At 45.4% G+C, this 120,805-nt stretch overlaps 2 protein-coding genes and 2 pseudogenes across 2 annotated transcripts; 1 reads left to right on the forward strand and 3 right to left on the reverse strand.

Annotated features, from left to right (window-relative positions):
* Window positions 1-10,873: 10,873 nt before the first annotated feature.
* Window positions 10,874-13,714, reverse strand: LOC135527439 (tRNA (34-2'-O)-methyltransferase regulator WDR6-like; annotated as a pseudogene).
* Window positions 13,715-14,351: 637 nt separating this feature from the next.
* LOC135528067 (fibrinogen silencer-binding protein-like) lies at window positions 14,352-15,194 on the forward strand. Its single transcript, XM_064956839.1, has one exon. The coding sequence runs from the start codon at window positions 14,553-14,555 to the stop codon at window positions 15,108-15,110; it is 558 nt and encodes a 185-aa protein (XP_064812911.1). The 5' UTR covers window positions 14,352-14,552; the 3' UTR covers window positions 15,111-15,194.
* Window positions 15,195-16,399: 1,205 nt separating this feature from the next.
* Window positions 16,400-68,446, reverse strand: LOC135528068 (cadherin EGF LAG seven-pass G-type receptor 3-like). The gene is given in 36 exon segments (XM_064956840.1): window positions 16,400-18,175; window positions 18,432-19,389; window positions 19,582-19,779; window positions 19,998-20,171; window positions 23,692-23,783; window positions 24,093-24,190; window positions 24,578-24,697; window positions 24,809-24,935; window positions 25,124-25,203; window positions 25,853-25,965; window positions 26,145-26,319; window positions 26,901-27,234; window positions 27,468-27,635; window positions 27,891-28,077; window positions 28,206-28,355; window positions 28,866-29,049; window positions 29,169-29,378; window positions 29,571-29,665; window positions 29,964-30,065; window positions 30,322-30,505; window positions 31,812-31,932; window positions 33,208-33,349; window positions 42,788-42,956; window positions 44,686-44,796; window positions 45,411-45,596; window positions 45,778-45,947; window positions 46,068-46,193; window positions 46,576-46,739; window positions 47,421-47,578; window positions 48,331-48,431; window positions 48,543-48,658; window positions 49,189-49,411; window positions 56,098-56,386; window positions 56,603-56,940; window positions 62,797-68,191; window positions 68,194-68,446. Coding segments are annotated over 36 exon segments (11,781 nt in total). The 5' UTR covers window positions 68,389-68,446; the 3' UTR covers window positions 16,400-18,147.
* Window positions 68,447-80,733: 12,287 nt separating this feature from the next.
* On the reverse strand, window positions 80,734-116,521 carry LOC135527543 (DALR anticodon-binding domain-containing protein 3-like; annotated as a pseudogene).
* Window positions 116,522-120,805: the final 4,284 nt, after the last annotated feature.

The following is a 120,805-nucleotide window of genomic DNA, read 5'->3' on the forward strand; positions in this document are numbered from 1 at the left end:
CAAAACAAAGGAATAAAGAACAGAATGTGACACACACACACACTCTGCCCACGTCTCTGTCAACCCTCCCGCTCCTCAACACCGTTGCTAAGCAACTCCACGTTACACTCCACAGCGCCAATCATGATAGCAAAAATGGCGAAAGTACCTGTGTCAGTCATACATACAAACATACCGATAGCTATTATATTTAAAGCCTTGGCTGATTTTCTCTCTCATGGTAACTTGACCCACATTTCACTATTTTAGCACAAGCTGAAAGGACAAATAAATGACTTCTCCATCCTTTCTCCTCTGAGTATACTCTGCCACACACAAGAGAAAATCATGCACACATTTCAAAACAATATGCTACTTATCCTTGTATCTCTAAAATACATGTGTACAACTTTAATCATGTATTTTGGGATTCATACTCTGTGAGCATCATTTGCCTGATGCTGTGCTAGTGGAGAAGTCTCATTTCATACAAGTGCATTTGTTTCAAAGTTTCCTCTCCGCAATGACCTTTTTCAAAGGGATGTAAGGGGAGTACGGATGAGAGAGGAGTTTAGCGAAACCCCATTGAGAATCTTTCCATGAACACAGCGCTGGGGCAAACAAGGCCCTCACTAACCAGCATTCTGTCTTCTACCTCTCCCAAACCGACCGGGACTTCTTTCTGAACCGCTGCACAAGGATATTCAGCTGTGTGCTTCATCCAGCATGGCTGTGTGATCAGGCAAAACAAGCTTGAGATAATTAAGAATAATACTGTTCATCCTGAAGTCAAAAGCCCAGTGCAGAAACACTGTCCAGCACTGCTAGATAAGGACAGTCAACATTCCCTGACTTCTGCCAATTTTCCATTCGCCAATGTCTCTCTATTTTTTTGTATAAATAGTTGAGTGAAACAGTTTAGATATAATTAGAGTGAATGCACAAAAATAATAGCATAGTAATTAAATAGGGAAATATCCAAACAGTGTGTAGTAGACTAAATACTATGGTGAAGAAAAAAGCTGTAGGAAACTATGTGCAGACAGAAGGAGTAGGCCTATGTAAGCTGAATGTGAGAGTGTGTGTACCGTACACCATGTGAGCCTGGGAGGGTGGAGTGGAGCCTTGAACTCGACTCAGAATAGGGCCAATCCCCTCCCCTTTCCCAACTGTTCAATGCTACTGAATGCCTCCTTTATCAGTGGCTCCCATTCAGACAGAGGCAGCATCCTAAATGGCACCCTATCCCTTTTTAGTGCACTATGGGCTCTGGTAAAAAAAAGTAGTGCACTATATGGGGAATAGGGGGCCATTTGGGAAGAGAACTGTGGCTTTAGTAGGGCTTTGCCCAGGAGAAAGAATCCAAACAAACCCCATGATCTCCTGGCCCATCTCTATAGCCATACGGTCATATCCACAGGATGACTTAAGCTATCAAGCAAATAGGTTTCTTTCTAAGAGATCAGCCTAAAATCCTACAACACCATCAGTGAAATGGTTGGTGGATTACAAGGCATCATTCACGACGACACTGAACTAATCCCCCAAAGCCAACAGTGTGGAGAACTGAGGAAAGCATTCAACACATATACTAAATCACTAAATCACTAAACTGCTTAAAAAGGTCCTGAAAAATGAAAATCCTGTTGTTTTCATGAAATGTGATTATATTTGAATGAAACCAGATCAAATAAGGACTACCAAAGTATGAAACATGACTGTTGCTTCTACATTGATAAAGTTTGATCACAGGGTTATATGTGTGTTATATTCCACCTCATTCTGGAGGACAAAGTCCAAATAGACAACATCAAAGCCTCTAGTTATCAGTCTCACTATCCATTGATATCAGACACCCACACGTGACACAATGTCAGTTAGCACAGGAGGGCATGTACACTACATGACCAAAAGTATATGGACACCTGTTCGTCGAATATCTCATTCCAAAATCAAGGGCATTAATAAAGGAGTTGGTCCCCCCCTTGCTGCTATTACAGCCTCCACTCTTCTGGGAAGGCTTTCCACAAGAAGGAACATTGCTGCGGGGATTTGATTCCATTCAGCCACAAGAGTATTTGTGAGGTTGAGCACTGATGTTTGGCAATTAGGGCTGGCTCGCAGTCAGTGTTCCAATTTATCCCAAAGGTGTTTGATGGGGTTGAGGCCAGTCAAGTTCTTCCACACCGATCTCGACAAACCATTTCTGTATGGATCTTGCTTTGTGTACCGGGGCATTGTCAGGCTGAAACAGGAAAGGGCCTTCCCCAAACTGATGCCACAAAGTTGGAAGCACAGACTCATCTAGAATGTCATTGTATACTGTAGCTTTAAGATTTCCCTTCACTGGAACTAAGGGGCCTAGCCCGAACCATGAAAAACAGCCCCAGACCATTATTACTACTCGCCAAACTTTATAGTTGGCACTATGCATTCAGACAGGTAGTGTTCTCCTGGCACAAACCCAGAGTCGTCAGTCGGACTGCCAGATGGTGAAGCGTGATTCATCACTCCAGAGAACGCTTTTCCACTGCTCCATTGTGCATGGTGATCTTATGCTTGTGTGCGGCTGCACAGCCATGGAAACCCATTTCATGAAGCTCCCGACAAAGAGTTATTGTGCTGACATTGCTAACAGAGGCAGTTTGGAACTGTTACCTGTGGTGCTGATGTTTAGGCCAAGGTATGTATAGTTTTTTGTGTACTCTAGGGCAACGGTGTCTAGATGGAATTTGTATTTGTGGTCCTGGCATCTGGACCTTTTTTGGAACACCATTATTTTGGTCTTACTGAGGTTTACTGTCAGGGCCAAGATCTGTCAGAATCTGTGCAGAAGATCTCTCTCTCTCTCTTTCTTTCTTTCATATCAAATCAAATTTATTTATATAGCCCTTCGTACATCAGCTGATATCTCAACGTTCTGTACAGAAACCCAGCCTAAAACCCCGAACAGCAAGCAATGCAGGTGTTGAAGCACAACTCCCTAGAAAGGCCAAAACCTAGGAAGAAACCTAGGCTATGAGGTGTGGCCAGTCCTCTTCTGGCTCTGCTGGGTGGAGATTATAACAGAACATGGCCAAGATGTTCAAATGTTCAGCATGGTCAAATAATAAGTCTGGGACAGGTAGCATGTCCGGTGAACAGGTCAGGATTCCATAGCCGCAGGCAGAACAGTTGAAACTGGAGCAGCAGCTCGGCCAGGTGGACTGGGGACAGCAAGGAGTCATCATGCCAGGTAGTCCTGAGGCATGTTCCTAGGGTCCTCCGAGAGAGAGAAAGAGAGAAAGAATTAGAGAGAGCATACTTAAATTCACACAGGACACCGGATAAGACAGAAGTACTCCAGACATAAGAAACTGACCCTAGCCCCCCGACACAAACTACTGCAGCATAAATACTGGAGGCTGAGACAGGCGGAGTCAGGAGACACTGTGGCCCCATCCGATGATACCCCCGGACAGGGCCAAACAGGAAGGATATAACCCCACACCACTTTGCCAAAGCACAGCCCCCACACCACTAGAGGGATATCTTCATCCACCAACTTACCATCCTGAGACCAGGCCGAGTTTAGCCCACAAAGATCTCCGCCACGGCACAACCCAAAGGGGGGCGCCAAACCAAACAGGAAGATCACATCAGTGACTCAACCCACTCAAGTGACGCACCCCTCCTAGGGATGGCATGAAAGAGCACCAATACGCCAGTGACTCAGCCCCTGTAATAGGGTTAGAGGCAGAGAATACCAGTGGAAAGAGGGGAACCGGCCAGGCAGAGACAGCAAGGGTGGTTCGTTGCTCCGTTGCTCCAGAGCCTTTCCGTTCACCTTCACACTCCTGGGCCAGACTACACTCAATCATATGACCTACTGAAGAGATGAGTCTTCAGTAAAGACTTAAAGGTTGAGACCGAGTCTGCGTCTCTCATGGGTAGGCAGACCATTCCATAAAAATAGAGCTCTATAGGAGAAAGCCTTGCCTCCAGCTGTTTGCTTAGAAATTGTAGGGACAATTAGGAGGCCTGTGTCTTGTGACCGTAGCGTATGTGTAGGTATGTACGGCAGGACCAAATCAGAGAGATAGGTAGGAGCAAGCCCATGTAACGCTTTGTTGGTTAGCAGTAAAACCTTGAAATCAGCCCTTGTCTTAACAGGAAGCCAGTGTAGGGAGGCTAGCACTGGAGTAATATGATCAATTTTTTGGGTTCTAGTCAAGATTCTAGCAGCCGTATTTAGCACTAACTGAAGTTTATTTAGTGCTTTATCCGGGTAGCCGGAAAGTAGAGAATTGCAGTAGTCTAACCTAGAAGTAACAAAAGCATGGATTAATTTTTCTGCATCATTTTTGGACAGAAAGTTTCTGATTTTTGTAATGTTACGTAGATGGAAAAAATCTGTCCTTGAAACAGTCTTGATATGTTCGTCAAAAGAGAGATCAGGGTCCAGAGTAACGGCGAGGTCCTTCAGTTTTATTTGAGACTGTACAACCTTTAAGATTAATTGTCAGATTCAACAGAAGATCTCTTTGTTTCTTGGGACCTAGAACAAGCATCTCTGTTTTGTCCGAGTTTAAAAGTAGAAAGTTTGCAGCCATCCACTTCCTTATGTCTGAAACACAGGCTTCTAGCGAGGGCAATTTTGGGGCTTCACCATGTTTCATTGAAATGTACAGCTGTGTGTCATCCCCATAGCAGTGAAAGTTAACATTATGTTTTCGAATGACATCCCCAAGAGGTAAAATATATAGTGAAAACAATAGTGGTCCTAAAACGGAACCTTGAGGAACACCGAAATTTACAGTTGATTTCTCGGAGGACAAACCATTCACAGAGACAAACTGATATCTTTCGGACAGACAAGATCTAAACCAGGCCAGAACTTGTCTGTGTAGACTAATTTAGGTTTCTAATCTCTCCAAAAGAATGTGGTGATCGATGGTATCAAAAGCAGCACTAAGGTCTAGGAGCAGGACGACAGATGCAGAGCCGCGGTCTGAGGCCATTAAAAGGTAAATTACCACCTTCATAAGTGCAGTCTCAGTGGTATGATGGGGTCTAAAACCAGACTGAAGCATTTTGTATACATTGTTTGTCTTCAGGAAGGGAGAGAGTTGCTGCGCAACAGCTTTTTCTAAAAATTTTGAGAGGATGGAAGATTCAATATAGGCCGATAGTTTTTTCATATTTTCTGAGTCAAGGTTTGGCTTTTTTTTTTTTAGAGGCCATGATTATTTTCATCATTGTGTCAAGAGATATAGTACTAAAACACTCGAGTGTCTCTCTTGATCCTAGGTCCTGGCAAAGTTGTGCAGACTCAGGACAACTTTGAAGGAATATGCAGATTTAAAGAGGAGTCCGTAATTTGCTTTCTAATAATCACAATCTTTTCCTCAAAGAAATTCATGAATTTATTACTGCTGAAGTGAAAGCCATCCTCACCTGGGGAATGCTGCTTTTTAGTTAGCTTTGCGCCAGTATAAAAAAGAAATCTCAAAAGACGTAAACGTCATTTTTTTTTTGTAAATTGAAATGTGCTATCGTAAATGTTAGCAACACCTCCGCCTTTGCGGGATGCGCAGGGGATATGGTCACTAGTGTAACCAGGACGTGAGACCTCATTTAACACAGTAAATTCATCAGGCTTAAGTCATGTTTCAGTCAGGCCAATCACATCAAGATTATGATCAGTGATTAGTTCATTGACTATAACTGCCTTTGAAGTGAGGGATCTAACATAACAGTAGCCCTATTTTGAGATGTGAGATATCACAATCTCTTTCAATAATAGCAGGAATGGAGGAGATCTTTATCCCAGTGAGATTGCTAAGGCGAACACTGCCATGTTTAGTTTTACCCAACCTAGGTTGAGGCACAGACACGGTCTCAATGGTGATAGCTGAGCTGACTACACTGACTGTGCTAGTGGCAGACTCCACTATGCTGGCAGGCTGGCTAACAGCCTGCTGCCTGGCCTGCACCCTATTTCATTGTGGAGCTAGAGGAGTTAGAGCCATGTCTATGTTGGTAGATAAGATGAGAGCACCCCTCCAGCTAGGATGGAGTCCGTCACTCCTCAGCAGGCCAGGCTTGGTCCTGTTTGTGGGTGAGTCCCAGAAAGAGGGCCAATTATCTACAAATTCTATCTTTTGGGAGGGGCAGGAAACAGTTTTCAACTTTTCTATTGTGTAATTAACTGTGCGTTTGTTTATCCCATGTGTAACTCTGTGTTGTTTGTGTCACACTGCTTTGCTCTATCTTGACCAGGTGGCAGTTGTAAATGAGAACTTGTTCTCAACTGGCCTACCTGGTTAAATAACGGTGAATAAATACAAATTTAAAAAACAATTAGGCGTTTATGGTAGAGTGGCCAGATGGAAGCCAGCTAAAGACTCTCAGATGATGAGAAACAAGATTCTCTGTTCTGATGAAACCATTGAACTCTTTGGCGTCACGTCTGGAGGAAACCTGGCAACACAGGAGTGGCTTCGGGACAAGTCACTGAATGTCCTTGAGTGGACCAGCCAGAGCCCGGACTTGAACCCGATCGAACATCTCTGGAGAAACCAGAAAATAGCTATGCAGCAACGCTCCCCATCCAACCTGACAGAGCTTAAGAGGATCTGCAGAGCAGAATGGGAGAAACTCCCCAAATACAGGTGGTAGCGTCTTACCCAACAAGACTCGAGGCTGTAATCGCTGCCAAAGGGGCCTCTACAAAGTACTGAGTAAAGGGTCCGAATACTTATGGAATTGTGATTGTTTTAACATTTTTTATAAAATAGCAACAAAAAAATGACAACATTTTTGCTTTGTCATCATGGGGTATTGTGTGTAGATTGAAGAAAAATAAATAATTTAATACATTTTACAATAAGGCAGTAACCTAACAATGTGGAAAAAGTCATGGGGTCTGAATACACGGTATAATGTATGTGTGTACAGTATGTGAATGGGTTCGTTTCAGCAGCTGTCATGTTCTCTCCAAACACTGGTGTCATTGTGGCACCAAGGCAGTGGGGTATAGGTGTTTGAAAATGATTGTGCAGGTGAACTCAGGTATCTGTACAAGTGAGTTGGTCAAAGCTCAGGTGTATGTGATTATGTGTACTTTGCTGTACTGATATGCATAACGGTCTTTGGACAAATCCTTCATTTGCCACATCACATATTAACACATTAAAGACTATAACTGATTGTAGAATATAAAGTGATATGACTAAAACAAATAGGCTTAAAAAAATGTTTTACCCCCCAGAGAATTATTGTGAACATATGCCACATTATATTGAACATTAACGAGATTCTCCGGTACTTTTTAGACAGTAGTTCTGAAAGTAGCGCCCACGAGACAAAAGTGGTTCCTATCTCACATGTGTAGATATGTGCACCACGTCATTGCTCTCCCTCTGCTGTGTTTGCATCCTGCTAGCTGTCACTCAAATAGCGAGGTGCTGAAGATCACTGGCTAGAACTGGTATTGCTAGGGGCGCTGGCACTTGTGGGGAAACGGCGCAGCACAGCTTCCAGAAAAACAGTCGCTTTCAAACTAGGATTTCATGGCTAATTGAGGTATGACCATTGGGCGTGTCTAGAACATTTTGAATGGGGTGGCCAAGGTGGGGCACAGACCCAGTTTAGGGGGGCCATAACATTTTTAACCTTAATCGATGCAAGGTGGATTTTCTATATAATTATGATGGTTCATTACATGAAATACTTCAGTTTAGGTTTAGTCAATTTCACTGTTCAAATAAATCAAATGATTGTTAGCGTTTGGTCAGGATTTAATATAATGTCTTAGCATACAGCAGTAAGATCACGTGAAAGTCCTTCCTTCTGTGACAAATGTCTTATGAGCTTTATAATAAAGACATATTTCCTTTTAATGTGAACACAACCGTTCATGTTATCATCTGATTGTCAAACTAATCCCTTAAATTGGTTACCTGCGCATGTTCGTCTACTCCAAAATAAGTCCAGCATCCGAACAGTGCACTGTGCACCCGCCATTTGAAAAGGACATCTATTACAAACACTAAGTTAATGACATTCAGCCTAAAAAGTAGTGTGTATTCATAGTTGCCAAGGGAAGCCATGTTTCCCCCCAAAACTACAATAAAATAAACACATTTCTCATCCATGTTTCATCATTTTCCTGCAATACGCAGCACCCCTCTGGTTTAGTATCTGTAGCCTATGTATCTGCTCTCTACTCTTTTTGGCCAGATAGTATTTGTAACAGTATCTGACGCTAAGACAGAGGGGCGCTGTTTCACTCACTCGGATGCTTTCTCCAGTGAGATAGATTTCTGTTGGTGCGTGCCTTCAAAATGATCAATATATTCAGAGACGACATATCAGAACTAAGAGGGGGGGGAATCAGATTTCAGGGGGTGCCACCCCCTGGACATGCCACTGGGTGAGACAGTAATTCTGCTCATAAACTCAGGAAAAAAAAAATGTCTCTTTTTCAGGACCATCTTTCAAAAAGAATTAGTAAAAATCCAAATAACTTCATAGATCTTCATTGTAGAGGGTTTAAACACTGTTTCTCATGCTTGTTTAATGAACCATAAACAATTAATTAACATGCACCTGTGGAACGGTCGTTAACACACTAACAGCTTACAGACAGTAGGCAATTAAGTTCACAGTTATGAAAACTTAGGACACTGCAGAGGACATTCTACTGACTCTGAAAAACACCAAAAGAAAGATGCCCAGGGTCCCTGCTCATCTGCGTGAATGTGCCTTAGGCATGCTGCAAGGAGGCATGAGGACTGCAGATGTGGCCAGGGAAATACATTGCAAAGTCCGTACTGTGAGATGGCTAAGACAGCACTACAGGGAGACAGGATGGACAGCTGATTGTCCTCGCAATGGCAGACTACATGTAACAAGACCTGCACAGGATCGGTACATCCAAGCATCACACCTGCGGGACAGGTACAGGATACCAGGCAACAGCGTTACCTATGGGTACAAGCCCACCGTCGCTGGACCAGACAGGACTGGCAAAAAGTGCTCTTCACTGACGAGTTGCAGTTTTGTCTCAGCAGGGGTGATGGTCGGATTCGCGTTTATCGTTAAAGGAATGAGCGTTCCACCGAGGCCAGGACTCTGGAGCGGGATCGATTTGAAGGTGGAGGACCCGTCATGGTCTGGGGCAGTATGTCACAGCATCATCAGACTGAGCTTGTTGTCATTGCAGGCAATCTCAACGCTGTGCGTTACAGGGAAGACGTCCTCCTCCCTCATGTGGTACCCTTCCTGCAGGCTCATCCTGGCATGACCCTCCAGCATGATAATGCCACCAGCCATACTGCTTATTCTGTGTATGATTTCCTGCAAGACAGGAATGTCAGTGTTCTGCCATGGCCAGCGAAGAGCCCGGATCTCAATCCCATTGAGCACGCCTGGGATCTGTTGGATCGGAGGGTGAGGGCTAGGGCCATTCCCCCCAGAAATGTCCGGGAACTTGCAGGTGCCTTGGTGGAAGAGTGGGGTAACATCTCACCACAAGAACTGTTGTTGTGAGCTTTACAGTGCAGTGTTTATTATTTCATGCCCTGTGTGTCTCTGTAGACAGGATCAAGTGTCTGTTGACAGAGAACAAAGCCAGAGGAAAACAAACACTTGAGAGCCAACAGAGATGAGAGGGGATGAAACAGGATATGAGGAGGAGTAGGAGAGGATGCAGAGCAAGAGGAGAAGGAGCTGGCCTTTTAAACAGTCATGGATCAGAAGTCAACACACAGACAGTGAAGCAGGTTCAAATAGTAGCGCTATTAAATGAAGTGGTGGGAAACCTTAGTTGGTTCACAGTACCTGCTGGTTTCCTTCCAGAGGAGCTAATCATAGGCAACAGATCCCGTAACACCATAGTGCCTATAACCTGTGACGACAGAGCAGAGAGATCACAGTTCATTACTTTAGTCCATAATAACACATGACAACAATGTTACCCATCTTAACTAAAGTACCTCTCTGGTGGGTGTGGAGGGCTCCTCCTCAACTTGGGGGTCTTTCCTCCTCCCTCGGGGGTCCACTTGCACACCTCCGCCTCGTTCTCGTGGCTATGCCGAGGCATCCCTCACGCACCACTACACACACACACACACCACTACACACACACACACACCACTACACACACACACACACCTCCTTTGTCACTTTAACCTCTCAGCAGACAATGCCTTCTGTCCAACTGTGCTTACAGTAAATGACTTCACCAATCAGCCCCGACTCCCTTCAGGCATCAATAGATTCCTTCCATGAGTCTTCTTTCACTCTGCACAGACACAGTTGAATTACAGGTCTTTCTATTGAAACAAAACAAATCCAGAGATTTCCCATTAAGCCTGTCAATGTGCAATGTGTATGTATTCACATATACAGTTGTTTTTATACTGCATTGGTCAGAAGGCATCCCCTCCTTCCATCCTCTGGCTCTTTAACTAACATTCTCTCAATAGTTTACTTATTCTTCACCTCTGCTGTCCATTTCCATACTCAAACCCTTCTCTCTCTCTCGTAGCCTTTTTCCGATTGTCCCTTTATCTCCTCAGTGAAGATGGCACTCGGATGTGACTCAAGAATTCATGTTCATCTGCTGCAGTCTTGTGCACTGACCCCCATCGAGACCTCCATTTCACAACACAGCACTTGCAATACCCCCCCCCCCATGTCAGATGCTTTGACAATGAATTTATTAAAGTACCAGTCCATGGGACTGAAAGCACTGGGTCCTGTACACAACAGGTCATGTTGTCTTGTCTGGTGAAAATGTCCCACACATCATTCTTCATTCACATGTCCCACACATCATTCTTCCAGTTCTATGCTACCCGTTCCCTCCATCCTCCATGTCTGTTACCTTCAGCAGCTGTAACCCCTGTCCACAGACAACCCCCCAGCCCCTGTCCCTAGCCCCAACTACAGGCCCAGCCCCCATCCATACCTCCGGCCCTACTGGGTCTATGCCATGGGAGAAGAGCGCTCCCTGCTGGCTGAGTCCGGTACTGGCCAGCCTCAACAAACACCCTCTGGTCAGGGGAGGTGGACATCAGCAGGGCTCAGCATCCTTAGGGCAGTCAGAAGGGCAGTGTGAGCTAAAGTCACTGACCACTGAGACTGGAGCTGTAGGCACTCTGCTGCCCTCTACCTCATCCCCCTGGTACTGCACCCTGATGAGTGTCCCACACCACAAGGTGGACCAAGTGGAAGACCATGATCACAAAGTGGGCCTTTTTACCACTCCCAGACCCAGTCCCTTCTAGTTCCTGGACCCTCAGGTCATCTTCAGAGTCCTGGGGTTCCAGAAGCAGAACTCTCCAGCCACTCCATTCCCCTGCATGACTGATGGACCCTCAGAACCTCAAGACTCTCTGGTCCGACCCAGAGGACTCACACAGCTATCTCTACCTGCGCTCTACAGCTGTCCGCGATGCTCACACCCACATCACCCCTTGCTTCGGGTGTTCTCTCCCTTCAAAAAGAAGCAGTGATCCTCTCCTGTTTCCACATAGCAACAGTGCCCCCTGTGGATGGTTGAGGTAAACTACAGCAGTGAGCCGGCGTTTTGCACAGGAAGGCAGGAGGAGAGCACAGTGGTTCTACCCTTAGATCCAGTCCTGTGTCTCATCTCTACCTCCACCTGCCAATGATAGACCAGCCCCTCTGCCCCGGACACCTGCAGGTATCCCCTGTCCCTCTGCCCGTGCCACCCACAGCACACTGTGGACCTTCCCTGGCCCTGCCCTCAACAACACCCCTGCACCAGGCTGGGACATGGGGAAGACATGCACCAGTTCACGGAGGCTGCCTATAGCACACAGCCCCTCCCTGGATGCGGCAGACCCCCAACCCATAAGTCTCAACACCTCTAACACAGGACCTGAACTCAGGACCCCTGTCACAGGAGGGGAAGTCCAGGTCCACCAGGCTCTCGCCCTCTTCTCACCCCCACCTGCTATAGCTGGACTCCTCGATCTGCAGCCCCCAGGTGGCCACCCACATGCCCTGGCCCTCCCCTCCCTCACTGACCGCCCTCACTCCCCCAGCCCGGTGTCCATTCAGTGTCCGGCCCACCCTCCCCCACCTCCCCAGTCCCACAACAGAGACCCCGTCCTCCCCAGTGCTGTACACCCATCCAGGGGACAGCTTTACGGAGAAGACTGGTGTCCGTACAGCATCCCCACACACCAGTCTCCCGGTGGTAACAGAGGCTGAAGAAGACACCACTATGACCTGGCAGACACCTTTCCACTGGGGCCTTCCTGTCTGGCTGTGCCCCTCCTGGACTCCAGAGCACCAGCTGGTTGAACACTGTCTCCCCCACCAGGTCAGAGTCCTCCCAGGTCCCTCCCAAGGCCAGAGCCACACTGAGGAGGGCTCTTCCTCTCCAGAGACCAAGTGGACATCCAGGGCCCAGTCCTGCAGCTCCACGAGGGGGCCCAGTGGCTCTAGCCTCTACCTTCTAGCACTCAGCCTCAGCAGGCGCACAACCTTCCCTCCAAACACTACCACCTCATCCTCTGGGTCACGGGTCCGTCCGTCTCTTGGCTGTGGTTTGTGACGGATCCCATGGATGCGGTAGTTGTGGAGCATGCTCAGTGAGGTGCAGGCTTTGGGCTGTGGTTGGAGGCAGTAAACTGTCAGGATCGGACCCTCACCTGTACGGACATAATGCAAATGTCATTATTTCAAATAAAATCTTCATGACAGAACAAGGACAACAAAAAAAGAGAGAAAGGATGCTGTTTATACATTTCTTGGAACATGGCCCAGATCAGATTGATAATGCTAGAGTTTTGATTAGGCAGTAATAACCAGAGAATTAGGAATTTGAATATGAGTAATTTAATAGGATCTCTACGGTACGGACGGTCTTGTATTCTCTAGCCAGGGATCCCGTACCTGTCAGCAGGTACTCGTCCCTTAGGAACTCCAGAGCAGTGACAGGCACTACCAGGGTCTCCATCATCACTGAGCTCCTCTCCTCAACAGTACCTGACAACCTGGGACACATACAGAAGAATTAGCCAGTAATCCTCTTATTCAAAAGCCCTTTTCTGTAGTGTGACAACGTCAACTTGCTAGATACTAGCTATGTGTGTGTGCTGTAACATTAGATTGATAATGTGTGGCTTTAGCCCGTGATGTTACTCTTTCTCTTTTGAATGAGAATCAGAAAGAAACAAGTTTAATTTACAACAACTTCAGACTTATTGTCAAAACCAAGGCAGGAAAACACAATATGAGAAACACTTTTCACGCAGCTTCGATACAGCTATGGCCGGAAGTGACTTTTTCGTAGCAGGTTTGGAGAATTTCAGGTTAAGGTTAGGAAAAGAGTTAGCGAAAGGTCCGTGGGTAACCACTACCCTGACCTTCACCAACCCATTTTAATTGTTAACTTCAAATGAGGTAGGGACGTCTCAAAGGTCCCGGATTGAAAAAAGGTTGGGTAATCTGCTACAAAAATCACTTCCGGTTGTGCTGTATCGAAGTGGCGTGAAAAGAGTGTGTACCAATAGCTAGCTAGATGACATAGTGCTAATAACTTTGTATAATGAAAAAATAAAAAATTATAAAGCTAGCTAGCAATGTCAGGGCTACTGCTGTATTAGAAATACTATGGCTAGCTACTTACATATCTATATAGGAGAACCCTTTCATTTCATCCATTTCGTGTATTGGTTCTATCTAGCCACCTATGTGTTCCTCCACTGCCAGAGTAGTGTGTATGCCACGGATCCAATCAAATATGTCTACACTGACAGATGAATCGCAATAGAATTGATACCCATTGGTTAAAAACTAGTCGAACGTGCTATTTGCGTAAATTACGCAGGTTTGTTGTTTACATTTTGTATCCTGGCCACTCAGTGTTTGCGCTTTTATTGCTGTCTGGTTGCATGTGAGTAATTTAAAATGTACATAAAAACTATGTGCATTTAAATGGGGAATCCCAGGTGTATTAGTTTGACAGTAATGCTATCTAGCAAACCTGCTAAGGTAGTAAGCAATGCATTCGATAGGTGGATGAAACATTTGGAATCCTTGCGAACGGTGGCTGATGCCTCTAAACATCTCAACCTTGCTGCAGGTATTCATATATATTTGAATTTCGTTCTGATGTGTGTCCTTCTATTTCAAACCCGGAAAAAAATTATTTTGTGCGGGATTAACAATCACAGAATTGACCACTGTACGTGTTCATCATGTAATTTGATGTAACAATGGACAGCCATCTGTTACTGTGAGAACATTCCAAACCAGTTGGTTATCCCAGTAAAGATGATGCTCTACTGTGGATCACAGTACCATTCATGACAATGACACATCCAAGTAAATACATGCACCTAGCAGTTCTTGTAAATGATCAGGTCAACAAATTAGACTTAACCACACACCAAACACTGTCACCGAAAACAACCTTGTTTCAATTTCAACTGAATGCTAGCTAGCTGCATCACATCCGGCCGTGATTGGGAGTCCCATAGGGCAGCGCACAAAACCAGAGCAGGACTAGACCCCTTAGCTCCACCCCATTGCCTTGGTAACCAACAACCATGTCGTACCTCACTCCCAACTTCACCATGCAGCAAAAGCTCTACATCCTGCAGAGGATTCAAAGTATGGTTCGCACAGTCCAGGACTACAGGAAGGACACCAACGCCACGGTGCACTGCAATGCCATGTGGGGTGAGGTGGTGAACGTCTTCAATGCTGCCTTCCCTGACCGGCCACCCAGCTCGGTGGGTACCATGAAGACACTGTGGAAGAGACTGAAGGTGGAGAGTCGCCAGGTGCTGCACCGGTGCCAGAAGCAGGTGGTCACTGGCCTGCCTGTCACGGCCCTGACCGAGGTTCAGCAAGAGATCACGGCCATGGTGCCCAACCTCATCTCCAACCAGGATGACATGGACAGAGAGGAGGGCTACACCGGCCTCTGGCCTGGCTCCCCCACTGCAGGTGATACCACACTGCTCAAATCCTATTTATTTATAAAGCCCTTCGTACATCAGCTGATATCTCAAAGTGCTGTACAGAAACCCAGCCTAAAACCCCAAACAGCAAGCAATGCAGGTGTAGAAGCACTACTCTGTGCTGACACTCTGCTAAGATGAGCTCATCACATTGAGTTAATAATATTTGTTTTCCTCAGACGGTATAATGATGTGGTATCATCTGCTCACACACAGTCAGTCCAAAATTATTTGCACCCTTGATAAAGATTAGCCAAAAAAAAAAATCTAAAATAAATACAAATATTGTATGCTCCAAACAATTCTGATTTTATACAAATGAAAACGGATTGGCACCCCCGTTTTCAATACCTTACTTTACGTAGTCAGTAGATCCGACCTGCTTGCTTACAGCTGCACTAGGGTCAGACAGATTTCCTGTGTAGATCAAGACACCGCGAAGCCGGACGAGATGTAGCTCGGAAAACGTACCTCAATCCAGGGATGAGAAATGCATTGTACTCTGAATTGTCCCATTATCTCAACTGTTACCCTGAGAAGATTGTCCAATCTTCTCAGGGTAACAGTTGGGATGAATTATTAAATATTAAAGCATTAGACCTCACTAAAGGCATCAGTCATACAAAAGCTATACTTAAATCTGAACTGGTTCTCTAGCAGATTAGTAAGAATGGCTTACAGTACAGTACAGTCATAGGGAGGTAATGTGTCTTCTCAGCTAGAGCACATCTCCATAGACAATCCTCTCTGTATGATGATCTTACATATGAAAATGTCAATACAGTTCAATATTAACTGAAAGTTCTTCTACTATAAGAGCAGAATGTTTGACAGTACAGTTAATCTAACCCAGTGTCATGTCTTCCCCACGAGTGTGAGAGTAAAGACCAGGTAGACATGAGTATCGGCATCACCTCCTTTACAGCACTAACAGGAAGTGGTAGACTCCTTCGGGCCCCCAGCACCAACAAGCCCAATGCCTCCACCCTCACCCACAGTGGATCCACTGGGTCTGGGACGTCCCCCTCCTGCCCTTCTCCACCCATCCCAGCTGCCTCATCCGCTAGCCTGCTCACCTCTCGCCCTGTGAACTTTGACCTACCCTACACCCCCGGGCCACCACACGACCCCTCACCTCTCTGGCGGCAGTGGCAGGGCGACGTGTGGAGGACCCACGGTATGGGGGTCCACGGTATAGTTGGAACTGTCGGAGCTGGAACATGAGCAGAGGATGAGGCTTCTACAGATGGAACAGAAGGTTCTAGATGATAAGAGACAGGTGGTGAGGCAGAAAGAAGGCCTACAGGCAAAAAATAGATACTATCAGGCTAAGCTGAAGAAGATAGGGGAAGAGGTACGACTGTCCTCTAGTAGCAAGGACATTGAGGATCACAATCAAATCATTTGTTTCTTTTTACATTTTTATTGCTCTTATTTTCTGACAATGATTTTTTCAGTTTGACAGTTTCAGGTTTTAGTGATTTTAGTTTTAGTATTCCTTTTCATTGCTGCTCAGAATCAGGGGGAGTTTTGTTGTAATGGGCTGGGGGATATCTCTGAATATGAAAAGACACCTGGCAAATAAATATACCTGAGAGAGAAGAGCCTCCGGAACAAACTGTCAGCTGGTCTCTGCTCTCACTTGTTTTCATCAGGGAATGTCACTCACAGAAAACACATCTTGTTAGGAATAGTTCTTTTTTTTAATGTGCAACATTTCTCTTGTATGGTTTCCACGGTAAATGAGGAGCAGCTGTTTCAAATTCCCCCCATGCTGACTGGATAGCACGTACCCCAGAATAAACTAACTGACAAAGACAATCCCCCAACCTTTCTCTATCCCTTCATCATCACATCAATGTCTTTCCTCTTGACTCTTGTCATCTCACTCGTTCTTTTCTCTCAATGCATTTTGTCACAGTGGGAGAGTCAGGCCATAGGAAACATTACATCCTCTCACACAAAATTACAAAGTAAGAAATATGATCGTCATAAATAAAATAAAATCTTATGTCTGTACAAGTTAAAGGTACTGCAATAATAAATCCTGTGAGAAAATAACTGGCCAGTAGCTAAATAACTGGAGCAGATAAACATAGATGGAACATGGGTAAGGATGGATATTGGGGGTACCCTGGGGACATTTTTGGCAATTATAGTGTCACATTTATAATAACATACCACCAAAGACATGAAATGATATTACAGCAGGTCATTGAAAAGAGATATTCTACACATAAATGGACCACATATCCTCAGGCAGAGAAACCATTAGATATGGAACCATGTCTGATATAATACTTTGTTTTGGCTGATATGTTTTGTTTGTGATTTATAGTAGCACAGAGAGCTATATGATGCTGTAGAATAGATGTTCGACATTCAAATGCAGTGGGTCTTGGATTAACAGAACAATTATGTCTAAAGATTGAGGATATATTCAAGCCATCATCAAGCCTTGCAAATATAAAAGTATATCTGCCTTCTTTCTTGTTCACAATCATTTGTTCTATCAAATCCCGCTTTCCTAGAATTCCTTCCTATTTACAATCACCCGCCCCCAACATCTTCCTCATCCTATCACGTCTTGTAATCTCATCCAATCAACACTAACCAACCCCAGTCCCTGGTTTTATAAACATAGTTGACCGGTTTGAGGAAAGGTTTTGGGATAATGGTAGTGGAATTTGGGATTGAATTAGGGCTATCGCCCATAGCAACAGATTCCATTCACATCTCCTTCACAACCACACATGGATACAATCTTCCAAAACATCACAAGAGATTTTTTTTCTTCATCTCTGTTGAAAAAGATACAAAATGTATAAAAATGTTATCTACAGTTTCATCTTTTTCTTAGCAGATCGATTCCGATCTTTGTGTTCATGTTGAAATCTGAGGATCGAAGAATGTTAAAACGTAGTGGCTGAGGTAGCCTCTGTTTCAATCATATAGCCCTCCTCCCCATACTGGTTGCTACTTGTGACCGAAAATACTTAACAGCAGCACCAACCCAGCACCTTTAAACTCCCTCTCACTGTCTCTGCCTTCCTTCAACACATATCCTCCAGTATCCCAAAGTGCTTCAGCAGTCCAGGGGCTCCTTGACCTCTGCCCTACCCACGCGCAGTCCTTGGTCACCCCACTAGACATGCATTGTGGGATTTGGAGGGTGTCATCAAGACTGTCCTTCACTTCTGTTGACTCTGAAGAGGCAAGAGAGACCACAATCAGTGACAAGAGAAAATAACATCATAGTTATTAATGCTACATAAATCTCCTGATATGTAGGCTATGACACATTTAGAATCCAAATCACCACATCTTTGATGGGGACCAAAAGAGGGATGACCAAAAAGAGGGATGCGTGAGGATAGAGAGATAAAGAGAGCAGAGCAGGAGTGTGAAGAGAAAAGGAAGCAGGTAGATGAAGGTGAGTGAGTGATTGAGTTTAGGACTTACTCAGAGTCTGGGGAAACCTCAGAGATGCTGTGGGAGGTGGCGGAGTGGGGCGGGGAGGGGGAGGGTCCCTGTGCAGATGAGGGGTCTGGGGGGGTGAGCACAGAAGAGCTGAAGGAGGCCAAGATGGAGGACAGGATGTCCAGGTGCTCACTGGACGGGTGGCGGCTGGGGGGTGCGCCGAGGGAAGGGAGGGGGTACCTACATGGGGGAGCAGAGTCCAGCCGGCCGCGACGGGGTAGGGGGGATTCCTGGGGTTCCTCGCTGATTGGGGGGGGAGGGGGGGAGGGTGGGGGCTGGTCAGGGTGCGAGGGCTGACGCGGGGGCAGTGTGCGCAGCCACTCCCTGCAGGGCTGGGTCTGAGTCCCCCCACCGCCCCCATTGCCCTCCAGCTGCTGGCGGGAGTGGCTGCTCATTAGCGCTCCTCCCAGGTGTTCACGAGAGGAGGCCTGGCGTTGCATCAGGTTGTTGAGCTGGGAGCGCGACCCCCCCAGACTCGGCTCCACACCTCCATTCCCACTCAAGTCCTCCTGGGAGGCATGGGCGCTGTGCTGCTGGATGTCCAGCCTATCTCTGGAGCTGCTCAGGTTCTCCCTGGAGGCTCTGTCCAGCCCCGGCTCACGGCGGCGGGGGAGCAGGTCCAGGTTGTCCCGGGAGCCCTGGCGGTCCAGGCGGTTCTGGGACCCTCCTCCAACCTGGCGGCCCAGGGGGTCTCTGGAGAACTGGCGGCGAGCCAGAGAGTCCAGGTGCTCCCTGGAAGAGTAGCGTGAGGCGGGCTGGGACAAGGAGCCCGTGCCAGACAGGGAGCCTGTCCCACTGTACATGCGGCCGTAGGAGGCTGCCGGGACGCCCCTGTGGCCCAGGGTGGAGGTGCGGTACCAGGAGAGATCGCTGGGGACCCGGCCCATGGTGGAGAGACCCTGCAGGGCCGGCGGACAGCCAATACGGTTCTTCAGGATGCCTGAGACAGCAGGGAGAGATGAGAAGAGAGAAAAGGTTAATCATGTGTATGTATTTTGGCCTTTGAGTCTACATGAATCTGTATGTGGAACCCATTGGTAATAAATGCCGGTCATCAGCACTCCAAAGTCAACCATTGATAACCCCACAGACCAAAATAGTATCATCTGGTCCAACTGAGGTTGTGACTCACCCTTGCGGTGACGGCTGGGCTGTCCCGTCAGGCCGTTCTCGTCCCCGCTAGTCAGCGCTGCGTCAGGCTGGTTGTTGTTGGAGCCATCCTTGCTGTAGTCAGCCCCTAGGCGGCGCTCTGAGCCCCACTTCTGCAGGGAGTGGACCTCGCACTCCTCCAGCGCTGGCCAATAGGAGAGCAGGTCATTGCCATCCAGGTCTGACACACAAAGATGGACAATCGCCAATGGCCAACAATTCAAAATAAATCACAACTGTATCCAATATGAGATCATGTTTTGTCGAAGTGACATGTAAATGGCTAAGGATTTTTATTGATTTATGGATATCGGTTTCTGACATTTACAACATCTGTATGTATTCATTTGTGAATCTATGAGTCTATCAGTCTGACATTTTCTTAGCGTCTGTGTGTACCTTTGGTGCTATTGTGGGTGGGCTCAGTAAGCAGCCGCTCGCTGTGATTGGTGCGTTTGAAACGCCGCTGGATGCGTCCACGGAGACGAACGTTGTCCTCACTCTCGGAGGAGGGGATGGAGAGACTACGTTCCCCTTCCAAAGAGACATCTGAGTCTGTGTCTGAGTCCTCACCTGAGAGGAAAGACAGAATGACAGAGAGAGAGAGAGAGAGAGAGAGAGAGGGAAAGACGGAACGAGAGAGAGGGAGAGAGAGAGGGAGGGAGAGAGGGAAAGACAAAATGACAGAGAGGGAGGGAGGGAGGGAGGGAGGGAGGGAGGGAGGGAGGGAGGGAGGGAGGGAAAGAATGAGAGCGAGAGAGAGGGGGAGGGAGGGAAAGACAAAACGAGAGAGAGGGAGGGAAAGACAGAACGACAGAGAGAGAGGTAGAGAGAGAGGGAGGGAGGGAGGGAGGGAGGGAGGGAGGGAGGGAGGGAAAGAATGAGAGCGAGAGAGAGAGAGAGGGGGAGGGAGGGAAAGACAAAACGAGAGAGAGGGAGGGAAAGACAGAACGACAGAGAGAGAGGTAGAGAGAGAGGGAGGGAGGGAGGGAGGGAGGGAAAGAATGAGAGAGAGAGAGAGAGAGAGAGAGGGAGGGAGGGAAAGACAAAACGACAGAGAGAGAGAGAGAGAGAGGGAGGGAAAGACAGAATGACAGAGAGAGAGAGGTAGAGAGAGAGGGAGAGAGAGGGGGGAGGGAGGGAGGGAAAAACAAAACGACAGAGAGAGAGAGAGAGGGAGGGAAAGACAGAACGACAGAGAGAGAGAGAGAGAGAGAGAGAGAGAGGGAGGGAAAGACAGAACGACAGAGAGAGGGAGAGAGGGAGGGAAAGACAGAACGACAGAGAGAGAGAGAGGGATGGAGGGAGGGAAAGACAGAGAGAGAGAGAGAGAGAGAGAGGGAGGGAAAGAGAACGACAGATAGAGAGAGAGGGAAAGACAGGACGACAGCGAGAGAGAGAGAGAGAAATACAGAGAGGGAAAGACAGAACGACAGAGAGAGAGAGAGAGAGAGAGGGAGGGAAAGACAGAGAGAGAGAGAGAGAGGGAAAGACAGAGAGAGAGAGAGAGAGAGAGGGAGGGAAAGACAGAGAGAGAGAGAGAGAGAGGGAGAGAAAGACAGAACGACAGAGAGAGAGAGAGAGAGAGAGGGAAAGAGGGAAAGACAGAGAGAGAGAGAGAATCACAGAACGACAGAGAGAGAGAGAGAGGGAAAGAGAACGACAGAGAGAGAGAGAGGGAAAGAGAACGACAGAGAGCGAGAGGGAGGGAAAGAGAAAACGACAGAGAGAGAGAGAGGGAGGGAAAGACAGAACGACAGAGAGAGAGAGAGAGAGAGAGAGAGAGGGAAAGACAGAACGACAGAGAAAGACAGAACGACAGAGAGAGAGAGAGAGAGGGAGGGAACGACAGAGAGAGAGAGAGGGAGAGAGGGAACGACAGAGAGAGGGAGGGAGGGAGGGAAAGACAGAACGACAGATAGAGAGAGAGGGAAAGACAGGACGACAGAGAGAGAGAGAGAAAGACAGAGAGGGAAAGACAGAACGACAGAGAGAGAGAGAGAGGGAGGGAAAGACAGAGAGAGAGAGAGGGAAAGACAGAGAGAAAGAGAGAGAGAGGGAGGGAAAGACAGAGAGAGAGAGAGAGACAGAACGATAGGGAGAGAGAGAGAGGGAGAGAAAGACAGAACGACAGAGAGAGAGAGAGAGAGAAAGACAGAGAGAGAGAGAGAGAGAGAATCACAGAACGACAGAGAGAGAGAGGGAAAGAGAACGACAGAGAGAGAGAGAGGGAAAGAGAACGACAGAGAGAGAGAGAGAGGGAAAGAGAACGATAGAGAGCAAGAGGGAGGGAAAGAGAGAACGACAGAGAGAGAGAGAGGGAGGGAAAGACAGAACGACAGAGAGAGAGAGAGAGAGAGAGAGGGATGGAAAGACAGAACGACAGAGAGAGAGAGAGAGGGAGGGAACGACAGAGAGAGAGAGAGAGAGGGAACGACAGAGAGAGGGAGGGAGGGAGGGAGGGAGGGAGGGAGGGAGGGAGGGAGGGAGGGAGGGAAAGACAGAACGACAGAGAGAGAGAGAGAGAGAGAGGGATGGAAAGACAGAACGACAGAGAGAGAGGGAGAGAGGGAGGGAAAGACAGAGAGGGAGAGAGGGAGGGAAAGACAGAACGACAGAGAGAGAGAGAGAGGGGGAGGGGGAGAGAGGGAGGGAAAGACAGAACGACAGAGAGAGAGAGAGAGAGGGAGGGAAAGACAGAGAGAGAGAGAGAGAGAGAGGGAGGGAAAGACAGAACGACAGAGAGAGAGAGAGAGAGAGGGAAAGACAGAGAGGGAAAGACAGAACGACCGAGAGAGAGAGAGAGAGGGAGGGAAAGACAGAGAGAGAGAGGGAGGGAGAGAGAGAGAGAGGGAGGGAGGGAAAGACAGAGAGAGAGAGAGAGAGAGAGAGAGAGAGAGAGGGAGGGAAAGACAGAACGACAGGGAGAGAGAGAGAGGGAGAGAAAGACAGAACGACAGAGAGAGAGAGAGAGAGAGAGAAAGAGGGAAAGACAGAGAGAGAGAGAGAGAATGACAGAACGACAGAGAGAGAGAGAGGGAAAGAGAACGACAGAGAGAGAGAGGAAAAGAGAACGACAGAGAGAGAGAGAGGGAGGGAGGGAAAGAGAACGACAGAGATTGAGAGAGAGAGAGAGAGAGAGAGAGGGAAAGAGAACGACAGAGAAAGACAGAACAACAGAGAGAGAGAGAGGGAGGGAAAGACAGAACGACAGAGAGAGAGAGAGAGAGAGGGATGGAAAGACAGAACAACAGAGAGAGAGGGAGAGCGGGAGGGAAAGACAGAGAGAGAGAGGGAGAGAGGGAGAGAGAGAGGGAAAGATGGAGAGAGAGAGAGAGAGAGGGAGAGAGGGAGGGAAAGACAGAACGACAGAGAGAGAGAGGGAGGGAAAGAGAACGACAGAGAGAGAGAGAGAGGGAGGGAAAGAAAATGACAGAGAGAGAGAGAGAGAGGGAGAGAAAGACAGAACGACAGAGAGAGAGAGAGAGAGAGAGAGAGAGGGAAAGACAGAACGACAGAGAGAGAGAGAGGGAGGGAAAGACAGAACAACAGAGAAAGACAGGACAGAGGGAGAGAGAGAGGTAGGGAAAGACAGAATGACAGAGAGAGAGAGAGAGAGAAAGAGAGAGAGAGAGGGAGGGAGGGAGGGAGGGAGGGAGGGAAAGACAGAACGACAGAGAGAGAGAGAGAGAGAGAGAGAGGGAGGGAAAGACAGAACGACAGAGAGAGAGAGAGAGGGGGAGAGAGGGAGGGAAAGAGAACGACAGAGAGAGAGAGAAAGAGAGAACGAGAGGGAGGGAGCAAGAGAGAGAGAGAGCGAGAGGGAAAGAGAACGACAGAGCGAGAGGGAGGGAGCAAGAGAGAGAGAGAGCGAGGTTATAGAACCAGTTATCAGTCAGTCACCAATAAAAACTTAAAAGTGGCCATGTACATTTGTTGTCATTTTAAGTGTATTGTATACAGTATTAAAACCCTTGTTGAGTGTTTATGAATGTGTGTATTTCTATTACAATGCACGTGTGCACACGTGGGCAAGACTGCCTGCGTGTGTGTTTGTTTGTGCGCATGTGTGTGTGTGTGTACCAGTGGGTACCTCTGTCTCTATGGAACATAGCCACGTCCAGGTCTGTAGCTCCAGATTGTCCCAGATTGTGTTCCAAAGTCTGGCGGGCCAGCAGGTTCTCTCTGTGGGAGGAGAGGAGGTGTTAACCAGATCATTTACACATGACATCACACAAACTGAGACACTGGACTGGTCACTACAGTAACCAGGCTCCATATAAACCTTATTTACAAGCAGTGGAAGTCTGCAGTACATGTACACAATGAGCTGGTTTCCCAGCCTCTGACTGAGCCTGGACTTAAAAGCATGGTTGATGGAGAATCTCCATTGAAATAGCTTTTAGCCCAGGACTAAGCGGAATCTGTGTCTGGGAAACTGCCACTACATATTTCAGTCTCACAGATCCTGTGCATCTCAGATGGCTTACTGACCGAGCGCTGCTGACAGAGGAGATGGTGGAGGCCCCGAGGGTGATGCGGTGCAGCCCGCTCTGCTCCAGCAACGATGCATTGTTGTAGGGGTTCTGACCCTTGACACAAAACACACACGTATTGAAAAATACATTCAGGACTAGAGCACACATCAACATTCTTGGTCATACTGCGCTAGTGGAATCTGAATTAGTCAGAGCAAACAGCAACAATCATTCCCCAGATGAGTCAGTGGTATAGAACAATTGTAAAGACAGCAGGCTAAGCACAGTGCATTGTGGAATGTGGGTCAAGTGAAGAGCCCTGAGGGGATCATGTTAAGGGAAGACCAGGGTGTGCTGATTTGGATTGGGGTGGTGATGTGTGTGGTAGAATGGGGCCAGATGATGTACAGTGGATGGGTGGGTAGATGGGTTCCTTGTTGGTGTAGTGGGCTTTGTGTGTGTGTGTGTGTGTGTGGGGGGAGGGGGGGGGTGAATGCTCACAGGGATCTGTGGGGCTCTAGGTGCGTCCTCGTCGGGGCTCTTCTTGCCCAGACATGACAACTTCCAGACCTCCTGCACCTCCGCGTTCAGCACCGTGAATACCAGGAACATAGCAAGACCCTGGGAGGAGGGGAATGTATACATTAACACCAAGTACTCACCAGGACGATAACGCAACTCACACAGTCTAATAACACACACACACACACACACACCAGACAGGGTCAGTACCTGCAGTAAGCATAGTACAATGAAGATATAGTGGAAGGCCAGAATGCTGTTGTTGACAGCCATCAGCCCAAAGAACCAGGTAGAGGTGGCCAGGAGCAGCAGGAGGATGGCACCGCGTATAGTGGCTCTGGAGAGACAGAAGGGAAAGGAAAAAAGAGAGAGAGCTTGTCAAACAGTGAGAGAGACAGAGAGGTTCTTTCTCAAAAAAGCTTTAATGGCTGGATTTAAAGCTTTACTGTATTAGTGCAATATAATTGTATTCAGCAGAACCCGGCCATTTATGTGTAATATGTTCAACCTCTCTGGGATACTCACATCACAGGTAGTTTCTTGGTCTCTTTCTGGGAGGGGTTGCAGGACATGCGAGCCACAAGCAGAAACATCCCACCATTCATCTGCAACAAAGAGACAGCAATGAGGCAGACATGAGACTAGATCAAACTAGAACTACAGAACTATAGAGGCAAACTAAGTGACTGACACAGAACTAGAGGTATAGAGGCAAACTAAGTGACTGACACAGAACTAGAGGTATAGAGGCAAACAAAGTGACTGACACAGAACTAGAGGTATAGAGGCAAACTAAGTGACTGACACAGAACTAGAGGTATAGAGGTATAGAGGCAAACTAAGTGACTGACACAGAACTAGAGCTATAGAGGCAAACAAAGTGACTGACACAGAACTAGAGGTATAGAGGCAAACAAAGTGACTGACACAGAACTAGAGCTATAGAGGCAAACTAAGTGACTGACACAGAACTAGAGGTATAGGGGCAAACTAAGTGACTGACACAGAACTAGAGCTATAGAGGCAAACTAAGTGACTGACACAGAACTAGAGGTATAGAGGCAAACAAAATGTCTGACACAGAACTAGAGCTATAGAGGCAAACTAAGTGACTGACACAGAACTAGAGGTATAGAGGCAAACTAAGTGACTGACACAGAACTAGAGCTATAGAGGCAAACAAAGTGACTGACACAGAACTAGAGCTATAGAGGCAAACTAAGTGACTGACACAGAGTGAGAGGGAGACAGTACCAGGATGACGATAGCGATGGGTCCAGCGAAGCTCCAGATGAGTTTGTCGTAGATGGAGATCCAGCAGAAGTCTGGGTTTCCATAGCCCTCAGGATCCAGCCCTACCGCCAAACCTGAACACAGAGAGTAAGATGTGTGTTTCACTTTGTGTTCTTACTGGTATCAGTGAAATCCATTCTAAAACAGGTCTCTGTAGGGAACTGTGTGTGTGTGTGTGTGTGTGTGTGTGTGTGTGTGTGTGTGTGTGTGTGTGTGTGTGTGTGTGTGTGTGTGTGTGTGTGTGTGTGTGTACCTGTGATGATGGCAGGCACGCCCCATCCGATGGCATAGTAGAACCTCATGGCTCCGTAGTTGATGTTGCGAGCCTCTGTCTGCATGCGGTAGATATGGAGTCCCTCCACAAACAGCCAGGCAAACGTGGCCATGAACAAATAGTGCAGCAGGATGGCCACCACCGTACACAGGAACTAACAGAGAGAGAGAGGACAGTCAGAGCCATGTATAGAGATTATGTTATGACAACTTTCAATGTATTCATATGGGTCTGTAGACGAGTTCAGTGACTATTTGCCCATTGGGCTTCTATTGGTGAGTTTGGCCGAAATTTGTTTAAGGCCTTTGGCTTTCAGACCAGTTCGAAAACTTTTACTGGGAGAGAGAACGTATGAAACCTGGTGTTATACTGTCAGCATCACAGTGCAAAACACCAATGAACACCAAGGCAGTGTGCACCCAGCCAGACATTTTGTCCACCCACTCAAACAGAAAAACCTTTCAGTCAATTTGACTGGAAATGATCCAAACTGTGTAGATTAGCTAGTTAAAAATAATACATGGATATTAAAGGTCATTGAAGACAATGATATAACATACTGCTACTGTACATACGATACACTGTTGGAACACAGTTGGAACAGTTGTTGAACATACCAATGCATACTGTGCCATCTTGGCTGGTTGCACACACACCCATGCTCATGAACACACATAGCCCCCCCCTTCCACCCACACACACACACACACACGTAACCTACCCACCCACACATACCTGCTGCTCGGTCTGGTTGATGCCGAGCAGGAAGACGAGCTCAGAGAGCAGCATGGCGGCGGCCATGTTGGAATGGATGGAGCGGGTGTTGGACTTGAGGCCCCGGAGGCAGGACAGCACCAGGACGGTGAGCAGCAGGGCCAGCATGGACACAGACAGGGAGAAGTAGGTGACCAGGGCCAGGGTCTCCAGATCCCCCTCCAGCTGTTCTCTCTGGGAGCTGTCCATCAGGACACCAAAGGTGCCCAGCCTCTGACACTGGCAACGCACGTGGGACGTGTTCCTGTATACTACGATGCAGTCCCTCACTGTCCAGCAACCTCCCACCTCCAACCTGTAGAGAGAGGGGGGTGGGGTGAGAGAGACAGAGAGAGAGCGTCAGAGTGAGAGAGAGAGAAGGAGCGGATAGGGGGAGAGAAAAGGTGGGTGGGAGAATGTCAGGATGAAGAAAAGAGATGGGTTGAGTGAGAGAAAGATAACGTCATCAAACACACTGCAACTCCCAGCTGACAGTATCTATTTCCCATAGAGCACAAGCCCCCTCAAGTCATGTAAAGCTCTTCTCACGGGCTGCTGTGGTTCCACTGGACACACAGGGGCTTGCTGCGGTTGGTGGTCTCCAGCAGGCGGAACTCCAGCAGCAGGGGCGAGTCCAGAGGACCCCCGACAAACGTCTGGTTGTTGTAGATGGACACACTGACCACTGGAGAGTTCATCACTGGATGTCTGGGGAGTCTAACGGAGAGGAGGAGTGACAGAGGAGAGAGGGGAGAGGGAGAGAGATCATTTGATTTAGTAGGACAGACTTAATAGCCCTAACACTGTTTTATGATTCACCAAACACACAATACTTTTGGCACAATTCCAATGCTGTGCTTTGAAAAGTCCAATGAAAACATAAATAAACAGTCACAAATACACACTCCTGGTAAACCAGATGTCATGAGAGAGACAGACACTGGAGGGCAGGCACATACAGTACACACACACCTGACTCCTCGTCGGTCAGTGTGGTACTTGGGGGGGAGTGCTGCTCCAAGGCTACGATAGATCAACATGATGACAATGGTGACAGGCGGCTCCAGTAGCGAAACAGAATGCCTGGCTGCAGCATAGTCTTCCGTCTGATTGGCCAACATACTGACAGGGGCAGGAGCTGTGTTCTGTGAAGCTGAAACTGGGAAATGCACAAGGCATAAGAGGAGTGACATAAGGTAGGTAGGCGCATGTGCTTGTGTGTGTGTGTGTACAGTATGTGTGCTTGTGTGTTTCAGTGGCTGTCGTGTATGTGTGTGTTCTCCTTACGTTGGTGTCGTTGTGGCACCAGAGCAGCAGGGGGCAACACCACATGTGTGTGGGGGTCCCAGAGAGCCTGGCCGCGGAACAGAGGGCTGTGGTAGCGAGGGAAACGTCTGCGCACGTGGGTGTGGTTCTCAACACGGTCCAGGTTCATTACTGAAACACGAGCATACACACAGTCCATGACTCCAGGTTATACCACACAACATAACAAAAATAACCTGATGAACAATGTTGTTGTTCACTACTCAGCAATAAAACAAGTATTAAAGTCAAGGTCGGTCGTCTGTCATCAGTGTGTAGTTTTTACACTTGTTTTTGATATTTATACAGAATGTTCCTGCCAAAACCAACCCTGGATCTCTACATGCACTGCTGTGAACAGGGCAAAACCAACCCTGGATCTCTACATGCACTGCTGTGAACAGGGCAAAACCAACCCTGGATCTCTACATGCACTGCTGTGAACAGGGTTCTCTCCTTCGTTTTTACACAGGAAAAGGACGAGGGCTACACACTTGCATGGATTGACTACTTGACCAAATAAAGCAGGAACAACCACTCAATACAGAAAGGTAGACCTCATTTGACACAATGAACTGATCCCACTCCATGAAGGGTAAGAGAGCAGATGGTTCTGTCCTGGGGGGGGGGGGGGGGGCTCACCGATGTTGGGGGCGACCAGAGCCACGGGGTTCAGATAGGTGAGCTTCATGTTCTGGGCCAGGGTCTGGGCATACTGTTCCAGCAGATCAGCCAGCCCTCCTGCCCCTCCCTGGGCCTGGATCTGGCCTCGCCATAAACTTGCACTGCCTGGACCCAGCACCGCACTGCAGCCCTGCAGAACATTCTGGAGAGGGAGGGGGAGAGGGAGATTCAGTTCCTACACACACAATCTAATAAAACAGTGACTACATTTTCCAAACTCCACTAAAAGGTTTTATGAGCGTGTTGCCAGGCAACCCTCACCTCGTTGAAGTGTGCGTCCTGGGTGGCAGTCAGGCCGAAGCCCGTTTGCAGACTCTCGAAGGTCAACAGGCGGGACAGTAGCCGCTCGGCAATCTGGAGGTCATTGCCATAGAGACGGGGTGTGGCCTCGGTGACATCACGGAGCTGGTGGGCCAGTTTCTTCTCCATGATGGTGCTGAGCTCTGTCTCATTCCGCTCAACCGACTCCAGCTATACACACACACACACACACACACACACACACACACACACACACACACACACACACACACACACACACACACACACACACACACACACACACACACACACACACACACACACACACACACTATGTTAGACACCATTCCGTATTGTTCAGTTCCAACCAGTATGAGCAATGGGGTAGTAGAGTATTCTTACTGCTGCATTGAGCTCCACAAAGGGAGGAGAGGTACAGTTGTAGAGATCCGGCTCCAGCCAGCCCCTCTCCACATCACAGTGTCTGATAGCAGCACCTGGAGAGAACAGACACAGACACTAATACTTGTATAATACATCCACAACAGTAAAAAGCAGCACAGGGGATACAATCAAACACAGATACTAGGTTTCAAAGGAATGGGGCGTTTATCTGCCTATAGTCAGTATAGATCATGAGTCTTCTAATGGGAGATGTTATCATCTTTCCATCTGTGGAAGATTCAGGAAATATACAGTATACTGTACAAAAATATAAATGCAACCATGTCAAAGACTTTACTGAGTTACGGTTCATATAACTACAGAGAAAGTGTAGAGTGTTGAGGGACTGACCCACGGATCCTTTAGGACAGGGCACGGCTGCTGGCAGGTTGAACTTCGTCCTGGGCCACCAGATACCCAGGGTGATGGTCTTAGGACAGCCGTCATAGATGACTAACAGAGAGAGAGAGAAACAGGGGGACAAGACTATGAATCAAAATAAAACCTGTGTATGAAGGCAATGAAAATCTCATACTAGTTTGAGAGGAGAGAGGTTTGACAAGGGGGAGATGTTTTTGAGAGAGAAGGAGTCTTACAGCAGGGAAAATGAGTGAATCAGAGAAGCACAGAGAAGATGAGAGAGAAGACATGAGAGGAAAAGAGAAAGAGAAGATCACAGGTAGGAGGAGAGGAATCCCCTCGGTCTCACCTTCGCAGCCCTTCTGTGTGACTTCAGCGAAGGGGTTGTCGCACATGTTGCACTGTCGACCAATCACACCAGCCCGACACTGGCACTGGCCACTCTCTGGGTCACATGACCGGGAGAAGGAGCCCACAGGGTAGCAGTCACAGGGCAGGCAGGAGTCACTGCCCTGCAGGTGGTAGTGGAACTCCTGACACACACAGATATATACACAGAGACAGGTACACAGAGAGACACACATATACAGAGATATAGACACAACAGAAACAGATATACACCCAAACACATGTAGACATAACATTCAGACCAAAGACAACCACATCCAAATACACAAAGAACAGACATAGCAAAGTCACATACATATACAGGCATATACATGTACATAGATGCACACAGACAGATACACAAATGAGCACACATCAACATGAAAATGAGAGAGGGGAAGATGAAAGCGGATAGATTGACAGAAAAGAGAAGGATTTAGAGAGAAAAAGAGAGACATACAGAGACATGGACAGACAAACACAAAACAATATTGTCAGGTGGGCTTTTAGAAATGTTTTTTTATCTGTTATTTTACCAGGTAAGTTGACTGAGAACACATTCTTATTTGCAGCAACAACCTGGGGAATAGTTACAGGGGAGAGGAGGGGGATGAATGAGCCAATTGTAAACTGGGGATTATTAGGTGACCGTGATGGTTTGAGGGCCAGATTGGGAATTTAGCCAGGACACCGGGGTTAACAGCCCTACTCTTACAATAAGTGCCATGGGATCTTTAATGACCTCAGAGAATCAGGACACCTGTTTAACATCCCATCCGAAAGACAGCACCCTACACAGGGCAGTGTCCCCAATCACTGCACTGGGGCATTAGGATATGTTTTTAGACCAGAGGAAAGAGTGCATCCTACTGGCCCTCCAACACCACCTCCAGCAGCATCTGGTCTCCCATCCAGGAACTGACCAAGACCAAGCCTGCTTAGCTTCAGAAGCAAGCCAGCAGTGGTATGCAGGGTGGTATGAAACACCAGTATGTTAAATCTCATTTTAGAACAATTCAACATTTACATTACAATACTCAATATAATACTATGATACTATACTGTGAGAAAACTGAGCTTCTGTACTGTCCTTGAAACAGGATTTAAGATGAGGTCACAGCGTGGAGGGTGGCATGAGGGATAAGGGGGGTCCGTGGGCATTAGGAGTGTTAAGGGTAATGGAGTTGCTCAGATTACAAGGTGAAGCTGCTGATAATGCCTCATAAGACAACGCCTGTTTGATAGCAGTGTCAGGTTAGGATCAGTATCAAGGATTAGGGTCACAAGCAGGGATTAGAAAACAGTAGGTAAGGGTGATGCTGAGGTATATAAGAGCATGGATCAGTGCCTGGGATTGCGATATGAGTTGAATAACAGTAAGAGTATTTACTACAGATATGTGTGATTGCGCGCGCTTGTATGTGTGTGTGTGTGTCGTGGCGGGCAGGTCACCTTGCAATGGCAGTGGCCACTGGTCTTGTTGCAGTCGGGGTCGAATCCTTTACTGGTGTTACAGTGGCAGGGCCCACATGCTGGAGAGCCCCACCAACCACGTGGACACTGGTGGTCAATCCTACACAGGCACGCACGCACACACAACCACACGTTAAAAGTGGTAGTTCTCTCAATTTCTGTCCCTGTCTGCTATATAGGCCACAGTACCTAGATCAAAGGGAAATTAGGAAGTGACAAATCTGTGAGACCTAAAGCTGGGAGGGATTTCACATTGGGGTGGGGTGACACCTAGGTCACATATAAACACTGTGTGTTATCATCACAGAGAAACTTAAGTCTCCTCTCATCCTCTCCTGGGGATTAGGGCATATCTGCTGAAAAACACAGACAACAAAATCCACATTGACAGATAGACAGAGCAGAGCACTGTAACACGGCTGTCTCACCCCAATCTCAGGTACTGCTATGATGTACTGTTACTAACATTAGAAACACACACAGACAATCTCAGGTACTGCTATGATGTACTGTTACTAACATTAGAAACACACACAGACAATCTCAGGTACTGCTATGATGTACTGTTACTAACATTAGAAACACACACAGACAATCTCAGGTACTGCTATGATTTACTGTTACTAACATTAGAAACACACACAGACAATCTCAGCTACTGCTATGATGTACTGTTACTAACATTAGAAACACACACAGACAATCTCAGCTACTGCTATGATGTACTGTTACTAACATTAGAAACACACACAGACAATCTCAGGTACTTCTATGATGTACTGTTACTAACATTAGAAACACACACAGACAATCTCAGGTACTGCTATGATGTACTGTTACTAACATTAGAAACACACACAGACAATCTCAGCTACTGCTATGATGTACTGTTACTAACATTAGAAACACACACAGACAATCTCAGCTACTGCTATGATGTACTGTTACTAACATTAGAAACACACACAGACAATCTCAGCTACTGCTATGACGTACTGTTACTAACATTAGAAACACACACAGACAATCTCAGGTACTGCTATGATTTACTGTTACTAACATTAGAAACACACACAGACAATCTCAGGTACTGTTATGATGTACTGTTACTAACATTAGAAACACACACAGACAATCTCAGGTACTGCTATGATGTACTGTTACTAACATTAGAAACACACACAGACATTTGGGACTCAGTAATATAGACGGGGTTCAGTCATCTGAAGTTGATGTATAGTTATAGTGTTTATTGACCTGTCTCCATAGTCACAGATGGACAGTATGTTCATAATATTCATGTATTTAAAGTTGATGTATAGTTGACACACTGACCTGTGCTGATCTACAGTTGATGTAAAGTTGATAGACTGACCTGTGCTGACAGTACTGGCCATAGTGGTTGTCTCCACAGTCACAGATGTATCCGTGGGATGAGCTGGGCTTCCTGTGGCACTTGGCATCATTCTCACACGGATTCAGCTGGCACGCTTCTATGCAGCCCTTACCATAGAAACCTACAAAACACACACACAGTCATTACCATGGGAACCTACAACACGTGTACACAGTCATTACCATGGGAACCTAACACACGTGCACAGGCATTACCATGGGAACCTACAACACGTGTACACAGTCATTACCATGGGAACCTAACACACGAACACAGGCATTACCATGGGAACCTACAACACGTGTACACAGTCATTACCATGGGAACCTAACACACAAACACAGGCATTACCATGGGAACCTACAACACGTGCACAATTTGATATAAAAAGGGAGTGGCTCCTAATCTGTGACTGGATCTTTTATTTCTGAGGCTTCATATCTGTGAGTGCACAAATTCTCACAGTATCTCAAGAGAATTTGGGACTTAGATACACATAGCTAGTTAAATAAAAGGCAAAAATATGATATTCGCAATGTCGCTAAGCAAAAAAACTACCAAAACAGCAATAGCTACTACAATGTCAAAACATGAGTTCAGTACCATTTGCTTGATTTTATGGACCCACGACTATGGTGTATCAACATTAGCATGCTGGTGACGCTATAAAATGTTTTTAGAACTAACCCTCACTGTTCTATACTAAAAATATATAAATGCATGTTTCATGAGCTGAAATAAAAGATAATCCATCCAGCTGTAAGGTGTGGCATATCAAGAACTTGATGAAACAGCATGATCATTACACAGGTGCACCTTGTGCTGGGGATAATAAAATGGCACTCTAAAATGTGCATTTTTGTCACACAACACAATGCTACAGATTTCTCAAGTTTTGAGGGAGCGTGCAATTGGCATGCTGACTGCAGGAACGTCCACCAGAGCTGTTGCCAGAGAATTGAATGTTCATTTCTCTACAATAAGAATTTGGCAGTAAGTCCAACTGGCCTCACAACCGCAGACCACATGTAAGCACACCAGCCCAGGACCTCCACATCTGGTTTCTTTAGCTGCAGGATTGTCTGAGACCAGCCACCCTGATGAAACTGTGGGTTTGCACATCCTAAGAATTTCTGCACAAACTGTCAGAAACATCTCAGGGATGTGCTCGTCGTCCTCACCAGAATCTTGACCTGACTGCAGTTCGGAATCGTAACCGACTTCAGTGGGTAAATGCTCACCTTCGATAGCCACTGACACACCGGAGAAGTGTGCTCTTCACGGATTAATCCCGGACTCAACTGTAATGGGCAGATGCCAAAAAGTGTGTATGGCATTGTGTGGGCAAGCGGTTTGCTGATATCAACGTTGTGAACAGAGTGCTCCATGGTGGCGGTGGGGTTATGGTATGGGCAGGCATAAGCTACAGACAACAAACACAACTGAATTTTATCAATGGCAATTTGAATGCACAGAGATACCGTGCCGAGGTCCTGAGGCCCAATGTTGTGCCATTCATCCACTGCCATCACCTCATGTTTCAGTATGATAATGCACAGCCCCATTTCGCAACGATCTGTACACAATTCCTTGAAGCTGACAAATGTCCCAGTACTTCCATGGCCTGTACACTCACCAGACATGTTACCCGTTGAGCATGTTTGGGATGCTCTGGATCAACGTGTACAACAGCGTGTTCCAGTTCCCGCCAATATCCAGCAACTTCACACAGACATTGAAGAGGAGTGGGACAACATTCCACAGTCAACAGCCTGATCAACTATATTCGAAGGAGATGTGTCACGCTGCATGAGGCAAATGGTGGACACATACTGACTGGTTTTCTTATCCACACCCCTACCCTTTTTTTAAGGTAGAGTATCTGAGACAAACAGATGCATATCTGTATTCCCAGTCATGTCAAATCCATAGATTAAGGCCTAATGAATGTATTTAAATTGAATGATTTTCTTATATGAAATGTAAAAAAAAAAAAATGAAATGGTTGCGTTAATATCTTTTTAATAAATTTTTTACACTAGTGTTAGCTTGCTAGCTAGCCAGCATTAGCTACCTAGCTAGCAAGCTCTAATCTAGTCCAATGGAAACCGATGCAACCCTGCTGGCTACATGGCTAGCTAGATAACCAGTGGGGACAGTGAGTTCATATGATATTCAAGCCTCTAATAAGTGACATTGTGCAGAAAAAAAACAAAGAAAATACTGTTTGATGAGCTAGCTAAGTTAGCACCGGCACATACACAGATGCAGCTCTCATTCATTGCAATTATATTTTATTAGCTGTAGTTAATCATAGTCAATACACGTAAATTCACATCTAGCTAGATGTGTCATCGCCATTATCTCACTATTGCATAAAAAAGTGCATACAACAAAATATATCTCACTACGTTGCCTATTTAGTCAACTACTTCTCTGACATTTGGCTCGTAGTTCTTGAACAGGAAAGAAGTGGAGAAAGTTTTTAGTGGCCTACCAGATCACAACAAACAGAACTGCGAGGGGGAGATAAAAATGATGGTTAGGGAGAAATCAACCATATCACCACTAGGTATCATCATATCCCCAATAATAAAATTGATTTCAACAGTACTTGATATAGAGTCCACTAGCTTGCTGCACTGGTGTAAAATGTCTATTGCATATGATTTGTATATAAACCCATTTTGGAAAACACTTATGGATCTCTTAGGCACACATACATCTATGTATTTTCTCTGTATGCTGATTAGAAAACTGACTCACATTTCTGGGGTAAGGTGGGGCGAACTAAATTATGAATGGCAGGAGGAATGTAAATACTGCATCCTTTGCTGTATGAACTGCCTTCTTACACTAACATCAAATCAAATTTGATTTGTCACTTGCGCTTATTTGTCACCTTACTGAGAAATGGTTACTTACAAGCCCTTCACCAACAATGCAGTTTTAAGAAAAATAAGTAAAAAATAACATAATTAAAGAGCAGCAATAAAATAACAGTAGTGAGGCTATATACAAGGGGTACGGGTACAGAGTCAATGTGCGGGGGCACCGGTTAGTTGTGGTAATTGAGGTAATATGTACATGTAGTTAGAGTTAAAGTGACTATGCATTGTTTATTATCTGAGAGTAGCAGGAGCATAAAATAAAGGGGGGGGGGGGACAAATAGTCTGGGTAGCCACTTGATGAGCTGTTCAGGAGTCTTATAGCATGGGGGTAGAAGCTGTTAAGAAGCCTTTCGGACCTAGACTTGGCGCTCCAGTAACACTTCCCGTGCGGTAGCAGAGAAAACAGTCTATGACTAGGGTGGCTGGAGTCTGACAATTTTTAGGGCCTTCCTCTGACACCGCCTGGTATAGAGGTCCTGGATGGCAGAAAGCTTGGCCCCAGTGATGTACTGGGCCATACGCACTACCCTCTGTAGTGCCTTGTGGTCGGATGCCAAGCAGTTGCCATACCAGCCAGTGATGCAACCAGTCAGGATGCTCTCCATGGTGCATCTGTAGAACTTGTCAAATATTTTCAGTCTCCTTATGGGGAATGGGCTTTGTCGTGCCCTCTTCACTAATGTCTTGGTGTGTTTGGACCATGATAGCTTGTTGGTGATGTGGATACCAAAAAACTTGAAGCTCTCAACCCGCTCCACTACAGCCCCATCGATGAGAATGGGGTGTGCGCAGTCCTCCCTTTCATGTAGTCCACGATCATCTCCTTCGTCTTGCTCACATTGAGAGAGAGGTTGTTATCCTGGCACCACACGGTCAGGTCTCTGACCTCGTCCCTATAGGCTGTCTCATCATTGTCGGTGATCAGGTCTACCTACCACTGTTGTGTCGTCTGCAAACGTAATGATGGTGTTGGAGTCGTGCCTGGCCATGCAGTCATGAGTGAACAGGGAGTAGAGGAGGAGACTGAGCACGCACCCCTGACGGGCCCCCGTGTTGAAGAGCAGCGTGGTAGATGTGTTGTTACCTACCCTTACCACCTGGGGGCGGCCCGTCAGGCAGGCCAGGATTCAGTTGCAGAGGGATGTGTTTAGTCCCAGGGTCCTTAGCTTAGTGATAAGCTTTGAGGGCACTATGGTGTTGAACGCTGGGCTGTAGTCAATGAACAGCATTCTCAAATAGGTGTTTCTTATATCCAGGTGGGAAAGGGCAGTGTGGGGTGCAATAGAGATTGCATCATCTGTGGATCTGTTGGGGCTGTGGTCCCTTTGTAGTCTGTAATAGTTTGCAAGTTATGCCACATCCGACGAGGGTCGGAGCCGGTGTAGTACGATTCAATCTCAGTCCTGTATTGATGCTTTGCCTGTTTGATGGTTCGTCGGAGGGCATAGCGGGATTTCTTATTAGCGTCCGGGTTAGAGTCCCGCTCCTTGAAAGCGGCAACTCTACCCTTTAGCTCAGTGCTTATGTTGCCTGTAATCCATGGCTTCTGGTTGGGGTATGTACGTACAGTCACTGTCGGGATGACGTCATCGATGCACTTATCGATGAAGCCAGTGACTGATGTGGTGTACTCCTCAATGCCATCGAAAGTATCCCAGAACGTATTCCAGTCTGTGCTAGCTAAACAGATGGGGGATGCAACCAAGCTTACATGAAACCATTCATGAAGACAAACGATCTGAAGTACGTAGGCCCCTACCTGCTGAGTATAAAAAATAAAGATAACTATAGAATCACACAGAACTGATGAAAATCTAGTGCATTTGATCTGGGTGTAGGAGGACATCTAGAGGTCACCAGGTTTTTCATCCTCTGTCACAAGCTATCATAATGTGTATCACCCCTTCACAAGCTTGATGTTGGGTCCCCTTTCCTATAGACGAAAAACAACTAGAGATTTTACACACTATTGTGGAATGCAGTGATATATATTTGATACACGTATTAACTTTGCAACATGTATTGTTATTGACTAGAACAAAATATAATTGTATGAGCTATGCATCTGTGTACCCCTCTGCTGCTGACTGAGAGCAGTCTGGTCTAGCTAAATAGACGAGACAGTCCAGTTCCAGAGAGGCAGTCCAGTCTGCATGCCTTCTTGACTTCGATACAATGTGTCGTCATGCATTTGTGCATGCACATTGGTAAATGTCATAGCTATCACGCTAGCTGACTTAGTTAGCTCATCAACCAGTATTTTCTTTGCCATTTCTGCATGATGGTACTTCTAAATTAAAGTCTTGAATCGCCCTCACTGTCACCACTGCTGGTGATCTAGCTAGCCACATAGCCAGCAGGGTTGCATCGGTTTACACCTACAAGAGCTGGTTAGCTAAGAAGCTAACGCTAGCTAGCTAACGCAAGCTGATTATCATGTAGCATGCTGACTAGCGTCGCTAGTATGCTAATGTCGATACACCGCGATGTTGTGGGTCTGCAAAATCAAGCAAATGTTAACTTATGACAAAATCGACATTGTAGTGGCTATTGCTATTTTGGTTGTTTGCTTTTTCTTTAGTGACATTGCAAATATAATATTTTAGGCATTTAACTCTGATTTAACTACCGGTATGTATCTAATCTGGTTTTGGCATGAGAAAATGAGTGAAGTTCCAATTTCCCAGAGAATTTGCAAACTCAAGATACAGAGCTTCAGAAATAAAAGTTCTGGTCACGGATTAGGAGCCACTACCAATAAAAAAAACTGTCCATTGAAACCTAAAACAAATGCAAGTCGGAAGTTTACATACATTTAGGTTTGAGTTATTAAAACTCGTTTTTCAAACACCTCACAAATGTTTCACAAACTATACTTTTGGCAAGTCGGTTAGGACATCTACTTTGTGCATGACACAAGTCATTTTTCCAACAATTGTTTAAAGACAGATTATTTCACTTATAATTACAATTCCAGTGGGTCAGAAGTTTACAAACACTAAGTTGACTGTGCCTTTAAACTGCTTGGAAAATTCCAGAAAATTATGTCATGGCTTTAGAAGCTTCTGATAGGCTAATTGACATCATTTGAGTCAATTGGAGGTGTACCTGTGGATGTATTTCAAGGCCTACCTTGCTTCTTTGCTTCACGTCATGGGAAAATCAAAAGAAATCAGCCAAGACCTCAGAAAACAAACTGTAGACCTCCACAAGTCTAGTTCATCCTTGGGAGCAATTTCCAAATGCCTGAAGGTACCACGTTCATCTGTTCAAACAATAGTATGCAAGTATAAACACCATGGGACCACACAGCCGTAATACCGCTGAGGAAGGAGACACATTCTGTCTCCTAGAGATGAACGTAATTCAGTGCGAAAAGTGCAAATCAATCCCAGAACAACAGCAAAGGCCTTGTGAAGATGTTGGAGGAAACAGGTACAAAAGTATCTATATCCACAATAAAAATCGACATAACCTCGACATAACCTGAAAGGCCACTCAGCAAGGAAGAAGCCACTGCTCCAAAACCACCATAAAAAAAGCCAGACTACGGTTTGCAACGGCACATGGGGATAAAGATCATACTTTTTGGAGAAATGTCCTCTGGTCTGATGGAACAAAAATAGAACTGTTTGGCCATAATGGCCATTGTTATGTTTGGAGGAAAAAGGGGGAGGCTTGCAAGCCGAAGAACACCATCCCAACAGTGAAGCACGGGGGTGGCAGCATCATGTTGTGGGGGTTCTTTGAAGCAGGTGGAACTGGTGCACTTCACAAAATAGATGGCATCATGAGGAAAGGAAAACTATGTGGATATATTGAAGCAACATCTCAAGACATCAGTCAGGAAGTTAAAGCTGGGTTGCAAATGGGTTTTCCAAATGGACAATGACCCCAAGCATACTTCCAGTTGTGGCAAAGTGGCTTAAGGACAACAAAGTCAAGGTATTGGAGTGGCCATCACAACGCCCTAACCTCAATCCTATAGAACATTTGTGGGCAGAATTGAAAAAGCGTGTGCGAGCAAGGAGGCCTACAAACCTGACTCAGTTACACCAGCTCTGTCAGGAGGAATGGGCCAAAATTCACCCAACTTATTGTGGGAAGCTTGTGGAAGGCTACCCAAAACGTTTGACCGAAGTTACAAAATCTAAAGGCAATGCTACCAAATACTAATTGAGTGTATGTAAACCTCTGATCCACTGGGAATGTGATGAAAGAAATTAAAGCTGAACTATATCACTCTCTCTACTATTATTCTGGCATTTCACATTCTTAAAATGAAGTGGTGATCCTAACTGACCGAAGAGAGAGAATTTTTACTCGGATTAAATGTCAGGAATTGTGAAAAACTGAGTTTAAATGTATTTGGCAAAGGTGTATGTAAACTTCCAACGTCAACTGTATGTGCATTAATACATACTACACACAAAAAAAACGCTTTTAGCATAGAGCTGTTCACACAAGATACATAGGCCGCTATTCAATCCTATCGTAGGTTCTTGGAATTGCGGCTTTTAAAGGCAATGTGTTTGTAGAGATCCAATTCATGGTAAATGCTGCAAATGTTGGCTCAATTGGAAATGGCCTTTTATTAAAAACAAAGTGCCTTTAACATAACCCTCAGTCACTATAAAAACCTATGCATAACACCATAGAGCACTACTGTCCATACACATATGATATTTGTGTATCAAAGAAATCCATATAAAACTACAGCCTACAACTCCCTATAGAACCAGGTGAGTGCTGTGAACCTCTTTCTGTGAATAGCTCTTACAAAAGTCCCTCACAAAGGATCCTGCACCTATTAAATGTGTCCTTGCATTCACAATATAAGGATATATAGATTCCTGTAGATTCCTACACATAATAGACCTCACCATGGAAACTGACAGAGATGTTGGCCTTGACTGCATACAAATGCACACAATGACACCATCCAAGCTGCATGTTGGGAAATTAACATACACTATATTTACAAAAGTATGTGGACACCCCTTCAAATTAGTGTATTCGGCTATTTCAGCCACAAGGTGTGTAGAACCGAGCACACAATCATAAAATCTCAATAGGCAAACATTAGCAGTAGAATGGCCTTACTGAAGAGCTCAGTGACTTTCAACATGGAACCGTCACAGGATGCCAACTTTCCAACAAGTCAGTCAAATTTCTGCCCTGCTAGAGCTGCCCAGGTCAACTGTAAGTGTTGTTATTGTGAAGTGGAAACGTCTTGGAGCAACAACGGCTCAGCCGCAAAGTGGTAGGCCACACAAGCTTACAGAACGGGACCGCCGAGTGCTGAAGCGTGTAGCCTTTAAAAACTGTCTGTCCAACACTCACTACTGAGTTCCTATCTGTTTCTGGAAGCAATGTCAGCACAATAACTGTTCGTCACGAAATGGGTTTCCATGTCCGAGCAGCCGCACACAAGCGTAAGATCACCATGCGCAATGCCAAGCGTCTGTTGGAGTGGTGTAAAGCTCACCGCTATTGGACTCTGGAGCAGTGGAAATGCGTTCTCTGGAGTGATGAATCACACTTCACCATCTGGCAGTGACAGATGAATCTGGGTTTGGCACATGCCAGGAGAATGCTACCTGCCCGAATGCCAACTGTAAAGTTTGGTGGAGGAGGAATAATGGTCTGGGGCTGTTTTTCATGGTTTGGGCTAGGCCCCTTAATTCCAGTGGAGGGAAGTCTTAATGCTACAGCATACAATTACATTCTAGACAATTCTATGCTTCCAAATATTTGGCAACAGTTTGGTGAAGGCCCTTTCCTGTTTCAGCATGACAATGCCCCCGTGCATAAAGCGAGGTCCATACAGAAATGGTTTGTTGATATCGGTGTGGAAGAACTTGACTGGCCTGCACAGAGCCCTGACCTTAACCCCATCGATCACTTTTGGGATGAATTGGACCGCCAACTGCGAGCTCTGGGCCGATTCAACTGCAATCTATCAGAACCAACCCTATTTCATTTTCATTGCAGCTAATTATCCTGTGCATGCTAAAAAGCAAGCAGGCGAACACAAACAAACACAGCACCACACTGACAGCAGATGTCCTAATGTCAGTGCCCTGTCGTGCGGTGCCCTATGTGTATGTACAGTATGTGTGCCTGTATAGTATATAGTGTGTGAACAGAGCTGTAACTCTCTCGTGCGTGAGAAAGCCCTTAAGCTAATTCAGCACTGAAGTACTCACAGCCAAAGATGAGAGGGAATTATTCAGAGCACTTCCGAGTGGCGTTATGAAACTTTGATTGGTCTCCTCCTGACGCTCATTGGACAGCTCCGTATGTACTGTAATGCTCATTGTGCTGATGAAAGCCAACAGCGTGGTAATGAAGCGCTGCTACACTGTGCTAATAGGGAGAGGTGTTTGTTGTAGATGGTGCTGAAGGCATGTCAGCCTCTGTGTTTCCTCTCCTCCCCCCGCGGTGCTCACCGCTTCCGCCTTCTTTTTTTCACTCTTTCTTCATCACACCTCTCAAACTTTCTTTCTCTTTATAGTCACCTCACCTGATAGTTTTGTATAATTTGCCAACAGAGAAATAAACATAGGTCTTTTTGCAAATGCTAAATGCCTGCACATATACACACACATGCATTTGCTGACTCACAAACACACAAATATATATTCTATCTCTTGTAGTATCTTACCTGGTTCGCACAGACAGGTGTGGCGTTCCCAATTGTCACAACAGCGGCTGTGAGGCGGGCAGGGGGAAGAAACACAGGGATTGCCAACGTTACAGCCCGTCTCCACTTTGACAGCCCTGGAGGGGCGGGGCAGGGGCATGGCATCTGGTCGCACCCCCAAACGAACCCCCTAAAACATAGACAAAATAGGTGTCAAATACAGTCTCATAAGAACATAGACCAATATACCATACATAGACCAATATACCATACATAGCATAAAGCCGTGGCCAAAAGTTTTGAGAATGACACAAATATTAATTTCCACAAAGTTTGCTGCTTCAGTGTCTTTAGATATTTTTCTCAGATGTTACTATGGAACACTGAAGTATAATTACAAGCATTTCATAAGTGTCAAAGGATTTTATTGACAATTACATGAAGTTGATGCAAAGAGTTAATATTTTCAGTGTTGACCCTTTTTTTTCAAGACCTCTGCAATCCGCGCTGGCATGCTGTCAATTAACTTCTGGGCCACATCCTGACTGATGGCAGCCCATTCTTGCATAATTGATACTTGGAGTTTGTCAGAATTTGTGGGGTTTTGTTTGTCCACCCGCCTCTTGAGGATTGACCACAAGTTCTCAATGGGATTAAGGTCTGGGGAGTTTCCTGGCCATGGACCCAAAATATCGATGTTTTGTTCCCCGAGCTACCGAGTTATCACTTTTGCCTTATGGCAAGGTGCTCCATCATGCTGGAAAAGGCATTGTTCGTCACCAAACTGTTCCTGGATGGTTTGGAGAAGTTGCTCTCGGAGGATGTGTTGGTACCATTCTTTATTCATGGCTGTGTTCTTAGGAAAAATTGTGAGTGAGTCCACTCCCTTAGCTGAGAAGCAACCCCACACATGAATGGTCACAGGATGCTTTACTGTTGGCATGACACAGGACTGATGGTAGCGGTCACGTTGTCTTCTCCGGACAAGCTTTTAACCGGATGCCCCAAACAATCGGAAAGGGGGTTCATCAGAGGAAATGACTTTACCCCTGTCCTCAGCAGTCCCTGTACCTTTTGCAGAATATCAGTCTATCCCTGATGTTTTTCCTGGAGAGAAGTGGCTTCTTTGCTGCCCTTCTTGACACCAGGCCATCCTCCAAAAGTCTTCGCCTTACTGTACGTGCAGATGCACTCACACCTGCCTGCTGCCATTCCTGAGCAAGCTCTGTACTGGTGGTGCCCCGATCCCGCAGCTGAATCAACTTCAGGAGACGGTCGTGGCCCTTGCTGGACTTTCTTGGGCGCCCTGAAGCCTTCTTTCCAACAATTGAACCGCTCTTCTTGAAGTTCTTGATGATCTGATAAATGGTTGATTTTGGTGCGATCTTACTGGCAGCAATATCCTTACCTGTGAAGCCCTTTTTGTGCAAAACAATGATGACTGCACGTGTTTCCTTGCAGGTAACCATGATTGACAGAGGAAGAACAATAATTCCAAGCACCACCCCCCTTTTGAAACTTCCAGTATGTTATTCAAACTCAATCAGCATGACAGAGAGGTCTCCAGCCTTGTCCTCATCAACATTCACACCTGTGTTAACGAGAGAATCAGCTGGTCCTTTTGTGGCAGGGCTGAAATGCAGTGGAAATGTTTTTGGGGGATTCAGTTCATTTGCATGGCAAAAAGGGGACTTTGCAATTAATTGCAATTCATCTGATCACTCTTCATAACATGCTGGAGTATATGCAAATTGCCATCATACAAACTGAGGCAGCAGACTTAGTGAAAATTAATATTTGTGTCATTCTCAAAACCTTTGGCCACGACTGTACATGCCAACACACAAAGTCTATAAGAGTCCCAGAAAGATTTATGGGCATCGGTTAAGATACAGTTGCCATTGTGATGGAACCCTTACCTGGATGCAGCCCCGTATCCCGTTCTGCACCTCCCCCAAGCCCAGGACTCCGCCCACATGGAGGTGTTTCACTTTCAGCCCATGGATCTCATTCCCCACTATCACTGTGCCCTGAGAGAGAGTGGGAAGAAATAGATAGATTACACTTAAAAATGTAACCAGTTAACAGATGCTGTCATGCTGAATGACTTCAGTGCATTAGAATAGATGGAGTTAGAGAAAGAGAGGGGGAAGAGTGAATATGTGAAAGAACAGAACAGATAGAAAGGGTTACACAGGTTTAGAGAGAGAAAGAGTGAGAGACAAACATATTTCAATGAAAGCAAGTGAACAAGAAGGATACAGGAGAGACAATGAAAGAGCATAACAAGACAGTGTGTGGTGCTATATGTCTGGAGTGAATTTTTACAAACACAGGTTTTAACACCAGCAGTGGGCAGACATTACACTGACTTTAGGATTGGATATTGGGATTAACAACCTACAGGATTACAGGGCCAATTAGAGGTTATGATTTGCATTGAGACGTCTGCACTGCTGAGTGAAATGGGGGTTTAGTGTGTCACTGTTCATTCTGGACACGACCTTAATGTGTCTCTCAGGGTAAACCTTTAGGTGCAGATCTAGGATCAGTTTACACCTCGACAATTATAACCTAATCAATTAAGGTAAGAAACGCAAATCTGTCTTTAAATCAGTGTGTACGGACAATTTGTGACTCTCACCTGGAAGAGGCCAAAGTCGAGGCGGACGGTAGCCACGTAGCGTGTCTCCCTCCCGCTGCGGACGTCTCTGAGCTCCAGCTGCAGGTCGTGCCAGCGCCCGTCGCTCACCTGCACCTGGTCCAGACGCAGACGCACCGGCAGCGTCGACCCCTTAGTCACCGAGAACACCAGCTGACCACTCACCAGCTGCAACAGAGACACGTGTGAATAATCCACAGAGTAATCCACACAAATATGGTTTGGAGTCCTCCTGTAGGTTGCTATTACTCCAACATAAACGGACACATTTCCAAAGACAGACGGACATATAGACACAGATCAACTAGTGCAGGTTAGGTAGCACAGGTAAGTGTATATATATACAGACCTGGAAGACCAGGCTGGTGTACTGTCCGGCCTGTGCCTGCAGCAGAGTGCCCTCCCTGGCCCGCGTCCTAAACACCAGCCCCAGGTACCAAGGTGTGGAGATGGTCATGTCATTCTTCAGGTCCCACCAGAGGGCACTGTTTCCCAGGAAACGATGTGGGTGGGGCATCACTGTAGGGGGGCAAGGAGAAGAGGTATGGTCAGTGAGGTTAGTATGAGGTGTGTGTATACGTCTGTTAATAAAGGAGTGAGAAAAGCCTATGTCTACTGGACAGGTATGTCAGTGCTTACCATGGCTGCAGTCCTTCCCTCCAAACCCTAGGGGGCAGTCACATGAGAAGGTCTCCCAGCTGACACGACACGTTCCTCCGTTCTGACATGGGTCGGAGTTACAGAAGGGCAGCTTGGCACTACATCCTATCAGAACCAGAGAAAATCATCACATCTGTGTTAACTCAATCAAACTCAATCAACTTAGCGGTTAGTGGTTTCTATTGACAACACAAACACAGACAGCTAAAGACGCTTTGTGTCAAGTCTACAAAACTTGTGCACTGTGTTCACAGAATATTATACTTTTGGGAACAGAAAACTCTATTGAGATTGAACTTTTCATCAATGAGAAATTTTGTAGAACGTCAGCCCAGTTTCATCTCGCTCCATCTTCTCCATCTGCTGGCCACTGTACCTCCTCTCATCACCATATTTTGGTGGTGAGTGAGTGGAAGTTCCAACTGGATTTTTACCCCCAGTAAAGTATCTGAGTTTCCACTTGTATCTGTGAGTATGCTATACAGACCAGGTAGGGTTCCATTGTTAGCGATGTATCCCGCCAGGTCCAAAGGTCTGTTGTCGATGTGGAGGTCTTTCATACAGCCAATAAACTCCCGGGTGTGAAACGGGAAATGATCAGGCATGTTGGGCACTCCGCCCAAAAACAAGGGACCGGTGAGATCCAGAGATCTGAGAAGGGCGGAGAGAGAGGGAGAGAGAGAGAGAAGGGTGAGGGATGGAGAGAGAAGGCAGAGGTATAGAGAGAGAAGGCAGAGGGAGAGAAGGCAGAGGGATAGAGAGAGAAGGCAGAGGGATAGAGAGAGAAGGCAGAGGGAGAGAAGGCAGAGGGATAGAGAGAGAAGGCAGAGGGATAGAGAGAGAAGGCAGAGGGAGAGAAGGCAGAGGGAGAGAAGGCAGAGGGATAGAGAGAGAAGGCAGAGGGATAGAGAGAGAAGGCAGAGGGATAGGGAGAGAAGGCAGAGGGAGAGAAGGCAGAGGGATAGAGAGAGAAGGCAGAGGGAGAGAAGGCAGAGGGATAGAGAGAGAAGGCAGAGGGAGAGAAGGCAGAGGGATAGAGAGACAAGGCAAAGGGAGAGAAGGCAGAGGGATAGAGAGAGAAGGCAGAGGGATAGAGAGAGAAGGAGGATGAAAGAGAGGAGCACAACACTATTAGATGTTTCCCTTGTACTTTCCTCAGCGCTTACAGAGCACAGCAGCAGTGGTGAGTGACTTGTCAAGTCCAGACAGCAATTCCAGGCTTAAGTGATAATGCTGAGGGTTTAACCCTGACACTGACTTGCACATGACGTGCACGTGTGTGTGTGTCTGTGTCTGTGTGTGTGTGTGAGATAGAGAGATGGAGAGACTTACTTCTTGGAGCTGGTCTGTTTGCCCTGAGCAGCACAGCTGTAGTTGCCGAGCTGCGTTCCGAAGCGTAGCGACACTGCTGTGTCACAGTCGTCCACGCTGACCACCGCCACCTTCTCATCAGATGGACCCTGGGCCTCCCCACTCATACTGCGCTTGGGCTGGGGCAGACACAGGAACAGTCAAATTTAACACACACACACACACACACACACACACACACACACACACACACACACACACACACACACACACACACACACACACACACATACAAACAGTACACACACAGTACACACACAGAACACACCGAATACACCAAAACATCTTGCTGTACTCTTGCTGCTTGTGCTGCTACAAAGACAGAGAGTAAAATGCAGTACACACACAGTGGACTATCAGAGAGAGGGAAGAATATGTGACATAGAAAGAAACACTGACACTGCAAATGGGCTAAGAGGGCAGGGGAACTCACAGCCATACTCACAGAGAGTGAAAGACAAACCTGTACACACAGCCACACTCACAGAGAGTGAAAGACAAACCTGTACACACAGCCACACTCACAGAGAGTGAAAGACAAACCTGTACACACAGCCACACTCACAGAGAGTGAAAGACAAACCTGTACACACAGCCACACTCACAGAGAGTGAAAGACAAACCTGTACACACAGCCACACTCACAGAGAGTGAAAGACAAACCTGTACACACAGCCACACTCACAGAGAGTGAAAGACAAACCTGTACACACAGCCACACTCACAGAGAGTGAAAGACAAACCTGTACACACAGCCATACCGTACTCACACTGTGCGAGGGATGAGAAAAATGTAGAAGGGGAGAAAACTCTAACAAATGCATGGTATGTGCAGATATTACGGGTTACACACACACACACACACACACACACAGGGACTCGCCTTGTTGTAGTAGTGGATGTGGACAGTGTGCCAGTTTCCATCGGCCACGCCCCCAGGTAGAAAGGGGCTCACCTGAGTGGACAATTCACCTGGGGGCAGACAGGTCAGAGATCACACTCAAAACCAGAGTTTCGCCTACCATTGTATAGTCGGGGCACACCCACAAAGCCATACACATACATATACAGATAGACACATACCTGTGGAGTACTTGAGCACCACCTGACCCTCTAGGATCTCCAGAGCCAGGAAGTCGTGTTTCTCATTGAAGCGTCCGTTGTAGAAGAGGAGGCCACTGTTCTCCAGAGTGGCAAAACTGTAACACAACCCACAACCATGTTAGGGAGCTGTGAGTAACCCCACCATCACACACACAGTACAGGAGATGCTCTGTACATAGTACAGGATAAGCCGTAGGGTTCACCGCAAATCTCTAATGCAAGTGTACATGCGTATATAGGACATTGTGGTATATAATAAATAAAAGAGCTATGCCTGCTGAGAGAGGCTGGGACAGATCATGTCATGTGTCTTTAAGCTAATGTACCTCTGAGTCATGGGATTTAGTTAGACCTGAGATCACATTTGTGACCACTTCACAATAGCAATCACATCTGACCAATGAGAACACACCAAGGGGCCACACCAGGTCCCAAGTTGGGCCTCTAGAAGTGGGGGAGGGGACAACGAGAACAGGATAAAATATAGGGTAAAATATAAAAAATAAATGACATGACACATGAAAGAGAGAGCAGGGAATTGAGAAAGGGTCTAAAAGGAAAGATTGAAAGAGAGAGAGAGAGAGAGAGAGAGAGAGAGGGAGAGAGAGAGAAAGTCAGTACTCACGTGAGAGAAATGGAGAGGTGGAATCTCTGGCGGAGGCCTCGGAACATGATAAAGGATTTGGGGGGAAAGGAGCGTGCAGTGACAGCGCAGTAGGGCCGCTCATACCCTCCTGCAGGGCACTCACAGCGGAACCCCCCTCCAGACAGCTCCCTGCACGTCCCCCCATTCCTACACACCCCCGGGACACAGCGGCCCTGACGCCTGTCCCACTCACACCGTTCACCTGGGAAGGAGAGGGGATGCAGCATGTTACTGTACACATACAGTACCCGTCCAAAGTTTGGACACACCTACTCATTCAAGAGTTGTTTTAAAAAATATATTTTCTACATTGTAGAATAATAGTGAAGACATCAAAACTATGAAATAACACATATGGAATCATGTAGTGACCAAAAATGTTATGCAAATCTAAATATATTTTATATTTGAGATTCTTCAAAGTAGCCACCCTTTGCCTTGATGACAGCTTTGCACACTCTTGGCATTCTCTCAACCAGCTTCATGAGGTAGTCACCTGGAATGCATTTCAATTAACAGGTGTGCCTTGAAATTAATTTGTAGAATTTCTTTCCTTCTTAATGTGTTTGAGCCAATCAGTTGTGTTGTGACAAGGTAGGGGTGATCTACAGAAGATAGACCTATTTGGTAAAAGACCAAGTCCATACTATGGCAAAAACAGCTCAAATAAGCAAAGTGAAGCAAAAGTCCATCATTACTTTAAGACAAAAAGGTCAGTCAATGCTGAAAATGTCAAGATCTTTGAAAGTTTATTCAAGTGCAGTCGCAAAAACCATGAAGTGCTATAATGAAACTGGCTCTCATGAGGACCGGCACAGGAAAGGAAGACCCAGAGTTTCCTCTGCTGCAGAGGATAAGTTCAATAGAGTTACCAGCCTCAGAAATTGCAGCCCAAATAAATGCTTCACAGAGTTCAAGTAACAGACACATCTCAACATCAACTGTTCAGAGGGGACTGCGTGAATCAGGCCTTCATGGTAGAATTGCTGCAAAGAAACTGGCAATTTCAGGCTATTTCAGCCACACCCGTTTCTGACAGGTGTATGAAATCGAGCACACAGCCATGCAATCTCCATAGACAAACATTGGCAGTAGAATGGACTTACTGAAGAGCTCAGTGACTTTCAACGTGGCACAGTCATAGGATGCCACCTTCCCAACTCGTCAGATAATCAAATTTCTGCCCTACTAGAGCTTCCCCAGTTAACTGTAAGTGCTGTTATTGTGAAGTGGAAACGTCTTGGAACAACAACGGCTCAGCCTCGAAGTGGTCGGCCACACATGCTCACAAAACGGGACCACCAAGTGCTGAAGCTCGTTGCGCGTAACACTCTACTGTCCTCGGTTGCAACATTCACTACTGAGTTCCAGACTGCCTCTGGAAGCAACGTCAGGACAAGAACTGTTCGTTGGGAGCTTCATGAAATGGGTTTCCATGGCCGCGCAGCCGCACACAAGCCTAATATCACCACATGCAATGCCAAGCGTCAGCTGGTGGTGTAAAGCTCGCCCCCATTAGACCCTGGAGCAGTGGAAACACATTCTGTGGAGTGATGAATCACGCTTCATCATCTGGCAGTCCGACGGACAAATCTGGGTTTGGTTGATGCCAAGAGAATGCTACATGCTCGAATGCATAGTGCTAACTGTAAAGTTTGGTGGAGGAGGAATAATGGTCTGGGGCTGTTTGTCATGGTTCGGGCCCCTTAGTTCCAGTGAAGGGAAATCTTAACTCTACAGTACATTCTAGACGAGGCTGTGCTTTCAACTTTGTGGCAACAGTTTGGGCATTGTTTCAGCATGACAATGCCCCCGTGCACAAAGCGAGGTCCATACAAAAATGGTTTGTCAAGATCGGCGTGGAAGAACTTGACTGGCCTGCACAAAGCCCTGACCTCAACCCCATCAAACACATTTGGGATGAATTGGAACTCTGACGGCAACCCAGGCCTAATCACCCAACATCAGTGTCCAACCTCACTAATGCTCTTGTGGCTGAATGGAAGCAAGTTCCCACAGTAATGTTCCAACATGTAGTGGAAAGCCTTCCCAGAAGAGTGGAGGCTGTTATAGCAGCAAATGGGGACCAACTCAATATTAATGACCATCATTTTGGAATGAGATGTTCGACGAGCAGGTGTCCACATACTTTTGGTCATGAGTGTATTAAACGTTTCGATGAACCATGGGAATGTATAGAGGACTCATCTTCATATCTGTGCCATTATAGCATCTGTGACAGCATGGGCAGCGCCATTGAGGCTACAACCCATCAGAATCCCCACCCAGTTGACTACTTTAAAATGTCTAAAGCATGGTGGAAGCACACAATGGTGCTGCCCATGCTATAACAGCCTTTTGGCCACTAGAGGCTTCTATCATTCTCTATGGGAGAAACCAACATTTCCTCAAACAATTCTCTTGCCAGGATTTCTCAAAATATGACTGTAACTGCAAGCAACCCCATTTGAGTGGGCAGTAGTCTCACTAGATGCTTCTATCATTCTCTATGGAATGAACCAACCTTTCCTCATTCTATTCCTTTGCCAGGATTTCTCAAAATATGACTGTCACTGCAGGCAAACCTATTTGTGTGGGCAGTAGTCTCTGCTCAATGCCCAGCAAATAAAACTATATCACTACAGGCAAAAATATACATATAATCAGACTCAGCAGATTGAGTAAAATACCCAGCAAGAGAGCACCAGCCAGCCTCCCTTTCAATGAGCTGGTGTAAACACAGTGTGGGCATTAACTGCCTTCACCCTGCAGACACTGCTCCTCCAGGCCCCCAGTTTAGAGGCCTGCTGAGGTCCATGGAGATATGCAGATCATGTTAGAGCTGCAGGCCTTTGTATGGCGGGCCTAATGGTGTCTCGTTGGTACAATATTTGTTCAACATCAAGGCACTACTATGGTGAATGCAGCCACTGGCATGGTTTAAAACAACCACCAAGCTTGGTGGGCGAGACTGCAGAGTGCCTTGGTCTGTTTCTCATGCGCGTATGGACACCCACGCTGACACACACACAGACTGACTGTACAGCCCGGTATGATGTGCAGTGTTAAAACATGGTTGAGTTCTGTGTCTAAAAGCAAGAAGACTTTAAACGACTTTCACCCCTCCTTCTTCCTCCACCCATGCTGCTCACACACACACACACACACACACACACACACACACACACACACACACACACACACACACACACACACACACACACACCAACTTATTAATATTAAAATAAATAAACAGACATTAATAATCATGAATTATTTGTCTAGTGATACAGACAGACAGAGCAAACATCTAGCAACCCGAAGGTTGAGTGTTTGAATCTCATCACGGACAACTTTGTCATTGTAGCTAAATAGCAACTTTGCAAGTACTTACTTCCTTTTAGCTACGACTACTTAGCATGTTAGCTAACCCTTCCCCTAACTCTAACCCTAACCTTAACCCTTTAACCTGAATCCTAACCCTAACCTTGATCCTAACCTTAACCCTTAACCCTTTGCCGAGCTAACATTAGCCACCTAGCTGATGTTAGAGACAACAAATTTGAATACATAACATATTATACGTTTTGCTAATTGGTAACATATTGTACAAATTGCAATTCGTAACATATTGTACGAAATAGATGATAGACATCCACAAATCAATGTATGCCATATTAAATGTAACATATCATACTAATTGGAGTCGTCCAGATTTACATTTACTATGTTATGTCTACCACTGAGTCCATGTTGCCCTGGCAAAGAACAGAAGATCCTATTCTTTTCACTTCACTGACTCTCCTATAATTGTTTGGTGTACAACTCTGCGCTCACTCAACACACTGAAGGCCCACTCAAACCGATAGGGAGCACAGTTTAGCTTCTATATTCATATTCTCCACAGACTTACATATGGAAATGGAGCAATTACTGGACAAAAGCTTTCCCTAAGATAACAAGACACTTATGCTCTTGTTATAAAAAACGACTCTACATTCTACCGGTGCTTCTCGATTCTCTTTATTCTGGACAAACGGAGCACTATTTCTGTCCTCTTCCCCCCTCTCTCTTTTCTTCTCCACACTCCCTGTCCATCCTGACTTCCCCTTTTCCTCTCTTCCCCCCTCTCTCTTTTCTTCTCCACTCTCCCTGTCCATCCTGACTTCCCCTTTTCCTCTCTTCCCCCCTCTCTCTTTTCTTCTCCACTCTCCCTGTCCATCCTGACTTCCCCTTTTCCTCTCTTCCCCCCTCTCTCTTTTCTTCTCCACACTCCCTGTCCATCCTGACTTCCCCTTTTCCTCTCTTCCCCCCTCTCTTTTCTTCTCCACACTCCCTGTCCATCCTGACTTCCCCTTTTCCTCTCTACCCCCTCTCTCTTTTCTTCTCCACACTCCCTGTCCATCCTGACTTCCCCTTTTCCTCTCTACCCCCCTCTCTCTTTTCTTCTCCACACTCCCTGTCCATCCTGACTTCCCCTTTTCCTCTCTTCCCCCTCTCTCTTTTCTTCTCCACACTCCCTGTCCATCCTGACTTCCCCTTTTCCTCTCTTCCCCCCTCTCTCTTTTCTTCTCCACACTCCCTGTCCATCCTGACTTCCCCTTTTCCTCTCTTCCCCACTCTCTCTTTTCTTCTCCACACTCCCTGTCCATCCTGACTTCCCCTTTTCCTCTCTTCCCCCCTCTCTCTTTTCTTCTCCACTCTCCCTGTCCATCCTGACTTCCCCTTTTCCTCTCTACCCCCCTCTCTCTTTTCTTCTCCACTCTCCCTGTCCATCCTGACTTCCCCTTTTCCTCTCTTCCTCCCTCATTCTCTCCATCCCTATGCCTGCACATTCTTAAAACTATCTTCCGATTGCCCGTCATCCATATCTTTGCTTCTTATTTCCCCTGCTTCTTATTTTCTCCTCCCTTCCTCATTCTCTCTGTATCTTGAGCTAATGTATTCACACCCCTTCATTCATGGGATGTTTTATTCATCAAAGCCATCCCTTCCCCTACGGCTCCTCAACCTACCCCTCCTTCCCTCCCACACATGGTACATCCCCAGAGGCCATCTCTCTACCTCCTTCCTTCTCTACCTCCTCTGACTCTTTCGCTCTCTTTTTCTACCTCCTTCCCTCTCTCTCCATCTTTACCTCCATCCTTCCCTGTTCTCTCTCTACATCCTTCTCTCTCTTTTTCTCTCTCTACCTCCTTACCTCCCCTTCTCTCTGTACATTAGTCTCTCTCTCTTTTTCTCTGCCTAGTTCTCCTCTCTCTGCCTCTGATGCTTCCCTTTCTTCTTCCTAGCTTAGCCCCTCCCACTCCCTCCCACTCCCTTTAGTCCCCCTTTTCCCATGTGGCTCAGTTGGTAGAGCATGGAGCTCAGTTGGTAGAGCATGGAGCTCAATTGGTAGAGCATGGTGCTCAGTTGGTAGAGCATGGAACTCAGTTGGTAGAGCATGGAGCTCAGTTGGTAGAGCATGGAGCTCAGTTGGTAGAGCATGGTGCTCAGTTGGTAGAGCATGGAGCTCAGTTGGTAGAGCAGGGTGCTCAGTTGGTAGAGCATGGTGCTCAGTTGGTAGAGCATGGAGCTCAGTTGGTAGAGCATGGAGCTCAGTTGGTAGAGCATGGAGCTCAGTTGGTTAGAGCATGGAGCTCAGTTGGTAGAGCATGGAGCTCAGTTGGTAGAGCATTGCGCTCAGTTGGTAGAGCATGGAGCTCAGTTGGTAGAGCATGGAGCTCAGTTGGTTGAGCATGCCGCTCAGTTGGTAGAGCATGGCGCTCAGTTGGTAGAGCATGGAGCTCAGTTGGTAGAGCATGGAGCTCAGTTGGTAGAGCATGGCGCTCAGTTGGTAGAGCATGGAGCTCAGTTGGTAGAGCATGGAGCTCAGTTGGTAGAGCATGGAGCTCAGTTGGTAGAGCATGGAGCTCAGTTGGTAGAGCATGGAGCTCAGTTGGTAGAGCATGGAGCTCAGTTGGTAGAGCATGGAGCTCAGTTGGTAGAGCATGGCGCTTGCAACATCAGGGTTGTGGGTTCCATTCTCACGGGGGACCAGTAAGAAAATGTATGCACTCACTGCTATGTCGATCTGGATAAGAACATCTGCTAAATGTAAAATGTACTTTTTGCTCCATCTCTCCCTCTCTATACTCCCCCTCTTTCCTTTATCTATAAATACTCTAAGTAGTTCTCCTTTCTCCATATCTTTTATTATCTCCATGGGAATCATTCCATCTATTGCAGAATCATTATTAAATGCCTGTGTTAGTTCTCTGCAGTCCATTGAAACAACACAGTGACATTTCATACAAACACAGGCAATACAGAAAATCCTCAAAACCCTCCTCTCTATTTCCCATCAGTCTCTATTTTCTATTCATCGTTGAGATCACTTTCTTCATTCCCGTATCTCTCTCGCCCTCTTTCTAGTCTTCCCTCTCTCCTTTAGTCTCTAACTTCTCTATCTGCAAGAGTTTGAACAGTGCTTAAGGCTCCTTCTCACTTCTGAAAGATAAGTGCTGGTTCACCCCAAGCTTTTTTGATCTGAAATGAAAGAGAATATGAAACACCTCTAACATATTCATGGCATCTATCCTCCATCACTTCCACCATAGGACAGTATTGCAGCTATTCCCAGGGGAAATGAGGGGGGATGAGAAACACGTCCTTTTGAGGACATAACACTACTCTGTTTCCAGAGACTCACAGGAACAAACACACACATTTTTGTCAGACACAGTGAATCAGACATAAGCATACACTCACACACACACACACACACACACACACACACACACACACACACACACACACACACACACACACACACACACACACACACACACACACACACACACACACACACACACACACACACACACGCAGTGACTAAACACCTACTACCTGTGTAGTCTTCTCTGCAGATACAGGTGTAGCCTCCCTCCCTGCGAGCACACACACCTCCGTTGAGGCAGGGGTTGGAGTAACACAGGTTGATCTCCGTCTCGCAGTAGTCCCCAGTGAAGCCTGCGGGGCAGCGGCAGCGCAGCCCGGCGATGGGGTGGATGGGCCGGAACAGGACGGAGGGAGAGGAGATGAAGGGAGCAGAGCTGTTGAAGCGAAGCACCGAGATGCACTTCATGTAGTTCTGACACGGCTCCCGCAGACACACGTTGTCATCGAACGGGAGCACCTGTTTTACAACACACACACAGATAGTTTCAATTCAGTGGACGGGTTGGGAATAGAGTGAGAGTGAAAAAGAGCGAGTGTGTGTGCGTGTGCGTGTCCGTCCTCTTGTAAGTGTATGTGTTCAGTGCGTATATCTATGTATCTTGATGCGTAACCACATATGTCTAATGCTATCTGTGTTTCTGGGTTGATCTGTCTGTTCTTCCGCCTCCCGTACCTCCATCTTTGCCAAGGAGGTGAGGTGCGGACGGTTGAGGTAGAGTTGCTCTTCCAGGGCCTCTGAGGGTAAAAAGTTACCCCCGGGCAGCGCAGCGGTGAAACTGACGTTCAGGATGCCCCCTGCCTCGCCGTCTGGCTGGATGTTGAATACAAAAACATCCTCCGGAGGGATGGACAGCACCGCCGACACCCCTTCCAGGAAGTGACCCAGCAGTGGGGACAGGAAGTGCTCCTGGGACATGTTTTGGAGGCGCACCGTCACGCTGCTGCTCAACATGTCCTCTGTGATGATGAGCACTCGTAGAACGCACTGGGCCGAGATACTGTGGACTCCGTCTGAGAGAGGGGGAGAGTTGGAGAGGGGGATGGGAGGAGAGAGAGGGGGTGAGGTTGCTATGTCAATCTGTAGAGATATACATATTTAGGTAGCATGAGCAGCCGTCTTACAAGTGCATAATCTTCACACACAAATAGGAAAGAAGGAGAGAGTGAGTGTCGGTGGAGCTACTGAGAGACAGGAGAGAGTGATGATCTGTGGAGCTACTGAGAGACAGGAGAGAGTGAGGGTTGGTGGAGCTACTGAGAAACAGGAGAGAGTGAGGGTTGGTGGAGCTACTGAGAGACAGGAGAGAGTGAGGGTTGGTGGAGCTACTGAGAAACAGGAGAGAGTGAGGGTTGGTGGAGCTACTGAGAGACAGGAGAGAGTGAGGGTCGGTGGAGCTACTGAGAAACATGAGAGAGTGAGGGTTGGTGGAGCTACTGAGAGACAGGAGAGAGTGAGGGTTGGTGGAGCTACTGAGAAACAGGAGAGAGTGAGGGTTGGTGGAGCTACTGAGAGACAGGAGAGAGTGAGGGTTGGTAGAGCTACTGAGAGACAGGAGAGACAAGAGAGAGTGAGGGTCGGGTGGAGCTACTGAGAGACAAGAGAATCAGGAGAAAGTGAGGGTCGGTGGAACCACTGAGAGACAGGAGAGAGTGAGGGTCGTGGAGCTACTGAGAGACAGGAGAGAGTGAAGGTCGGTGGAGCTACTGAGAGACAGGAGAGAGTGAGGGTTGGTAGAGCTACTGAGAGACAGGAGAGACAAGAGAGAGTGAGGGTCGGGTGGAGCTACTGAGAGACAAGAGAATCAGGAGAAAGTGAGGGTCGGTGGAACCACTGAGAGACAGGAGAGAGTGAGGGTCGTGGAGCTACTGAGAGACAGGAGAGAGTGAAGGTCGGTGGAGCTACTGAGAGACAGGAGAGAGTGAGGTTTGGTGGAGCTACTGAGAGACAGGAGAGGCAGGAGAGAGTGAGGGTTGGTGGAGCTACTGAGAGACAGGAGAGAGTGATGGTCTGTGGAGCTACTGAGAGGCAGGAGAGAGTGAAGGTCGGTGGAGCTACTGAGAGACAGGAGAGAGTGAGGGTTGGTGGAGCTACTGAGAGACAGGAGAGGCAGGAGAGAGTGAGGGTTGGTGGAGCTACTGAGAGACAGGAGAGAGTGAGGGTCGGTGGAGCTACTGAGAGACAGGAGAGAGTGAAGGTCGGTGGAGCTACTGAGAGACATGAGAGAGTGAGGGTTGGTGGAGCTACTGAGAGGTGAGGGTCAGTGGAGCTACTGAGAGACAGGAGAGAGTGAGGGTTGGTGGAGCTACTGAGAGACAGGAGAGACAGGAGAGAGTGATGGTCGGTGGAGCTACTGAGAGGCAGGAGAGAGTGAAGGTCGGTGGAACCACTGAGAGACAGGAGAAAGTGAGGATCGGTGGTACCACTGAGAGACAGGAGAGAGTGAGGTTTGGTGGAGCTACTGAGAGACAGGAGAGACAGGAGAGAGTGAGGTTTGGTGGAGCTACTGAGAGACAGGAGAGAGTGAGGGTCGGTGGAGCTACTGAGAGACAGGAGAGAGTGAAGGTCGGTGGAGCTACTGAGAGACAGGAGACAGAATGAGGATGTTGACATTGTGGGGGAGGGGAGCGGTGGCAGCTGGTTTGATTACAGGATTATGAGGAGGCTGACTCCCTACTGACCTCACACACACTCACACCACACACGCACACACACACCAGGCGTTAACAAATGAACAACCAGGGGGTCGACTAGGATTATGAGAGGAAGGCTCAAACCAAAATATGATTATTCATGTTCAAGAAATAATATGGGGAAAAACAGTGGAGAATTTCTCTCATTGTAAATAGAAAAGGGAAATTTCAACACAAAATACAAAATAGGGAATACTGCTCAGACAAAATAACTTGCAAAAATGAATATCTAATTACTTTTGTTATTGAAATGAGACATGGATCATAGTCAAGGAGGTAATCTTTTGTGATTTGCACCCCTTGCCTGGTTTATTTCTGGCTAGCAGCTAGATAGCTAACTCAGAAACAGGTACACACAATGAGCTACAATATAGGCTAATCCACCCAGCAGCTAGCTACGTCGGTAGCAGGTAGGCTACATACAGTACAATATAACTGAGCAATCAGCAATAACTTAGGAACAGATACTGTACATACAGCACAATAATATAACCCAGCTAGCAGCTAGTAGCTAACTCACTCTGAAGCAGGTATTGTAGCTACACAACAAAACCCAGACCTAATGCATATAGCTTACTGGCCCTCTGAGGCTAAGCTACCTTTCTAGCGCACATCTTTAAACTTTTATAACCCTCCCCAAAGTATAAATGGAGGTTATTTTAGCATCTTTAGCACTGAGGGGAAAACAAGTGTTTGTAAATAACACTTTGTGGGCTTATTTTTTGCTCCTATCCATGTTTTCGCGTCATGACTCCACACTTCAAATGGAGGAGTGGCGTTTCAGGTCTGCTGGGTTGAGAGGGGCTATTCCAGGTACACTTGGCGAATATAGTTTTACCGCCTCCTAGATATAAGCAATGCTTCCTTTCCTAAACATAGGGCTGGAAATAGCAAGATGCCTGCTACCCACGTCAGTAGCTATGCAGTATATGCCCAAACCCTTTTAAAGAGATGGAGCCTTGCCTTGCTCCTCTGTCACTTCAGCCAAGCCTGAACCTGCTGTGAGATGGGAACAACTTTCATTTCATGTACACACAGCTCCCTTTCCCTCCAGTCATATCAGGGGAGACTGAACAAGTGTTGGCCTTTTCAAATGGATGGGAATTGTTTTGGGCATGCAGAGTCACCTAGAAATAACAAATGTAGGTCCCCAGGAGGGTTACATTATGAACACACAATGTGGCACAGACTCACACACGGAAACACACACACACAACCATAGAAAGAAACACATCCATAGCCTGCATTCATTCACAATCTTGCTCGTTTGAACACAGACACACACGTACACACTACAGGCAGTGGTCTGACAGATGATTTTCTTGCTCTGTTTGTTTTAAAATCCCTTCTCCCCCTGAGGTCTGAACACTCATTATTCTCAGTGCAAAGTAGAACAGAATAAGCCACACAGTCAAAGAGCTCTCTGCAAGCTTATACTGCATCTTTACAACACAGTGTCTAATCTCCCATTAAACCACATACATGGATACACACACACACAATCACTTTACACACACATTGGGCATCAGCATAAAAGTGCATTTTACAGACATATGCTAACAGTCTCAGTGATCTGATCTATCTGTTTTATCTTCCCAGGCGTACAGACGTATCTACCACGCCACGTTTACAACTATTGCATGTATATAATGGGAAATTACTCATTTGTAGCATACACATTCCCTCACATTGGCTATACTGTCCTTACGCTTGCACACACAAATACACCTGGGCACACTCACTACAGGATGCATCAGTGTGTGTTGAATAAGTAAAGGATGATCCTAAGAGAGGAGAGGAAAGAAAGAGAGAGGATGTATGGGACCCTGCTGTCTGTTGTGGTTAAATTACAGAGGGATTATATTATTATTATTTCTTTTTTGTACTTTTACCCCTTTTTCTCCCCAATTTCGTGGAATCCAATTGGTAGCTACAGTCTTGTCCCATCGCTGCAACTCCCGTATGAACTCAGGAGAGGGGAAGGTTGAGAGCCATGCGTCCTCCGAAACACGACCCTGCCAAGCCTCACTGTTCTTGACACACTGCTTGCTTAACCCGGAAGCCAGCCGCACCTATGTGTTGGAGGAAACACTGTGCAACTGGCGACCAAGTCAGCTTGCAAGCACCCGGCCCACCACAAGGAGTCGCCAGAGTGCAATGGGACAAGGACATCCCAGTGGGCCAAACCCTACCCTAACCCGGATGACGCTGGGCCAATTGTGCGCCGCCCCATGGGTCTCCTGGTCACGGCCGGGTGTGACACAGCCTGGGATCGAACCCATGTCTGTAGTGACGCCTTAGACCTCTGCGCCACTTGGACTGCCAACAGAGGGATTATTTAACAGCTGGAGCAGGAGGAAAAGGATCTCTTTACGAACACTGTAAACTGTGCCAGACTATCTGGCCATCCCTTGCATGACCAGTCAAGAACACATTTATATATGTTGGACGGTAAACGTTTACAACACACGTTTTATAGAAAGTGCACATCAATTCTCTATTATTTGCCTTTCATGTTTAAATATCTCCGTCTACACCCATATGTACTGCATAGACACACTCAAACACAGATACACACCTAAGCACACAGATTCACACACACACACACAAAAGAGGGGAAGTGGTGGTGGTGTGTGTTGGTGTCCCAGGGGAAGAAGACAGACAGATAGACAGAGACAGATATCAGATGAGTCCTGCTGTCCTGTTGGGATCTTAGACCGACTGGCTATATTACATCTTAATCTCCCCACTCTCCAGTGTTAGACAAGCGCACGAGTCAAAACCAAGCAAGCGAGAGAGAACCAGAGACAGCCACAGCCCCAGAGAGAGAGAGAGAGAGACCAAGAGAGACAGAGAGAGAGCGAAAAGAGAGTGATACAGAGAGCCCATGGGAGACAGATAGAGAGCGAGAGACAGAGAGCATGAGAGAGAGAGCGTGAGAGCCAGAGAGAGAGAGAGAGACAGAGAGCATGAGAGAGAGCGTGAGAGCCAGAGAGAGAGAGAGACAGAGAGCATGAGAGAGAGAGTGTGAGAGCCAGAGGGAGAGAGAGAGACAGAGAGCATGAGAGAGAGCGTGAGAGCCAGAGAGAGAGAGAGACAGAGAGCATGAGAGAGAGAGCGTGAGAGCCAGAGAGAGAGAGAGACAGAGAGCATGAGAGAGAGCGTGAGAGCCAGAGAGAGAGAGAGACAGAGAGCATGAGAGAGAGAGCGTGAGCGCCAGAGAGGGAGAGAGAGAGAGAGAGAGCATGAGAGAGAGCGTGAGAGCCAGAGAGAGAGAGAGACAGAGAGCATGAGAGAGAGAGCGTGAGAGCCAGAGAGGGAGAGAGAGAGACAGAGAGCATGAGAGAGAGCGTGAGAGCCAGAGAGAGAGAGAGAGAATGTGAAGGGAGGGGAGGAGAGGGGAGGGGAGCCAGGCAGACACAGACAGCAGCATATACAATGAATCTGACAGACTTGCTCTCAGACTGACTGTATTTCATTATAATCTCATAACACTCCTGCCCTGGAGGAGAGGAGTGGGCAGAGAGAGGCTGAGAAAGGCTGAGTGTGGGAGAGATGGAGGGAGGGAAACGATGAACAGAGACTCCTACTGCAGAGGGAAAATTGAAAGGGACAGGGAGAGGGACAGGGAGAGAGGGATAAAGAGAGACGCACAAACACACACGCACATACAATCACGCACACATACACAGACAAACAAACAAACACAGATAGACAAACAAACACACACTCGTATATATATTGGAATAAAAGCTCTGTAAATAGGCCAGCTCACACAAAAAACACTGCCTATATAAAACCTATTTATTAACAAACTAGAAATGCATGACTGTTGTACAGTAAAATAAATCATAAACCATCGTTACCAGGCAGTTTATCATACCATGCCACATATCGCCTCTTTCATTTATCTCAATACAAATACATAAATCATGGAACAAGAGCCTAAATATTTGAAGTGCCCCTTTACCACTCAGTCATTCACATTTTCTGACCAGCTCTTCCCCCACACTCTTTCTGTCCCACACACACACACAAATCTCTCTGTCCCCGTCCCTCTCTGCACATCCAGCCACACTCTCTCTCTCTCTCTCTCTCTCTCTCTCTCTCTCTCTCTCTCTCTCTCTCTCTCTCTCTCTCTCTCTCTCTCTCTCTCTCTCTCTCTCTCTGTCTCACCTGTGACAGTGATGAGCATGGGGGCCACCAAGGCTCTGTTGTTGTCCAGCTTGCGGCTCAGCCGGATCTCGCCGCTGCTGTGGTTGAGAAGCAGCAGGTGCAGCTCGTTGCCCCGTTCGATAGTGTAGTAGAGGCGGTCGCTCACGTCCGGGTCGTGGGCCGGCACCCGTCCGATCCCCCCACTGGGGAAACTGTTGGAACGGTTGGACACAAAGTTGTTGAAGATAATCTGGAAGTCCTGAAGCTGGGGCCGGTTGTCATTCTGGTCCACCAGCCGGATGCGCACCGTGGCCCGGCTCACCAGGGGGGCTGAGGTGGCCTGGACCACGATCACATACTCTGAGCGGGCTTCGTAGTCCAGGTCGATGAGGGAGGTGAGCTCCCCAGAGAAGATGTCCATCTGGAAGATCTCAGGGATGTTGCCTTCTACGATCTGGTACATGATCTGGGCATTGGCCCCCTCGTCTGGGTCTGTGGCTGTAATCTGGGCCACCACTGACCCCACAGCGCTGTTCTCCTTCACTAGAACCTCAAAGTCATCCGCTGGGAACACGGGTGCGTTGTCGTTGACGTCGAGAACTGTCACCTGGATGTGGACGGGCGTCCGCTGTGGAGGCACACCACGGTCCACTGCATACGCCGTCAGCTCATAGAAGGGAACACTCTCGCGGTCCAGACGACGGACCGTGCGTACAATGCCCGATGTGGGCTCGATGGTGAAGTCCCCGTCGCCGTCCTCCCCATTCTGGAAGGTGTACTGGACGCGGCCGTTGGCGTGGGCATCTCGGTCCGTTGCGGATATCTGTAGGACACTAGTGAAGGGTGGCGCGTCTTCACTGACGGTGCCCTGGTACCTGGGGCTGAGGAACTGTGGTGCGTTGTCATTCACATCGTTCACATTCACCTCTACGTAGGTGGTGTCAGACTTCTGTGGGATGCCGTTGTCCCGGGCGGTGATGGCCAGAGTGTAGGTCATCTGGTCCTCGTAGTCCAGCTCGGCCTGCAGGGTGATGGCTCCGCTGGACGGGTCGATGCGGAACTGGGGGATGTTGTCCTCCAAGAAGTAGGTGATGCGAGCGTTCTCACCGACGTCATCATCCGTGGCACTGATGACCACGACCGTGCTGCCCGGCGGCCGGTCCTCATTCACAGACACTGAGTAGTGAGCACTCTGGAATACAGGCCGGTGCGTGTTGGCGTCTGTGATGTTGACGTGGACCTGGCACGTGTCGTGTAGTGTGCGATCTGAGGCAGTCACCGTCAGAACGTAGCGCCGTTCTTGTTTGTAGTCGAGTGGCAGTGCTAGAGAGACCAGCCCCGAACCTCCGGCTGTGCTTATGGCAAAGCGGTTACGCGTGTTGCCCCCCGTGATCTGATAGGTGACCGCACTGTTGACATCACGATCGACCGCGGTCACAACGACCACACTGGTGCCCACGGCCGCGTCCTCATTAAGCCTCACAAAGTACTCTTTCTGCAGGAACTCTGGCCTGTTGTCATTGACGTCCATCACTGTTATGGTCACGCTGGCTGTGGCAGAGAGAGGTGGGACGCCATAGTCTCTGGCATCCACCCCAAAGAAGAAGTGTTCCACAGACTCCCGGTCCAGAGCCGAGCTGACCGTCACCCAGCCGGTGGCAGAGTTGATGGCGAAGGGCATGTCAGGGCTAGTGCCAGTCAGCCTGTACTCCAGACGGGCATTGTCCCCAGAGTCAGTGTCGATGGCCTGGATGTGGAGGATGGAGCTGCCCACGGGGGCACTCTCCAGCACTGACGCCTGGAACGGTGTGGATACGAAGATGGGAGGGTTGTCGTTGACGTCGGTCACCTGCACGCTGATGATACCTGTGTTATTGGAGAGGGGCGGCCGGCCGTTGTCCTGGGCTCGTACCCTCAGAGTGTACTCCCTCTCTGCCTCGAAGTCCAGAGGGGCAACTACCTGGATCTCCCCCGTCACACTGTCGATGGAGAACTGGCCCCGGCTGTTCCCACTGATGATGTTGTAGTGGACGGCCGCGTTGCTATCCTTATCATGGTCCGTAGCGCTCACCCTCAAGATCTCTGAGTGGGGCCGGATGTCCTCCCTGACCGCCACCACATAGCGCTTCTCGCTGAACTGGGGCACGTTGTCATTCTCATCCAGCACCGTGATGAAGACCTTAACGGTGGCTGAGCGCGGCCCGGGCTCCTTTCCCTGGTCACTGGCCTCCACGTGGAGGGTGTAATGCTCGTTGGTCTCCCTGTCGACTGCCCCCCGCGTAGTGATCAGCCCTGAGCGGGGATCGATCTCGAAAGCGGCGCGGGCGGTGGCTGCGGTGTCTCCTATGAAGCGGTAGCGGATGTTGGCGTTGGACGGGGCATCCAGGTCAGTGGCTCGGAGCTGCAGGATGGGGTAGCCCTCCTCCACGTTCTCCCGGATGGTCTCCCGGTACTCTACATGCTCAAAAATGGGCGAGTGGTCATTGCGGTCGGCCACGGTGATGGCCACCATGGTGGTGCCAGAGAGGCGTGGAGAGCCGTGGTCTGACGCTGTGACCCGGAAGTAATGCAGATCCATGTGCTCCCTGTCCAGCACCTGGGAGGTGGTGATGAGGCCTGTGTCGGGGTCAATGTGGAAGTAGTCAGTTGATCTGCTGTTCATTAGAGGGGCCATGGTGTAGCTGAGCATGCCTGCGTCACCTGAGTCTGGGTCGGTGGCTGAAATGGCTATGACTGAGGTGCCTGGGGGCTGGTTCTCTGGTACCTGCACCTGGAAGTTATACAGGGAGAAGTGAGGGTGTCTGTTGGCAGCACGGCGAGCGCGTCCCACCACCAAAACCTCTTTCTCTCTGCCCCCCTCACCTCTATCTTTCACTATGTGCCTTTCCAGGCTTCTCTCTGCCCTGGAACTGTGCCTTTCCTCCTCTTCTTCCCACTCTCCTTTTGTGCTTTCATCCCCCTGCCACTCTTTGTTCCCCTGTCCTCCTGACCCACTCTGTGCCTGTGTGTGCCTGGCCCTCTCCTGACCCTTTCCTCCCTCTCCCTCTCCCTCTCCAGTTTCATCTGTTTGGGCTGTGGCTCTCTTTGTTATTCCTTCTGACTCCCACTCCTCCACTTCCTCCCTCCACGGCTCTCTGGCCTGTCCCTCCCCCACCTGTAATTCTCCTTCCCCAGACCCCTCTTCAACCTCGACAACCATATGCCTCTCTCGCAGACGGACACCTTGTTGTTGTAATGGCACCAGTTTACTGGATTTTAATTGCATGCGTGAGCCCCCCTGTACAGTGGTTAAGCTGTCGACAGCACACGCAGCGTGAAGGCACTCTTCCGGGAACGACGCCTGCTGTGTCTGTGAGCACGGTCCACTCAGATCCCCCGACACCTGTCTACTATCGGCATCGTTACTTTCGTCATTCGTTAGAACATTCTCCTCTTTGTTCTCCTCGTTGCTATTGTTGTTGTGGTTCTGTTTGTCGTGGTTCTGGTTGTCATTTCTTAAGTTGTTATTGTTATTGACGTTGTGAACACTCCCGAAAAAGATTGGCTGAAAGTGGTGCGCCAAATCTGCGTGTTTACTTTGGGAATCCTGTGAAAAGGTTTTCATGGGAGCTGTCCACAGTGCCTGTGGTGCTGAACTCATGTGCTGAGAACGGGTAGTGTGGTGGGGGCTAGCTCGTGGCCGGGAATGTGAATCTGAGTCATCATCCCGTTTAGTCAGGTTGAGCTCGATGGAGAATGATAAAGGGGTTGTGGTAACGATATCCCTGTGAGTAACTCCAGACTTAATTGCACGGGCGTGTGCCGAGAATGATATAGTGAAAGCGGTGATGGAAGACATTACAGGCGTGACGAGAGCTGACTCACTGTGCGCTGGCTCAGACTGAGGGTGAGGATTAGTGGCTCGAACAGACAATTCTGCTGCCTGTATGTCATCATGGAATAAGGAAAACGAGTTTGTAGAGCTAAGTGAATTTGTGTTTTCATTAGCGGTATGCCTACCGTTAGATAGAAAACAGAGACTATGCGTAATATTTGTGGTGGGGGGAAATTGGATGTCGACATTACTCCCTGCTATGCTCCCCCTAGGTCCAATAACGTTGGCTGAAGGTCTTCCCCCCACATCCATCTGCTGCAAACCACAACACCCCGTTACGGGGAGAGACCCCCAGGGTAACCCCTTGTTCTCTACACGGGATTGAGAGGTCTGTTCTCGGCCTGCCACCACTGATAATTTCTGTGGAGGAGCAGCCCGCACTTTAGGCTTGGCTGCTAGATAAACAGAGGCAAAATCATCATCCGGATCATTTGCGTTTACGTGATTTTTGACTTGTTCCTTCTCTCCGTCCATCCTCTGGCCCACACCCATGGGATGCCCAGGACTGTGCATGCCAGGCGTGTCTCGGGTTGCTGCAGGCGTGTCTCGGGTACTCGGGTAACAACCTGTGAGGGCCATCCACCCTTCAATAATCCCGGGCGACTGGTAACATCTGGCCGCGCTGCCTACGGCGGCTGAGGTGAGATAGCATGTGTAGGGCACTTGCGCCCCACTTCTCCCTGTTCTTCCAATGGCCATAGTCAACGAACGATTGCAACCATTGCTTGTGAAATCGATAGCATTGTGACTGCCCAATTGAGAACAATCCCCGGTGGCCACCTCGCCGGAGTTCAAAACATTATCGCCCAAATGAGTATGAGGGCCCCATGTCAGCTGTCCAGTTGGTTGCTTAGCTATATATATGTGCTGTGTTGGAGAAAGTGGCTGGTGGAGAGGCCTTCTACACCTTTCAGAAGCCGCTCTCACGTCCCTAGCTGTCTCGAACGCCTCGCTCTCAGGTCCCCGGTGGTTGCCGCGCACAAAGACTCTCCTGGTGTCGGGTTTGGAGAGCAGCAGACAGGATGGTAACCGCGCGCACACTCTAGTCCTTTGTACAAACCGCATTTTGCCATTTTGAACAGGGGAAGAGAAAACAGGTGAAACAACGCCCCTCTCCTCACTGCTGCTCCTGCTCATACCTGCAGGGTCGAGAAGCATGTCTCCATTCCACGCCCCTGTCGCCCCCCCTTCTTCCGTGCACAAGGGTCCAAAAGGGTATCCGTGCCATATAAAAAGACTCCACACTGGGCATTCTGGTCCCGATGGGAACCGCTGTAACGTCCACCTGGGGCGAATCACCGAGCCGCTGTTGCTCGCCAAGACCCCAGCTTCCCCGGGATGGCTAGGTGTCTCAGGGCAGGGTCCCGGGCTCCAGCGGCAGGGCCCTGCTGCCTTCCCCGGGATAACTGCTAACAAAGGGCTGAGGAACAGGTGGAGAAGAAGTGGCGAGAGCAGGCAGGAACCCAGTAGCAGTGCAGCCATTAGTCTGGTAAGATCCTTTCTCCTCTCCCCCTTTCTCCCTCTCACCCCTCTCTCTTTCTCTCTCCTCGCTCTCTATCTTCGAGTGCGTCTCTTCCTCTCTTCCGTCGCCGGCTAGGTCGCCAGCTCCAGCGGCACCGCTCGACACCTTCCCCCGCGCTCCCCCGTCTCTCCTTGGGCCCGGGAAGTTGTCATTTACTCGCTGTGTTCAGTAGAACTCGGGCTGTCGGCGTCAGGGGTGCAGCATCTCTCCCTTTCATTCATATCCAACATGGCTCTCAGCAGACCCCGTGGTACTACCATCCTCGCGTTACACTCTCCTCCTCTCAACACCCCTCCCCCTCGCTGCTCTCTTCCTCCGCCTCCCTCTCGACTCACAGAAATAGGAGAGAATGGTTTATTCCAGCGCGCAGGGCTGTTACGCCACCCGTAGCCGCCATATACACAACTGGAAGGCGACTCTATATCTTACAATCATCTTTTAATAAACCCATCTCAATAAATTACATTATAGCCTTATAGCCTATATCAGAACCTAATAGCCATGTAGCAAATGAAACCAAATGCCATTTTGGTGATAATTATATATATTTGGGCTTTATTAAATATGAAAGTGTAACACAGAGAGTACTGCAAATGATGTTTATTATTGCACATGTTCTGTCACACGTAACCTAATACATTATAAAGACAGTCAGGCCTATGTTATGTACCAAATGAGCTGGCTGAATTGAGCCTCTCCATTACGTCATGCTCTGCCTAAACGTCAATGAGTAATTTACAGTAGCGGAGCTACCCCTATTCATTGCTTTTCTTTCGATATAATCATCACCCTTCACTTATCATTTTAGTTATACATGAATTTATATGGATATGACCAAATATATGTAATTGTATTTGAAAAGTGGATAAAAAGTAGTTTATATGAAAATATCACTTTTATTCCCAATTTAATCACACAATTCATTCTGCTGGTGAATTATACAACATATAAAATGACATCCCCACATTTCGGAAATGGCTGAGGGAGGGAAGGTGTGTCTGGCAGCCTTGGCTTGTATCGTCGGATGTGCTGTGGCACAAAATTGATATGTTAGGAAAACCAATATGTGTTTCTCTCAGTCTGGCTGCCTGTCGCCGCTGCCACGGTTGGAGCGGATCCACACATTTTGAAATATTCATGCTCCAACCACAATAATATTGTGGACAAAAAAAACGCCAACCCCCGCGCTCTATGCATTTGCTCGCTCCTGATATCCGAGCCGAGCTGAGAACAGTTAGTCAGTAGCCGCGAGGGTCTGGCCGTTTAGGCAGGCAGCCCTGTTGGGTGTCATTGCTCGATCACCTTGCTCGCACACCAACAATATTTGCTGTGAAAAGTAGGTTATGCTGGCGAGCCGCCCTCTCCATGATTAGGACGGATAGGCCTACATGTCATCACGCGCAAAGCAGGCTAGCCAAAGTGGCACTTGTGATATCATAGTGAACTAGTGTGAGGAAGAAAATGCAGTTTACCAGGTTACATTAAAACTGGATCTCATTCCATGATATTCCTAGATGTAATATAAATAATGTATCTGGATAAACACACTTTTGTATTAATGGAAAGTTCTTGAAATGTGAAGCGCCGCCAAAGCGGGGTGCTGTTTAACTCTCGCCGTCCATAGTCTCAATGGTGACTCCCTGTTTAAATAAAGGTGATATATATAAAGTAAATAAATGATGAACGACATGTGAACGATAAGCTTGTAGAATCATGACTCTTTCGAGTTTTCAGTTCATCGTTGGCCGGTAGTTGGTCCTGCGTGCTCTGGGAATTACTGACTCAAATGAACGAAACTAGTAGAAATATTCGTTATTTTGATTGAACGAATCGAAAGGATCCGAACTTCCCATCACTACTATACATTCTAAAATGCACGCGCGCCCGTAGACCTATACGTGCATTAAAAAGATACATATAAATAAATGTTGCATGGCCAGAGCAATGTTGCATTAACGTAGTTGGTTGGCCTCTGGATAAAAGCATGTGTTATTTTTCTTGTAATTTCATACATTTATTCACGCGCAACCCATATTCTGAGTAGGGGGTAAGTATTTTGAGTAGGAGCTATGCTTTAACTTAACATGTCTTGTGTGGACTCAAATGGTCCGATGAAGCAGGCCTATTTGGAGTGCCGCTGTCCGCTGTAATGAGGTCGATCACAGCGCGACTAAATATGACCCAACATTTCTAGTAATTTCTCGTCGGAAAGACATCCATGTTGTGGACTGCTTACAGTTCTTTGTTTAGTGTTCAACAGGGCTTCGTTTTTTGAGAGTTCTGCTCCTGAACAAGGCAGTTAACCCACGGTTCCCCGATAGGCCGCCATAAATAAGAATGTGTTCTTAACTGACTTGCCTAGTTAAATAAAGGTTAAATAGAAAAATATTTTTAAAATGTATGTTATGTTATGTAGGCTACTCTCAGCATAGTCGACATGGGCGCAGTCAACGGTGTTGTAGTGCTGAAATGTCCATAGCCTGTTCGTGCGCCCATCTCTCCCATCACATTTTTGTCTTATTTCTTACTTTTGTGGGTCTGATGGACCCAGAACATTTTGGGTTTTTTAAATATTTGTCAATGCAAATGCTCAGATAATTGTAGGCGAGAACATGATCAATGGGAGAACCATCCAAATAATAATATGTAGTTCGTTGCATTCATTTTTGCACCAGGCGATCAATTAATCTATCAGTTCTAAACATGTATATTGTTTCTCTATGCTCCCTGTAGCATGATCTTTTTTTATGCGCGCATATAGGCCTATGAAGGACAGCTGTTGGTCGGAGAACGTGTCCAGAGTCGCGGAGCAGCATATTAATCCTGCAGTGGAATTCATTGCGGCCAGCCTGTAGGTCAAACGAGCGAGTCACTCAGAAAAGATTCAAAAAGAACGAATCGTTTGCAAACTGTACATCACTAATTTATCGACACCCTTTTCAAAAAACTGTTGTGTCCAAATTTAACTGGGTGGCTCCCCTCCACGCAACCGTGGATCCATAAACGCATCCTCACTGGGAGTCCCCTATCTATCTACCGCGAGCCGCAACTCAAGACCCTGCTTTTCAACAGTGTGAGTTACCATGGGAACAGCGAAAGTGGGAGTACTTTTAGCCTGTGGGGGATTATACCCCGCCGAGGGGTCGAGTGTGCAGGGAGGGAGGGGCACTGTGGAGGCTTTCTTTACTCATTTTGCCCGCCAGTCACATACTCCTTAGCCTAATTGCATGACCCCGGCCCCGCTCTCCTTGTCTGACCAGGCCGGGTGCCACAGAGTCCCCAGACCCTTTCCATGAAATCCTGAGCGGCAGGTGGTAGTGGCGGCACGGTTTACATCTGGCCTCGACTGGAAATTATGCGGCAGTATATATTCACAAGAGGTGTGAGGGAACGCACATAGATTGACGGATAGGCTAGTCGTGTCATTTGCCAATGCCAACCAATCGCCTGTTGTCTTCGACATCGATCATTTATGGGAAAGGAAGAAGGACAGGGCCCTGGCCGTCCTGCCACTTAGACAGGTCGACACAGAGGGTCGCTATCCGGGAAGACCCACTCCATCCCTCCTCTCTCTGATGGCATATGGCAGCAGCTGCGTGGCGCGTGTGGGGTGATTGTGTGACTCTTGCAACAGCTTATATAGGGCCTATGGGTTGCGCGTGAATAATACAGCAATAAGCCTCTGCACGCTATGTTGACGTGAATACCAAACAGCCAAGAAAGGTAAAGGGCCCTTAGCTGTCCTTAATCTCACAGTTGATTAGAGACCATTCATGTATTCATTGTTCGGGCCTTGATTCCTGTTGCAACCTGTTTTCCTCTCATGTTTGAAGTGTGTTTTCCTTCTTGCCTTCAACAGTCAACCAAAAGGATGATGATGTCATTAATTATTTGGGGAGATTAGCCCTATGTGATAAGGCCACATGGTCCATATGTTCATTATCTGGCTGCTAGTTTATTAGATTCAGACAGGGGCCTAGAGCTTGGCCAATTTGATCATGAAATTACTGGCTCTACCATCCTATACACAAACACATCAATACACCATTCTGGGTTCCATTATAAATCAACACATTTTGAAACAACCATGTGGCAAGGTAAAACATTTTAACAAATTGGAAAGGGTTCTCTGTCATATAAACATCTAAAGCAAATATAATGAAAATCTCTTGATATGAAGGAGAGGTTTACTGACACCCCCCACCCACAGTTCTATTCCGGGCACAGAGTTTTGTTTATACAACAAGTGATGAGAGAGACCTTGTGGATGGATGAAGGGAAAGTGTCACAGAGAAAGAAGTACATTTTCAGTGTGGGCAAACAACAACAAACACATGTTTTAAAGGATGCTCTGGGTGAGTGTGTGCCTTAAGTATATTGTATGCGTGTCAGAAAAATTGTGCATGTGTATTTGTGTGTGTGTGTTCATAGTTTTTTAGGCCAGCTGTGTGTTGTCTCTTATCAGCCAGTGACCCAAATCACTGAAAGAGAGAGAAAGAGAGAGAGAGAGAGAGTTGGCATTTAAATAGGAGAACGATGAAAAATTATGCAGCACAGATATAAATATCGAACCTTGGTATTCCATAGCATTCCCTGAACAATGCTTTTACCATTGTGTGAGCAATCTCCCCAAGTCTATTCCCATAGAATGTATCAAACTGCCATGGCACTGATTATGGAAATGTTCTGTTCTGAAGAATGTGAACATTCAGATAGAACACAGATGTAAAAATGGCAAGAATGAAATCTTTGACCGTGAGGAAATATTCAGAACATAAATCCCTATTGCCATATTACCAATGACAGACAAAAGTGATCCCTCGAAATACAATGTCTAAACACAGAATCACATAGTCACTGCAATAAATATAGATTGAGATCTAGATCAGTAGGCTACATGATGAGGTCATGAGATTCTAGAACAATATTTGCCAGGTCTAAGAGCTAGCAGAGCCACAGCACTATCAGGCTGGATCTATCCAAGCTGGATTCATATCAGATGAGATTAGGCTGGATGGAGGATCCCTATCACACTACTGTGGTCTGGGTTGCATCAGACTGGCTCCTGGTGGCCGCAGGCCCAGGTCGAACTGGAATCTGGATCCATTTCAGATGGGAACCCTACCAATACAAATTGCATCAGCAGCAGCTGAATGTCTGGATCTCTATCACTGGGTATTGTAGGTATCACTATCAGCAGAGATCAGTAGGACTTTATGAGACTCATCAGCATTAGCTAAAGAAGTGTATTATCTGTATAAGCAGAGCTACTAAACTAGGGTCCTGGAGGGCTTGAACCCAGCAGGGGGCCTCCCAGCCCCAGCCTCATGCTGACTCCAGATCATTATTGCTGGATGTGCAGTTGCTTTGATATAGGATCTTCTCAACCATTTGACTGGTTAAGAGGATATTGGATTAAATGGAAGTGCTGGGAGAGGTTCAATATCCTTGCTGGTACCTCTTCCCCTTTGACATCAGTTGAACAGTGATGTGATCTGATCAGCTAGTAAACATGTGAATGTAGACTTAAGATTGCACAGACATCAGGAAATCAGGAACTGAATGATTAAAAGCAGTTAAAGCAGCAGTCAGCAGGAGAAACAATAGCAAGGCTTGTTCCCCACCCCTGTTTCTTTAAAAAGCTGAGGGATGGGGCTGAAGAAATGTAACCACTCTCAAATTCATAGACAGAGCTGTGGATGCAAGGACTGACCATCACAGGCAGCTTGTGGTACCACAATTGGGGAGGATGGCTCATTGTAATAGCTAGAATGGAATGAATGGAATGGTATCAAACATCTGGTTTCCATGAGTTTGATACCATTCCATTTACTTCATCCCAGCCATTATGAGCCGTCCTCCTCTCACCAGCCTCATCTCCTGAGCCATCCATATCAATTATAGTTTTAACCACGTTTTAAGGCTATATAGTGTTAATTTACATCTACTTTGTTTACAAATATTGGAATGAAATAACCTTATATTTTGGCTTCTAATGGGGTTCAACAATTAAACTCAGCTCATGAGGCAATTACGTTATATTCTACAATAATCTATGGTTACATACCATTCATTTATACATCTAAAAATGGATGCAGCAACTGCTGATTGTCCATTTAAATAATCATAATGCACTAATTCAGAGAATCATTAAAACAATGGATGGTTGGTTTCATTTGCTCACAATTAGGTATCCAGTATACAGAAATTCTAATTCAACCAGTTCCCTAATTTGTATTCAAACAGGGTAGAGTGAGGAGGAGAGAAAGGAAAGGGAGCCACAGAACGAGAGAGGGAGAGAGAGGCAGCGAGGGCTGGATGACAGCTGTTGCATGAGGAGTTGATCTGATTAAATCTGTCCATCTCCGGGCCCCTGCGATCAACCAACAACTACAACCCCCACAAATTCAAGTTCTCCTCTCACCACACTTTTCACATTCAAAGACACTATGGGACACGTTCAACAGGAGCCACATTCATTTGGAAATAAGCAAGCCTGATGTGCAAAATTGCCCATGTGTTATAAAGACACAATTTATCTTTTGGATAGAATCCCTATCGGTCTCTTCGTCACAGTCACCACTGCCTGTGTTCAAAGTGTTCATTAAGTAGAAAATATCCTGGATGTTCTAACTGATATCAGTCAATGTGTTTCTGTGTTACACATAATTTATGTTATCTCTCTGCTCCTCAGTCTCGCTGTTAGCCTCCCTCCACCCCCAATCTCTCATCCTGTCGTTTCCTGGTATACCCAGCCAGTCAGCCAAAGCACTTAAATACACATCAATATCAGTAGCCTAGCCTACTCCCTCCCTCCCTATTTTTCTCCTCCACACCACCCATTTCTCCCTCCCTCCCTTCTGTGCTCTCTCCTGCACTCTCTCTCTCTCTGGTAACCACAAAGAACTCTATTCTCATGGGCATCCCTGACCTCATTCATCTCCCTGTTTTCCCCCTCCTTTAAGACAGTAGATTTGCTCATAGCATTTACTCTGCATGCTCTCCTCCTTTCCCTTTGCATTCATCCCTCCATTTTTTAACTCCTTTCATGTTTGCATCCCCTTTTCTCTCTCTCCTCCCTCCATTGTCTCTGGCCAACCAAGGCCTGAGGGGAGTGATTGACAGGCAGGCAAAGGGGAGACGTGATAGCAGGAGATGAAAAGCAAGGCTGCCTGCTGGTGGACTTTCTGTCAGGTGGTTGAAATATGTCAGTAGACCTCCACCCTGTGGCTATGTTCATGTACTGCATGACCCCTGCCTATTCTTGTCAGACTTCGAAAGCCAGAATGCTTAACTCATTGGCTGTGGGGAATGGGAACACTGGAACACACACACACACACACGTTTCCAAACTGCAATAACCAGTCCCGTATTCCCAGGATTTAAAAAAGCTAAAGTCATAGCATTGCATCATGTTGCATCAGAAATCTAGCCAGTATATGGCAATCTGAGTATGAATTTACTCACAAATATGAAAGAGAATGGTTAATAAACTATGGGAAATCAACTAGGCGTCAGTGCTGTAAACATACTGCCTTCTATTCCCCTGCTAAATGGATAAATAAAACTGCTGGAGTCAGAAACAGCTGATTCCACACAGTTCAGTGTAACACTGAACTTAGTGTCACCCCATACATCTGCTCTGTAAAACCCTGTCTCTCTCAAGAGGTTTGGTCTGGCGTCAGCAAACCGTCTCCACCTTGCGTCGGGAAGACTGTGGGGGTAAAAAAGCAGAGCTGTGTGTATGGAGATATGGGGTGATATGGCACTAAACAGAAGGAAGCAGAATTAAACAGGGAGTGACTACCGAAATATGTCCAATCAGAAAGGCTCAATTTCGTTTTACATTGCAAAGCATTTTACTACAGTGTGTCATAATGAATAGTTCAGTGGAGGCTGGTAGGAGGACCTATAGGAGGGGAGGCTCATTGTAATGTCTGGAATGGTATAAAACCATGTTTGACTCCATTACATTCCAGCAATTACAATGAGCCTGTCCTCCTATAGCTCCTCCCAGCAGCCTCCTCTGGAATATGTTTACCCATGGTGGTGGTGATTGGGAGGCCAGACAGCTGAAGCCTGTGGAGAGCTCCAATGCCAGCTGTTCCATCTCATTATGGAGGGGGGGGGGGGTCAAAAGGACACCAGGGGGAGGGGAAAATAATCACTCCATCTTTCATACAGAGCATAGAGCTTGGTGTGGCAGGACCAGCTAATGATGAGGAGAGCTCTTACATTCCCCAATTATTCTCAATAGTCGCCAACGTGGGGAAGATTCTAATTGCGTGGCCCCGTCACCCATTTTAATTGCCTCGGGTGAACTTGAGCATCCATGTACCTTTGTGTTATTAGTGCTATGATTGGGTAAATTATCTGATATTACCTACAAATTCATTATTCACATAACCAATTATTTCCATAATCCCCAGGCATTATCCAACCATCTAGATTTCTCCCTGTAATTTGTCACACTTAAAAGCTGGAATACTTAGCTGCTAAATACATTTTTGGACTTATTAATGAATTATATATACCAATTGATTCTTGAAGAATATAACTTATGCCTCATGAGTTTAGTTCAACTGTCGTACCTCATCAAAACCCCAAATAAAAGCTTGTTTTACTCCAATGTTTGTAAACAATATATACTGAACAAAAATACAAATGCAAAATTTAAGATTTTACTTAGTTACAGTTCATATAAGGAAATTAGCCTATTGAAATAAGTATGAATTTGGTCCAAATCTATGGCTTTTACATGACTGGGCAGGGGTGCAGCCATGGGTGGGCATTGGAGGGCACAGGCCCACCCAATCAGAATGAGTTTTCCTCCACTAAAGGGCTTTATTAAAAGACAGAAATACTCAACACCTCTCCCCCCTCAGATGATTCCGCAGCTGAAGAAGCCGGATGTGGTGGTCCTGAGCTGGCGTGGTTACACGTGATCTGCAGTTGTGAGGCCAGTTCTCTGGCAACAGCTCTGGTGGACATTCCTGCAGTCAGTATGCCAATTGCACACTCCCTCAACTTGAGACATCTGTGGCATTGTGTTGTGTGACAAAACTTCTAATTTTAAAAGTGGCCTTTTATTGTCCCCAGCACATGGTGCACTTGTGTAATGATCATAATGTTTAATCAGCTTCTTGAGATGCCACACCTGACAGGTGGATGGATTATCTTGGCAAAGGAGAAATGCTCACTAACAGGGATGTAAACAAATGTGTGCAAGTTTGAGAGAAATAGGCATTTTGTGCATATAGAACATTTCTGGATTTTTTAAATTTCAGTTCATGAAACATGGGACGAACACTTTACATGTTGCGTTTATATTTTTGTTCAGTGGAAACAAACACTGTATAGCCTCAAAACATGGTTAAACTATCATTTTGATATCATGGATGGCCAGTCCATGCATCCCCAGCTCTGTCTATGAATTTGAGGGTGGTTAATCTTCTTCAGGCACATCCTTCAGCTTTTACCAAATCAAAGTCAGGGTGACCGCTTTGTTATTGGTTCAATTAAGGATTCTAGAGTTAAAGTGACCAAATAGTGGAACACCGTGCTGCAATATGACACATACAAACCTTCACACACAGCAGAGGGGTCACCGAGTTCAACACTCATTTATTGATCAAATCAGTGAAGTTGAAAAATATATTGATCTGATGCACTGTTGACAAAAACTTTGTGGAAGAGAGTGAGAGAGAGCAAAAAAACAGTCTGACCCAAGATTCACGCACACCAACACACAAAACGTACATAATAATAAATGTCCAAGATATGGCACAGAGCGACAATGGAGAAGTGGGGTCTGGCACAGCGCAGTATAGCATGTACTATGGCACAGAAGTACTGCAGTGGTGGTGGTGGAGGGTTAGTCCATGGCACTTACACAATGCAGTCGGGAAGTATTCAGACACACAATACCCCATAATGACCAATCAAAAACAGGTTTGTAGAAATGTTTGCAAAAAAAAAAGACGAAATACCAGAAAATGCTGCATTGAAGGTCCCCAAGAACTCCATGTCCGAGACTGGTCAGGATCGAAGGAAAGCTTAACAGAGCAAAGTACAGAGAGATCCTTGATGAAAACCTGCTCTAGATTGCTCAGGACCTCAGACTGGGGTGAAGGTTCACCTTCCAACAGGACAACGACCCTAAGCACATCGGCAAGACAATACAGGAGTGGCTTCGGGACAAGACTCCGAATGTCCTTGAGTGGTCCAGCCAGAGCCCGGACTCGAAGTGAGGTGTCTTTTATACTGATAAGTTCAAACAGGTGCCATTAATACAGGTAACGAGTGGAGGACAGAGGAGCCTCTTAAAATAAGAAGTTACAGGTCTGTGAGAGCCAGAAATCTTGCTTGTTTGTAGGTGACCAAATACTTATTTTCCACCATAATTTGCAAATAAATTCTTTAAAAAATCCTACAATGTGATTTTCTGGATTTGATTTCTTTTTCTCATTTTGTCTGTCAGTTGAAGTGTACCTATGATGAAAATTACAGGCCTCTCATCTTTTTAAGTGGGAGAACTTGCACAATTGGTGGCTGACTAAAAACTTTTTTGCCCCACTGTATGTGAGAATGCTGTTTATTGACTACAGCTCAGCGCTCAGCACCATAGTGCCCACGAAGCTCATCACTAAGCTAAGGCCTCTGGGACTAAACACCTCCCTCTGTAACTGGATCCTGGACTTCCTGATGGGCCGCCCCTAGGTGGTAAGAGTAGGCAACAATACTTCTGCCACGCTGATCCTTAACACTGGGTCCCCTCAGGGGTGTGTACTTAGTCCCCTCCTGTATTTCCGGTTCACCCAAGACCACGTGGCCAAACAACTCCAACATTAAGTTTGCTGACGACAACAGTGGTAGGCCTGATCACCGAAAACGATGAGACGGCCTATAGGGAGGTGGTCAGAACTGTCAGAACTGGTGGTGCCAGGACAACAACCTCTCAATGTGAGCAAGACAAAGGAGCTGATCGTGGACTACAGGAAAAGTCGGGCCGAACAGGCCCCCATTAACATCGACTGAGCTGTAGTGGAGCGGGTAGAGTTAAGTTCCTTGGTGTCCACATCACCAACGAACTATCATGGTCCAAACATCCCAAGACAATCGTGAAGAGGGCATGACAGACCCCCCTCCCCCTCAGAAGACTGAAAAGATTTGGCATGGGCCGCCAGATCCTAAAAAGATTATACAGCTGTACCATCGAGAGCATCCTGACCGGTTGCATCACCGCCTGGTATGGCAACAGCTCAGCATCTGATCGTAAGGCGCTACAGAGGGTAGTGCGAATGGCCCAGTACATCACTGGGGCCAAGCTTCCTGCCATTCAGGACCTATATAAATAGGCGTGTCAGAGGAAAGCCAATAAATTGTCAGAGACTCCTGTCACCCAAGTTATAGACTATTTTCTCTGCTACCGCACGGCAAGCGGTACCGGAGCACCAAGTCTAGGATCAAAAGGCTCCCCAACAGCTTCTACCCCCAAGCCATTAGACTGCTGAATAATTCATAAAAATCGCCACCGGACAATTTACATTGACACCACCCCCCCCTGCTGCTACTCGCTGTTTGTTTGTTACCTATGCATAGTCACTTCGCCCCCATCTACATGTACAGATTACCTCAACTAGCCTGTACCCCGACTCGGTACCGGTGCTCCCTGTAAATAGCCTCGTTATTGTTATTCTTAGTGTTACTTTTTATTTTAGTCTACTTGGTAAATATTTTCTTCTTCTTGAACTGCACTGTTGGTAAAGGGCGTGTAAGTAAAAGTAAGCATTTCACAGTAAAGTCTACACTTGTTGTATTTAGCGCATGTGGCAAATAAAGTTTGATTTGACTTGCGGCTGTAATCCATCAAAGGTGCTTCAACAAAACACTAAGTAAAGGGTCTGAATACTTTTTTTATTTGATACATTTGCCAAACATTCTAAAAACCTGTTCTTGCTTTGTCATTATGGGGTATTGTGTGTCGATTGATGAGGGGTGAAAAAACAAATGTAATCAATTTTAGAATAAGGTTGTAATGTAACAAAATGTGGAAAAAGTCAAGGGGTCTGAATACTTTCCAAATGCACTGTGTGTGTGTGAGAGTGAATGTGTGAGTGAGATAGATATATATATATATCTATATATACACACACATATACACACACACACACACACACCATACTGAGACAGTCAGTTCCAGTGAAACATATCTATTTGTATTATTCAAGTAGAAGGAGAAGGTAGGGGAATGTAAATGGCTCATGGCTAGGAGCAACATCTAGTGATGAGGGCGGGGGCAGTGCTTACAGTGTACATGAAGAGTCTGTGTAAATACCTATGGCTCTGGGGCAGTGTTTGTTAGTGGAAAAGCATCTATGGTATTGTGTAAGGGAAGACTGAAGATGATCATTGGTTCAAAGGCAGTGAGTCTATGGTAGAGGCTGTATCTGTGGTACATCAGAGATACTGATGATAAGACAGGGGAGACAAATACTTCACTGTAGGGTGAATCATTTATACACGTTCTTTTATCAGCAATAAATAGAGTGGGTGTAATATAGGGTGTAAGTATTTGGGGATCAATTTGGAGAAAATAAAAGCCTATTGCTAACTACAGTATAATCCTTTGGGCAGTAAAAGTGGCATGTCTATTTCATCTATGGGATAGGCTAGTGATATCTTTGTCCGTTAATAGGCCTTATATTTGGGCAGTTCATGGGGCTATAATTCTGGCTTTGGTTGGGGTATTTGGGGCTATAGCTGTGGAATGGGAGGAAGGTGACGAGTGTCTAGTGCGCTATGGTAGAGCTCTCTTAGTGCTCTCAACAACTGCAGCTGACAAAACATCTGATTGAAGAGGTGAGGCAACGGCTCCTGTAGAGGGGATATAGAGAGAGATTGAAAAAGAGGGGGGGGGGTATGGACTGAATTTGGTGTGAACTGTAATCAGTTTAAATCAAAAATAATCTGTACTCTCTATCAGTACACCATGTTTTCAGGCCTGGTATGGTCGGTCATAGGCCATTAACACAATGTGCCAAACATCGAGGGGCATCACACATGCAAACAGATATGTAATTCTGCATACTACGAGACCACATGCTGTAAATAATCCTAACCTAAATTAACTACCCCCACCCTCAACACAGACAGACAATCATAGCGGAAATATTAGGGAGTGCTCACCCCAAGGACGTGGACTCTGTTGTAATAAGAGCTAAAATCCATACTGAGGGACACCAGGAACTTGCAGATCTGGGAGACACATTGCACACACATTATATGGGCATTCATTTACCTACTGTTCAAGTCAAAAGTTTGGACACCTACTTATTCAAGGGGTTTTATTTCATGTTGTTTTCTACATTGTAGAATAGTGAAGACATCAAAACTATGAAATAACACATTAAATCATGTAGTAACAAAAATAGTGTTAAATCAAAATATATTTTATAATTCTTCAAAGTTGCAACCCTTTGCCTTGATGACAGCTTTGCACACTAGGCATTCTTTCAATCAGCTTCACGTGGAATGCTTTTCCAACAGTCTTGAAGGAGTTCCCACATGTGCTGAGCACTTGTTGGCTGCTTTTCCTTCACTCTGCGTTCCTCATCTCATCCCAAACCATCTCAATTGGGTTGAGGTCAGGTGATTGTGATGCAGCACTCCATCACTGTCCTTCTTGGTCAAATAGCCCTTACACAGCCTGGAGGTATGTTGGGTCACTGTCTTGTTGAAAAACAAATGATAGTGGGACTAAGCCCAAACCAGATGGGTTGGCGTACCGTAGCAAAATGCTGTGGTAGCCATGCTGGTTAAGTGTGCCTTGAATTCTAAATAAATCACTGACAGTGTCACCAGCAAACCACCTCCACGCTTCAGTGGGAATCACACATGCGGAGATAATCTGTTCACCTACTCTGCGTCTCACAAAGACACGAAGGTTGGAACCAAAAATCTAAAATTTGGACTCAAACAAAAAGGACAGATTCCCACTGGTCTAATGTCCATTGCTCGTGTTTCTTGGCCCAAGCAAGTCTCTTCTTTTTGGTGCCCTTTAGTAGTGTTTCTTTTGCAGCAATTCGACCATGAAGGACTGATTCACACAGTCTCCTCTGAACAGTTCATGTTGAGATGTATCTGTTACTTGAACTTCTGTGAAGCATTTACATGGGCTGCAATTTCTGAGGCTGTTAACTCTAATGAACTTTTCCGCTGCGGCGGAGATAACTCTGGGTCTTCCTTTCCTGTGGCGATGCTCATGCGAGCCAGTTTCATCATAGCACTTGATGGTTTTTGCGACTGTACTTGAAGAAACTTGCAGAGTTCTTGACATTATCCAGATTGACTGACCTTTATGTCTTACAGTAATGATGGGCTGTCATTTCTCTTTGCTTACTTCAGCTGTTCTTGCAATAATATGGACTTGGTCTTTTACCAAATAGGGCTATCTTCTGTATACCACCCCTACCTTGTCACAACACAACTGATTGGCTCAAACGCATTAAGGAAAGAAATTCCACAAATGAACAAGGCACAGCTGTTAATTGAAATGCATTCCAGTTGACTACCTCATGAAGCTAGTTGAGAATGCCAAGTGTGCAAAGCGGTCATCAAGGCAAACTGTGGCTACTTTGAAGAATCTCAAATATATTGATTTTTTTAGCACTTTTTTGGTTATAACATAAATACATGTGTTATTTCATAGTTTTGATGTCGTCACTATTATTCTAAAATGTATAAAACAGTAAAAATAAAGAAAAACCCTGGAATGAGTAGGTGTGTCTAAACTGAAACTGATATTTTAAATGCACTTATTATTTTAAATCTCACCCATTCAGTCTTCAGGTTGACTCTGGCCCCTCCATCACACCCCAACGTCTGTCCTGTTTGGTCGAGAAGCTCCGAGAATGGAATGAGGTAACAATTGAACAGAAGCAGCCACTTCCCCTATGAAACAGGAAAAGACACCATGACTGTGGAGAAAAGCAATCTCTGGAGGACCAGAGTACAAATGAAACATATCTAGGCCCATATTCACAAAGCGCCTCAGAGTAGAAGTGCTTGGAAGAATCCAGGATCAGGTCCTCCTGTGGCACCTTAATTGGATAGAACCAGCTTGTGGTATGTGGTAATAACTGGAGCGGAATCAGTGGAATGGTATAAAATACATCAAACACATGGTTTCCAGGTGTTTGATGCCATTCCATTTGCTCTGTTCCGGCCATTTTGTGAGCTGTCCTCCCCTCAGCAGCCTCCTGTGCCCCATCCATGTAATGACCTAAAAGGCTAAACTGATCCTTGATCAGCACAGGCTCTGTAATGTGTGCTGTGGAGCAGTCATTTAACCAATGATAGGCCTACCTCTTCTTTTAGAGCTGAGAAGTCCAACTGGGAGCCCTCTGGGATTTCAGGGTAAAGTCCTGTAGGATGCCAATAAGGAGGAACTGAACATGCAGCATGAGAAAGACCGAGTACAATGTAGGATGTACATGTTTGCTTGGTGTGGTCTGCACTAGTACACATATACAACATGGCAGTGTAAAGGAGGCAGGTAGCCTAGCAGTGCAATTGTGTGGGTCAGATGGCTCAGTTTGTGGTTTGACTACAACATAACACATACGCACTACAGTACGTGGCCTAAGTGTTTTCTGGGTCACTTTGGATAATGGCATGTTCAAAACAACTGAGCTCAAACCATGACGTCAGTGATCTTCAGGTGTGAAAGTTGGAGCTCTAGAAAGAGGCCTGTGTTCCCTAGTTGGATGACAGTTCAAATACATTTTTCTCAGTTTTTCTCAATTTATTTCACAGTTCCCAGGTGTTTTGATTGCACTGAGGTCGGAAGTCTGAGATTTCCCAGTTGTTTCGAATGCGGCATTATCAAGTCAGTCACGTCTGCTAAAGGACATCATCATATCCATCATCATCCAGTTGCCTTGCGTGTCACCCCCGTCTCACCTTTCTCCACACCTCGCTGGTAGTTGTCAAATAGGGTGTGCAGCCGAGCACAGTTGTACATGACGAAGACTCCGCCTCTGGGGCCCTTGGTGGATAGGCTGCCTTCCCTCTGCACGTCCAGGGTGACCTGTGTGTGAAAACAGCTATCAGACAGCTCTGACTCAACACAACACCAGCCAGACACAAACCCCCTGGAGAGCAAGGTCGGCCAGCACGCTACAGAGCTATACCAGTTCATATACAGTATGAAACCTTAGAAATAAGGTTCATGAAATCAAAAACATACTAAGATCAGATAACATTCATATATTAGCCATTTCTGAGACTCACTTAGATAATTCATTTGATGATACAGTAGTAGCAATACAAGGATATAACATCTATAGATGAGACAGGAATACTAATGGGGAAGGTATCGATATATACTCACTCAGAGCCATATCCCTGTAATGCTTACAGAAGATCTTACGTCAAGTGTTATTGAAGTGTTGTGGTTGCAGGTTCACTTGGCACATCTTAAGCCTTTTCTTTTGGGGTGTTTCTATAGGCCACCAAGTGCTAAAGTCAGTATCTAAAAAATGTGTGAAATGCTCGATAGTGTATGTGATGTAAACAGATCTACTTTCTTGGGGACCTGAATATTGACTGGTTTATCAAGCTGTCTGCTCAAGAGGAAGCTTCTCACTGTAACCAGTGTCTGTAATCTGATTCAGGTTATTAAATCAACCTACCAGGGTGTTTAAACACTACAGGAACAAGATCACACACATGTATTGATCACATTTTTACTAATACTGGAGAACTTTGTTCTAAAGCTGTATCCGTACCCATTGGATGCAGTGAACACAATATAGTGGCTATATCCAGAAAAGCCAAAGTTCCAAAAGCTGGGCCTAAACTATTGTATAGGAGATCATACAAAATATTTTGCTGTGACTCTTGTGGATGATGTTGAAAATACACTACATGAGCAAAAGTATGTGGCCACCTGCTCATCAAATTCCAAAATCATGGACATTAATATGGAGTTGGTCCCCCCTTTGCTGCTATAACAGCCTTCATTTGTCTGGGAAGGCTTCCCACTAGATGTTGGAACATTGCTGCAGGGACTTGCTTCTAGTCAGCTGCAAGAGCATTCGTGAGGTCGGTCACTGATGTTAGGCGATTAGGCCTGGCTCGCAGTCAGCATTCCAATTCACCCCAAAGGTGTTCGATGGGGTTGAGGTCAGGGCTCTGTGCAGGCCAGTCAAGTTCTTCCACACCGATCTCGACAAACCATTTCTGTATGGACCTTGCTTTGTGTACGGGGGAATTGTCATGCTGAAATAGGAATGGGCCTTCCCCAAACTGTTGACACAAAGTTGGAATCGTCTAGAATGTCACTGTTAAGCACGCCTCTTGGAGGAGGGAACACAACACCCTGCTACTCTCAACTCCCCGGAGAGTGAAAGAGGTATGTGATTGTAGGTGCGGGTACGGATGACAGAGGCAGAGAAGTTTACCGTTAACAGGGAATTTATTCCGTCACACGGTAAATTTGGGGAAAAGGGACTGGACGGAACCAAAGCAAAGAATGTAAAAGTTAGAGCCCCCTCTCATACCCAAAACATATCTATTCTTAACGCCACCTGGCGTGCTAACCAAAATACAGGGGGTGGTCCGCCCAGGTCTTACCTAGTGTGCATAGACAGTACATACTACGGGTATGTGTATGCCCGCAGGCCTCTTGCCTAAGCACTCCCAAGGTGCCTTTCCCCATCCTCCCTGGGAACAAATGAAATAGAATAATACAATATTTCAATAATCAAAACAGTCCTTTTGACAAACATACCTCAGCAGGACCGGTTACAAAATACTTTGAGCAACAACCAACACAGGACATACCAATAGGCTCTCTATCTGAGCAAAGTAAAACTGGCTTTTATACAGCTGGAGAGGTAGTCTGCAATTGCAGACAGCTGTATCCCTTAGCGAGAGGGTGAGATCAGACCTCCAATCTGCAATGGGGGTGACCAATCAGCTGTTTGCTGGAATCCAGGAAGCTATTTCCTGAAATGCATGCATACAAACCCAGAACAACACAGAAACTGGGGAACTTAACAGTCACTGTATGCTGTAGCTTTAAGATTTCCCTTCAGTGTAACCAAGGGGTCTAGCCCGAACCATGAAAAACAGCCCCAGACCATTATTCCTCCTCCACCAAACTTTATAGTTGGCACTATGCATTGGGGCAGGTAGCAGTCTCCTGGCATCCGCCAAACCCAAATTTGTCCGTCGGACTGCCAGATGGTGAAGCATGATTCGTCACTCCAGAGAACACTTTTCCACTGCTCCAGAGTACAATGGCGGCAAGCTTCACACCACTCCAGCAGACTCTTGGCATTGCGCATGGTGATCTTAGGATTGTGTGCAGCTGTTCGGCCATGGAAACCCACTTTAATTAATCTCCTGACGAACAGTTATTGTGCTGACGTTGCTTCCAGAGGCAAGTTGAAACTCGGTAGTGAGTGTTGCAACCGAGGACAGGAGGTTTTTACATGCCACGGGCTTCAGCGGTCTCGGTCTGTGAGCTTTTGTGGCCTACCACTTCGCAGCAGAGCCGTTGTTGCTCCGAGACGTTTCCACTTTACAATAACAGCGCTTACAGTTGACCAGGGCAGCTCCAGCAGGGCAGAAATTTGAAGAACTGACTTGTTGGAAAGGTAGCATCCTATGACCGTGCCATGTTGAAAGTAACAGAGCTCGTCAGTAAGGCCATTCTACTGCCAATGTGTCGAGGATAAGTACATTAGAGTGTCTAGTTTGAGAAACAGACGCCTCACAGTCCTCAACTGGCAGCTTCATTAAATAGTACCCGCAAAACACCAGTCTCAACATCAACAGTGAAGAGGCGACTCCAGGATGCTGGCCTTCTAGGCAGAGATGCAAAGAAAAAGCCATATCTCAGACTGACCAATAAAAAGAAAAGATAAAAAAATGGGCAAAAGAACACACTGGACAGAGGAACTCTGCCTAGAAGGCCAGTATTCTGGAGTCGCCTCTTCACTGTTGATGTTGAGACTGGTGTTTTGCAGGTACTATCTAATGAAGCTGCCAGTTGAGGACTTGTGAGGCGTCTGTTTCTCAAACTAGACACTAATGTACTTGTCCTCTTGCTCAGTTGTGCACTGGGGCCTCCCACTCCTCTTTCTATTCTGGTTAGGGCCAGTTTGCGCCGTTCTGCAAAGGGAGTAGTACACAGCGTTGTACGAGATCTTCAGTTTCTTGGCAATTTCTCGCATGGAATAGCCTTCATTTATAGAATAGAAGACTCTGACGAGTTTCAGAAGAAAGTACTTTGTTTCTGGCCATTTTGAGCCTGTAATCGAACCCACAAATGCTGATGCTCCCGATATTGCTGATAATGGTTCTCTATCTATATAGGTGTACATTCCATAAATTTAAAAAAGCAATGTCAAGCTACAATAGTCATTTAAAACACTGTATTTATGATCAATTTGATGTTATTTAAAAAAATAAATAAAAAATTGTGCTTTTCTTTCAAAAACAAGGACATTCCTAAGTGACCCCAAACTTTTGAATGGTAGTGTACATAAGACCGAATCGAGCGGGTCTGTAACATTTGATACATTTGGTAGAAATCCTTCCTTAAGTTCTAGACCTCAGCTGAATCTGGTAATCAATGGTGTGGCTGTTGAACAAGTTGAGGAGACTAAATGACTTTGTGTTACCTTCGATTGTAAACTGTCATGGTCAAAACATGTATACTGAACAAAAATATATACACAACATGTAAAGTTTCATGAGCTGAAATAAAAGATAACAAAATTTTCCATATGCACGAAAAGCTTATTTCTCAAAAAATGTGCACAAATTTGTTTACACCCGTTAGTGAACATTTCTCCTTTGCCAAAGTAATCCATCTACCTGATAGGCATGGCATATCAAGAAGCTGATTAAACAGCATGAGCATTACTTGTGCTGGGAACTATAAAGGCATTTCTAAAATGTGCCGTTTTGTCACACGAGAAAAAAAGAAGAAACCTGCACACTGCTCGATAGTATCAATGCTCTTTAATAAGCTTTACGTATCAGCCTTGCGGCCTTCCTCAGAGCAACACATTGCTACAGATGATGTCTCAAGTTGAGGGAGCGTGCAATTGGCATGCTGACTGCAAGAATGTCCACCAGAGCAGTTGCCAGAGAATTGAATGTTAATTTCTACCATAAGCCGCACCCAACACAGTTTAGAGAATTTAGCAGTACGCCCAACCGGCCTCACAACCGCAGACCATGTGTAACCACCCCAGCAAAGGCCCTCTACATCCCGCTTCTAAACCAGCGGGATCGTCTGGGACCAGCCACCCAAACAGCCGATGAAACAAAGGAGTATTTCGGTCTGTAATAAAGCCTTTTTGTTGGGAAAAACTAAATTCTGATTGGCTAGACCTGGCTCCCAAGTGGGTGAGTCTATGCCCTCCCAGGCCCACCCATGACTGCGCCCCTGCCCAGTCATGTGAAATACATAGTTTAGGGCCTAATGAATTTAGGTCAATCGACATTATATGAACTGTAACTCAGTAAAATCTTTGAAATTGTTGCATGTATATTTTTGTCCAGTATAGATTCAATGGTTGTAAAGATGGGGAGAGGTCTGTCCGTAATAAAGAGATGCTCTGCTTTTTTGACACCACACTCCATAAAGCAAGTTCTACAGGCTCTAGTTTTGTCTTATCTTGATTATTGTCCAGTCATATGGTCAAGTGCTGCAAATAAAGACCCTGTTCGGCTGCAGCTGAACCAGAACAGAGTGGCACGTCTTGCTCTTCAGGGCTAATATTAATACTATGCATGCCAGTCTCTCTTGGCTAAGAGTTGAGGAAACACTGACTGCATCACTTCTTGTTTTTTTGTGGGTTTTTTTCAATTTAAAGTTTTATTAAGTTGTCTTGTTTTTCAAATCAACCAACAAAACACATTCCACATTCACTGATGTGACCGACTTAAAAAAATAACAATAAATTCTAAAAATCTTTTAAAAATAAATAAACTTGCAGCAGCACTATCAAGGTTCTTTATCTATTTCCAGCCTTAGCGGAGACGACAAACAAATAATTCGTTTGTTTTTACAGCACCTTACACAACATTTCCCTAATCACCCCATTCACTCTGTCCAATTTGAAATATTGTTGAGTAGTGGAGACCAGAGTCTATCAAACTTGGGCTGTCTCTTGTGGAGGTCATAAGTGAGCTTTTCAAGAGGGAGAAAGTCAACAATCTGGTCAATCCACATTTTAAATGTAGGAGAAGTATTAGAAGCCCACAATAGAATAACACATTTCTTAGCAAAGTATGTGATAGTCAAACAAATTTTCAGTCAGGATCAAGAACAAAGCCCTGCTGGGCATTAAGAAGACACAGGGTCATATCAAACTGTACCTCTAGTATTTTCTGTGCAGCAGTATGTATAGATTTCCAAAATCTGGCAATCTCTCTACAGCTCCAAAATACATGCATATAGGTTCCACTTTCAGAGGTACATCTTTTACAGTTAGGAGAAATGTCTGTTTTCATTCTATGGAGTCTCAAAGGAGTGTAATAAAATGTGTAATTAGAGTCTTCATTTTTACATTGGTAGAGGAGCAGTATACCCTTTCGCAAACCTCCGCCCATAACTCATCACTAACAGTCAGACCAAGGTCCTTTTCCCAGATTATTTTCAAAGGAGTAAAGGGAGGAGCCCCCTTTCTCAGAAAGGAGTCTGTAGATATAGGAGATTTTGCCTGTAATGGATTGTGCTGTAGCAAGAAGGGTTTCAGCTTCATTCAGCTGAGCTCTACACCTCCTCTTGGAAGTAAATAAAGAAATGACATGTCTAATTTGAAGATTTTTTAAAAATGGATCTTGGCACATTGAATTCACTGCAGAGCTCTTGAAAGGATTTCAGTGTAGTGGTTTTCTGACATAGGTCTGAAAAGGTCCCGATTCCTAGAGTATGCCAAAGATTAAAGGTGTCATCACTCAGGGCTTTTGGCTAGTCTGGGTTGCATACTATAGGCGAGTGAGAACATATTTGGGAGGAAATGCCCAGGTATTTCTTACAGTCCCTCCACGCTAGTAGGGTGCTCTAAATCACAAAGGTTTTGGCTATGTTGCCCACTTCACTAAAGTTATTAATTTATATAATTGAGCTTAGGGGCAATGAACCTCAGGATTGGGCTTCTATCTGAATCCACGTTGACTCTTGTCTGTTTGTGATCCATGTTAGCATGTTGCGGATTTGGGCAGACCAGTAGTACAATTGAAGGGAGGGAAGGGCAAGACCACCCTTATATTCAGGTTTCGATAGAGTGGAGAACTTGCTCCTAAGTTTTTTTATTGCCCCATATACATTTGGTGATGCTTTGGTTAGTTTTTTTGAAAAAGGAAACTGGGAGATAGCATGGGAGCATTTGAAACAAATAGTTCAATCTAGGGAGGATGTTCATACGGATGACATTAATTCTTCTGACTAAGCTAATTGGGAGATCCAGGTTTGGAGATCGTTCTTGATTCGATCCAGGAGTAGGAGATCATTTTCCTTGAAAAGGCTATTAAGATCTGGTGTTACGAAGATCCCAAGGTATTGAAATGCCTGTGTCTTCCATTGGAACGGACAGAGTGTCTTCATAGAGCTGGTAAGATTGAGAGGGCAAACAGTGGATTTGTTAAAATGTATCTTATATCCTGAAAACTTGCCATACTCAGCAATTGTGTCTAAAATGGGAGGGATTTCTCAGGGTTAGATATGTAGAGCAAGACATCATCCGCGTAGAGTGAAATCTTGTGCTGTAGCAAGAAGGATATACTTATACTTGGATTGCTCCTTATCAACTATGCCAGAGGCTCCGCCCCCAACAAGTAGAGCAGGGGGGACAGCGAGCACCTTCGTCCTGTGCCCCGTCCCAAAGGGAATCTGTCAGAGTTCAGTCCGTTAGTAGTCACCATGGCATTTGGATTAGAGTATAGGGACTTAATCCATTTAATAAAGTTTGTGCCCATATTGAACTTTAAGACTGAGAACAGAAAGCTCCACTCCATCCTGTCAAACTCCTTCTCAGCATCCAGTGAATATTATCAGAAGAGTACCTGTCTCTAATAAATCCAGTTTGCTCCGCCTTTATTATTTTGGGAAGAAGAGTGGTTAGTCTTTTGGCAAGCAATTTGGTAATGATTTTGTAGTCGAAATCCAACAAGCTTATGGGCCGGAAGGACGAGCAGGATAGTGTCCTTGCCTTTTTTGAGCAACACTGTAATGCGAGCTGTGTGCATAGAGTCTAAGAGAACTCAGTTTTTGCAAAAATCATCCAGCATTGGCATGAAAATAGGGCTAAACTGGGGCCAAAAAGCTTTGTAGAACTTTTGGAAATCCATCTGGGCCTGAGGACTTATTAGGTGGCATGGAGGTAGTTTCCTCCAGCTTCTCCTCAGGAGTGAAGGGGGAGTTGAGATCTTCTTGGTCGGTCTCTGATAGTTTAGGTAGCGAGATTCCCTCTAGGAAGGAGTGGAGTTCTGCCTCTGTGTGTTCTCTCTCAGAAGTATATAGTTTGCAGTAAAAATCATGAAAACTTAAATTGATCTTTTTTGGGTCATATGTGACCTCGTCCTCTGCTGCTCTTTTTTTAAATTGGTAAGCAAACAATCTACTGGGCCTATTGCTATACTCATTTCTGTTTGGTAAAACAATAAATGAATCTCCCGAGCATAGTCCAAGTTCATCAAAAAGAAAGGAAGACCAAGGCACTCCTCTTATAATTGACTAAAATGCCTTTATTAGTATGGCATGCTCAATAGAAACAACGTTTTTTTTTTTTGGTTTTTTTTACCGACGCGGTTCGGCTGCATGGCCTTCGTCAGGGAGAACAAAAAAAGGAATACAAGGTCCTCTTCTTAACAGCTTTTCAATTGGCCCTAATTGGAAGAAGTGGTGGTTATACAATTGATTGGACACACCTAGTAAGCAATACTATACACATTAAAAAGGTGAAATACTGTGGCTATGTTATCATAATAATACAACTCCAAGCTAGAAGTATCAGAACACTAAAAGGTTAGTTCTAACCTTAAATATGACTGGGAGAAGTGTCAAGAATAAGAAAGCTACATATTCCATAGTACACTAGAACACAGCAAAACATGAACAGTCGAACCATAGCTGAGGGCAATTGAGCAAAATGTCCACTAGATGACAGCAAATGGACCCATCACGACCCTACAGGAAGGGTGAGAAATCCATATCTTCATTTAAACCAGGGTATTTAGTGGCCTGTAGTTTGTAAATCCATATCTTCATTTAAACCAGGGTATTTAGTGACCTGTAGTTTGTAAATCCATATCTTCATTTAAACCAGGTTATTTAGTGACCTGTAGTTTGTAAATCCATATCTTCATTTAAACCAGGGTATTTAGTGACCTGTAGTTTGTAAATCCATATCTTCATTTAAACCAGGGTATTTAGTGGCCTGTAGTTTGTAAATCCATATCTTCATTCAAATCAGGGTATTTAGTGGCCTGTAGTTTGTAAATCCAAAAACTTTCCCTCTGGTTTAACTGTTTAAGACGGTCCCTTTTCTAATAGAGGTTGGAATATGATCAATACCCATAGCTTGTAGGGAGGCAGGGTTGCCATGGTGTAGGGACTTGTAGTGCCTTGCCATGGGGTAGTCTTCATTGCCTACCCGTATGGTATACTTGTGTTCCGCTAAGCAGTCTTGAAGGCGTCTCTTTATCCGTCCAATGTAGAACACCTTGCACGGTGGACATTCCAATCTAGATGACATGAGTGGTTTCACAGTTAATGAAATGCTTGACGTAATACTCCATTTAGGAAGCTGTGTCAACAAAATACTTCTTCTGTACAATATTACTGCAATGATTGCAATGGTTACATTTAAAAGAGACATTGGGTTTGTGGTCAAAACATAATAATTATCTTCTGAGTATAGTCCAAGTTCAGTTTGGCTTTGGCTGCTTTAAGTTGACTCCAGGAGGTGCTGTCTGGGGATTGTTTATGTACTTTTTCAGTGTTCCAGCTCCCTCAAGATCTAGCCTGTGTGCTTCCATTGCTTTTTTATTAGAGGAAGCATATGCAAGTAGATGACCTCTTGGTGTGGCTTTGGCTGCGTCCCACATTGTGGCCGGAGAAAAGTCTTTGTTGTCTTGTGTGAAGTTGTCTATCCATGTAGTTACCAATGTACGGAACGCTTCGTTTGATAACATGGAGGTGTTGAATTTCCAGCTCTTTGACCTCGGAATGTTTTTGCAGAGGTCAAAGCGGAGGTGGACAAAGGCGTGATCTGAAAGTGCTATGGGTCCGATTGTACACGTGGCTGAATGAAACTCTTGTAATCTATACGGGAGTAGGTGTTATGGACATTAGAGTAGGATGTATAGTCCATAGATGAGCTATTAGTCTCTGTCCAGATATCTATCAGTCCCATCTCTTTAGTAAGAGAGTTAAACATCTTTGCAGATCTAGCATTTGTGGTGGGGACTTGAGTTGATTTGTCCATGGTTGGGTAGAGGGTACAATTAAAATCTCCAGCCAGCACTCCAAAGGAAACACAATGCTCATTGAACAGGGTTGCCCATACATTGATCCAGTTATCAAAATAAATCTCCCCTCCGGATCAGATATGGTTTTGTTAATTATAAATGGAAACATTCTTATGGATAATTATGGCTGTACCTCTACTGTTTGATTTGAAAGATGAGAAATACACCAGTCCAAAGTTTGGCATCACAAAAGGTGTGTCTCTTGTAATAGTGCAATGTCTGGTTTTTCCATTTTTAGAGCACATAGTATCTTTTTCTGTTTTATTGCATGACCTAGACCATGGCAGTTCCATGTCAATAGATTTAAGGTACTAGTCATTGTCATCGAACAGTAATCGAACTTTAGTGCAAGTCATCTCTGGGTAAAGGTGGATAATACAGCTTACAGTTACAGCTGCAATCACATAAAATAAAAATAAATGGTGTACATAACAGAACCATCTCTGAACACCCCAGACGAGTTCCCAGAACAACTCAACATATCCCGTTCGATCTATTACCCCCCCCCGCTCAGTCTCAATTCTGTGTTCCGAAAAAAGAAAAAGTTAGCAACGCAAAACGTCTCCCCCTCCCCACCAAAGAAATGCCTCATCCTCTCCTCATTGAGTAAATGACAACATAGCCCTAGTCTAGACCACATACATTTTTTTTTTAAATCAATAGCCCAGTCTACATATACCTCCCACAAGGGACGTAGGGCTAATCGTTTGGACCAAATAAAACAGAAATGTTGGGGCAAATCCTAAAGAGGGATGTATAGGATAAGTTGTTTGTTTTTATTAAAATGTAATATCAACAGGATAAGGCCATAGGCATAAAATTGAGCTTCTCGTTAGGTCTGTAAGTGTGTCATAATCGATGGTGGGGGCCTATGTGAAATTGAGAACGACAAATAATAATAAAAAAAGTGGGTATATTTTTTTAGCCCTTTTTCTCCCCAATTTCGTGGTATCCAATTGTTTTAGTAGCTGCTATCTTGTCTCATCGCTACAACTCCCGTACGGGCTCGGGAGAGAAAGTCATGCGTCCTCCGGTACACAACCCAACCAAGCCGCACTGCTTCTTAACACAGCGCGCATCCAACCCGGAAGCCAATGTGTCGGAGGAAACACCGTGCACCTGGCAAACTTTGTTAGCCCGGCCCGCCACAGGAGTCACTGGTGCGCGATGAGCCAAGGCTATCCCTACCGGCCAAACCCTCCCTAACCCAGACGACGCTAGGCCAAATTGTGTGTCGGCATATTCCATCTCACAGGTCATGGTGTAAAGTGAGTTTGGCATTTACCACTGTAATGGTGATGATTTTCGCCACCTGTAGGACTCGTTCCTTGTCAGTAAATCTCAGGAAACGTATGGTGATTGGGCGAGGTGGTTGTCTGGCTGCTGGTGGGAGCCTCAGTGCTCGGTGAGCTCTCTTGAGTTCAATGGGCCTGTGTGGAGCCACTCGGGAAGTTTGTCTTGCAGGTGGCGGATCAGTGGCATGTTTCCCTCTTCTTTTTCGCCCAGATTTAACATAACACAATTATTCATTTGCCCCGTTTTCCAGGTCCTGTTTTCTTTCCCAGATGCTCTATTTCCTTTTTAGCATATGCTATTGTTTCCATGGCGTCTGTCAGTGAGTTTTCCATGGATAGGATTTGCCTGCCTCATCCAGGTGCCCCGAGTTGATGGTTCTTGTTGTTGAGGTCAGGCAAAGCATTTTCCAGGGTTGTCACTTTGCCCCCTATCGCACTGAGCTGAGAGAGTTAATGCCATCTAATTTGATGTTGAGTTCTGTACGTTGTGATCTCAGCTCAGAAAGGATGTCTTCGACAAAGTGCGAGGTTGGGCCTCGTGGGGGAACGGGTCCTCTTGCTACTGGCGCTAGATTTTTCTGAAACAAGCTGCTTCTTGGAGGCTTTTTCTGCCGCTAATGCTCGAGACCGGGTAAAAATGTCACCTGTAATATGGCCTTTTGTAGCCGCCATAACTTTTGACTAAAGCTAAAAGGAGTTTTAACTTGAAGTGGAGGAAACTACTTGTGCGGAACTCTTAGTTCATGCGGCCAACTCATTCAAGGGTCACGTGATCCCCCCACTTCTTGTTTTTATAAAAACATTCAATGTGTAGGAAATCCTAAATGGTTTGCATAGTCAACTTACACACACCACTGACACACACACTTACCCCACCAGACATGCCACCAGGGGTCTATTCCCAGTCCCCAGGTCCAGAACAAATTAAAGGAAACATACAGTATTATACAGAGCCATGATTGAATGGAACTCCCTTCCATCTTATATAGCGGAAGTGAACAGCAAACCTGGTATCAAACAACAAAGAAAGAAACACCTCATGGCACATTTACATTGAGTTAATAAAGCTGCATACAAACCTGGTCTCTTTTTTGCTTTCTTGAGTAAGGCAGCTCCAAAATGCAGGTGTTCCAGCCTAGCTCAGGGCTTTCGGTGGTGGGGCAAGCCAGCAGAAAATGGAGCATTGTGCCTGATTGGCTCAGTTTTCTATCACTCATGGCACAGTACATCATCCCCAATTTTAAGGTTAGAGACCGAACATTTTAGCTCCTTGGGTTCTGCCATATGTTTACATTAGAAGTACCCATCCAAGAAGGCTCAAGGTCACAGGCCACAGATAGAATGACATCAAATCACGTTATATCTACTGTAGCTTTGATTGGACTGATCATGTGAACATCAAAATATCAAAATATTAGCTAGCAAACTAGCAGTCGTCACCATGAATCAAGTCGACAAACAAATCCTTTTCGATCCTTGTCATATGAAGAGAAATTAGAGACAAAACATATCGGTGCTCATCGGCCATAAACATTACACAAGTTGGAAATAGCAAATTCAACAATGAGTGGTTTGGGAAGGAATCAGTGGCTAACTGAGTTCAAGACAACTTAGAACTCGTGAAAAACGAGCTACGACTGGGAAAATATCTTTCTCTTTGATGACAATTTGCCCACGAAGGACCGCCACGCCCCTTTCCTGTTCAAGCACATCACAACGTGAGTCCAAAAATGTCTTATGCAGCTCCATAAATTATATAGGATACCAGAGGGATATGTATACTGTAGCTAAAGTAATGTTAAGTGAGTGTTGTGTAGTAAGCCGTTAGTAGCTCATGTGCCTCACACTAATAATTTGGCCAATTTTCACCAACGTGGTAGTGTAAACCTATCGTTCGTGGCCGGTGTGGGCTTGTTTGCCTATAACCTGTTTTAGAGAAAAGTAATCATTGAATATTGTAAGAGCTTTCATTTCTGATTATATGTATGAACGGCCCATGATCTAAATTCTGTCGCTGTACATTTCAAAAGTGATGAACAAATAGTTATATTGACTACGTCTGTCCGAGCTCCCTCATTAAGGTCTTCATTGAAATTACGGACGGCCTCTTATTCACTTGTCGTGCCCTTGTGACATAGTTTGTACATCTCAATTGTCAGTAGAAACCACATTTGTTAAAGCAAGTCAGCCATATCAGCTATGTTTCTTTAAAAGGCAGTATATGAGGCTAAATGAACTGTAGCAGTGGTAAAGTGTTGGGACTGCTGTTGGGACAGCTTTATGTAAGCCCTAACAGTTTGTGGGCACCGTTTCTCACCGTTATAGTGCAATTAATGTATTGGTTAGTGTTGTGTAGTGGCTTTGCTGGCATGCATCCCACATGTTATTTTTTGCCCCACCAAGATTTACATGCTAAAATCGCCACTGGGTGTGTGTATGTACTGACATGTATTTTTTTAATTTAACCTTTATTTAACCAGGAAGGGCACATTGAGATTTAAAATCTCTTTTTCAAGAGCGTCCTGGCCAAGATAGGCAGCACCAAGTCATTACAAAAATGACAGACAAACAACATGAAAAACTACAAGTAATCTAGTAAAAACCATAGGATTCACAACAGTATAACAAAATCAAAAACAGAAAATTAAAAACATTGACATGCCAGGGAATCAGTCTCAAGCATCAGTGATTTAAAAATACCAAATCGGGACAAGTTCTTCCAGTTTAAAAGTATTTTGTAAGGCGTTCCAAGACGATGGTGCAGAGTACATAAAAGCCCTTTTACCAATTTCAGTTGGGACATTTGGAACAGTTAGCAGGACAAAGTCCAGCGAACGAAGAGAGTGCCCACCACATTTCTGAACAATAAAAAATGCCCAAATAAAAATAGGTAGTAAACCCAAAATGGCTTTGTAAATAAAAGTATACCAGAGTGAGCCTATGATTGACTAGAGAAGGCCAGCCAACACTGGTATACAAAGTGCAGTGGTGTCTCAAAGTGCCATGGTAAAGGCTGTCAATTGATCTCAAACACTGAGCAGAAGCATTCATATATAACATGTGGTCATAGTTCAGTATAGGTATATATGTAGCTGATACTAGCCTCCTTCTGGCTTCAAAAGAAAAACAGGCCTTATTCCTAAAATAAAATCCCAATTTCAGCTTCAATTTTTTGTAAGTTGTTGAATATGCAATTTAAAACAGTGGCCGTCTTCAATTAAAATTCCAAGATATACCTCCTTGCCCTGACAGGTAGTAGTAGGTGAAAGGTTCAGAGGTCTATTTCTTGCTTTAGAAAACACCCATAGTTTAGTCATTGTTGAGGATAAGCTTCAATTGACACAAGGTATGTTGAACAGTATAAAAAGCAGTTTGCACGTTCTGGAAAGCTTTTGTAAGAGATGAGGCACAACACTAAATAACAGTATCATCAACATAAAAATGAAGTTGCGCATTTGACATTTTTGTCTAAATCATTTATATAAATAGTGAATAAGAGAGGACCAAGTACAGAGCCTTGGGGCACACCATTAAAGACAGACAATTTAACAGACATAAGCCCTTCAAATTGAGAGCACTGAGTTCTATCAGACAGATAGTTAGCAAACCATGCAACTGCATGCTCTGAAAGACCTACACTCGACAACATCTGCCTTAGTATAGCATGATCAAATGCCTTAGAGAGATCAATAAAAAGTGAGACACAGTGCTGTTTTTTGTCAAGGGCTTCAGTGATATCATTTAAAACAGTCATGGCTGCTGTAATTGTGCTATGCTTCTCCCTGAAGCCCGATTGATACATTGATAAAATGGAGTTAGTAAATAAAAACTATTTTAGCTGTTCACTCACAAGGGTTTCAAGCATTTTCACCAGGGGTGACCACTTTGAGAGTGACCTATAATTATTTAAAAGGGTTGGATCTCCCCCTTTTTCATTACATTCCAGGGTTAGATTGAACAGATATGTAAGTGGTTCAGCTATGAAATCAACTGCCAGATTTAAAAAGCAGGGATCCAAAAGATCAGGACCTGCCGGCTGATCTAAGGATTTCAGGGCTTTATGTACCACCTGCACTGAGAATGGCAAAAAGCTAAAAGTTTGACCAGCTCTCACTGGTTCATCCACACAGGGTTGTACAGAGACAGCTTACCAGATGATACAAAGTGCTCATTGAAACAATTCAGCATTTCAGTTGTGTCATATAAGCAACAGAGTCCTTCAATACACATGGCGGTAATTCATTAACATGACCAGACATAGACGTAATAGCCTTCTAAAACTTTAGGGTCATTCAGGTTATCAGTGGTAACAGACAAAATATTCAGATTTGGCCTTCCTGAGAAGAAAAGACACTTGTTTCGTAACTGCCTAAAAATAAGTCAATCAGCATCTGAACAGGATTTCCTTGCTTTAGCCCAGGCTAGATTACGGTCGTGAAAAATACAAGACAGCTTAGAAGAAAACAATGGATTAACCCGCCCTTTAACCCTGAACCTGCGGAATGGGGCATGTTTGTTTACCCTTTGGAAAAAAAACATCATGAAAGAATTTCCAGGCAGTTTCCACATCAGGGATAAGCTCAATCTTACTCCAGTCAAAATAAAACAAATCATGAAAGAAAGCCTGCTCATTAAAACACTTCAGATTTCTCTTAAAACGTGGGTTTGTCTTAGGACCTTAGTATTTCTAACAGCAACAACAGCACAATGGTCACTTAAATCATTACAAAAAACAACAATCGCAGAATATTTATGTGGAACATTTGTCAATATCAAATAAGTCAGGGTAGATTTATCTGGGCATTTAAGATTTGGGCAAGTGGGGGAGTTAATCAACTTGGTAAGATTCATAGAATTACAAAACATTTTTAAATAATCAGACACCGGCTTTAATCAACACCAATTGAGATCACCAATCAAGATCATTTCACCGGAAAAGAAGTTTAGACATAATGTGCGTCAGAGAAGAAAATGCATCACCGAGAGCAGAGGGGGCTCTATAACAGCCAATCACAGTCATAGAGTGCAGAGGGGGGTCTATAACAGCCAATCACAGTCATAGAGAGCAGAGGGGGGTCTATAACAGCCAATCACAGTCATAGAGAGCAGAGGGGGGTCTATAACAGCCAATCACAGTCATAGAGAGCAGAGGGGGCTCTATAACAGCCAATCACAGTCATAGAGAGCAGAGGGGGGTCTATAACAGCCAATCACAGTCATAGAGAGCAGAGGGGGGTCTATAACAGCCAATCACAGTCATAGAGAGCAGAGGGGGGTCTATAACAGCCAATAACAGTCATAGAGAGCAGAGGGGGGTCTATAACAGCCAATCACAGTCATAGAGAGCAGAGGGGGGTCTATAACAGCCAATAACAGTTATAGAGAGACCCTTTGAAACCTCAATATTCAAAGCAAGAAATTCCAACTGTTTACAAATAGTTTCAGACTTTGCCACAGTTACAGGGAATTGAGATTTGACATATATAGCCACACCCCCAACTTCTTAACCCGATCAGTGCGATAAACATTGTAACCACTTATACAAATATCCTTATCAAAAACAGACTTGCTGAGCCAGGTTTCAGAAAACACAATTACATCAGCATCGATTGATTTAGCCCAAATCCTAACCCCATCAATTTGTGACAACAGGCTGCGTACATTTAAATGGAAAATACCAAAACCAGATCTTGATTTAAAATCAGAGGGGGTTTGGAGACATTGCATATCAGGGCCAGGGTTAGGTTGCAAGTTACCTGATATCAACAAAAGAAGAATAACTAGGCACCCTGGTTAATCATGGCTTCTCTTTTTTTAAGAGACCTACTGCAAGCGAATTCTACAAGTGAGTTTCCAGACAATACAAAACAGTCATTTAAAACCATTAGACTTGTATGTGTAACTGATAGATACATTTAAAAACTTGAACATGTAGTGTGTATGTAAATTGTTAAATCCTTTGTCTAATGTATTTATGATATATCGGACCCCAGTAAGACTTGCTGTCTCCATTGGCAATGGCTAATGAGAATCCTAATAAATCAAAATACACACACGATTATCGGTGTGTGCATGCGCGCACTAGCTCCAAGAAGTGAGTCTCTCTCTCAAACAGCTCCTAAGACTCACCGGGCTCGTATGGACTGTTGAGAGCAGCTCAAACCTCACTGTGGCTGAGGTCAAGACCTTGATGATGTCATCCCAAGTTTGGTCTGAAACAGTATTTGGAGTTGTAATAGAAGTGTTAAGTCCAAGGAGGGAGATCACATACCACAACAGTCCCTGATCATACACATGCTACAGAGTTCAGACACATTTAGAAGACTCACCTTCGACTTGTTCTCCATACTCCATCTCTGAGGCCTCCTTCATCTGCACTCTTCTCAGTCTGTAGGACAGGGTGAACAAGGAGCCAATGAGACAGACACACACACAGTGGCTCGATGAGATCTCAATAGGCTACATTAGAGCAAACAGCAGAGAAAAGTGATAATTACGGGGACGAAAGCTGAATCAAAATGAGAAAAGTAGATGTTACTGAAGGTACTGGGCAGCACTGAGGTGAGCTCCAGGTGTCTTCATTGGTCCACAAACAAGATGCCTCTAAGAAACAGATCAAGTAAAAGAGGGGGCGGGAAAAAAAAGGTTACTTTGAGCAATCAATTTATAAGACAACATGAGAAGTTGAGTTACAGCATGAATTTGATAGAAACGAGGCCTTTTAACATAAACAAAAAAAGAAACGTCCCCTTTTCAGGACCATGTCTTTCAAAGAGAATTCATAAAAATCCAAATAACTTCACAGATCTTCATTGTAGAGGGTTTAAACACTGTTTCCCATGCTTGTTCAATGAACCATAAACAATTAATGAACATGCACCTGTGGAACAGTCGTTAAGACACTAACAGCTTACAGACGGTAGGCAATTAAGGTCACAGTTATGAAAACTTAGGACACTAAAGAGGCCTTTCTATTGACTCTGAAAAACACCAAATGAAAGATGCGCAGGGTCACTGCTCATCTGCGTGAATGTGCCTTAGGCATGCTGCAAGGAGGCATGAGGACCGCAGATGTGGCCAAATTGTAATGTCCGTACTGTGAGATGCCTAAGACCACGGTTCAGGGAGACAGGACAGACAGTTGATCGTCCTCGCAGTGGCAGACCACGTGTAACACCTGCACAGGATCGGTACAGCCGAACGTCAAACCTGCGGGACAAGTACAGGATGGCAACAACAACTGCCCGAATTACACCAGGAACGCACAATCCCTCCATCAGTGCTCAGACTGTCCGCAATAGTCTGAGAGATGCTGGACTGAGGGCTTGTAGGCCTGCTGTAAGGCAGGTCCTCACCAGACATCACCGGCAACAAAGTCACCTATGGTCACAAACCCACCATCGCTGGACCAGACAGGACTGGAAAAAAAGTACTCTTCACTGACGAGTTGCGGTTTTGTCTCACCAGGGGTGATGGTCAGACTCGGGTTTATCGTCGAAGGAATGAGCGTTCCACCAAGGCCTACTCTGGAGCGGGATCGATTTGGAGGTTGAGGGTCCGTCATGGTCTGGGGCAGTGTTTCACATCATCGGACTGAGCTTGTTGTCATTGCAGGCAATCTCAACGCTGTGTGTTACAGGGAAGACGTCCTCCTCCCTCATGTGGTACCCTTCCTGCAGACTAATCCTGACATGACCCTCCAGCATGACAATGCCACCAGCTATACTGCTCGTTTTGTGCATGATTTCCTGCAAGACAGGAATGCCGGTGTTCTGCCATGGCCAGCGAAGAGCCTGGATCTCAATCCTATTGAGCACATCTGGGACCTGTTGGATCAGATGGTGGCTTGGTGGAAAAGTGTGGTTACATATCACAGATATGTTAGCGTGCACTGCGCCCGGCCCGCCACAGGAGTCGCTGGTGCGCAATGAGACAAGGACATCCCTACCGGCCAAACCCTCCCTAACGCGGACGACGCTAGGCCAATTGTGCGTTGCCCCACGGACCTCCCGGTCGTGGCCGGCTGCGACAGAGCCTGGGCACGAACCCAGAGTCTCTGATGGCACAGCTAGCGCTGCGATGCAGTGCCCTGGACCACTGTGCCACCCGGGAGGCCCCACGTTGTGCATTCTAAGCAAGTCAAGTCCAGTCCAGTCCAGTTGTAACAAGTTGTCTGAAATCATTTGAGGCTACCAGACAGACCTTTTCATTCGATTTTGATTAGGTAATAATACATTTTAACAATCAAGCAATTTTGACATACCAAAAGACCAGAAGGCCTATGCTAGTAATTGTTCCTTGATGCACCATTGCTGGTGAGCTTACAAAGTAAATGGTTCATATACTTGATCACCAAACCATTTTTGGAGCTGCATACTCATTTATGGCAATCCGCTCTCCCTACAATTTGGCATTTGCACTGCACCCGGTTCTATAGCTGTACAGCAAATCAGCAATCTGTTTGCTTGCTCAGTGGTTTTCAAACTTTGACCCGTGACCTGCAAAAAGGAGTGGTTCAAAGCTTGCGACCCTGCACACGCACATGCAGTCCCTATGCAAATGAAGCCTGTCATTACAGCCATAAATGGGGATGCATCTTCAAAATGCAAGTTACAGAAATCAACTGCAAGTCATTCATGTTAGCAGTCAATATCAACCAGGGATATCATATCACTTCTCTGGAATCCAGAGGCCTACCACAGGGATGGGCAACTCCAGTCCTTGGTAGCCAGAGTGTTGTCACACTTTTCCCGATCCCTAGCAAACACAGCTGAATAAACCAATTATATTCTAAACTGAAGAGCATGAATAGTTGATTACTGGAGTCAGGTGTGTTAGCTGGAGCAAAGGTGTGACACCAATAGGCCCCCGAGGACTGGAGTTGCCCATGCCTAGCCCTTCCTGTATGCAGTCTAGGTTGCAGGATTGGATGGAAAGCCTGATCGGTCTCTGTAGTTTTTTTCTTCCTCACAAATGTCCTAATTAATTTGTCGGAATATGTTACATCTTCATCCCATAAGTGTTGAAGGTAGTGCGATGTTCCAGAGACCTTCAGACATATAGCCAGAACCATCACTGAGGTATATAACCCACCCAAACTTTCTCAAATATGAAAATGATAAATGAAATCACCGGGTAGCTACTGTTGTGGCAAAGATGCATCCGTAGCAGATTGTTAAACACTAAGGTGAATTCAGAATAAGCGGGACACTTTTTGCATTAGTCCAACATGATACATTTCTTAAAGATGTTTTCTAATCACACACAAAAAAATATGTTTAATATCATATTCACAGGAGGCAGGACACACCCATCTGTACACTGAGTCAAAACCATATTTTCAGTTTGCATTTGGTAGACAGACAGCAGGTTAGATAAACTGGGACACCATTATTATGGTCCTAATTGTACCACAATGAAAATGAAATTACATTTTGTGTGATTAGGAAACATCTGAGGATTTCAGAAATGCATAATCTGTTGGGCTTATATGTTGAACAGATGCCTGAAGAGGTTACAGAATACTTAAATGCAAAAAGTGTTCCACTTTTTCTGAATTCCCTCAAATAACAGTGTTCATAACAGCACCACATTAACAAATGAAGAGGATAGTCAGTGTTTTCCCCAAGCGCTGTTTGCAGTCATTTCAGCCAGGTATTTTAGTTTCGTTTTTTGATAGTACAATGATCCCCTCCACTATTCAGTGCTTGTTTTCTCAAAAACTGAAATTGAGAGAACAGTGTTGGATTTTAGCCACCAGGAAACAACAGAGCAATTTCCGCTAGAGAACACAGCCACAAAGTCTGAACAGCTTTCTCAGTTTTACAACAGATGCTACTTAGCTGGGAGAAATCAATAGGAGAATATCACAGCCAATCACAAAACTAAGGGTAAGTAATACTGTGAAACACTATCATTCCACTATTAATGTCAGGTATTAGACATTGTTTAAATTACAACGCTAAAATAAAAATAAAAATCCTATGTGTAGCACCAGAGATGTCTGCAGAGCCCCTCCCACTGAACAAATGCATCTTCTAGCCATCTATTGACAGGACTGGCAGCTCTCAGTCAAAGTGAGCAATGTCCCGCCTCTCGGTACCTTGGTGTGTGTGTGTGTGTGTGTGTGCGTTGTGTGAGCTGTAGTTGAAGTCTAATTTCTACACGTCCCATATAATGTGTTAACGAGGAGTCGAAATCCACAGCCTATTGTTTTCAGGCACATGAAGATATTTTCTTTCGCGAGCAGGGTCCAACGTTAATGATGGCCAGCACGGGCCAGTAAAAGCGTGGATCGCGTAGATCGGGACCATGGTGCTGCTTGAATGAACTGCCAATCATATTGCTCAAATACAAAATGGCGTGACATTTACATGTGTAGTCTTCAAATGGTAGACTGCGGCAGAGCAGGCAAATTTTCAACTGGACATTTCGCTGTGTATTTCATATGGAAAAATGCATTCAAATTTCCCGGAGACCACCAAAACAGAGCTTGTTTGTCAACAAAAATCCCACGGCCCGGGGGATCCTGGCTGGCTCCTCCCATGTTCTTGTGGTAATCTCTCTCTCCTCCACTTTAGCTATGGCTGGTAAAGCAGGACAACTAAAAAAATACTGAATTACAAAATTGAAACATATTGGCAACTTTTTGTATTTTGATGCACCAGTATGTACATTTACATCACAATTTAGCACAGTGCACTATAACCCTAACATCAAAACAGAAGAAAGCTGTCACTGATCCTTACTGTGTGCTACGCAGGGAAACCAAGATTCAACTTGCTGTTTGAAGCTTGCTCTGCCCCCTCTATGTCACACTAAGGAAGTGATGCGATTTTTATGTGGTTTCTCTGCAAGGGCTTAGTAACCACCGTTTAGATTTTCTCTTGTCAGATCAAGAAATAAACATCTCAGGATTAAGCTGTCTCGGTTTATATAATGTCCCACTCTTTCTGAATTCACCCTAATTTATAATGGGCAATATTAAGTCAAATCAAGACATGCAACTTTTCTGTTCTGAAGCACAAATTTGATTTTTTGAAACAAGAATTTTGGTGCAATGCTGTAGGCCTAGGTTAGTGACCAGATTGAATAAGCAAAAGGTATAATACAAATGGTTGGCTATATGTAGCCTATTAAAATATGTAGAAAAATAGATTTTTCCCCCATTCAGTTTCACACTGGCAACCCCCCAAAACCTCACTGCGCTAACTCACCAGACTTGTGGTGATTGACAATTTGCTGGTCCAATCAGAGCTCTGAGAGTATTTCACTAGCCAATCGGTATTTTTGCAAGTACGATACTGGCTGCATTCCAAAAATGTAAAATACCCTCTCCCCTCAGCCCTCAAATTAAGTGAATATCATGACTTATGATGAGTTGACACTTGCAGGGCCCGAGAATAATGAATGCATTTTGTAATGGACCGCCCCTGCCCGGAAATGTGTCACTCGTTTGTCCCACGGTTGTACTTTCAGTCATCATGGAACCACCGGGAGCTGTTGTGTGTGCTTTATATGCGTTAGAGTCAATTATGATTGCATTTCATATATTGGCTAGAAGACAACGCATTCGCAGACATCGAATGCTAACCATCTTGACGATATCAGGTAAATCGAAAATGACAATGTAGAATAGAAAAGTTGTATGCACTAACTAATGTTTCCAAAAGCTAACCAAACAAAAACATAATTACTTTCACGATACGCGTTTGTGCTGTCATGTGCATTATTGGCAGTTTCTAATTTACTTATACTTGTATGTCGACTTCTCCATATTGATGTTGGTTTTACATTTTGGCTGACTTTTCATAGCGAATGTACAATAATCGCAAATTGAATTATGGGGCGTTACAGGCCCCGGAGTGAACAGGATTGTAAACTCACAAACGAGGGCTGAGGGGCTTAGGTTGCCAACTTCCTTTACTTGGCTAATCGTTTGGACCGTTGGCAAAGATGGCCTTGGTGATTCCCCCAAGGGCATAAGGTGAGGGTAAGAGGAGGAGGGTGTGTCTTTTATGTGTTTGAAATACAGCCATTGTCTCTGGCTGCGTGGAGAATAATCCACGTAGATTCTGTGCCACAAAATGAGTGACTAAGCGTTAAAAAACCTGGCCAAATACTTTCAAGTCATCCATCTCAAGTCAAAGTCCCGAGTTTTAGGCTCCAAATCAAGTCTCAAGTTTTTTTTAAAGTAAACTCGAGTCAGACTCCAGTCAAAGTCATGTGACTTGAGTCCACACTTCTGGTCCAAGCTCTCTCGGAAAGGTTTGGGAAAAAAAATCTGTCACAAGTGTTGGTGTTTTAAAAGGATATTGTTGTCACAGTGAGGCCTGATCACACTTTATTTTCATTCTTCTTAGAATGATTCAATCTCCAAATTAATAGGTGGCCTTGTTCTGTCTGACAATATTTTTATACATTGTCAAATTGTGAATGAAGAGACTGATGAACAGCTCAGCATGGAATTGACAGAGGCAGGGAAAATGGAAAACACACTTTTGTATTTTTACCAAAAAGCGACTTTGAGAATCCTTCCACAGTCACATGCAAGTAAGACATTTTGATTTCTATATATGATTACAAAGACCAGATACTGAGCTTTTCAAAATGCTTACATTTGCTAAACAACAAAAAACTAAATGCTCTTTCAAAATATCACTTATTCTTGGGATAACCGCAAGTCCATCCATTTCTCAAGTGAGCATTCGCAAGACAAAAGTATGTTTGGGAAAAATATATTCTATTTCGATTGTATTCCGTTATATTATTACTATATACACCATATACTGAGTGTACAAAACAGTAAGAACACCTTCCTAATATTCAGTTGCTTTTATCCTCAGAAGAGGATCACTTTTCTGGGGACATGGACTCAACAAGGTGTCGAAAGCATTCCACAGGGATGCTGGCCCATGTTGACCAATGTTTTCCACAGTTGTGTGAAGTTAGCTGGATGTCCTTTGGGTAGTGGACCAGTCTTAATATACACGGGAAATCGTTGAGCGTGAAACCCAGCAGCGTTGAAATTCTTGGTACAAACTGGTGCGTCTGGCACCTACTACCCCGTTCACTAAAGTCTTTTGACTTGCCCATTCACCCTCTGAATGGCACACATAGACAATCCACGTCTCAATTATCTCAAGGCTTAAAAATCATTCTATACCCGGCTCCTCCCCTTAATCTACACTGATTGGTATTCATCACGGCTATTCTAGTGTTAAATAATTCAAATGCTTTGATGTCTGTCCTATCATTAGTATTTTATCCTCTGCATTATTAAATCGGTGACCAACATACCTTGTTGGCAAGTGGGATTTGATGGTTTTTGTAATAGAAGGAGTAACATAACACACTACCTTGCACAGAAAGTAGTATTGTAATATAACACATTATTTTGATTGAAAGTTACGAGCAATACGTCATATTTTACAAGTAACGAATCCCAACACTGATCATATGTGGTTGCAGCAAGGATAGATTTATAAACTGATTTTGGATAAAGTAAAGTTGGAGCAACAAAAATGTATTTTTCATTTACAAAAATTGGTGCACCTCTACTGGTTAGTCTGGGGAGGTACAGTTTGTCATCATGTGGTCGTTAATGCGTTGCCGTAAACAAACCTGTGTCACTGTTGCACCACTTGCTCTCCACAGCATTGCTATCTGCTGCTGACGGAACTCATCCTGACAGGAAGTGACATGTACTGCGGTTGCCGTGGATACCTTGGTCAATAAGAGATGTGAAAAACATGAGACCCTATACTCTTTAGTATTGTATGAACATACACAACATAGCAGCTATAGTAGTACACGGCTGTAGCTTGATGTTTAAAGTTTGGGGGGGGAGAAAATGTTACTCACAGTGCAGCCTGCAGAAGCCCTGTCCAGTTGGGCCAGATGAGACACACTGTCCCTTTGCACTGAGGACAAATCAACAGGGTTATGGGTTACAGACTGCTCCTATAGACTGTTAATCTCTGTAGGTTTTACTTATCTAAACTACATTAAAGTAAGTTTCATATCTAAAGGTGACCTATAGGCCTTGCTCCCTGTGAAAGAAATCCATTTCATTGAGCAATTTGACCCTACCATTTACCAATGCATTCGGGAAAGTATTCAAACCCCTTCCCTTTTTCCACATTTTGTTAAGTTACTGCCCTATTCTAAAATTGATTGATGAGGGGAAAAAATAATTCAATCTACACACAATACCCCATAATCCAAAGTGAAAACAGGTTTGTAGAAATCTATGCAAATGTATTAAATTAAAAACATACCTTATTTACAATCAGACCCTTTGCTATGCGACTCAACATTGAGTTCAGGTGCATCCTGTTTCCATTGATCATCCTTGAGATGTTTTTACAACTTGATTGGAGTCCACCTGTGGTAAATTCAATTGATTGTACATGATTTGGAAAGACAACACCTGTCTATATAAGGTCCCACAGTTAACAGTGGAAGTCCGTAGAGCACCGAGACAGGATTGTGTTGTAGCACAGATCTGGGGAAGGGTACAGAAAAATGTCTGCAGCATTGAAGATCCCCAAGATCACAGTGGCCTTCATAATTCTTAAATGGAAGATGTTTGGAACCACCAAGACACTTCCTAGAGCTGGCCATCCAGCCAAACTGAGCAATCAGGGGAGAAGGGCCTTGGTCAGGGAAGTGACCAAGAACCTGATGGTCACTGTGACAGAGCTCTATAGTTCCTCTGTGGAGATGGGAGAACCTTCCAGAAGGACAGCCATCTCTGCAGCCCTCCACCAATCAGGCCTTTATGGTAGAGTTGCCAGACAGAGGCCACTCCTCAGTAAAAGGCATACAACAGCCTGCTTGGAGTTTGCCAAAAGGCACCTAAAGGACCATGAGAAACAAGATTCTCTTGTCTGATAAAACCAAGAATGAACTCTTTGGCCTATTAAGCATCACATCTGGAGGAAACCTAGCACCATCCCTATGGTGAAGCATGGTGGTGGCAGCATCATTTTGTGGGGATGTTTTTCAGCGGCAGGAACTGGGAGACTAGTCAGGATCAAAGGAAAGATGTACAGAGAAACTTGATGAAAACCTGCTCCAGAGCACTCAGGACCTCAGTGGGGTGAAGGTTCACCTTTCAACAGGACAACGACTCTAAGCACACAGCCAACACAACGCAGAATTGGCTTCGGGACAAGTCTGGGAATGTCCTTGAATGGGCCAGCCAGAGTCCGGACATGAACCCGATCAAACATCTCTGGAGACCTGAAAATAGCTCTGCAGCGACTCTCCCCATCCAACTTGACAGAGCTTGAGAGGATCTGCAGAGAAGAATGAAAGAAACTCCCCAAATACAGGTGTGCCAAGCATGAAGACTTGAGGCTATAATAGCTGCTTCAACAAAGTACTGAGTAAAGGGTCTGAATACTTATGTAAATGTGATTTTTAACACATTTGCAAAAATAATAAATGAAACTGTTTTTGCTTTATAGTGATAAGGTATTGTCTAGATTGATGAGGGGAAAAACTATTTAATCATCCTTAGAATAAGTCTAATGTAACAAAATGTAGAAAAAGTTAAGGGGTCTGAATACTTTCCCAATGCACTGTATGGGTTATTCATATGTTAAGACATTTAAAACCAATCCCCAGGTCAAAAGGTCAATGTTTGTCTCACCTGTACAGCTGCCCAGGCTGGGGTCATACCCTGGCAGCTGCTCCTCCTGAAACACCCTCTTCACGTTCACCCTGAGCATCTCCTCTTTATCTCCATCTGTATTCTTTCCTTCACTCTCTCTTCTTCCATCTGTCTCCTCTCTTTCTCTGTACGGGGAATTCTGTAAAGCCTCCAAAATGTTCCCCTCCCTCTCGTTATTGGTCCAGCTGATGGGCACTGTGGGCCAATCGATGCCAAGCAATCGGAGGAAGACAATGATGTCACTTTCCTCTGGCAGCACAGGGCAGCAAGACACAATAAACCTGAGAAAAACAGTGATGCCACTGACATATGATATAGTGGTAAAGCAACACCCTATATCTACGCAGTCTAGCACATATTTATGTGCACTTAACATACAACTCAGCAAATACATACAGTACTAGTCAAATGTTTGGACTCATTCAACGGTTTTTCTTTAATTTTTACTATTTTCTACATTGTAGAATAATAGTGAAGACAATCAAAACTATGAAATAACACATGGAATCATGTAGTAACCAAAAAAAAGTGTTAAAACAAAATATATTTTGATATTCTTCAAAGTAGCCACCCTTTGCCTTGATGACAGCTTAGCACACTTGGCATTCTCTCAACCAGCTTCACCTGGAATGCTTTTCCAAGTCTTGAAGGAGTCCCCACATACGCTGAGCGCTTGTTGGCTGCTTTTCCTTCACTCTGAGGTCTGACTCATCCCAAACCATCTCAATTTGGTTGAGGTCGGCAGAATGTGGAGGCCAAGTCATCTGATGCAGCACTCCATCACTCTCCTTCTTGGTCAAATAGCCCTCACACAGCCTGGGAGGTGTGTTGGATCATTGTCCTGTTGAAAAACTAATGATAGTCCCACTAAGGGCAAATGTGATGGGAAGGCGTATCGCTACAGAATGCGGTGGTAGCCATGCTGGTTACTGCCTTGAATCGAAATAAAAATAACTGAGTGTCACCAGCAAAGCACACACACCATCACACCTCCTCCTCCATGCTTTACGGTGAGAAATACAGATGTTGAGATTAGAGGTCGACCGATTATGATTTTTCAGCGCCGATACCGATTAATCGGCCGATTAATTTATTTATTGATTTGTTCTAATGACAATTACAACAATACTGAATGAACACTTATTTTAACTTAATATAATGCATCAATAAAATCAATTTAGCCTCAAGTAAATAATGAAACATGTTCAATTTGGTTTAAATAATGCAAAAACAAAGTGTTGGAGAAGAAAGTAAAAGTGCAATATGTTCCATGTAAAATATGTGCCATGTAAGAAAGCTAATTTTTCAGTTCCTTGCTCAGAACATGAGAACATATGAAAGCTGGTGGTTCCTTTTAACATGAGTCTTCAATATTCCCTGGTAAGAAGTTTTAGGTTGTAGTTATTATAGGAATTATAGGACTATTTCCCTCTATACCATTTGTATTTCATTAACCTTTGACTATTGGATGTTCTTATATGCACTTTAGTATTGCCAGTGTAACAGTATAGCTTCCGTCTCTCTCCTCGCTTCTCCCTGGGCTCGAACCAGCAACACAACGACAATTAACGCGTGCTAACTAGCTAGCCATTTCACTTCGGTTACACGAGCCTCATCTCGGGAGTTGATAGGCTTGAAGTCATAAACAGCGCAATGCTTGACGCACAACAAAGAGCTGCTGGCAAAACGCACGAAAGTGCTGTTTGAATGAATGTTTACGCGCCTGCTTCTGCCTACCACCGCTCAATCAGATACTTGTATGCTCAGTCGGATTATATGCAACGCAGGACACGCTAGATAATATCTAGTAATATCATCAACCATGTGTAGTTAACTAGTGATTATGATGGATTGTTTTTTATAAGATAAGTTTAATGCTAGCTAGCAACTTACCTTGGTTTACTACATTCGTGTAACTCCTTAGAGGCAGGTCGTTATTGCGTTGGACTGGTTAAGGTTGCAAGATTGGATCCCCCGAGCTGACAAGGTGAAAATCTGTTGTTCTGCCCCTGAACAAGGCAGTTAACCCACTGTTCCTAGGCCGTGATTGAAAATAAGAATGTGTTCTTAACTGACTTGCCTAGTTAAAGATTAAATAAAGGAGTAAAAAAAATATGTTTTTAAATGAAAACTTGAAATCGGCCCTAATTAAAAATCGGCCATTCTGATTAAATCGGTCAACCTCTAGTTGAGATCATCCGTTCACCCACACTGTGTCTCACAAAGACACAGCGGTGCTAACCAAAAATCTCCAATTTGGACTCCAGACCAGAGGACAAATTTCCACTGGTCTAATGTCCATTGCTCGTTTTTCTTGGCCCAAGCACGTCTCTTCTTCTAATTGGTGTCCTTTAGTAGTGGTTTCTTTGCAGCAATTCGACCACGAAGGCCTGATTCACACAGTCTCCTCTGAGCAGTTGATGTTGAGATGTGTCTGTTACTTCAGCTCTGTGCATTTACTTGGGCGAGGCTGGTAACTCTAATGAACTTATCCTCTGCAGCAGAGGCAACTCTGGGTATTCCTTTCCTGTGGTGGTCCTCATGAGAGACAGTTTTATCACAGAGCTTGATGTTTTTTGCAACAGCACTTGAAATTTTCTGGATTGACTGACCTTAAAGTAATGGACTGTTGTTTCTCTTGACTTATTTGAGCTGTTATTGCCATAGTATGGACTTAGTCTTTTACCAAATAGGGCCATCTTCTGAATACCACCTCTACCATGTCACAACATTACTGATTGGCTGAAACGCATTAAGGAAAGAAATTCCACAAATTCACTTTTAACAAGGCACACCTGTTAATTGAAATGCATTCCAGGTGACTACCTCATGAAGCTGGTTGAGAGAATGCAAAGCTGTCAAAGACTATTTGAAGAATATCAAATATATTTAGATTTGTTTAACACTTTTCTGTTTACTATAGGATTCCATATGTGTTATTTCATAGTTTTGATGTCTTCAATATTATTCTACAATGTAGAAATTTGTTTAAAAAATTAAGAAAAACCCTTGAATTAGTAGGTTTTCTTAAACTTTTGACTGGTTGTGTAGGCGTATCCAAATTTGACTATGGTAGAATAGTAATCGCCTTACACACCCCTGTCTCCTCAGTAGCGCCCCTAAGTGGTCAGTCAGCAGCACAGTGCGTAGTTGCCCCAGCGTGAGGATGTCAGGGGAGGGTAAATTTGGTTTGGGGTGCAGGGTGGGGCAGTTGAGCACCACACACCCCTGTCTCTGGCAAGGAGGCTTCAGGGACACCGACACGTCACTCAGGACCTTCTGAAACGGTCGACTCGCACCCTCAGCCCCTCTCCTATGAGTTCCCCTCCAGCCACAGGGAGAACCCCTGTCCCTCTCAGGGACTGCACTCTAAACATCACCGCTGGGGAAACTACACACAAACACATCGCACTTACAGTCTGAAATGTACATACACCTTAGCCAAGTACATTTAAACAAAATTCCTGACATTTAATCCTAGTAAAAAATCCCTGTTTTAGGTCAGTTAGGATCACTTTATTTTAAGAAGGTGAAATGTCAGAATAATAGTAGAGGATTATTAATTTGAGCTTTTATTTATTTCATCACATTCCCAGTGGGTCAGAAGTTTACATACACTCGATTAGTATTTGGTAACATTGCCTTTAAATTGTGTAACTTTGGTCAAACGTTTTGTGTAGCCTTCCACAAGCGTCCCACAATAAGTTGGGTGAATTTTGGTCCATTCCTCATGACAGAGCTGGTGTAACTGAGTCAGGTTTGTAGGCCTCCTTGCGCGCACACACCTTTTCAGTTCTGTCCACAAATTTTCTACAGGACTAAGGTCAGGGCTTTGTGATGGCCACTCCAATACCTCAACTTTGTTGTCCTTAAACCATTTTGCCACAATTTTGGAAGTATGCTTGGGGTCATTGTCCATTTGGAAGACCCATTTGCGACCAAGCTTTAACTTCCTGACTGATGTCTTGAGATGTTGCTTCAATATTCACATAATTTTCCTCCTCGTGATGCCATCTATTTTGTGAAGTGCGCCAGTACCTCCTGAAACAAAGCACCCCCACAACATTTTTTTAACCTTTATTTAACTAGGCAAGTCAGTTAAGAACAAATTCTTATTTTCAATGACGGCCTAGGGGACAGAACGACAGATTTGTACCTTGTCAGCTCGGGGGTTTGAACTTGCAACCTTCCGGTTACTAGGCCAATGCTCTAACCACTAGGCTATGATACTGCCACCCCCGTGCTTCACGGTTGGGATGGTGTTCTTCAGCTTAAAAGCCTCCCCCTTTTTCCTCCAAACATAACGATGGTCATTATGGCCAGACAGTTCTATTTTTGTTTCATTAGACCAGAGGACATTTCTCCAAAAAGTACGATCTTTGTCCCCATGTGCCGTTGTAAACCGTAGTCTGTCTTTTTTATGTCAGTTTTGGAGCAGTGGCTTCTTCCTTTCTGAGTGGCCTTTCAGGTTATGTCGATATAGGACTCGTTTTACTGTGGATATAGATACTTTTGTACCTATTTCCGCCAGCATCTTCACAAGGTCCTTTGCTGTAGTTATGGGATTGATTTGCACTTTACACACCAAAGTACATTCATCTCTAGGAGACAGAACACGTCTCCTTCCTGAGCGGTATGACGGCTGCGTGGTCCCGTGATGTTTATACTTGCATACTATTGTTTGTACAGATGAATGTGGTACCGTCAGGCATTTGGAAATTGCTCCCAAGGATGAACCAGACATGTCGAGGTCTACAGTTTGTTTTCTGAGGTCTTGGCTGATTTCTTTTGATTTTCCCATGATGTCAAGCAAAGAGGCACGTAGTTTGAAGATAGGCCTTGAAATACATTACTCGACTTGCCAAAACTATAGTTTAACAAGAAATCAGTGGAGTGGTTGAGAAACGAGTTTAATGACTCCAACCTAAGTGTATGTAAACTTCCGATTCCAACTGTACATGCTGTCCATGGATAGCAGACAGTTTTCTAGCATGCAAAGATATATGCACTATCACACACACACAGTAAAAAACTATTGCAGTAATATCCTTCTGCCTGTAGTGGCACATGCTTCATTTGCCTCCTGCAGGACTGTGTGGTGTTGTATTGACCGATGCCATGTGGAAACACGGTGGCACATTTTGCAGGTTGACCCACATTGTATTTGCCAGTCAATAATACTTGCCGCAATGTTTAAATGTTATGTCGATGATGGCAATGCCAACAGTCTCAAATATGAAAAATGTATGAATTCAATTTCGTTCACAATCATCAAGTGGAAGTTGACAGTTTGGGGTTCAATTTGCCTCCACATATCTCTCGAGTTCAACCTGTCAAAGAGAAAAGCGTGTGCTGTCAACTGCATATCTGTCAACACATACATTACAACCAGTACACCAACTGCAAAACAATTCTAAGGCAAATAACAATTAAGCTAACGTTAGTTAGCTAACTGTTCATCTAACGTTAACAGACCGACCTGTCCGTCTGCATAAAGCGTATTCAGCACCGTGGTGGCTGAAAAGAAGTCCCTGTTTCGGAGATTCTTAGCGCTGCTTTCTTTGAACCAAAGCTTCTCTGGCTCACTCGAGATTCTGTCCCCGCTACCCAGACCATTAGCATCAGGAACATTTTCAGGCTCTCCCCGTAGTGCGGAGCCCAGAGCTTGGACGGTATGGGTGATCCGAAATGGCGTCTCCTCAATGTTCTCCATCACTAACTCACAACCTGGTCATCACTTCAGCTGAGCTATACGGTATTGTAGTACTTTCTGCTTTATGACAGCTAGTTTTTCAAATAGAAAAACATGCTTTCAGTTGATCCAGTTAGTCTGTCGATATCGTATTGGCTGTAAATGACTGCATAATAATCACAACGCGGAACTGTAGAGTGCAAATGTTGTTTCCCCGAATCCCGTTTACTTGTGAAGTACGGCAAAAGCGCGAGTTTAGGTCCATTTTATGTGTGGCAGGGTTGCCTGTTCAGCACAATGTATGAAACTTAAATTAACTTTCTGCAAACATTAAGTGGTAGACATGTCGGAGATGTTAGAATTACAGTTTATTATATGGCTTCTCCTACTTGTTCAATAATGCCATGGTCTCTGGATTAATTCAGATCAGTGGCAAGTGGTGCAGAGGCCCACCTGTTTAGCTATAAAATATATTTTTTAGTTTTTTTTGTTGCATGTCATTTTGGCATTAATACGTCAAATATCAGTTTGCAAACAATGTAAAAAATAATCATGATTAAGTTAATAAAGCTGCATACAAACATTATCTGTTTTTTGCTTTCTTGAGTAAGGCAGGTTTTTCAGCCGAGCCCAGTAGAAAATACAAAGCTACGGGTTGGTAATGTTCTCTAGTTGCGCCGTGATTGGCTCAGTGTTCTGTCACTCATGGGGACACTATGTCGGAACAAAATCCTCAGGGAGAGCTCGGAAGTTCAAGCCCCCTTGGGTGCTGCCATATACACTGCTCAAAAAAATAAAGGGAACACTAAAATAACACATCCTAGATCTGAATGAATGAAATATTCTTATTAAATACGCTCAAAACAACTGGAAACTCGGAACTGAGAAATCTCAGACTTCAGTGAGTTCAAGAGATCTGGCAACTCAGGATTTTTTTTTGCTCAGACTGGGAAAATACATTTTGAATGGTCATCCAACTTGGAATTCGACCTGAAGATCACTGACGTCATGATTCAACCCAGTTTTTCCCCCCAAGTTCCCAGTTGTCTTGAAAGCACCATAATTCCAGAGAATGCCAGACTTTGATGACAAAAAATGTTCCCACAAGAAGGACCGCCGCTCCACCGTCCTGGTCAATTGAGCACAGCACAACAGTGAGTCCAAAAATGTATTGTATGCCTCTGCATAAATTATGTATATGCACGGGAGATATGTATAGTGTAGCAAAGAAGGTAATACTATGTGTAAGTTGTAAGCTGTTTGAAGCCCATGTGCCTCACCCTAATAATTTGATGTATTTACCCTCTTAATTTCGTCTACTTTTCTGACTTGGTGGTGCACATAAAACATGCCTGTTTTATAGAAATGTCATCATCGAATATTGTAAGAGCTTTCATTGTCTGCTTATAGAGAATACTGAACGAATGACCCGTGTTCTGAATTCTGTCGCTGTACATTTCAAAAGTGCTGAACAAGTAGTTATATTGACCTCGTCCATTTTAGCTCGCTCATTAATGTCGTAATCAAAATTACAGATTGCCTCTTATGCTCTCATCGTTCCCTTATGCCATAGTTTGACATCTAAATTGTCAGTAGAAACCACATTTGTTTAGGCAAGTCAGCCATGTCAGCTACGTTTTTTAAAGACAGTAAATGGAGCTAAATGAACTGTTTTACTGCCAGACAAGGTTCCACTGATAGCCAGGTGTAGCAGTGGTAAGGATTCACTCTGTGGTGCTGAAAAGAAAGCTCTGCTGTTGGGACAGCTTTATGTTGGACCTAACAGTTTGTGGGCACCGTTTGTCACCGTTCTAGTGCTATTAATGTATTGGTTGTTTTGTGACTTTGCTGACATGCTCCAAAATATATATATGGAGGGGGGGTTGTCCCACCAAGATTTACATGCTAAATTCGCCACTGATTCAAATGTCTGGAGGTAAACCCAGGCCCTGCATGTCCCCAGGCACCCTCATTTGTTGACTTCTGTGACCGAAAAAGGCTTGGTTTCATGCATGTCAACATCAGAAGCCTCCACCCTAAGTTTGTTTTACTCACTGCTTTAGCACACTCTGCCAACCCTGATGTCCTTGCCGTGTCTGAATCCTGGCTCAGGAAGGCCACCAAAAATTCTGAGATTTCTATACCCAACTATAACAATTTTTGTCAAGATAGAACTGCCAAAGGGGGAGGAGTTGCAATCTACTGCAGAGATAGCTGCAAAGTTCTGTCATACTTTCCAGGTCTATGCCCAAACTGTTCGAACTTCTAATTTTAAAAATTAATCTCTCCAGAAATAAGTCACACTGTTGCCGCCTGCTACCGACCCCCTCAGCTCCCAGCTGTGCCATGGACACCATCTGTGAATTGATCGCCCCCCCATCTAGCTTCAGAGTTTGTTCTGTTAGGTGACCTAAACTGGGATATGCTTAACACCCCGGCAGTCCTACAATCTAAGCTAGATGCCCTCAATCTCACCAAAATCATCAAGGAACCCACCAGGTAGAACCCTAAATCCGTAAACATGGGCACCCTAATTGACATTATCTTGACCAACTTGCCCTCCAAATACACCTCTGCTGTCTTCAATCAGGATCTCAGCGATCATTGCCTCATTGCTTGTATCCGCTACGGGTCAGCGGTCAAACGACCACCCTTCATCACTGTCAAACGCTCCCTAAAACACTTCTGCGAGCAGGCCTTTCTAATCGACCTGGCCCGGGTATCCTGGAAGGATATTGACCTCATCCCGTCAGTTGAGGATGCCTGGTCATTCTTTAAAAGTAACTTCCTCACCATCTTAGACAAGCATGCCCTGTTCAAAAAATGCAGAACTAAGAACAAATATAGCCCTTGGTTCACTCCAGACCTGACTGCCCTCGACCAGCACAAAAACATTCTGTGGCGGACTGCAATAGCATCGAATAGTTCACCGCGATATGCAACTGTTCAGGGAAGTCAGGAAACAATACAATATAGTCAGTCAGGAAAGCAAAGGCCAGCTTTTTCAAGCAAACATTTGCATCCTGTAGCTCTAACTCCAAAAAGTTCTAGGACACTGTAAAGTCCATGAAGAACAAGACCACCTCCTCCCAGCTGCCCACTGCACTGAGGCTAGGTAACACGGTCACCACCGATAAATCCGGGATAATCGAAAACTTCAACAAGCATTTCTCAATGGCTGGCCATGCCTTCCTCCTGGCTACTCCAACCTCGGCCAACAGCTCCGTCCCCCCCCCGCGCAGGTACTCGCCCACGCCTCCCCAGCTTCTCCTTTACCCAAATCCAGATAGCAGATGTTCTGAAAGAGCTGCAAAACCTGGACCCATACAAATCAGCTGGGCTTGACAATCTGGACCCTCTATTTCTGAAACTGTCCGCCGCCATTGTCGCAACCCCTATTACCAGCCTGTTCAACCTCTCCTTCATATCATCTGAGATCCCCAAGGATTGGAAAGATGCCGCGGTCATCCCCCTCTTCAAAGGGGGAGACACCCTGGACCCAAACTGTTACAGCCCTATATCCATCCTGCCCTGCCTATCTAAGGTCTTCAAAAGCCAAGTCAACAAACAGATCACTGACCATCTCGAATCCCACCGTACCTTCTCCGCTGTGCAATCCGGTTTCCGAGCCAGTCACGGGTGCACCTCAGCCACGCTCAAGGTACTAAACGATATCATAACCGCCATCGATAAAAGACAGTACTGTGCAGCCGTCTTCATCGACCTGGCCAAGGCTTTCGACTCTGTCAATCACCATATTCTTATCGGCAGACTCAGTAGCCTCGGTTTTTCTAATGACTGCCTTGCCTGGTTCACCAACTGCTTTGCAGACAGAGTTCAGTGTGTCAAATCGGAGGGCATGTTGTCCGGTCCTCTGGCAGTCTATGGGGGTGCCACAGGGTTCAATTCTCGGGCCGACTCTTTTCTCTGTATATATCAATGATGATGCTCTTGCCGAGGGCGTTTCCCTGATCCATCTCTACGCAGACGACACCATTCTGTATACTTCCGGCCCTTCCTTGGACACTATGCTATCTAACCTCCAAACGAGCTTCAATGCCATACAACACTCCTTCCGTGGCCTCCAACTTCTCTTAAACGCTAGTAAAACCAAATGCATGCTTTTCAACCGTTCGCTGCCTGCACCCGCATGCCCGACTAGCATCACCACCCTGGATGTTTCCGACCTTGAATATGTGGACATCTATAAGTACCTAGGTGTCTGGCAAGACTGTAAACTCTCCTTCCAGACTCATATCAAACATCTCCAATCGAAAATCAAATCAAGAGTCGGCTTTCTATTCCGCAACAAAGCCTCCTTCACTCACGCCGCCAAACTTACCCTAGTAAAACTGACTATCCTACCGATCCTCGACTTCGGCGATGTCATCTACAAAATTGCTTCCAACAC

Source organism: Oncorhynchus masou, chromosome 33 (genome assembly GCF_036934945.1).
Source record: "Oncorhynchus masou masou isolate Uvic2021 chromosome 33, UVic_Omas_1.1, whole genome shotgun sequence".
Lineage (NCBI taxonomy): Eukaryota > Metazoa > Chordata > Actinopteri > Salmoniformes > Salmonidae > Oncorhynchus > Oncorhynchus masou.

Coding starts and splice junctions, on each gene's coding strand:
- LOC135528067 (XM_064956839.1), top strand. CDS start 14,553: ATGTCGTACCTCACTCCCAACTTCACCATGCAGCAAAAGCTCTACATC.